Source organism: Misgurnus anguillicaudatus, unplaced genomic scaffold (assembly GCF_027580225.2).
Source record: "Misgurnus anguillicaudatus unplaced genomic scaffold, ASM2758022v2 HiC_scaffold_32, whole genome shotgun sequence".
NCBI lineage: Eukaryota > Metazoa > Chordata > Actinopteri > Cypriniformes > Cobitidae > Misgurnus > Misgurnus anguillicaudatus.
In genome coordinates, this window is record NW_027395282.1 from 3,403,584 (window position 1) to 3,521,211 (window position 117,628).

Genomic DNA, 117,628 nt, shown 5'->3' on the forward strand with positions numbered 1-117,628 from the left:
CACAAATAATGTATTGTAACTGTTGTAATGATTATTTATTAGACAATGCAACATACAGTATAATAATGTTTATTATAAGGGAATATACCTGCAATAATGCATTATAAACACAGACTTCATAGAAAGTGTTACCACATACTGCAGTCAAAACAGAAAACAGAGAAATATATTCAAAAGATAACATTTATCTGACGATTATGAATGTCTTAATACAAATATAATATGTGGAAAAATATCTCAGAAAGGCAGGTACAAAAATGCTTTATTAAAACATTTACAGTAGCAAACCTTCAGAAAGCCAAGCCTTGTTTTAATCAGTATCCTACAGTTTTATGTATTTAAGCAGTTGTTTTGTCCATTGGATCAGAAAAAAAGACACAAACTCAGTTATATTCAGAAAAGGCAGAAGATTCAGAATTTGCCTTTTCTGTGATTCTCAGATTTCAGTCTCACTGCAGCCGTTATCACAGCGCTACTCAACAAATAACCATCATGACAGCTGTGTGCATATTTTCAAAATAACACAAAAGTTCTGAGTGATGCGCTATGACGTTCAGTGCCACTGGCAGCGCTAAACCACTTTCACTTTTGGTTGTGTTAGTACATTTAAAGTACAACTTGCGTTAGAAAATAGTAATTCCACCTCATTTTCTTTTTTAGGGGTTTCTCCAGTAATGATGATACACAAAACAACGCGGCACACCGACACCTGACTTTGAAACCTGCAGAAGCTGCGCCAGTGACTTATTTGACTTATTAGGCAATATTTAACTAAGATTTCTTGTACTTGAACATTTCTGTAATTTTGTAGCATCTCACTTCAATATTAATGATCAGCTATGAGTGCTGCACAGTGAGACTGAAAGTAGCTCAGCGATGATGTCATAGCTGAGAATAAACCAATCAGCATCAAGGACTGAAACTATCTATTTTATCATTTACACTGTAACAAGTGAAAAGTTGGATCAACTTAAAGCTGCAGTCGGCAAGATTTTTTGATCATATTCACTAAAACGGACACTATGCTCCAATAGAACAACATAAATTAGACAGTTTAAGAAAAAAAAACGCTTCTACCTCCACCTAGAGCCTGTTATTTGGTTGGCAAAAATCCACCGCTCTCGGTTCCTCTGGTCCAATCAGCGCAGGGGTGTGTAAAATCTACCTGTCAATCACAGTTCCTGCACACGCCACAGATCCCCCCTCCCCCCTTGCGTGTGTTACATTAGGCTTGTTTGACTTCATGAAGGGCCACAAGAACCGACAGTCAAATGACGCGAAAGTACCGCGAAAACGATGAGAGAAATCATACAAAGTCTAATTTCGTCTCGCTGTACGTCATCTGGCTGTCGGTTCTTGTGGCGCTGCATGAAGTCGAACAAGCCTAATATCACATGCATCAACCTTGGATTGAACGCAGCGTGTGTCAGGATCCCAAATGTTATTAAGTGTATTTAGTCTTGTTTGGTGCCAGGATCCTGACACCCCGTATATGTGTTTGTGTGGAGAGTCACGTGACCTATGTGTTATGTGTGGCACGTGCTCTCCTGTCTTTAGTCTTAACCTTACCCTCCTGTTTCCTAATTATGTATGATTAGTTTCCTCACCTGTTTGTCATTGTCCCCTAATTAGTTTCCCTATTTATATGCCATTGTGTCTCTTGTCTTTGCCGGATCATTGTGTTTGTATGTTGTCAGGAGCAGTGTTGGGAGTAACGCATTACAAAATATAATATATTACAGTAATATATTAGTTTTTGCTGTAACGCAGTAATATAACGCATTACTAATAAAATTTCGGTAATATTTTACTCGTTACAGGCTGAGTAACGAGCGCGTTACAACAATGCATTTCTAAATTAGACTGTGTTATTTTTATTTTTTTATTTTTGACCAATGCGCGCGACCAGCATCCACACATGAAAAAGCTGCGTGTAATGGTTATGGCTGTGTACCAAACCGCATACTTCTATACTATATAGTGGGCGAAAAGCACTACTTCTCGTACTCTTTGCCTACTATATAGTATGGAAGTAGGCGGTTTGGGACGCAGCGTATGTCTGTTTCCACGTGCTGTATGCAACATGTTAATTTTTACTTTAACTTTGGATTTGAAATGCGATTTGGATGCGGTGCGCGTCAAATATAGACATGTGGAAGTCCGGGGCCGTAAGCATTGACTAAAGTGGTCGCAATCAGGTCCGGTAGCGCCGCACACGCATAATAAGAGCACTAAGTAAAGCAACAGAAAGTTTCTATCGGTCTCTTGTGCTGCTTGAACCTCAGAAGTAAAGAGACTTTTACAAATGTTGCCAGTAAAATCCATATCACACCAGCAATGACAAGGTAAGCTTTGCTATGATTACAGTGCTAGGCTATTCCTATGCTATCTACAGTTTTATTACAAACAGCAACCTAAACTACAACATAACATTAGTGAAGACTTAAACATGGTTATCTAAATATAATTTAATATAACATCACTGTTTAAAGTTTTACCAGCCTTTGTATGGGAGCCTATATTCATTGTTTGGCAAAAAGCAGTGTTCCTCTGTTTGTCTGTGTTTTATTAAGCAATTATATGTTAGCCTACATGTTATTGTCACAGGTCGGAGAAGCGGACCGCCCCTGTCGCGGGTCACGCTCCTCCTAGTTCCCACCTCGAGGAGGTTCCCAAGACCACCCCAATGACCCGACAGACCAGTATACTCAAATTTAAAATACAACTTTATTAAATATTTAAAAGCAAAAAAGGGGAAAGGGGAAGGGCAGTTTAAAACACTTCTTTCTCCCTCTGGTTTCAGACGGGGTTCCAAAGAACGTGAGGGGGGGGGGGGGTTCTCCGGACTCTGGACCCTTTGCTCCTCCTCACGGATTCAAGACTGGGCTTTCTGGTTTCTCCACAGGTTCGCTGCCGACAGAGGTAAGTGGTCATTTAATAACACACGTTACTCACAACTTTGGGCTCTGGATCGTTCTGCACAGGATTTCTAGGAGCAGAGGTAAGTTAGCATTCATAGAGGTGCGTGACTCACAGACTGGGCTTTCTGGTTTCTCCACAGGTTCGCTGAGGACAGAGGTAAGTGGTCATTTAATAACACACGTTACTCACAACTTGGGGCTTTGGACCATTCTGCACAGGGTTGCTAAGAGCAGAGGTAAGTTAGCGTTCATAGAAGTGCGTGACTCACAGACTGGGCTTTCTGGTTTCTCCACAGGTTCAAGACTGGGGCTTTCTGGTTCCTCCACAAATCACACTAGTGTTACAGGCAAGTAATTCCTATCCACTGCGCTGGTCAATTCGACACATTGTTATTTTCACACGGAGCCTCTGGGATGAAACGGTCTTAATCTCCAAAAGAAAAGCACAGCACTACACTGCAAGCTTCAGTGAAAACACACAAATTGAAAATCGGGACTCACCCACAGCATCACACGCACACACTCGTTGTGAGGTAAGGACATAGACGGAAAATCTCAGATTCCTCCTGTGGCTCGTCGGCCGAAATTTCCAACACACAGGACAGGTGGAAAGCGATTTCTTCTGGATTTGTTCTTCGTATACACTAGACGTTCATCAGCTCACCCACGCTTATTCCTCCGGTGGGGCCGGAACTATAAATAGACACTCCAAACACGCACAATAATTTCACCTCTGCAACGTATGTACAACATCCCAGCTGTACTCACATGTCAACCCGTCTCATGTTGCTTTCTTCACCCAGTTATCCTCGTATAAATTCCTCCTCACGGTAAACATCCACCTCTTCCTATTTCTTTCTTCCCCAAGGGAATTAGATCGTCGCTCTCTAGCCTATATCACAGCCAACAGTACACCAACACCGGCACCACAGAGAAGCACTCCAGTGCAGTGTTCCTTTAATTCTCACGCTCCGTCCTTTTCGCCTCTCTTGGCTGCCGCACTCTTTCCTTCCGCTATAAGCGCTTTGTGGATCAACGGCGCCCTCCGGCTCCTCCAAGGACGGAGCGTGCGATCGAGTCTGCCCTAGGCAAAAAAGGAACTCGTGCCTGCAACAACCACTCTCATTTGGGCTTCTTTGGGCCTTTTTATGTCTTGTCTCTGTTCCCAGCTAATCTGTCGCACCTGTTGCTCATTTGCCCATCATCTGTGTTGCTAGGGAGATCAGGAAGTAAAATAGTGTTGTTAAAAATAGAGTCCAGGCGGAAACCATCTTCGGGCGGAACCCTTCTCCGCCACTTTTGATTCCGCCCCATCATAGTCACCCTGTGACATTATCCTTATATTGTACTGAAATGAGCTGTATTCCTTGAGGCCTGATTTTCAGTGGCGCCCCCAGGATTGTTTTCATGGGGGGGCACAAAGGGGCCAGTACAAATCTTAGGGTGGCACAATTAAAAAAATTATTATGCCTGAATCTAATGGTCAACAGTTTTCCCATTGCTTTTAATGCTACTTGTATAGTTGTTCTTATTTATTACTAGTATATGATTTACTAGAGAGTAGAGACAAATAAAAATTGCAAATAATTTAAACATCAGATGGTGGAATAGTTTTAATCTATCAAAGATGAGTATAGACCGATCATCGTTTGATTTGTGTATTTAAAATACATTATTTTATTACAATGAGTTATATCCAGTGTTATCCAGTTAACAAACTGTAATTAAACGAGTGACATACTTTAGTCCTTAACACGTTTCTAGTCTTCTATAAAGTTTTCTCGACGTGGGCACCAATCTTACCTCTCTCTCTGTCTCTCTCTCTCTCTCTCTCTCTCTCTCTCACACACACACACACACACACACACACACACACACACACACATACACATACACACAAAGACGCGTTTGAAGGGAAAAGCGCGTGTTTTCGGCAATTGCGCAGCCCAATTCACGTCATTGGCATTTCGCATCGCCCCTTGCGAGGACGCGTCTGTCTGATTGCGTCTTTGCATTGACTTTGTATGTAATCTACTCGCGCAAATCGTTGAACTTGCGTTTGGTGAGTATGCCCCATAATGAATGGAAACACATTATTCCCTTCGCGGCACCGCAGGCAGTGAGTGCACATACATAAGTGCAGCGGGTACACTGGCAAGAGTAGAGCGAGACCTTCAGCCTATGCGCCGGGAACGGGCGTCATGCACCCTTTTTTTAAGGGGGCACAGTGTGTACAGCTCACAGAAATGTGTGCATACACAGACATCAAACGAAATATTATAGATTCTTCAGTCTTTTCTATGGCATTTACATTTGTAACAAGCTGAGCGCCCCAGCCTTCATGCAAAAACCTCCAAAACAAAAGTGTTGACTAACTTTTATATCAAATACTATTCAATCGAATTAATGACATATTGGCATCATATTTACATCTGAAACGGCATGTTTTGTTTATTTACGTTTTGTTTAATGACTTCTAATTGTGTCATTAATGCATTTTGCAAAACAACTGCATTATCCTATGAAATTAATGTAATTTTAAATCCATAAAGTACATAAACAACGAAAATGACATAAGCTATAGCCACGTGATTGATTTTAATGTTCAATAACGATTTGAAACAATATGTTTAGATAAAATTATTAGAGTAACAGACTTTTTTTATTAAATGTTACCTCGTATGTGAGCATGTGTGATTCTGCGCCCCCGTGAACTCTGGCGAACTTTGGCGTTGTGCCAAGAAGATAAATCTAGAAATCTCTACTAATATAAAGTCCAGACGTTCACATTTTAAACTATACATTTTCTACACAGAGGAGATTAACAGCACATTACTGTCCTGGGGTTTGGAAATGTTGTGAGCGTTTCTTTGACGTTTTAATTCCTCAGATAGCCAAATGCAACAGCAAAGCTTGTGAGCGCGCTCCGACGCTGATGACGCCAGAATAAAGAAATTTAACACGATCAAAGCGGCGAAAATGACAAGTGAAAGTGACAATGATGCAGCACAGAATTGATAATATTGCGCATATTAAACAGATTAAAAGACAAGTAACAGATTAATGGATGCTTCTTTGATTTTGAGGTTGCATGCAAAATCCAGTTGGCTCAAAAACCGAGGGTCAGTTTGAATGGGCATGACGTCTCTGGTGCCGGGGTTTAGCCCCGGGTGGCCCCAGCCCAATTTAAACCCTGACAGTGATTATCTAAGTTGAAACAATATGCTTTATATAATCTAGAATTAACTGAGTTTTACTTACTAGTTTGTGAGTTTCTTCTGTAATGCATGCAATGGCTGAACAGGAGCGAACAGGACGTCACGTGTACGTCACATGGATGGTAGTGCGGCTGCGTGTAATCGCGGGTAAAGGAGAGGGGAGGGGTTAAGGTTGTATTCTATTTAACACATTAAACAAATGTATTTTATTTTTTACATAGCTTTTAGTGTACATTTTAATGAATACATTTTACTACTATTATTTAAATCTAAAAATCTCAAAAAAAAAAAAAAAATTTTTTTTAAATCTCATTCTGTTTGGGGGGGCCACTGGGGGGGCCGCGGCCCCCCCTGGCCCCCCCTTGGGGGCGCCACTGCTGATTTTTCAATAGCACTTTTTGATAAGTTGTGTCTGTCAATCCAGTGCATGCCAGGTTTGTGCTGTGAATCTGAATGAAAAGTGATCACTTAAGAATAGAAATGAAAAGAGGTTGCGTGTCTTGCCATGTTATTAGGCTCAGGGCCGTGCACAGACATTTTGAGGGGCAGTGGCCCAAACAAAAAACGGGGCACGGGGGGCACAATTTATATGGTTTTAACAATATGATGTGTTATAGATTAGTATCAAATAATATAAGTGATTATAATGGAAAATAGACTTTATAACAAGATTTAGAGTGTGACAAAACGTCTTAATATTCTATATGATTTACATGCTGAAGCTTTGAATCCATGTTTGCAATTTTGAACAGCTTTTGCAGCCTCCCTTCCAACTCTGTCTTTTTTTTAAAAAAAACATGTTTTTTATTTTTGTCGACAAAGTGTGCCAACAACAGCAAATTTGGTGTTATTTATATTAGATCTCATCGGGTACATTACTCATTAGACAATCACTGTAATTCTAAAAACGTTTGCTAAGTTGTTAGCACTTTAAGAAGACAGAGAGCAAATCATCCACAGAAATACAAAAACATAGGAAAGCCGAGAGAGGTCATCCATATTTTTATTTTTGCTGCTTGTTTTCTCATCATCTCGAGATAACAAAAGTTGTTTTCTCGCTATCCAGACATAATAATCCAAATGCAATAATGTAATTTCCTGTCCATAATATTTCATTTATTTTGAAGTGGACTGCTGATGCATATGGAGTCTTCGCCATTACCACGCGTAGCTAATTGTCGATAGACTTAATAAATAAAGTTTGATGTTCGTGAATTTAGGGACCATCTCTAAAGTGCACTGTACACGTTTCTATCTTCAATAGTATTTAACAGTTTATTTGAATAAATATAAAACATCTAAAAAAGTGTGCATTATAGTTGACAACCACGAACACTTTACAGTTGGTTTTGTGACTGTTTGTTGACTAAAAGTTATTCCATTTTAATGCTGTTTAAAGTAGAAACGTATATGGCGTACTTTAAAGACGGTGCCTAAATTCACCGCGCTATCAAATGGTCAATTATTGGCAGATCTGTTTCATCTTGAGCGAATCCCTGATCTAAGTAAAATCTCATTTGTTCATCCATGCTAATTTGCTAAATATGCTTTTGCTGTCTAAAAATTATGTTTTATTGAGTACACATATGCTTTAATCACATCACAAGAATACAACTTTTGTTATGTCGAGATCACGAGAAAACAAGCTGCTGTTTTCTCGAGATAAGGAGAAAATTAAGTAGTGATCACTAGAACACAAGCAAGCAAAAATAAATATAGAACACGACCTCTCTCGGCTTCAAACTACCAAATTACTAATTGAGCAGCTCAACAACTGAGGTAATGTAATGAATCTACCTGTTAATACAACAAACTGTCGTCTTCGCCCTTCAAAGAGTCGACACAGAATGTGAGAGATACTGCGGAGCGGGCGGGAAATCACGAAGTGGATTACCAGAAACAGAGGATCTTTAGACGAGCGGTAACAGAACACTTTGACTGGGGTTGGCGAAAGGGGCACCTCAGCCGATTAGGGCAGAAGGGCAGTTGCTCTAGCCACCGGGCCACCCCCCTGTGCACGGCCCTGATTAGGCTATAGGTTGCATTATAGTGGGCTCTATTGTGTTTGGTATGTGTACCATAATTTACCAGACTTTTACCAGATCATTTGTCTATGTTTTTGATTCTGACAGTGATTGTTACTGTTTTTTGCCATAAATCTTCACTTTGCCTATTCAAAGCTCGAGGGCCAACACATAACTTCTAGATTTATAAGCAGCAACAAACTACATTTTAACATTTTATAATGCTTAGTCATACTTCTGTTCTTTTGATGACAGTAACTCAAAAGTAATGCAAAAGTAGTGTAACTCATTACAGTTCAGAGACAGTAATATTGTAATATAACTAATTACTTTCAAATGACAGTAATTTGTAATATATAATGTATTACACTTTGGAAGTAACTTGCCCAACACTGGTCAGGAGTTCGTCTAGTTTTGTCATGCCTGTTATTATTTCATTCTTGCCTTGTTTACCCCCTCGAGGGAGTTTCTGTTCATTAATAAAAGTCTTTTGAGTTGAGAGCTGTCTGCACTTGGGTTCATCCCTGACAGCGTGATGGCGGAGAGAACATTCACTAACAAACTTCCGATTCCTTGGCTAACAACCAGAGCTAGCAGAACAACCAATGAAAAGAAAACAACCAAGGAAAAGAAGGAAACGAAGATAGAAAGCGATCGTGTCTGTAATAAAACTAGGATCAATGTCGGACCAGCATTTGAAAGGTGGAGGGATCTATGAGCTTTTAAAGGGTTTTAGCTGGATGCAGAGCTTGACACATTTCTTCTTGACAGGTAATTGTGCTTTATCAACCATTTATTGTATTTCTGAGTGTTATCTTTGTATTTCTGAGTGTTCTCTAAGTAATCTAAGTATGCATAAACACACACTGATGAGGACGAGCTCGACATGAGGTTGCTCGGTGGTAGTGTGGGAGGGGCATAAAAATTGAAAACATTCAAAATCATCTCAATCCTCCAGAGTTGCCGACTGTAGCTTTAAAGAGTTACTTCAGTTGGTAACTAAAACTAGTTTTGTTCAACTTAAAATTTCACTTGAATTTCACAATAAGAAACAACTTAATTTTTTAGGTATTACCAACTGAAGTTATTTTTTACGTTGATCCAACTGTTTACTTTTTACAGTGTAACAGTAAAGTCAGATGTATGATGAGATGTTGTGTTACCTCTTACAGTACAGGAATACTCTTGTAGCTCCTCACTGTTGATTGAGTCCAGGTACAGCTTGTTTAATAATGTCAATCCATCTGTTACCTGTTGTCCATTCTTATACCAGATGTAAGTATGTTTGTTATCCAGAGTGCATCTTGTGGTTAAACAGCTTAATATCACTTTTTCTCCATCTATCACAGGGTCTGGACTGCTTCTCACTTGTGTTTCTGAGATTTCATATAACAGAGTTCACATAAACTAATTTTCCAAGTTGGGCCTCATATTTTTGATTTAGCTCAATTGATAAAGCATTACCTAAACCTCTAATCACAGTCGTGTTGATATCAGACTAGGGATGTTCACATTGACCGTTTAACCATTAACCGAAGGTAAGAAATTATGACCGATTAACATTATCAGTTAAAATAAAAAATATTTGTTAATACATGGTGCGTGTCGTCATGAGCCGACAGACATTTCTCCACTTTTCTATCTTTTAATTTGTGAATGTCCTGTAAATGACACAAATGATTGCTGCCCTGACGGTCTGATAAAGTAATCATTTGTATCAGAAATCTTTTGTATGCGTGTTTGGAAGCTGAACGGAGACGCGCGCGTGTCCGCGCAAGATGACGCGGTCCGTCTTGCGCACATCCGGACAGACGTTCTCTGATGGCCTCTGACCCTAACCATAAACATCTAGCTCTTTTTGGACAAACGGAGAAAGACGACGCAAAACCAAAACTTTCTTAAAAGCGTCCTGCTTTAGAAATGACCACTGTGGTAGATGAAACGGAGACAATCTGCCCTTTGGATATTAATCCTCTGGACCGATCGCGTGCTTTTTAATAAGGTAATGTTGCGTGAATATCTGTTAATGTATGAATCCTGGTTCTGTTGATGATCTGTCGCTGCTGTTTGCACGTTCAAATTAAATGTTTTGTTTTTACTAGTTCACAGACAACCGTCAACTGTATTTTTACTCAATGACAATTTCATATTAAAATCTTATCAGTAAACGGTTAATGTTCGGTTTAGAAGCTACGGTTGTCGGTCGGGAAAATTAACTGATATGAGCATCCCTATATCAAACTCTTACTCGAGCTATAATGCTTCAGTTTAATGAGTGCTGCACTACAGAGAGTTTATTATGAGCAGTTACCTGTAACAGTAAGAAAGACTCCAGAAGAACAAGAAACTTCTTTTGATGTGTTAGTGATGAACCTGAACTGATATCTTCCAGTGTCACTCATGCTGGCATTTTTTATTCTCAGTGTGTTTCCCACAAACTCCACACGACCAGCAAACCAATGATCCTCACGCAGATCTCTGAATGCCCCATAACGACTGTTATCCCAGTATGTTTTCTTTACTGTATCTCCAGTGGGATGTGAGTATGAAGAGTGAATATCTACTGTTGATCCCACTAAAGCACAAACTCTTCTAGAGGTGTAATTCACACCCCAACAGCTACTGTTAGAAAGACCTGAAAGAGTCACAAAATACTGCTGTAACATTCACAATCAATTACAAACACACTCATACTGTATATGAATCAACAAGAAAACTGCTAAATTTGTTCTTCCATTTTAATATAAATATTTTATAAATGTCAGACTCACACACAGATGAAGAGGGCAATGAACCAGACACAGAGCAGTAATAACTGTTAGTGTTTCCACTGGATGACACAAATATGCTTTGGGCGTTTGTTACCGGTAATTGTTGTCCATTCTTGTACCAGCGGTAATAATATTTATATCTCAAAGGGCAGGAGGAAACACAGCTCAGGTTTACTCGCTGTCCTGTAGATTCAGGAGTCATCTTTACCTGTACAACTAAATAATCAAAACCTTACATTAGATGAGAAATGAAAAGAGTTTAACTGGACTGATGAGAATGTAAATGTACCTGTTACTGTTAGATTGACTGTGACTGAGCTGAGATGTTTAACTCCATCCTTCATAATGAACATGAGCTGATATTCTCCACTGTCTCTCTCTCTCGAATCTCTTATTGTGAGATATGAGTTATCTTCAGTGATCTCTTGATTCACTCGTCCTGAGTAATCTGAATCTAAAGTCAAATCTTCAGGTTCATCTTTGTTTCTCCAGTTTGTTCTCTGTTTCTGACTGAACCAGAACCCAGTTGTGATGTTGATGTTTGAGTAAAAGCAGCTCACTGTCATCATTTCTCCCCTCATAGCACAAATATTCTGTGCATCACAGGTTACATTAAAATTATCCAATGTTAGGGACCCTGAAGAAGAAACCGTAACATTAATAATATTTGTAGATTATCTGTATTTAACTTCATTAAAATTACAGAGCGAGATGAGAGATTCAGACAGTCCTATAAGGATATGAACTCAGATTCATCAATTTTGTTCTCAAACACAAATCTCTAAGTTCAGTTTTAAATATAAAAACTCACTTTAAACATTTTAGAGACTGATCCAAATGGAGAATCCAGCCTTTGGAGTACAGCGATGTAAATTAAATGAGACTAAACTAGTTTAAAATCTGACATACTTTTAACAAATATATAATGAATTGAAGTATTTCAGTATAATAACAAAACTGTGTTTCATACCTTGAATGTGTAACAGCAGGATCAGTGATGAGAGTCTGAAGTTCATGATTTCTCTTTGTAGAAACTCACATATACCAGCTACAAAACATTAAACAAGAACTTTTCTTATTGCTGATAAAAACACAATGTTAGTTTGACTGTGACACTAAATTCATTTTTCAGATCTGCCTCTTTACAGTAAAATCAGTAACACGTATTATTAACTAACAATAATTAAAATTTAAATATTTTATTTTCAAGTTGCATATAATAAAACAATAAAAACACGCATACAAACACGTTGTTGTGCAGTTCTCTGTCCATGCATCAGTGGTTTTTAGCTGTATGTTTTAGCTCTTGTTAAATGATCTGCTGATCTCAGTTCCTGTCATTGTGAAGAAAAATCTCAGTTCCTGCTAGCACCCTTCCGAGAATAGTGTGTCTATTTCTTGTTTTTTAGTAAATGTCAGTGAGTTAAACTTTCATGAAATGATAATTGTTGACTTCAGCTTGTGAAACTAGACATTATAAAGCTGTTTAACTTTTAAATTTTACCTGTAAGTTTAAAACACAGACTTACAAACATCAAACTTTTTAGAAAAGCAGAAGATGCAACAACAGATTTTGACTTCATTTACCTTCATGTTTATCTTAGTAGAGGTTATAGCCAGCTTATGAAGTTAGTTCGTTTTGAATTTATGTTTTCTTTAAATTACGGAGAAAATATTATTTATAAATCTCTTACAATAACTTTGTTAAATGCAAGGGAAGTGCGCAGGGTGGGGTGTTTTCGGACTTGAGCCACTGCTCGTCTTCCCTCACAGGCTCCCCTTTAGGGCACAACAAACCTAAATGAAGTCAACTAATCACAGACATGCACACGGTTACTGTGATGTTTCAAGAAAAGTACCTCTCGTGGTAATAAAATGATCAAGTTGTTGTTATTTCTGAAGATTAATTTATGACCAGAGTGCAGAATAAGCAAAAGATTTTCTACTTAGTCCTGAATTAAATCTAAGTACACTGAAGAGTCGACATCTAGAAAAGACAAAATCATAGCAACTATTTGTAAGTTAAAGAAGATGCTGCAGTCTCCTCAAGCTTAATGAAACCAAAAGACTGTATTATAAAATATACAACAATGACAATGAATTATAAAACATAAAGAGCTATGATACACAGTCAGTGTCTAAACTGCAGTGAAAGCAACATGCATGTAAATAATGTCATTATAGTCCAAAACATTTTAAAATAATCTGAACAAATGTTTTCCTAACTACAAGATTAAAGCACAGCCCTGTAATAAAATCCTAACCTAACTAAAACAGCATTGAGTTGAATAACAGCCTGACTTATAGTGAAGATGAAGTAGATCACAGTATCACTATAGCAAAGTTTTTACAGGATTTATGTATTGTGATGTTACAGTTGATCTGACACTGACACAAGACTGTTGAATGATAAACTCAATACTTCAATGAATAATTCATGTATTTGTGTCACACGGTGACAAATGCATGGGGCGGAACCAAAACCCTGAAAGATTGGTTCCACTTGGAGTGGAGTTCCACCCGGCGGCATATGTGGAAACACCGGAACTTCCGGGAAAACGCTGCAGCGAAAATCAAGCGAATGAGACACAGGTGCGAAAAATGAACACAGAGATCAGGGATTGGAGAATGTAAGGAAACGAAGGAGTATAAAGAGGAGGAGAAAACGAAAGGTTAGTGGTGATTTTTGCCCATCGGGTTCGTGGTGTTGACTGGGTTTTTTGTTTACGGTGGTGAAGCAGATGCTGTGTTGTGGTGGCATACAAACGGAGGATTAAAGGAGAAACCGAGTTGGAAACAGAAGAAGAGGAAAATGGTGGCTGAGTATATTGGAAGTTTATTGATGCTGTGAGAAGGTGATATGCATGTTTTCAATATAGTAGTTGGATGAATGCGATTGGAATCCGCACACCAGTAATGAAACTAGCCCGTGTGGATATCACGGAAGCTTGAACGAGGGAGTGACAACGTATCGTGAGTACAAGGAATCCACAGCTGGATGTATTATTTGAAAGTGCATTGTTTCATGTGTGTGTAAGCCCAGGTAAATGAAGGTAGCGGCCCTGTCACGGAGCAGAGTGCTAGGCGAGCCGGCCGTGTCCAGACCTTGGCGTGAGTAGAGATTCGAATGCTGATGTACCTGTAAAAGAAGGCACAGTGTGTATATGGAAATCTAGCGTGTAGTAACTTGTCTGTCACGGAGCCTCTTCAAAGATGCGCCCCTGTCCCGATCTCTGGAGCTACACGTGCGGAGAGGAGAGGGCAGCGTTCGGCTCGGCGGTTACAGTACTCCATCCCCAGGGCTGTGTCGAGGCCTAGGGAGTAAAGAATACAAGTAACCATCTCCTCGCGAAAGGTCTGTGAGTACATCCATTCACTGCACACCTAGTAGGTTATCGAAAAGTCTATGTTAACCTGAATCCAATACCAGAAAACTACCTACCGTATCTGATGCCAGTCCACCTGTAAGAAAGAGAGAAAGCCACAGTGAGTTGTGAAAGTGTTGATTCTGTGTTACAGTCCTGAGCCACTACAGGTGGAGAAACCACGAACCAGCAACCTGAAGTAAAGAGGAAGTGACTGCAGTTAAAGGTGAAGTGTGAAACTGTAAAAAGGCGAAGTGTGAACCTGAGTGAAGGTGAAGTGTGATCCTATGTTACAGTTCTGAGCCCCTGAAGGACAAAATTCGAACCAGTTACCTGCAAAAGTACTCACGAGACCCACTGCTGCCACTACCTGCAAGTAAGAGAAATCTTGGTCATTTCAAAGAATAACTATACTGTGTTGCAGAAGAGGACAGGCCACTGGAGAGTACCAACTACAGCTGCAGTGATCCCCTTCGACAGTCTGCCTCCCGGAAAACAGAGGGCGCCACGGGATCAAGGAGGAGCCCCTAAAGAGCCCCCCCCTTCCCTTGCTGCAACGTCTGTCTAGGCCAGAAGAGGCCCTTATTTTTAAGTCCCCCTCCCCCTTTCCTGATTATTCATTTTAAATAATTTAAATAAAGTTTCATTTTTAATTTACTTGTACCTTGTGTGTCTGATCATTGGGGTGGCTTTGGGAACCTCCTCGAGGTGGTAACTAGAAAGGGGCGTGACCTCATAGTATCTGGGTCCGCCCCGACTTGTGACATTTGAGGATTAGATTATTTACACTGAGCTGTCATTAATATGTCACTGTACACTCTCAGAAATAAAGGTACAAAAGTTGTCACTGGGACAGTACCCTTTCTAAAAGGTACAACTTTGTACCCAAAGAGTGCATATTAGTACTTTGAACTGCCAAAATGTACCTTTTAAAGGTACATATTTGTACCTAAATGGTACATATTAGGACCTTTTTTAAAGGGTACTGCCCCAGTGACAGCTTTGTACCTTTATTTTTGACAGTGTATATGACATCACTGCATCACTGATGTCACTGCTGAGAGACTGTTGCTAGGTGATGATGTAATACAGAGAGTTGTGACATCACTCCAGTAGTACTGATGGACAGACAGCTGATCTACACACAGGTTCATCACAGGTTACAATAAAGTTATCCAATGTTAGAGACCCTGAGGAAGAAACGGTAAAATGATTAATATTTGTAGCTTACTGTAATGTTACTTGATTAAAATGAGAGACAGATGAGATATTCAGACAGTCTTATAAGGATATAGGGCCCCATCATACGCTGGTGCAATGCAGCCCAAAGCATGACACAAGTGTTTTTTGCTAGTTTCAGCCAGGCGCAGTTGTCATTTTCACTTCCAGTGTCACATTGTTTCCCATTTCTGCACCCATGGGCATGCTGGTCTAAAAACATGGTGTGTTCAGACACATTTTTGGCTCGTTCCTATTTTGAGGTAACTAAAATAGAGTACGCCATTGACCAATGCTGCAAATTTGTTTATGTTATTTAAAGATTGTGTCACAAGGTGACGTTTCGTGGGGGCGTAACAGAAAATAGGAGAGATGGGTTCCGCCCGACGACGAGTTCCGCCCGGAAGGAAGCGAAAACACCGGAACTTCCGGGTTTCCCCCGAAGACAAATCAGCCCGTATTAGACACAGGTGGGTAAACGTAATAAACGTAGCGATCGCTGATAGGACATTGAAGAGGAGGAGCTGGATATATAAAGAGCTCTGAAAACACAAACGGGGTGCTTCTCTGTTGTACCCGTGGTGGTGTGTTATTGTGCTGTGTTTGGCTGCGCTATAGGCTGGTGTGCGACGAAACCATTCCCTTGGGGAAAAGAAGTGGAAGACTATAGATCGTTCCAGCTAAGAGGTGACTGGGTGAAAAAGGAGATCGATGGATTACGCGACTAGAGCCCTTTTCACACAGATATTCCATAAGATACACGGCACAGGCATCCTGTAATTTTACGGGACCGCTTGATATTTTATTCGTTCACACTGCCAAGTTAACCCGGCATATGTGATGGTCCCGGAAAGACACGTGACCTGTTGAAAGTCCCGCCCTCTCTTCTACGCAGCATCTGAAGTTTGCATATTACTTATTACGTATCTTACTAGGTCCTCTTTCCGGCAACGATCCCAGAAGATTAACGGAACGAGTTTTTGTTCACACAGACGCTTGTCTGGCAATTTTACGGGTATTTTCTGGGACCAGAGGTCTGTGTGAATGGGGTTTAGGTAAAGGAGGATAACCAGTACGGATTCGCTGATATGCTGACATGTGAGTAACGTTGGAGTATCATATAAACATTGAGAAGGAGGAACTGTTTGGCGTGTGTTGTGAGTGTCATATTATAGCTTCGGCCCCACCGGAGAAAGAAGTGTGGGTGAACTGATGGTCTCATAGTGAAGACGGATAAGGGATCCACCGATAAACATTAACCCCCTTTCTCTTTGTGTTGGAAACCACGCCCGACGAGCCACACGGGAAACCTGGGACCAAGCAGGCCATATCCTTAGTTCACGAAGTGTGTGTGTTTGATGCTGTGGTCTTGACTTTTATTTTATGTATGTACACTGAAGCTTGCAGTGCAGTGCAGTGCTGTGCTTTTTGGAGATAGAGACTGTCTTAGCCCAGAGATCCCGTGTGAGAGCAACAACCCGTCGAGTACAGACCAGTGCAAGCGAGGGGAAACAATTACCAGTAGCTCCAGTGTGACCACTCGAACCATCGCCGATCCTGAGAGAGGGCGGTGGTGAAACGCATTGTGTTTCTGAGTGAGTAACCTACGAGTATTTACTGTTTGGGCCGAAGGCCATTGTTGTGGGCAGCTTTACATATTAACCACCTGTGTGCGGAGCCTCTTCAGAAAGTTTGCCCCTGCTCAGCATCGCTGGGACCAGCAAGGAGAGGGAGAGCTAGGGAAACGTTCGGCCCCGCATGCCCTGTCTACCGGGGCCCTGTAAGTCCACCGCCCCCGGGGGGGAGCGTTGGGTGGGGTATGAGATCAGCATATGTCATATGAAGTATAACTCACCTCTGCTTTCAGCATGCCTGTGAAGAGACACGAAGAGTCCTAGTCTGTGTATCACGTATGCATATGAAGTGTAACTTACCTCTGCTTTCAGCACACCTGTGAAGAGACACGAAAGGTCCTAGTCTGTGTATCACGTATGCATATGAAGTGTAACTTATCTCTGCTTTCAGCACACCTGTGAAGAGACACGAAAAGCCCTAGTCTGTGTATCACGTATGCATATGAAGTGTAACTTACCTCTGCTTTCAGCATGCCTGTAAGAGACACGAAAAGCCCCAGTCTGTGTATCACGTATGCCTATGAAGTATAACTTACCTCTGCTTTCAGCACACCTGTGAAGAGACACGAAAAGCCCCAGTCTGTGTATCACGTATGCCTATGAGGTATAACTTACCTCTGCTTTCAGCACGCCTGTGAAGAGACACGAAAAGCCCCAGTCTGAGTATCACGTATGCCTATGAAGTATAACTTACCTCTGCTTCCAGCACGCTTGTGAAGATACACTGAAAGCCCCAGTCCGAGGGTCACGTATGTCTACGAAGTATAACTTACCTCTGCTTGCAGCATGCCTGTGTAGAGACACGAAAAGCCCCAGTCTGAGTGTCACGTAAGCCTACGAAGTATAACTTACCTCTGCTTTCAGCACGCCTGTGAAGAGACACAGAAAGCCCTAGTCTGTGTGTCCCGTATGCCTTCGAAGTATAACTTACCTTTGTTTGTCAGCATCACAGCACAGAGACAGTGCTCATAAAGATAATAAATGATATTCGCTTAAACTCTGATTCAGGTAAAATATCAGTGCTGGTGCTACTAGATCTTAGTGCTGCCTTTGACACAGTAGATCACACCATACTCTTACATAGACTGGAAAACTGGGTAGGGCTCTCTGGGATGGTCCTCAAATGGTTTAAAACATACCTACAAGGAAGAGGTTACTATGTGAACATAGGTAACCATAAATCTGAGTGGACATCCATGACATGTGGAGTCCCACAGGGTTCAATTCTTGCACCGCTTCTGTTTAATTTGTATATGCTCCCACTTGGTCAAATAATGAAAAAGAACCAAATTGCTTACCACAGCTATGCAGATGACACCCAGATATACTTAGCCCTGTCACCTAATGACTACAGCCCCATTGACTCTCTATGTAAATGCATTGATGAAATTAACTGTTGGATGCGTCAAAACTTCCTCCAGTTAAACAAAGACAAAACTGAAGTCATTGTATTTGGAAATAAAGATGAAACTCTCAAAGTTAACACATACCTTGACTCTAGGGGTCTAAAGACACAAAACAAAGTCAGAAATCTTGGTGTAATTTTAGAGTCTGACCTTAATTTCAGTAGTCATGTGAAAGCAATAAGCAAATCAGCTTACTACCATCTCAGAAATATTGCCAGAATTAGCTGTTTTGTATCAAGACGGGACTTAGAGAAACTTGTTCATGCTTTCATCACCAGCAGGGTGGATTACTGCAATGGACTTCTTACGGGGATCCCCAAAAAGACCATTAGACAGCTGCAGCTCATACAAAACACTGCTGCCAGAATTCTGACCAGAACCAAAAAATCTGAGCACATTACTCCAGTCCTCAGGTCCTTACACTGGCTACCTGTTACATTTAGAATAGATTTTAAAGTATTGTTACTCGTTTATAAATCACTTCATGGCTTAGGACCCAAATACATGACGGATATGCTAACTGAATATAAACCTAAAAGATTACTCAGATCATTAGGATCGGGTCATATAGAAATCCCAAGGGTTCACTCAAAACAAGGTGCGTCAGCATTTAGTTATTATGCCACCTCTAGCTGGAATCAGCTTCCAGAAGAGATCAGATGTGCTTCAACAGTAAACACTTTTAAATCTAGATTAAAAACACATCTGTTTAACTTTGCATTTACTGAATGAGCACTGTGCTGCTTCACACTGACTGCACTTTTAACTCAAGTCACTTACTTCTGTTTTATTCTTTTTAACATTTTAAAGTGTTTTTATTAAAATCACATTTATTTTCTTTAATTGTTATTCTAAATTCTCATGTATCTTTGTTTTTATTGTGATTTTATTGTGTATCTATTATTTTTACATTTTCTTTTTTCTCTTTTATATATTGTTTTCTCATTTCTATGTAAAGCACTTTGAATGACCTCTGTGTATGAAATGTGCTATACAAATAAACTTGCCTTGCCTTGCCTTGCCTTTGTTTCAGCATGCCTGTGGAGAGAAACGAAAACACCCCCATCTGTGTAACACTTATGTCTATAAGCATAACTTACCTCTGCTTTCAGCATACCTGTGAGGAGAAACGGAGAGCTCCAGTCTGTGTACCACGTCGGTTTATGAAGTATAACCCACCTCTGCTTTCAGTACGTCTGTGAGGAGGAGCAAAGAGCCCCAGTGTACGACGAACTTACCCTTGCGGTGCCTACTTACCTCTATCTGCAGTACGACTCCGAAGAAGGACGAGAGATCCCGGAACGCAGTTCCTCGACCCCTGCTCCAACACGACCTGGAAGGGAACCCTAAGGGCGAGAAAGGAAAACACCACCTTAGACACGATCTCCACGAGTTTAGCTGGCAAGTAGCTGAGAAACATTGAACCTAATACTCATTGCATTTCCTTGTTCTGCCTCCAGGAGAAGCGGAGGGCGCCACGGATAGCAGAGAGCCCCTAGACAGGAGTCCCACCCTCTGCGTCCTGCAGAGTTCAGTTCTGGAAGCAAGAAGAAAGAGAGTTGTTTTAATTTGCCTTTTCCCCTTCCCCCTTACTTTTAAATATTTAAATAAAGATTTGTTTTAAACGTAGTATAGTCTGTCTGTCTGGGTTGCTTTGGGAACCTCCTCGAGGTGGAAACTAGGAAGGGGCGTGACCCTTAGCTATCTCGGGTCCGCTCCGACCTGTGTGACAATTGTGTTAGTACTATGCGTATATAAATGGGACAACAAGGTGTGTTCACTTCGCTTAATAAAATGTTGTGTCTCTTGGACATGTAACCTGGTAAGCTGATTTGTTTGCTTTTAAAAAGTGCAAATATTGTATTTATTTTAAAATGCTACCCCACGGACTTATTGTATCACCTCACCATATCTAGAGGTACATAGTAATACTTTTTACAACACTCAGGGTGCTATCCCAGTGCTGAAACAGCTCTCTGCGTATTTATTTTTACTTAAGCTTTTTTACTGTTTTGCATATTTGTAAATTATTTTAATAAAAACCTTTACAGTGATCATGCATCTTATGCAGTCTCACGAAATAAAGTACCTATAGTCACATTTTTTAAAATCTTTTTCATGATACTGTCACAAATTTCTGAATTTTTTTGTAATTGTATCACGCATTTCTGTTTACAGGTTATTGGCACGTATTGGTTACTCAACTGCTTTTTCCTTTTTTCAAACCATTGGCGCTTCGGTTTAGAGTTAGATTTGGTGTTTGCGTAAGGATGTCACTTTAAGTATTGGTTTATACTATTTTTTCGGATTTATTTTTTTATATTTTATGATTTTTTAAACCATTGACGCGCGTCAGGAGGTCCCGCGGCACGGAAGAGGCGTTTCGGCGCAGTGCGGAAGACGCGTTTCTGCCTCATTCGCACGCGCAAGGTGCAAATTGAGCGTTGTGCACGCAAATGGTGCTTTTTGTGCATTTTGCAGTTCACACGAATTTGCGGCTGACGGCCGAGTTGAAAAATTTGAACTTTGGCGGAATTTCGCGCCGCCCTAACCAATCAGGAGCCTGCTTGCTGCTGTGGTGGCAGCCCTGCCCGAAATCACTCATTCAACCAACGCTTGACATTGTCTGTAAGCAGTCACCCAGAGCTAAACGACACAAGTTCTTATTTCTATAGAGACAGGAATAAAAAGGACCTCGCTTAGAAGAGTGTCAGTGAGGACATCGGGCAACCTGGTAAGTTGTAATACACACTTCACTTTTGAGTAACGTGATGTTTATTGACCCGCGCCGTTTATTTTTCCCCTATAGTAAGGTTACCAAATACAAACTGGTAACTCTCTCGATAAATGCACAATCAACATCAGTCATCTTGCAAACAGACAACCGCATAGCACTTGCCCCTCCCACAAGAAGCGGAGTTTGCTTCTGACACGCATCAAATGCTTGCTTTTTCCATGCGTCCACTCCGCTCTACTCGCGCGAATGCATTCAAATTGTTCCAGCGGCAAACCATGCGCGGTAGACGCGATTTTGACGCCTGAAACGCGGTTGGTGTAAACTCAGCATTGGGTTTGATTAAGAATGTAATTTTATGTAAATCTAACAATAAACCAAAGTGACAATGGTAAGAAAATAGGACAAAACAGTTGAGTTAACAATACATGCGCATCAAACGGGCCTTACGGAGCTAATAGCCTCCGACCTCCAGCTGCAAGCCAAATTCAAGACTCGTTTGGACTGTCAGGCCAATAGCACGGCAGCGCTTCAGTAAATTCGACCCTTGATACGCCTTCCTGGATCTAACGTCACACAATCCCGCCCTATTTCGCCTTGAGGAGGAAGTCACTTCAATCTGATAGGAGACAGGAGTTAGATTGCATCATCATACAACAAACATAAATTAAACAACTGATGCATCTTAAATCTGCAGTTTAATCTGCAGACAGATAAGTTGAAGGTGAAATGTGCATCTTGCCAGACTCAGATAAACTCCACCTTTGACTTTTATCACTCATCTAGCCCTCGAGAGGCCTGCTCTGGCCCAAGTTATTGGGCGGGCCAGAAGAGCCTGGTCTTAAGCCCCAACTAAGCCCTGTTGAGGAACGATCAAACCTGGAAGTGACAATGCAAACGCGGCAGGAACTGGCACACCCGCTTGAAGCCCGGTAGTGCAAACAGCACTGTGATAATTAAAAGCTAAAATGTTTTGTCAAGCTGCTTCACTGAAACACAATGTATGGAGAATCAACTTAAACATAATCTTTTCATAACGATAGACAGTCACTGTCACCCTTACGAAAATTAACCATGGTTTTACTACAGTTAAGACCAAAAAACCATGGTTACTGTAGTAAAACCATGGTTACCACAAAATAACCATGTTTTGACAACCATGGTTTTCAAAAACCATAGTTTAACCATGGTTAGTGTAGTAAAACCATGGTTTTGCTCATAGTAATCAATTGACCAAAAAAACATGGTTACTACACTTTTACCACAATAAAACCATGGTTAATTTTCGTAAGGGCAGATCTGGATGTTATTCTCTTATGAATAATAAGTTTCATTATATAACACTGTCTACATAACACATAACTGTGTTTCATACCTTGAATGTGTAACAGCAGGATCAGTGATGAGAGTCTGAAGTTCATGATTTCACTTTGTAGAAACTCACATATACCAGCTACAAAACAAAGAAGAGTTTTATTATTCCTGAAATAAAAACACACGTTTAGTTTTATTGTGAGCCTCAATTCATGAATCTGTTATTATTGTTCAGATCTGCCTCTTTACAGTAAAATCATCATGACAGTAACACACAACTGTTATTACAAATAAAATCATTAAGATTGTAATATTTTGTTTAAGTTGCATATAATTAAAAGATTAAACATGAATACATTACACAGTGCAGTTGTTGTTCAGTTCTCTGTCCATGCAGCAGTGGGTTGTAAGTTTATGTCAGTTTTAACTCTTGATAGGTGATCTCATAATCTCAGTTGCTTCCTTTTCCTAAATGAAGTTGATGTAAGCTCATGCACATATATGACACTTGCAGTGGCGTGTTTACGATTTTGGGGGCCCTAAGCAAAGTCCAAGAACCGGGCCCCCCATGCCCCAGCATTGCCAAAGGTTTTTCATTTGAATTGCACAACAATAATATTCAGTATATAGAATTAAGTGAGATATATATATAAAGCGGATTTATTTTGTTTTACACTGCTTAAAATAACACTAAATTGTTACAGTTTGGTATGACAAAAATTCTTGGTTTAAAAAAATGTTTCACGCCCCTCTCAGATATATTTTTTGCTCGCAAATGTCTTACAGGATGTATTTCAAACAATGTAATTAATACTGCAACTTCAATGTCTGACATCTTACTAAAAAAACTAAATGAGGAAAAAGACGAAGCTTTAGATTATGATTCAGACTGATCTAACAAGCTGAACTAACAAACACCAGCAAACAACATTGTAAGTTGGTTATTGCTTGAATTTATGGATGGGAATCACATAACTCTCATGTTCATATTGTAAAACCAAACTTACTGTAAGATACAACAAGCATATAGACTAGACAAACATTAAAGATGAGATTTGATGACAATAATGAGATACAGAATATGATTGATCTATTTTCGACATGATTAAAACCCCTGCGTGGTGTCTTTATCATGTTTATACCTGTACGAGCGTGGAACAAAAAATGCGTGTCACCAATCACAGGTGTGAAGCCCAAAGTCTTTAAAGTAAACTTGACCATAGAGTGAATGTTGTGCAGTTACGAGAGCAGAGAGAGTCGAGGGAGCGCTCATTCCAGCACTTGTGTGGCTGCATTTGTGAGCGCTGAGCAGAGGTGCGTTTTCCCGTAGAGTTTCGCTCATGAAGTAGCCTATATGTGCCCTCACAAGGATGCGGGCATATATTATTCTGCGTACAGACTCGCACATATCTTGCTCGTGCATGCTTTATCCGTACCTTAGATTTGGGTCTGAATAAACGTAACATACTTTCGCACACCTTGTGGCCAGTAGGGGGCCCCCCAAGCCCATGGGGCCCCATGCAATTGCGTGGTTTGCGTGGTGGGTAAACACGCCACTGGACACTTGCTTGCAGCCTCTTCAGTATAATCTCTTAATATAGAGTCTGAAACTATTTTAAAGAATGAAGTCATTTCTTTTTTAGTAAGCAGTGACTGAAAGGAGGAGCAAAAGATTCAGAAAAAAAACAATTATTCATTTCAGCTTGTCAAACTAAACATTATGGTTTGGTTCCCCAGACAACGATTAGATGAATCCAGGACTAGGGCTCAGATTAATTAGGACATTTAAGTAGTTTTTACAAACTTAACTTACAAATCAACAATATTGGTGTACATCTTGACACAAAACAATGTCACTGATGTAAGTTAAGATGCATCTATGTGTTGTTTTCCTGGATTTAAAGTGTCATAAAACCCCTGTCTTATTTCAGCAGCGCCTTTTCACACCTCCGATATGAAAAACTTTTCTAAAAGGTCCGTTGTTAAGTGGTGGGAGGGAAGAGTGTGAAGAAAAAGTGGAGATTGCATAAAAGGGAAGTTTAAGTCAAACAATATTGCTGATTTGCACACAGACAATGTAAACACACATTTCACCCGTAGAAACATTAATCTATATTGAAAGTGCGTCATATTTGTAGTCGAAATGTAACATACATTTAGAATTTGGTGCCTATTTGACCGAGAAAAGGAGTGTTTGTAGTCTCACCTCCTCAACAAAGATATTGGACTTCCTGCTTTCAATGATGCAATATGATGATTTTTACATTATTGAAAGAAGGAAGTGCAACACTGAAATCTGTATTTCTCCTCTTTCAGGGGAAACTGAGGAAATGATGCATGACCATACAAAAACATGACTGGGGTTCTAACTATACAAAGCTTAATGCAAATGGGTGAAGTGTCACTTTAAATGTGTTTAAACAGCCACAAAAGACTGACTACTCTCTGTTTACGGATGTAATATGATGTACAGAGCACTATGTTTTTACCTCAGACTTGACTTCTTGCAAGTTGCGCTAACTTAATTCATCAATGGCTCTAAATTATCAGAGAAAGCCAATACATATACAAAACAATGTGTAGCATGTTTATGTAACTACACAAGCAGCGGACTGTGACCTAATATTAGTGCACATCATTTCTCCTCTCGTGTATAAAGGAAGGCAGAGGGACTCGCTCATTGACAATCCCCTCAAAGTAATCAGGACAGAAGCGGTCGTAAGTGAAGAAAAGAGATGAATTAAAACATCACGTGAATGCATCTCTCTCGTCCACTTGTGATCCGATCGACTAAAACAAATCTTAATAAACAGCCTTAAAGCAACACTTAACAGGTTTAACAATGGGACAATCTAAACTTTGGGCAGGTCATCTGGGACGACTCAAAATGTGTCACAGAATTAGTAAACATTTTTTCTGGCCAGGTTTGACTAAAGATATAGTTGAGATTACAAGACATTACCAGTACACTGCTCATCGATGCTCTACAAAAGATCCACTAAAGCCTTTGCCAGTATTATGATGATTGGGTATAAATATTGACCCACTATAGAGGAGTAAGGCTGGTAACAAACATATGTTGGAGATTTCTGACACGTTTTCACTTTAAAGAACATTAAAGCCCAATCTGTAGCTTTCTGTTTGTTTCAGTTATTTGTATGTAAAGCATTGTGGATGTTTATGAGAAGACTTATGGTTTATTTCCTGCTTTAGGTCAAGTGACAATTATACAATGCAAATATATAAAATTTAAATACATGACAACGTGTACTTATAATACAAGATAACAATATGGAGTTCGTCATGTGTCATAAATCATCATACTCATAAATGGTACAACCACAAATAATGTATTGTAACTGTTGTAATGATTATTTATTAGAGAATACAACATACAGTATAATAATGTTTATTATAAGGGAATATACCTGCAATAATGCATTATAAACACAGACTTCATAGAAAGTGTTACCACATACTGCAGTCAAAACAGAAAACAGAGAAATATATTCAAAAGATAACATTTATCTGACTATTATGAATGTCTTAATACAAATATAATATGTGGAAAAATATCTCAGAAAGGCAGGTACCAAAAAGCTTTATTAAAACATTTACAGTAGCAAACCTTCAGAAAGCCAAGCCTTGTTTTAATCAGTATCATACAGTTTTATGTATTTAAGCATTTGTTTTGTCCATTGGATCTGAAAAAAAGACACAAACTCAGTTATATTCAGAAAAGGCAGAACATTCAGAATTTGACTTTTTTGTGATTCTCAGATTTCAGTCTCACTGCAGCCGTTATCACAGCGCTACTCAGCAAATAACCATCATGACAGCTGTGTGCATATTTTCAAAATAACACAAAAGTTCTGAGTGATGTGCTATGACGTTCAGTGCCACTGACAGCGCTAAAACACTTTCACTTTTGGTTGTGTTAGTACATTTAAAGTACAACTTGCATTAGAAAATAATAAATCCACCTTGATTGTGTTTCCTCATTTTCTTTTTTAGGGGTTTCCCCAGTAATGATGATACACAAAACAACGCGGCACACCGACACCTGACTTTGAACCTGCAGAAGCTGTAATTTTGTAGCATCTCACTTCAATATTAATGATCAGCTATGAGTGCTGCACAGTGAGACTGAAAGTAGCTCAGTGATGATGTCATAGCTGAGAATAAACCAATCAGCATCAAGGACTGAAACTATCTATTTTATCATTTACACTGTAACAAGTGAAACGTTAGATCAACTTAAAGCTGCAGTCGGCAAGATTTTTTGATCGTATTTACTGAAACCGACACTATGCTCCAATAGAACAACATAAATTAGACAGTTTCAGAAAAAAATGAAAATGATTAGAGAAATCATACAAAGTCTAATTTCGTCTTACTCTCGTGGTACTTTGACGTCATCCGGCCGTCGGTTCTAGTGGCGCTGCATGAAGTCGAACAAGCCTAATATCACATGAATCTGCCTGAAGTTCACATGTGTGTTGGATTAAACGCAGCTTGATGGCGGAGAGAACATTCACTAACAAACTTTCAATTCCTTGGCTAACAACCAGAGCTAGGAGAACAACCAATGAAAAGAAAACAACCAAGGAAAAGAAGGAAACGAAGATAGAAAGCGACCTGTAATGAAATTAGGATCAATATCGGACCAGCATTTGAAAGGTGGAGGGATCTATGAGCTTTAAAAGGGTTTTAGCTGGATGCAGAGCTTACCACATTTCTTCTTGACAGGTAATTGTGCTTTATCAACCATTTATTGTATTTCTGAGTGTTATGTAAGTAATCTAAGTATGCTTGAACACGCACTGCTGAGGACGAGCTCGATATGAGGTTGCTCGGTGGTAGTGTGGGAGGGGCATAAAAACTGAAAACATTCGAAATAATCTCAATCCTCCAGAGTTGCCGACTGTAGCTTTAAAGAGTTACTTCAGTTGGTAACTAAAACTAGTTTTGTTCAACTTAAAATTTCACTTGAATTTCACAATAAGAAACAACTTAATTTTTTAAGTTGATCCAACTGTTTACTTTTTATAGTGTAACAGTAAAGTCAGATGTATGATGAGATGTTGTGTTACCTCTTACAGTACAGGAATACTCTTGTAGCTCCTCACTGTTGATTGAGTCCAGGTACAGCTTGTTTAATAATGTCAATCCATCTGTTACCTGTTGTCCATTCTTATACTGTCACAGTTCTCTAAACTAAAAGATGACAAAGGCAGGGATTACAGAAACTTACAGGACTTTAATCACGATAGACAGCAAAACACGATGACAAGGGTACAATCAGACGAGATCAGACAAAGAACAGGAACATGAGGGCAAACTATAAAGGGTAAGTGATAATGACAAACAGCTGTAACTAATGATGATAATTAACAAACACAGGTGAGACTAATTAAAGGTAACAAACACAAGAAGCAATGATGAACATGAATTGAAACAAACTAAACAGAACTAAAACCCTGACAGTACGCCCCCTCCCGGTAGGCGCGACCTCGCGCCGTAGATGAAACAACAATAAAGGCGAATGGGAGGGAGCAACAAACAAAAATGAAAGTGTCCAAAAAACTGTGATGAAAAGGTGAGGGAAGGTCTAGAGCAGGACCCAAAGACCAGACGAGACGAAGCCCCAGGGTGGAGACGCTGGCGGAGGGCGCCAGGGTGATGGAAGTCTTTTAGTCCCACCCTGGGGACAGACGACGGCGTAGACACTGGAGGGAGGATCCAGGGCGGGGCCACGCGAGCGGAGAACCCGGGGGAAGCCGAGGATCCGGAGGGACGGGGCGGAGCTGGTGGGTCTCCCGACTGAGACGCAGGAGGATTCCGGAGCCACGAGGCGGAGCCAGAGCTAGGGAGTCCCGTGGTGACGTCTTCGGGAAGGAGGAGCCCAGCGAGCCGGAAGGGTGGAGTGAGGGATAGACAGGGGAACGAGGAAAACCCGGAGGTGAGGGCAGGACGACGACTGACCAGGGGCGGAACCAGAGGGGTGACCGAAGCCTGGTGACGTCGTAGTGGGGACGGGAGCTGACGGAGAGGAGGGAGGAGAGACCCGAAGCGAGGCCGCTGGTCCGACGAGCCGAGGCGACCTCTAGGTCTCAGGGAGCGAGGGAGGAGAACTGGAGAAACCCCCGAGACAGTGGGCAGAGAGGCACACCTCGGCTCCGACGAACCAGCACCGATGACGCGCTGAGGATGAGCTGAGGTGTGACGCTGTGTCCACTGACGTAGCTTCGGATTGGCTGGTGTGGGAAATCCAAAAGGGAAACCGGACGGGACCGGCAGCGCTGACCAACAGCGACTTACGAGGGGCGGGCTGGACGGAACCAGTGGTGACGATGAGGGGTGGGAAATGTCCAAAGCACAATCCGAGCAGATGTTAGAAACCCCAGGGACCGTTATTGGCTCACCCTCAGCGCCGGGGAGATGGACGTCTTCCCTGACGTCATTTGCAGCTCCCGCGGCGGCACCCCGGAAACTCTGGTCACGCAACCTGGTCAGGGGGAACATCCGGGGTTTCGGCGACGCTGGGCTCCGAGGGTAGCTCTGGCTCGCAGGTCGCACTGCCGGGTTCTCCACCTGCGGTGGGCAGGAGTTCCGGGTAGGATGATGTCCGTCTGGTCTCTGGGGGTGGCGATGATCCGTTGGACCGTCCGAAGCGCTCGGACGGTCTCCCTGCTCCAAACCGAGTGATGTGTTCAACGAAAAATCCATAAATAAACTAAAAACGAAACTGATTATTCGGAAAACAAAAAACTCTAGCTTGAAACACGGAGGGGAACACTAACACGCCACAAACGTTTGGTCTGATCTTCTGTCACAGTTCTCTAAACTAAAAGATGACAAAGGCAGGGATTACAGAAACTTACAGGACTTTAATCACGATAGACAGCAAAACACGATGACAAGGGTACAAGCAGACGAGATCAGACAAAGAACAGGAACATGAGGGCAAACTATAAAGGGTAAGTGATAATGACAAACAGCTGTAACTAATGATGATAATTAACAAACACAGGTGAGACTAATTAAAGGTAACAAACACAAGAAGCAATGATGAACATGAATTGAAACAAACTAAACAGAACTAAAACCCTGACATATACCAGATGTAAGTATGTTTACTATCCAATGAGCAATAAGTTGAACAGCGTAATATCACTTTTTCTCCATCTATCACAGGGTCTGGGCTGCTTCTCACCCATGTAGCTGAAATTTCACATAAAATTACTTTTCAAAGTTGGGCCTCATATTTTTGATTTAGCTCAATTGATAAAGCATTACCTAAACCTCTAATCACAGTCATGCTGATATCAGACTCCTACTCGAGCTATAATGCTTCAGTATAATGAGTGCTGCACTACAGAGAGTTTATTATGAGCAGTTACCTGTAACAGTAAGATAGACTCCAGGAGAACTAGAAACTTGATCTGATGTGTTAGTGATGATCCTGAAGTGATATTGTCCAATGTCACTCATGCTGGCATTTTTTATTCTCAGTGTGTTTCCCAGATACTCCACACGACCAGAAAACCGAGGATCCTCACGTAGATCCCTGAATTCCCCACGATAACCGTAATACCAGGATTTTTTCTCTACTGTATATCCAGTGGGATGTGAGTATGAAGAGTGAATATTTACTGTTGATCCCACTAAAGCACAAACACTCATAGAGGTGTAATTCACACCCCAACATCCACTGTTAGAAAGACCTGAAAGAGTCACAAAATACTGCTGTAACATTCACAATCAATTACAAACACACTCATACTGTATATGAATCAACAAGAAAACTGCAAAGTTTGTTCTTCCATTTTAATATAAATATTTTATAAATGTCAGACTCACACACAGGCAAAGAGAAATCTGAAAAAGGCTCAGAGCAGGAATAACTGTTAGTGTTTCGTCTGGATGACACAAATATGCTTTGACTATTTTTTAAAGGTTGTCCATTCTTGGACCAGCGGTAAATATTTTCAGATGTTAAAGGGCAGGAGGAATCACAGCTCAGTTTTACTCGCTGTCCTCTAGGTCCAGGATTCATCTTCACCTGTAAAACTAAATAATGAAAACCTTACATTAGATGAGAAATGAAAAGAGTTTAACTGGACTGATGAGAATGTAAATGTACCTGTGACTGTTAGATTGACTGTGACTGAGCTGAGATGTTTAACTCCATCCTTCGTAATGAACATGAGCTGATATTCTCCACTGTCTCTCTCTCTCGGATCATGTATTATGAGCTTTGAGTTATCTTTAGTGATCCTCTGATGCACTCGTCCTGAGTAATCTGAATCTAAAGTCAAATCTTCAGGTTCATCTTTGTTTCTCCAGTTTGTTCTCTGTTTCTGACTGAACCAGAACACAGTTGTGATGTTGATGTTTGAGTAATCGCACCTCACTGACACCACTCCTCCCTTCACAGCACAAATATTCTGTTTATTACAGGTTACATTAAAGTTATCCAATGTTAGGAACCCTGAAGAAGAAACGGCAACATTATTAATATTTGTAGTTTACTGCAGTGGCGGTCCTGGCTAGATTTACGCCCTGGGCGAACCATCCCTTGGCCGCCCCCAGAAAAAAAAAGAATTACCCCCAAACCCCGCCACCAACATGTATTATTTTGTTATATATAATCTTAAATACAAAAAGGTAGCAAGAACAGAGAAAAACATGTAATACAGTATAAACACCCACTCATGCACACACACACACACACACACACACACACACACACACACACAGTTGCTGCTGTGGAAGTATCTGACTCCTCATTTTGGCCAGTGGGTGCTCTAGCTCTAAAATATTTCAGAAGTGCCCCTGAATTAACAATTAAGATACAATTATGTAAGTTACTTATTTCACACATGCATCAGTTACTCAATTAAAATGACCTTAACACACATTTTATTAGTATTTGTTAACATCCTATAAACTAAGCATACACTGCAAATTATTTAAAAAGCTATATCACTGTAGCTTACAAAATGCCATGTCAATGTATATTAGAAGTTATTTAAGTTGACACATATAGCGTAAAGCAATAAAAAATTACACAGTCAGGAGGTCTGTGTGAATTTGCACTTTTTTGTGTTGCACACACAAACTAGACTGTGTTGCCTATAGAGTGAATTTAGTTGCATGGCATGATGCCTCAATTCTAATTGTTGCTAGTTTAGCAAAACTAAAACCAAATACAATCGTATTCTGTGGCTAATAGCAACATATTAGCAAGAGTGCGAGACTAATATAAATAGCCTATTTCCTACTGTCACGTCACACGTTGTCATAGAAATCGGCATACCTTTATCTTTTGCCCGTTTCTCCTCATCTTCTTTTCCTGAACCGGGCAACTGAGATGGCTAGTTTGGTCTTTTAATTTGATCCATGATGATGAAGATGAAGACTCGACATCATTAACTTTGCATTACATTTTGCCAACAACAACGTCCGTTTTACCCGTCAATCAACCGGAGTCACGTGACGTGAGTCACGTAAGTTAGATGACTCTACAGAATTTTTTTCACATAACCCAATTAATTACATGTTCGTAGGTATATGTCTATGTTAATTTTAGGAATGAAAAATACAATTTATTTGGAAGCAGACGCAGCAGTTTGTGTTGTGTGGCCTCTGGCCTGGGATCAGTCAATCCCTCACTCGCCCCCCTTAAGGCGAGCGAGGGACTTGCAGTCGCAAGTTGATTCCCCGCCCCCCTCACCCGTGCCTTTTCTGAGACGCACACAACTGTGTTTCTCATGGTACGAGCACTAACTTGACATAGAAATGAGCGGTTTTGATATTTTTTTTTTGGGCGCTCGTGCGCCCTCACATAGATTGCGCCCTGGGCGTTCGCCCACATTGCCCATAGCAAAAACCGGCCCTGGTTTACTGTATGTAACTTCATTAAAATTACAGAGCGAGATGAGAGAATCAGACAGTCCTATAAGGATATGAACTCAGATTCATCAATTTTGTTCTCAAATACAAATCTCTCAGTTCAGTTTTAAATACACAAACTCACTTTAAACATTTTAGAGACTGATCCAAACAGTATCCAGTCTTTGGAGTACAGCAATGTAAATAAAATCAGACTAAACTAGTTTAAAATCTACGGAAGCCGAGAGAGGCCATGCACTATTATTATTTTTGCTTGCTTGTTTTCTCGTGATCATGACTTAATTTCTCGTTAACCTATAGTCGGATTGCGATTTTGGAACTTTCGTGTTCTTGTGAATAGTATGCCATACAAACCCGTTTGCCACTGAACCTGCATTAACGACGACAGTGGGGCCTCCAGCCTTAGTCAAACGGGTTGGCACGTATGGTTGGGTTGTGATTTTGGCGCTTTCTTTGTATTGCAAATAGTATGCCATACAGACCCGTTTGCCACTGAACCTGCATTAACGACGACAGTGGGGCTTTTGGCCTTAGTCAAACGGGTTGGCACGTATGGTTGGGTTGTGATTTTGGCGCTTTCTTTCTATTGCGAATAGTATGCCATACAGACCCGTTTGCCACTGAACCTGCATTAACGACGACAGTGGGGCCTCCAGCCTTAGTCAAACGGGTTGACACGTATGGTCAGGTTGCGATGTTGGCGTTTTTCGTGATCTTGTAAATAGTATGCAATATAGACCCGTTTGCCACTGAACCTGCATTAACGACGACAGTGGGGTTACAGGCCTTAGTCAAACGGGTCGACAGGTTTCATTTTCTCTTAAAAATCGGAAGGTGACCCTTAGTTACCATATATACCGTCGCAGTGGGCCCCCAATTTGCAAAATCCTCAACTGTGGATAATATAATTATGCTGCAATAGTTAGTCTGTCTGAAACTAAGCTGATTCAACCACATCACTGTGTGACACTTGCATTACATGTGAACGGCCCCTACGCTAATATGATTTTGTTTTTCTCTCCCTGTCTCGTCCCTGGGTCCCATTGACCCTGAGGACAATGGGACAAACAGACCCAGTTCCGGTAGATGTGAAAGTCGGCACACCTCTGATCTACTGGTCGTCCTTCAATGTGATGCCCAGCTGATGCCTGACCAACGACCACCGGCAGGACCCGCTTAATATCCGTTTAATATCCGCTTAATCTCTGCTTAATCTCTGCTTAAGCTCCTTATCCGTTAATATGTGTGTATATACATGTATATCTCCCAAGGGTTTTTCCCTCCTAGGACTTTTATTTTTATTTCCTCGGCTAAACAACCCGGGGTTTTTGTTTTTTTCTCCTAGGGGGTTTTTTACCCCGGGGAGGTAGCCTGCTTGGGCTTAACTTAGCTTCTTCTTCTCGACGTAACATTAGTAATATGCTCGCTCATAATGTCGCGTCATAGCCGCAGCAAATTTGACTGCTTATGCTATTGTGTATTATGTTATGCTATCTGTCGTTTTTCTGTGCTTTTACTGCTTTTATTAATGTAAAGCTGCTTTGAAACAATTGAGTATTGTGAAAAGCGCTATATAAATAAAATTGAATTGAATTGAATTGAATAACAAAAGTTGTTTTCTCGTGATCTTGACATAACAAAAGTTGTATTTTTGTGATGGGATTAAAGCTTACGTGTACTCGATGTTTTGTTTGTAAACAGCAAAAGCATATTCTGCTAAATTAGCATTGATGAACAAACGAGATTTGACTTGGATCAGAGATTCGCTCAAGCGGAAATAGATGTCAATATTTACAATTTTACAGTGGTGAATTTAGGGACCGTCTTTAAGTTACTCAATACACGTTTCTACTTTTAACAGCATTTAAATGAAATGACTGAAAGTCAACAAACAGTCACAAAACCAACGTGTTTGTGTGGTTGTCAGCTATAATGCACACTTTTTAGATTGTTGATATTTATTTAAATAAACTGTTAAATACTATTGAAGATAGAAACGTGTACAGTTCTACTTTAGAGATGGTCCCTAAATTCACGAACATGAACCGTCCAACTTTATTTATTTATTAAGTCTACACATTAGCTACACGTGTGGTTACTCATATACATTAGCAGTCCACTTCAAAATACACTCAATATTATATTGACAGGAAATTACATTATGACATTTGGATTATCATGTCAGGATAACGAGAAAACAACTTTTGTTTTCTCGAGATAACGAGAAATTAAGTCGTGATCACGAGAAAACAACTTTTGTTATCTCGAGATCACGAGAAATTAAGTCGTGATCACGAGAAAACAAGCAAGCAAAAATAATAATAGTGCATGTCCTCTCTCGGCTTCCGTAAAAATCTGACATACTTTTAACAAATATATAATGAATTGAAGTATTTCAGTACAACAACAAAACTGTGTTTCATACCTTGAATGTGTAACAGCAGGATCAGTGATGAGAGTCTGAAGTTCATGATTTCTCTTTGTAGAAACTCACATATACCAGCTACAAAACATTAAACAAGAACTTTTCTTATTGCTGATAAAAAACACAATGTTAGTTTGACTGTGACTTTCTCAATCGGATGCAAAAATACGTCGTGCACATGCGCAAAACATTTGCGCTCCAAGTTCACATATTATATTTATGAATCTCGTCACAGAAACACGCAACAACAACAGCATTAATGGAGTCACGCGCTGTACTAAATTCTGCAGCCTTTGTGTTTACTTTTAAAACATTAGGCTGCTTAAAGCAATAAAATAGTGTTGTGACTTTTGAAAAGTGTGTTTTCATTACCTATATCGGAAAACTTCTTAAGAACAACTCCAACTCAGTTTTGACTTGTATACAGAGTAAAGCGTGAACTCCAACGAGAGATGCTGTCGCGAGCGTAGTGTTGCCAAGTCCTTTGCTTTTTTCGAGTTTAGATTTGGGATACTGTTTAAACTGTTTCCACTAGTTGTTTTTTTCTGCGGGTAGAAGATTAAATGATTTCGTTGATAAGTTGGTATTTGGTCTGTGAATAGTCATTGTGATGCTTTTGGGCTAGTTTTGAACGTCCAGTCGGATGGTTTTGAAACGTGAGTCTGGCAACCCTGGCTTTGCTTGCGCAGACTTTCGGTTCGTATTCTATATAATGTACATGTAAACAGTATTTAAATCAGATTGCAATGTTTTGGGTGCATGCAAACTGTATCGTCGTGAGTGAGTGATCTTTATTGACATAATATATATTGTACAAAGAATGAATAAATAAATAAATACATAAAATGACTTTGTACAATTATCAGTCGAAAGGATAGACACAATAAAGCCATTAGGCTTATTTCCATTGTGGTCCTCCAAAATGTGTGCCCTACAAGATGCGTGTAAATGTTAAAAAATGTAGGGATATGGGTTAAGCATATCCTAAGTTAAATATTATTATATATTTTGAATATGCGGATGATTAAAACAAAAAATAAAACCATAAAACGTGGACAAAACATCCCCAGAAACGTACCACATAAAACAAAAAATGGAAAATACAGTACATACAATAACACGACTACTGTCTACTACTCAGCCAGTGCTTTAGGGTTGACTTAAAATGATTAGTATTGTCTGTTAACTTTAAGGCTGCTGGTAACGCATTCCATATGACTGCTGCTGAATACATAAAAGATCCCTTGCCCTTACAACTTTTAAATCTGCATAAAAGAAAATCAGTGGTACTACCCCTTGTTGAATAGCTGTGTACAGCATTAACCTTAGAAAAATAGTTACAAAGATATGTAGGTATTTGATTTTTAACTATTCTATGTACCATACACATTTTTATATATGTTACTCTTTCTTCTAGTTTAAGCCACTTAAGGCTACTAAAATGAGCTGGGTTGAGGTGTGTGTGCGGGTGTAGTTTTAAAATAAGCCTCACTTATTTGTTTTGTGATGTCTGCAACTTCTGTTTGAAAATTTTAGGAATGGTTGTATACCATGAAGTGCAGGCATAATCAAAACACACATTTATAACGATTTCCATCATATTAAATTTAGTCGGATTGACAAATTTTGTGCATGTAAACATAGCCATTGTGAAAAAAAATATCTAGAACTAGCTTGCAACCTCCCCAGAAAAGTGTATATATATCTAGTTATCAGTAAATGGTCAGTGAGATAAACTTTTAGGAAAATTTTAATTGTAAACTTCAGCTTAATTGTCAAACTAAACATTATAAAAGCTGTTTTAATTTTACCTTAGTAACTCTTTACAAAAGTCTAGATGGTGGATGATCACGAGATGGTGCCTGCAGGGTCAGGGGAAAATCTGCCCCGACAAAACGTTGCACAACGTTTATTTAACAGAAACAGTGATGTGTTGAACGCCCTGTTGTGATGACGCAAGAGCAACTACGGTAGCTGAGAGGCCATTATTTCTGTTCTTTTTAAAATGTTTCTGAAGCCTGATGAAATCATTATAAATGTGTGTTTAATACTGTAAAATACCCTCGATGTTACAGTCACTGACCTTACCGTCCAGAATGAAAGACAACATTCCAACTTGAACCCATTGAGCGAGCTGTCTCTTTACTACCGCGTGGTTTTATACATCTTGCCGCTGATTGGGCCGACATTTCTGACACACACCAAACAAGAGAAAATGCATCTAAAACCTGTTGCACACCGTTTCCAGGAAACATGTCGTTCAACCCGGAAAACGTAGCAAAACGTTGCGCACCTGTGTGAGCTTGAACGTGCCCCTGGGTATCTTCCGTCCATTCCATATCCGTTTTAAAGTCAAAAACGGAAAACGATCAACCAGTTGTATTTTCATTTATCGTTTCGATTTATGAAATGAAAAAAGAAAACTAGGAATTGATAGGCTACATTTTTCTATTTAGTTTCTCAGTTCTTACTGGGAAAAGTCTTTAGGCACGTTCACATTATAACTATATAGGCTACATTTACTATAACTTTATGCTAATTCTCTCATGCAATCACTTACTTCAATGCCATATTACATATTTCCTGTAATAAAAACTTTTGCAATAGTTTAAATGTCATTGAATGTGTAAATATGCTGTTCTTGTTGCATTTACACAGCGGGTAACAGCAGATGTCCTAAATGCTACACTTTGCGTAACTCTAAACAGTGAATCTAATTTGTGTATCTAATATCTTATCTTTTGGCGTAGTCAATGTAATAGAATAAAATAGTAAATTTCACAGCAACTGCATCATCACTGTGTACCTGGTAATTTTATGTAATGGAACTCAGCTTCTCCATACGTGTCATCTGTCATTCAAATGCTCATGCACTTGAAGTAATAGATTTGATTTGCGAGTACCAGGAAGAAAAACTAAATGATTTAACTTTCTAACTTTAACTTTAAAGATCTGAAAGTCCCAGAGCTAGAGATCATTTTTGACTGAGTAAGACTAGGTTTCACACACAGGTCTACATAACTCATGAGAACTACAAGCTGCATATAAATATTTCATCTACTTTACCAACATAATTACACAGGAGAAAAATGCAAAGGAAAATAAAAAGTATACAACTTTATAGATTTGTTTTGGAAGAGTTTTGTTTTGACACAGAAGAGGTAACAGTAGATGGTGGATGCTGAGAGTTTTTAGCAGCTATAGTGTCATAGAAAGAAGAGCTGGAAGGCAGGTGAAGTTCTGCACACCCTTCAAACAGAAGGGGATAGAGTGACCTCTGCTGGTTGAGCTTCCACATAGCAAGAAGGGCTATAAATATGTTACAAAACTAAAATGAGAATTAAATAATAGAAACTTATAAATAAATAGGATACCTGCTATCCTAAGCTACATTTAAAATGAGTTCACTTGTCTAAATCTAAAGTTAACGGTCACCAATTCTCCCTAACAGCCAGAGTTGTTATTTTATTAGTTTTAATTTTTATTTCAGTTAACTTAAATGTTTTTTCACACCCAGTGCTACTTTAGTTGTACTAAAAAAAAAACGTTATATTAGTTCAGTTTTAGTCTACAATCACCTCGCGAACTATAGTGACTTTTATTTTGAAAGTGTAACTGGTTTTACTTTCGCTTCCAAAAAAAGGAATAGACCACGTGACTTCTGTTTTTGGTTTATAAACGAAAAACGAATTGACTGAAGTTCAAAGACTCTTCATTCTTTGTTTAAAAAGGAATAACGATAAAATGATCGTTACGTGCTTTTTCTAATTGGTTTTTCGTTTTTTTAATCTGACACAAAAAGCGGTTATTTGCTTTCTACAGAAAAACGGTATTTTCGTTTTATAATTAAATGAATTACGGATTATCCCCTGACCGAAAATGAAAATGAAAACCAATAAAAGAGAACATAAAATTAAAACTGAACTTTACATTTTAATTTTGTCCCTATAATAGCTTGGGCATGAATAAAAATCCTTATAAGAAATGTATTTACAGATTCCTTTTCAAGCTTGCCTTTTTATTTTAATATTGTCAGTCTTGCCTCAAGATTATATAGAAAATTAAATCTCATGAAATTTCAATTTGGCCGATGCTTTATCACGTTAAAAATGAAAATGAAGTAATTTAATATAATATTTAAGTCCAAAAATACCTTCCATACAATATGAATAGGCATTTGATAAAAAAAAATCTGCTAAATCTGATATTTATAAGAAAGAACCGGATGTTTGTATATAGCAACCAAAGCACATAAGCGCTTAAGCGCCCTCAAGCGGCCATTTTAAGAACAACGCCTGGCGCGTGCAGCCTTCAGTGGAGTTAATTTTACCTCAAGAGATTTAATAAATTAATGATTTAATATACTGATCACTGCATATCTATTTCGTTTTTACTTGTGTTATATCACTCTGATATTATCTGTTGGGCTGAAAAAAAGGCTTGGGGCAAACAAATCTCACCTAATTTATGCATTTATAGCATTTTCCAATAGCATCTTTAATGTGAAGCAAGTAGATTAAAGGAAGAACTCTGTTAGCATGAATTATCCACAATGTGAGACAGTAATTGATTCTTTACAAAAGCTGCCTGATTTTACAGACATTACTCAACACTGAGAGTCATATGAACTAAACTATTTGACCTAAAAACAGCACATGGACACAACTCAACTCCAGTCCTTCACGAACCGATTTAAAAGTATTTCCCTGATCATGATGCAAAGATGACAGAATAAAGAGCACTTATTGTTCTGTTATACACATAACTAATGGTTTAGTGATTTGAAAGAGTTTGCAGTCATAAAACAATAAATGTGAAAACAGAAACATTAGTGTTCATTTATCTTCTCCCACATGAGTTTAAATCAATGATATAAATCAGTCATTTGTTCCTTATTTCTATCATATCTATACAGTATATAAAGCATAGCATTGATCATTTTTTCATTATGGTTAACATACAGAATGTGACTTACAGTCATGTGAAACAGAAAGTACATCATGGTTTTATATATCAGGACATTAAAGTCATCTGGTTCTTGCAGCTCTTAAAAATAAACTATAAAAATATTTTTTCTCGTTTCATAAATATAATCTGATTATGATGTTAGACTACATAGAAAGGAAGAAAAGAGATGTTCAAGCATTATTGGCAATGCCAAGACATTTTGTGTTTGTTTGCTCACAGAGGAAAAAACTCCTCACTATAAATGATGATGTTTTTCATTGTTTTTGTTCTTTATTAGTACATTAAGGACTTTTATAACCAACCATTGTGAGACGTTATGGGTCAATGTCAATGTCCAAATTTCAGTCAAAACCTTTCTATTTCATCATAAACAATCTGAAAACAAAGCTTTAAGTGTAAAATACCGAACTTTTCCTTTAAATATATAAACATACAATATATTAAATGAAAGAACAGACCCTCTGCTTTAAAAAAAAAAAAGTTTAATCCTACATTCTTTTATCACCTCTCAAATATGGGTAGGTTTCTTCAAAAACACAAAAATTTGAGCAAAAAGCTGACATAATTACATTTTTTAAAGGACTTTTAATAGAGATCAGATGCAGGGCAATCCTCGAAACTTAGATGGACATACAGCTGTTTTCCCTAGGGCGATACTTTCAGGTTTTATAAGTAGCGGTATTGCAGATTGACGAGATAAGTTGTCAATGGCAAGGAAAGAGTTAAAAAGGTAGCTAGAAAAATGGAGCCAAATTGGAGAAGCACAAAGTTAGAGGTATGGAAAGAGAACATTTAACACTTCAGACAGGCTATAAAAAACACCAGATCTGCCTATCTCAGCAAGCTTATTGAAGAAAATCATAATATCGTTTCCTCTTTAGCACAGTTTGCGAAATTGACTAGAAACAAAGAACAAACAGAAACCGATATTAAACTCCAACATAATAGTCACAAATTCATTAACTTCTTCAATAACAAATTATGGTTATTAGGGAAAACATCAAAGCTTTGCAAGCAGCCACCATTTTACCCAATAGTACATTGAACACTAGATTACCACATGAACATCTTGAATCATTTAAAACTTCTACAATAGAAGAGCTGTCAAAATTAATAAAATCATCCAAATCATCATTGTGTATATTAGAACTTGTTCCCAGAAAATTAATAAAATAGTATTCCCTGTAGTGTCAGACCCAGTACTAAATATTTTTAACTCATCGCTAGAACTAGGATACGTTCCAACAGCTTTCAAACTGGCAGTTATTAGACCGCTAATTAAAAAAATGCACCTCGACCAGGGAGATGTTAATAATTTTAGACCAATCTCAAATCTCCCTTTTCTTTCGAAATGTTAAAAAAAGTAGTGGCAAGCCAGTTATGCGTATTCTTAGTGAATAATAAGAATACGCATGAGAATACGTGAATAATAGTACGCATTAAAAATTCAGGATTCAGGCCCCACTATAGCATAGAGACAGCACTGCTTAGTTACAAATTACCTCATATTAACATCCCATCGTGGTGAAATCTCAATTCTTATATTACTAGACCTTAGTGCAGCCTTTGACAATCTTACTCAATAGACTATAAAACTATGTTGGCATCAGTGGTCAGGCGTTAGCATGGTTTAGATCGTATCTAACTAACTGCTATAAGTTATAACTTTGTTTATGTAAATGAGGAAGAGTCATATCATGCCCCGGTTAAATACGGCATCCTGCATGGATCAGTTCTAGGTCCTATCCTGTTCTCGTTATTTATGTTACCTCTAGGAGACATCATCAGGAATCCAATACTGTCAATCTATCAGACAGATCACATGAACACAGACACATATATGAGAGGCGTCACTGTTAATAGAGTCACAGCTGAAGAGTGCTGTTGATGATGATGTTGGGCTGCAACCTGTGACTATATTCAGATATAATAATAATATGGCACAATGTCAAATGTTTTTATTTATAAAACAGTTACTGACCAATCAGAATCAAGGATTTTTATATCTATTTTATTTAATCTGTATTTAACCAAGAATGCCCATAATGCTCGGGAAACACTTGCATGATCAGTCGTCATGATCAAATTACATTCATAATCTGTATGAAAAATCATTAGGTGTGTCCCCGACCTGTGAGAGACCAAGCAGCGAAGCCATACCTTTCATAAAGACAAAATTAAAAGTACAATAAAAAAAACAGTGAACAAAATTTAGATGCACTAATATACCTGTAAAGGACTCGTAAATACTAAAATGTCATGTAAATGTATTTACCCCAATTCAAGCCTATAGCAATAACATTCTTATAACAGAAACTTCTTTATAAGCTTCAAACTTTTAATAAGCGCTTTAAACTTTCCCATGTTAATAAAATGATCTAGCTGTTGTTATATTCTGAAGATTAATTCATGACAAGAATGCAGAATAAGCAAAATATTTTCTACTGAGTCCTGAATAAAACCAAAATACACTGAAGAGTCGACATCTAGAAGAGACAAAATCATAGCAACTATTTGTTAGTAAAAGAAGATGCTGCAGTCTCCTCAAGCTTAATGAAATCAAAAGACTGTATTATAAAATATATGTAACCAGGTCAAAAAGAGAACATGTAAATCATAAAATGAACATGTGTTTTATCTTATTTAAGCCCTGTGTTATGTGTCCTGTGCATAAAATGTGTATAAATGCCTTTTTTTAATGTGTTGCTTAAATGTTACGCTGGCCCTTTAAGAAACGGGACTGTAATGCTGCGGGAAGTTTTTTGTTTACTTCCTGTGTACAGCGTGGTTCACAACGCAGTTTAGAGAGTGCACGTGCAGTGGGGAATATAGCATCCAACACAAAGAAACACAAAATAAGAAACTATAGTGAGATATAGTGAAGCTAAAAGCTTTTGAGTGTTTTATTTTATTTGGATGGCTGTGTATTTTGCTGATTGACAGAGATTTCTGTTGAGATACTCGTGTGGTGTGTAAATAGCACGAAATTGATTCTCAAAGAAGCGTAAGTGTTTACATATAATCAGTATACGAAGAGTTCTGAGTATATGATTATTGAGTTTTGTGTGTAATTTTATGTGGACCAGTGATATTGAAACATAGTTATTCTGTTTAATTAAGAGGGGAGAAAGTGCTTCGTAAGCCTTCTGTGTGTTTCCTGGGGAGTGTGAAGCATCAGAGTAAGTGTTGTCTATCTTTAAATAATTTCACAAAAGGGGTTCATGTGTCATGTACATGCATGTTTTATTGAAAACAATTATAGTGCAATTATAGTGTTGCTTTCATGTCATGTGTTCCAAATGTAAAAGGAAAGTTCTGTATTCTGTTTCTTTTATATATGCAGAGAAAGAACGAGTCTGTCATATGCTGTGATAGTGTGTGCATGTGTCAGAGGGGTGATAAAAAGTAAGTTTGAGACATTGTATTTTAATTAATTTTCTCTATTAGCTTATTTTGAAGTTATTTACTGTGATGTAACACTGATGTTTAAGTGTAAGAGAAAGTGTTATGTGGTGTAATGATACTTTTAATGTGTAAGCTGTATTAATCACACAAAAAGATGTAACATGTTATGAATGACTGTGTTTTCATGTATTCTCATGTTACTCAAGCAGCCTTATTTAGTCTTCTTTGCATTCAGGTGTTATATTCATGTGTCTGTTTGTTTTCTAAAAAAGGGCTGCTACCGTTGTCTATGCTAGCTAGTTAAACAAAGAGAATTCTGTCTTTTACTAAAAAGAAGGACATACACATTGTGATAAGAGAAGCAAACTTTATTGTTTATTTTATTTCCACAAACTTTATTTACAAGCTTTACCTTTCCATCTCTGCAACTCCAAAGTTTGCAAAATTAACGCTGCACTGCCTAACGTGCAGTCTGAAATAAAAGATCCCCGTTTAAATTTTATATCCTGTGTCCGGTGTTATCACTAATCCATTTCCCGGGCTACATATACAACAATGACAATTGTCCCCAAAGTTTATATAATAATAACCTGACAGTGAAGATGAAAGTAGATCACAGTATCATCTACATAAAGATGCACTATAGCAAAGTTTTTACAGGATTTATGTATTGTGATGTTACAGTTGATCTGACACTGACACAAGACTGTTGAATGATAAACTCAATACTTCAATGAATAATTCATCTATTTGAATATTAGATTATTTACACTAAACAGTCGGCTTCTTCATTGTTTCTGTCAGTTGTTTTAGTGGTTTTGTCCATTGAATCTGAAGAAAGACAAACACCAGAAAATTCAAAACATAACTTTACTCTTTATCTTAATTACAAAGACTCATGATGTTAAAATCAATACATTAAATCTATCAGCTATCAACTTATAGAATAAATCTCTTATATAATGTCATCAGATGTATGATGAGATGTTGTGTTACCTCTTACAGTACAGGAATACTCTTGTAGCTCCTCACTGTTGATTGAGTCCAGGTACAGCTTGTTTAATAATGTCAATCCATCTGTTACCTGTTGTCCATTCTTATACCAGATGTAAGTATGTTTGTTATCCAGAGGGCATCCGGTTGAACAGCTTAATATCACTTTTTCTCCATCTATCACAGGGTCTGGACTGCTTATCACTCGTGTATCTGAGATTTCATATAACAGAACGTTTGATTCAGCTCAATTCAGTGTGGTGAGCAATGGTAAAGTCATACAGTCATACAGATCATACCTGTCAACATTTGGATTCCAAAATCCATGAAACCTCTGAATGGGGGGAGGGGGGTCTGGGGGTTTAGCAAAGAGTGATAGTCTGCATTTGTTTTTATAGCGCTGAAATTATAACATGCAAAACCCTTCTCTACTTTCAGCAACCTCCCAATATGTTTCACTTTAGTAAACTATTGTAAGACGGACAATTTAATATAGCTTAACTTGTATCAACATTCGTAGCTAAAAGCGATATCTCTACCTATTAATATTGTGCCTCGACTCTATCAAAATAATGTTATAAGGATTGTGATCTAATGATCTAACACAACCAGAAACAACTGTTCAGTCTTACTTGTGAAAGATAATTCCCCGAGACTCGTTTTGAGTTGTGTGGGCTGTTTGTACACCTCCAAATTGCACACAACGAATGCATTTTACCTCCAGTTGCTATGAGATTAATGGAGAAGTTGCCACCACTATATGGCGGCACTGTTGACCCACAATCCAGCAGCCAACGCGTGGTCTAGTTATTTCTTTAATGTCTATGCTCTTTGCCTCCACAGTGCAATTGTCTCGTTGTGATTTATTATGCTCCGTTAAATCGTTTTTCCCACCGTGTCCGATACAAAAATCAACCGATGTTGATTCGCACCAAGTAATATATTATTCTCTTCTGTCCAGCTGTTATTAAATTTGCAGCACTATATATTTTTTTTAAACTTTGATGCTAAAAGTGATGCTTGATTCAACTTGCTCCTGTTTACCTGTGCAGAAATCAACAACGCAAACGAATTGTAGGTTGCCAGGTTAAGATCAAAAATAGGTTCAAATTTGTATGGTGTCTATTGTGTGAGTAGGATGCGTTTCATACAAGATCTGACAACTGGACAACCTTATCTATTTGATTATTCATATAAAGATTTAGGGCTGTTTAATTTACGGGAGTTTTCTGGGAGAAATAACAAAACGGGAGGGGTGCGGGAGATGTGTAAAATACGGGAGACTCCCGGGAAAAACCGGAGGGTTGACAGGTATGATACAAATAAAATATATAATGTGAACGCAGCCTAAATTGCTTTAAATAAAAACATCTGTCAAATGCACGATTGCAACATAAATATTTATCTCAATTCTGAAGTCCTCTGTGATGAGTGTCCTCAACATCAACATAAAGTCTTGAGTGATTTTGCAAGTTTGCCACAAACTACCCACTTAAACAGGACGAGACTGTGTGACAACTCATGAAACCAGTTTATACCAGCTTCAGGTTTATTAAAGGATTAGACTGCTAAGTGCTGGTTTGCTGCTTGACCAACATTTTCACACTCACCAGCTAAATTTGGTCAACCATGCTTGCAAGCTGGTAAACTGCATAGTTCAACTGGTAATGAAGCCATTAAGATACAGCAGCATCATATATGCAGTAACCAAAACACATTATATTATTTTATCATCACATCATTATCTACAAGATGAAATTTAGATGTATATCTTAAATGATTGACAGTATTGAATATTTTAATATTTGAAACATAATCTACTCGTTGTTTCATAAAACATAAATGAAACAAAAATACAGACTCTAAAACAGTAGCATAAATATATTCATCAAATCTGATCAGTGAAAGCAGCTTTACAAAGAGTTTATTATGAGCAGTTACCTGTTACAGTAAGATCGACTCCATGTGAACCAAAAACTTTATCTGATGTGTTAGTGATGATGCTGAATCGATATATTCCAGTGTCATTTGTGTTGACGTCTTTGATTCTCAGTGTGTTTCCTACAAACTCCACACGACCAGAAAACTGATGATCCTCACGCAGATCACTGAGTTCCCCGTGATGATAGTAATGCCAGGATGTTTTATTTACTGTATGTCCAGTGGGATGTGAGTATGAAGAGTGAATATCTACTGTTGATCCCACTAAAGCACAAACTCTTCTAGAGGTGTAAGTCACACCCCAACAGCTACTGTTAGAAAAACCTGAAAGAGTCACAAAATACTGCTGTAACATTCACAATCAATTACAAACACACTCATACTGTATATGAATCAACAAGAAAACTGCAAAGTTTGTTTTTCCATTTTAATTAAAATATTGTGTAAATGTCAAACTCACAAATAGATGAAGAGGGATCTGAATCAGACTCAGAGCAGTAATAACTGTCAGTGTTTTCACTGGATGACACAAATATGCTTTGGCCAATTGTTAAATATCGTCCATTCTTGAACCAGAAGTAATAAGATGTTAAATTGCAGGAGGAATCACAGCTCAGTTTTATTCGCTGTCCTGTAGATTCAGGATTCATCTTCACCTGTAAAACTAAATAATGAAAATCTTACATTAGATGAGAAATGAAAAGAGTTTAACTGGACTGATGAGAATGTAAATGTACCTGAAACTGTTAGATTGACTGTGACTGAGCTGAGATGTTTAACTCCATCCTTCATAATGATCATGAGCTGATATTCTCCACTGTCTCTCTCTATCAGATCATATAGTGAGAGTCGTAAGTAATCTTTAGTGATCTCTTGATTCACTCGTCCTGAATAATCTGAATCTAAAGTCAAATCTTCAGGTTCATCTTTGTTTCTCCAGTTTGTTCTCTGTTTCTGACTGAACCAGAACCCAGTTTTGATGTTGATGTTTGAGTAAAAGCACCTCACTGCCACCCGTGACCCCCTCACAGCACAAATATTCTGTTTATTACAGGTTACATTAAAGTTATCCAATGTTAGGAACCCTGAAGAAGAAACAGTAACATTAATATGTAGTTTACTGTATGTAACTTCATTAAAATTACAGAGCGAGATGAGAGATTCAGACAGTCCTGTAAGGATATTAACTCAGATTCATCAATTTTGTTCTCAAATACAAATCTCTCAGTTCAGTTTTAAATACACAAACTCACTTTAAACATTTTAGAGACTGATCCAAATAGAGAATTCAGCCTTTGGAGTACAGCGATGTAAATTAAATGAGATTAAACTAGTTTAAAATCTGACATACTTTTAACAAATATATAATGAATTGAAGTATTTCAGTATAATAACAAAACTGTGTTTCATACCTTGAATGTGTAACAGCAGGATCAGTGATGAGAGTCTGAAGTTCATAATTTCTCTTTGTAGAAACTCACATATACCAGCTACAAAACATTAAACAAGAACTTTTCTTATTGCTGATAAAAACACAATTTTAGTTTGACTGTGACACTAAATTCATTTTTCAGATCTGTCTCTTTACAGTAAAATCAGTAACACATACAACTGTTTTTAACTAACAATAATTAAAATTAAAATATTTTATTTTCAAGTTGCATATAATAAAACAATAAAAACATGCATACAAACACGTTGTTGAGCAGTTCTCTGTCCATGCATATGTGGTTTTTAGCTGTATGTTTTCGCACTTGTTAAATGATCTGCTGATCTCAGTTCCTGTCATTGTGAAGAAAAATCTCAGTTCCTGCCAGCACCCTTCCGAGAATAGTGTGTCTATTTCTTGTTTTTTAGTCAATGTCAGTGAGTTAAACTTTCAGGAAATGATAATTGTTGACTTCAGCCTGTCAAACGAAACATTATAATGCTGTTTAACAACAGATTTTGACTTCATTTACCTTCATGTTTATCTTAGTCGAGGTTATAGCCAGCTTATGAAGTTAGTTATTTTTGAATTTATGTTTTCTTTAAATTACAGAGAAAATATTATTTATGAATCTCTTACAATAACTTTGTTAAATGCAAGGGACGTGCATTTGGGGTGTTTTCGGGTCTTGAGCTAGAGGCCTGCACTCCCGCGGGAGTCCCGCGGGACCCGCGGGTCCCGATGCAAAACAGTGCGGCGCGGGACAAATTTTGAATGGTCATTGCGGGAGCGGGCGGGACGATAGAGATGCACTTGCGGGTGCGGGCGGGAGGGATGATACGCTGCACTTCCGCAAATTAAATATATTACAAAACTTTAGATTTATTTATGTTAAAAGATGGGTAAATGTTTTCTGTCTATTAGTTTTTGTTAAACGTTCTGTTTAATAAGCGAGTCATTTTACTAATTTTGTTCTGTTTTAACACAAAAAATTAAATAAAAAAAATATTAAGCATTCGTAGTAATGGAAAATTATGTCTTTCATTTATTCGTTATAAGGCAGATAGCATCCATCGAATTCGTTTTATTAATAAAACAAACTGTTTAATATAAGTGAGTTTGTCATTGTAAGCCTACTATTTTATTGGTGTTGATTTTGAGGCTGCAAGGGTCGTTCTGATAATAGTTATACATTGCGAGTTATATCCACCCCGTCTGGCGGCTTGAGGTGAATATAATTCATATTATAAACGAGAGTATTCAACTGCAATATGGCAATATATATCCTCACAACATTATTATTTCTCAAAACTTTGACAAAAATTATTTTTAAGGATTAACTGTATTCTTACAGTTATTCAAAGATGCACACATTATTCCGCATATGATTTGAATATTAGTCGAGAGTATATAACGGCAATTAACGTCTTATATGACTTGAGCCACTGCTCATCATCTCTCACGGGCTCCCCTTTAGGGCACAAAAAACTCAGCATGTATGAGTGGATTTGATTCCCAATTCACTGAAATCATTCTGTTATCAATCCACTAGATATCCAATTCGGGTTTAAATTTCCTGCTCACTCTTCACACTCTCTCAGTTATTATTTGTGTATCATTGTATCATTGTACCCATTGTGTATCACCTTGACAACACAAATATAATGTGTAATGGGTAAATATTGGCCAGTATTGTAGAGGGTCATTGGTTGAGCTAGCAGTGCTTGTGTTGCTGGTGATGGTGTTTCTGTTATTGATGGAGACTCAGAACTGTGTCTCAACAGCTTCATTACCTTTAGATGGGCTGAAGAAACCTAACATTTTAAACACGATGAGATGGCAAAGTTAGGATACTCATCAGTTGTAAAGTTTTCTTGCCTTTGGTTAGCAAGTCTAGGAGTTTGGTTTATCGCCTTTAAAACCAGCAAGTACATGTGCTGGAGTGTTTTACATTAAAGGGGCGGTGAATATGTCGATTTTATTGTTTTATACTGTTGTCTACTTATAATGTTCGCATGTTTTACATTCAAAAACATCAAAAGCAATAAGTAATAGGCTATTTTGTAACATGGATTAGTGGCTCTCTGGAGAAAAGCTTCGTTTGAAGGGGCGGGCCGCATTGAAGACCTGGACGTAAACACCCACTGCTACGATTGGACAGCTTCATTCCCCGTCATTACATGTGGGGAAAGTTTTAAAAACATTAATGTGTAAAAATAGCAGCCGAACACAAATATGTTTGAGCCACAAAAGATTCCAGGTGCTAAATATGATACACATAAATGACAATACGTATAGTAAAGTAGAAACAAAACTTTAAACTCGACGTGACTAAATTACCTTAAACAACACAGTAAGCGCGCATCAGAATCTAAACTGCGGCTGATAAATCCTTATCAATAACTTTGTATATTTATATTGTGCTTGTGAGGTTGCTCTTAGATACACGTAACAATACATACCACAGTTATATGATAAAAAAAGCTTTGTTGACTGTTGGACCTTTCAAACGCAACTTGCCTAAAATTACCGTATACAACACAGTAAGCGGGCATCAGAATCTAAATTCTCCTCCTTCCTCATCACTAACTTTGTATATTTCTATCGTTATATTACAGTCGTATTGTTAAGTGTTGTACCTTTATTAATCGTTTAATGTTTTTAGTAAATTAAAACAGTCAAACATGTGTTTAGACACGGATGTTACAACAGGACATATCAAGCGATCTCTTCTAACAAAGCAATAGTGAAACACAGTAACTTAAATAAAGTAAAATATTTTACTCACTGTGTATACTGCTGTGTCATTTTTGTTAGATCCAATATTAGTGATGCTTTTAATCACAGTCTCTCTGAAAATCCAGCATCGACTTGCTTCTTTAAAAATGAATCCGCAGTACACAAAGTAATCAAACTCTCCCCACGCGAGCTGGAACTTCTTCAAAAACAACCTTTATCCACGCATTCCTAATGTTATGTTCTGAGCCTCCGTTATCCAGCGTCTGTGTTGTTCCCACGCAGTTCTTCCACAACCCAAGACTCCGTTTCCATGGTTACTCTATCATAACAGATCACCGCGTCAAAATAAAAGTCTCTCAGAAAAAATGTATTTAAAAGTCAGTTTGGTTACATTTGGCAATCTTTAAAGACATGTTTACTGATTGTTGAGAAACACGTGTGTAACACGAGCTGTGGGCGGGGCTACAAAAGTGGTCATTTTAATTGGATTTGGGGAGGTGCTTCAATTCTACTTTGATGTCATATTTCTCCGAATTCCACACTCTGCTGTAATACTGACTTAGTGCAAACGGTTATATTTTAGTAGCATGGACGTTTTCAGTTCTGAAACTTACAGGATGTTCATTTAAAGCAACACTATGTAGTTTTCATGTAAAAATGACTTACAGCTCCCGCATGTGGTTGAAAAGCGCAACAGTGCCTGGTATCAGACACTCTTCTGCAGGCAGGGGGAGGGGCGGAGCTGTGTTTCCTACCCTCCACAGCCACTTTCAGAATGTGCTTGTAGCAGCTAGGAGGCTGCTCAGGTTGCAGCAACAGTACAGTTTGTCCAGTTAAAAGTTGTTCTATCACTGAAATAATTTTAGAGACATTATTTAAAGGTAAAAAAACTACATAGTGTTGCTTTAACTATGATGACCTCTTTTATAACAAATTATCAAGTTAAAATTGAGTATTTGATTCACCGCTCCTTTAAACTATTGCAGTGTTTGTACAGACTTGCTGAGAATAATATGTCTGTGTTCACCTGTGATTTATTTATATGTTTCCTTTAGTGGTTAACGTTGTGGCTGTGAGATTGTTTGACATAAATAAATACACAATGTGCTTAGAATGACTATTTGAGAAGCTGTATCTAGTGAAACTGCTGCAGTAGTAGCAGCAGCAGCATGTAGGCTGTCAATCACAGAAGTGGGCGGGACACAGAGGCAGACTGACTGCTCTTAAAGGGGAAACACACAAATTTTGTACATGGCATTATAGCTTCTTAACAGTTGTTACCTTGCAAATTATTATATGGTACATTTATTTTGCTACTTAATTTAAAAACATCCCCACTAGAAAAGTGAAGGATTTCATACGCACTTTAAAAAAAGAGTGAGGATGTGTAACATCGTTTTTTGACATTTTATTAATAGATGTGAAGCGATTTGAGAAATCACACACAGAAGTTTGCTTTTAATCACTTTCGTACTTTGACATCACCAAGCGGTCTGTGTAGAGCCAAATGAACCTGCAAACAAACATTGATGTTTATCATCCTGCACTTGTCTAAATGTAATCTCATTATCCTGCAGATCTATCATGATATGATTGTTATAGCTGGCTTGGCTTTCATTTAAATTTCTGTATATGATGTTTAATGTCAGAAAATTCCCATAATGCAATGTGAATTACAGGTATTATTACAGTTATTTACTGTATAAATAGTTTGCAGTATTATACTAAGTGATATACAGTAAATAGCTGTAAAATTTACAGAAATGTCTAACAGTGCACTTTAGTGAATTAATATGGACATAACTTACAATAAAATTTCAAGTTAGTTTACTTCTTTCACAATTTCTGTCAATCTAAACTCTAAGAGTCTCTCTCTGTTTCTGAGGACTCATTGTTTGTGTATGTTGTAGTACATTAGACTCTGTTGTGTGTCGCCCTCTCCTGGAATAAACTTGAAGTCTTTATGTGGTAGATTTACAGCAGTGCATCACAGGGACGGATTATGGTGATGATGTGCCCTGGGCACGGATGTCCCAAAGGCCCCCTTTACCAATTTTTTGGGCAACAGTGTTGCACCTGTATGCACAGGGCTCAAGTGTTGGTTCGCCTCTGCCTGTATGCCCCATCTTACAGGATTAACAATGACACTAATACGCTTGGAGAGAATGCACATAATATTATAAACTTTCACACCACAAATTGGTTTATATCTCACCAATATCTGTCAACATACAACATACTGGACAACATACTCAATCAAAAAGATTCTGACCTCTCCAAATCATATCACAGGAGAAAATTGCATAAATATTTTACATTTCTACATTTAACAGACATTTCATTACATTTCATGTGTAACTGTCATTCACCACAGACATTTAGGGGCTGGACACACCAAAACTTTAAAACGCAGCTGAAAACGCCTTGAGGACGCCGAATGCCAGCTGTTTTTCAGCCGAGCGCTTTGGTAGCTGTGATACTTTAGCTGTGAGCCGATTGGTTGCTGTTGTAATGTCCCGCCCCTCCTCCACTGTAATTGGATGGCCGTGTGAGAACTGACATTGACGAGCTGAGCTTTTCACTCAAAGTTGAATATTTTTTAACTCTTGGCGCTGAGCGCGAATAAAACCCAGAGCGCCGTTTTTTAGCACGGAAAAAAACGCTAGCTGCTAGCTAAATTTAAAAACGCGAGTTTAAAGTTGGTTTAAATTTATCTTAGCTAAGGGTTATCTTTCTCGATTTCCTCAGAGAAAACGCTTCCACAACATCATCAAAATCCAGTTCCCTCACAAGATCGCATTTAATGGCCATTAAAGACAGTGAATTTAGACGTCCTTGACACATTTTGCTTATTGGTTCGTTTTTTACTCTTGCCATTAGAGAAAATGAACGTTCTCCTTCACAGTTGATGACTGGCAGGTTGAGGAAAAGCTGTCCTTTTTGTGCTTTCTTATCATTGATCTACTTGGTTGTGGTTTTAAACTCATATTTGTTTTGGTTTTTGAGTTACCGGCTTCTACGCGTGACTTTTATATTACGCTTTTCACTCGCCTCTAGATATCCCTCCCAAAAGCGCAGCAATACATTAAAATTATTTATTTGATTTATTTACTAGTTAATACTAGAAAAAAAATTAAAATTAGAATATTTATTTGAAAATAAAAGACACAGTAAATTTGACAGGGCCCCCTGCTGGTCCAGTGCCCTGGGCAAGTGCCCAGTAGGCCCGTGCGTTAATCCATGCCTGGTGCATCATGTCTTCATGTTTCCCAGTAATAATATAATCCATACACTGTCAGAAACAAATGTTATAAATGATCTCTAGATGTCACTGGGGCGGTACCCTTTTAAAAAGTACACCTGTGCACATAAAGAGTTCATATTAATACCTCGAGGTTCATACTGACACCACATATCTGTACCTAAATGGGGTCTTTACAAAGAGTACTGGCCCAGTGACAGTTTTGGGAACATTATTTTAATAAACTGTGAAAGTTCAACAATGTAGACAGAATTTTTAAGTTGATGTGACCCCTTTAAATTAAACATGACTTTGTTTTGTGTTATTTAGTGAATTCACTTTGGAAATCATTTTGATCTGTACACCACAGAGAGACTCTTGTATATTTGGTGCAGTGTTGTTTTTGTCCACTAGAGGCAGTTGACTCGGCTGTATTGGGTGAACTGATTACATCTAACCTAAATGATGAAGTCAACTAAACACAGACATGTACACGGTTACTGTGATGTTTCAAGAAAATTACTGCATCTTAATATTTTCTTTATTGTAATGTGTGAATCCTCTGCGCATTGATGTTGATTTTACCTGAAATAGGTGAGCAAATTAACCTAAGAAATTAGGTTAGTCATCTTTATTTAACTAAGTCTCCCAACTCTTTTTGAGTGAGACCTTGCAGAGAAGACACATTATTACACAAAGATGAAATTAAAAACAATACAAATAGAGAATTCACTATTTTAGACTTTTAATACTATGTAAATACTGAAATGTTATGCAAATGTATTTATACAAAATCCAGCCCAAAAATTGCAATAACACACTCTTATAACAGATAAAATTCTTTATAAACTTTTTATATTTTATATATATATATATATTAAACTTTTAATATGTGCTTTAAACTTTCCAATGGTAATAAAATTATCAAGCTGTTGTTATATTCTGAGGATTAATTCATGACCAGAATGCAGAATAAGCAAAATATTTTCTACTTAGTTTTGAATGAAACCTAAATACACTGAAGAGTCTGTTTATAAGTGAAAGAAGACAAAAAAGTAAATACATGAATATGGCTTAAAGAAATAAATCAATGCTGCAGTCTGCTCAAGCTTAATGAAACCAAGAGACTGTATTATAAAATATACAACAATGACAATGAATTATAAAATATAAAAAGCTATGATACACAGTCAGTGTCTAAACTGTGAAATGAAGTGAAAGCAACAAGCATGTAAATAATGTCCCCATAGTCCAAAACATTTTAAAATAAACTGAACAAATTCTTTCCTAACTGCAAGATTAAAGCACAGCCCTGTAATAAAATCTTAACCTAACTAAAAACAGCATTGAGTTGAATAACAGCCTGACTTATAGTGAAGATGAAAGTAGATCACAGTATCATCTACATAAAGATGCACTATAGCAAAGTTTTTACAGGATTTATGTATTGTGATGTTACAGTTGATCTGACACTGACACAAGACTGTTGAATGATAAACTCAATACTTCAATGAATAATTCATCTATTTGAACATTAGATTATTTACACTGAGCTGTCATTAATATGTCACTGTATATGACATCACTGCATCACTGATGTCACTGCTGAGAGACTGTTAAGGTGATGATGTCATAAAGAGAGTTGTGACATCACTCCAGTAGTTCTGATGGACAGACAGCTGATCTACTCACAGACCTGCAACATCTAACAATGACAAACACACAGAAAGAGATAATGTTATAAAATCTGACCATTAGTTTATTAAACATTCAGATATACAGATTTTCTCACCTCTATTTGTTTGTCATCAGTTTTGTTTTTAGATGGTTTCAATTTATTCATTCTGATGAAAAACCTGTAGGGTCAAAATTCACACTCTTACAATCTGAATTCATATCAGAATATTCACTGTATGTTATGCAGTTTTGAGTTTTACTTGATATTTTTACTTACCAGATCCATACAGCTCCTATAATGAGAAACTGAGGCAGAAACACCAACAGAGAGAGAAACACTGAACTGTCCATTTCTTCATTGTTTCTGTCAGTTGTTTTATTGGTTTTGTTCATTGATTCTGAAGAAAGACACCCCCCAAAAAAAGAAAAACCCCCAAAAAATCAGAAAATAACTTTTTACTCTTTATCTTAAATGACAAAGACTCATGATGTTAAAATCAATACAGTAAATCTATCAAATAGATCACCTGAATGCAGTTATGAGAGGCTGTGCTACATTATGAATATCATCACAACTGAAGAGCAATGACCTTTAACCCGTGACTTACAGACTGACACAGAGACAAATGTATGAAATCTTTTAATAAAACAAATTGCTATAAAATAAAAATAATAATGACACAAATGTTTATTTCATTATGAGATATACTGAAGTGTTTGACATATAAACTATAACTGACACAATATTTATGATCAGCTATGAGTGCTGCACAATGAAAGTAGCTCAGTGATGATGTCATAGCTGTGAATAAACCAATCAGCATGAAGGACAGAAACTATCTCTTATATAACAGATGTATGATGTGATGTTGTGTTACCTCTTACAGTACAGGAATACTCTTGTAGCTCCTCACTGTTGATTGAGTCCAGGTACAACTTGTTTAATAATGTCAATCCATCTGTTACCTGTTGTCCATTCTTATACCAGATGTAAGTATGTTTGTTATCCAGAGTGCATTCAGTTGAACAGCTTAATATCACTTTTTCTCCATCTATCACAGGGTCTGGGCTGCTTCTCACTTGTGTATCTGAAATTTCATATAACAGAGTTCACATCAACTACTTTACAAAGTTAGGTCTGAAATGTTTGATTCCACTCAATTCAGTATGATGTGAATAATGGCAAAGTTATGCAGTCAAACACACACATACAAATAAAATATATAATGTGAAAGCAGTTCAAAATGCTTTGAATAAAAGCATCTGTCAAACACACGAGTTCAACATAAATATACAGTCAACATTTGAAGTGATTAAAAACAGTTTTATCTAAGAGCATATTTTATTAACTTTTTTGATCAATGTCAAATGTTGATTAGTTTATTTGTTTTAAATTTGAAGACTTCTGTGATGAGTGTCCTCAATATCAACATAAATTCTTGATCAACTTTGCAAGTTTGTCACAAATCGCACACTTAGACAGAATGTGTAACAACTCATAAAACCAGTTTATACCAGCTTCAGTTTTAATACTGGATTAGACTGATAAGTGCTGGTTTGCTGCTGGTCTGACTGCTTGACCAACATATTCACACTATTTAACAGCATCCGATCAACCATGCTTGCAAGCTGGTAAACTGGATAGTCCAACTAATGAAGCCATTCAGATACAGCAGCATCATATATGCAGTACAAAACACATCATATTATTTTCACAATGGACAACTTTAATGTAACATGTAACATTCACAACATAAACATCATACAGCGTTCAGACGAGATGAAATTTTAGATGAATAACTCAAATGATTGATAGCATTGATATTTTAATATTTAAAATGTAATCTACTCATCGTTTAACAAAAGATTACAAAAATTGTAAGGACCCTAAATCTGTATCATAAATATATTCATTAAATCTGATCAGTGAAAGCAGCTTTACAGAGAGTTTATTATAAGCAGTTACCTGTAACAATAAGATGGACTCCAAGAGAACCAGAAACTACATCTGATGTGTTAGTGATGAACCTGAACTGATAATCTCCAGTGTCACTCATGTTGACGTCTTTGATTCTCAGTGTGTTTCCCACAAACTCCACACGACCAGAAAACTGAACATCACGCAGATCTCTGGATTCACTACGATAAAAGTAATACCAGTATGTTTTATTTACTGTATATCCAGTGGGATGTGAGTATGAAGAGTGAATATCTACTGTGGATCCCACTAAAGCACAAACACTTCTAGAGGTGTAAGTCACACCCCAACAGCTACTGTTAGAAAGACCTGAAAGAGTCACAAAATACTGCTGTAACATTCACAATCAATTACAAACACACTCATACTGTATATGAATCAACAAGAAAACTGCAAAGTTTGTTCTTCCATTTTAATATAAATGTTTTATAAATGTCAGACTCACACACAGATGAAGAGAAATCTGAAAAAGACTCAGAGCAGTAATAACTGTCAGTGTTTTCACTGGATGACACAAATATGCTTTGACTATTTTTAAAAGGTTGTCCATTCTTGTACCAGAAGTAATTATATTTATATTTATATGTTAAAGAGCAGGAGGAATCACAGCTCAGTTTTACTCGCTGTCCTGTAGATTCAGGATTCATCTTCACCTGTAAACCTAAATAATCAAAACCTTACATTAGATGAGAAATGAAAAGAGTTTAACTGGACTGATGAGAATGTAAATGTACCTGAAACTGTTAGATTGACTGTGACTGAGCTGAGATGTTTAACTCCATCCTTCATAATGAACATGAGCTGATATTCTCCACTGTCTCTCTCTCTCGGATCTCTTATTGTAAGCTCTGAGTAATCTTTAGTGATCTCTTGATCCACTCGTCGTGAGTAATCTGAATCTAAAGTCAAATCTTCAGGTTCATCTTTGTTTCTCCAGTTTGTTCTCTGTTTCTGACTGAACCAGAACCCAGTTGTGATGTTGATGTTTGAGTAATCGCAGTACACACTCATCAGTGTCCCCCTAACAGCACAAATATTCAGTTCATTACAGGTTACATTAAAGTTATCCAATGTTAGGGACACTGAAAATCTCTGTGGCCCGGGAAATGGATTAGTGATAACACCGGACACAGGATATAAAATTTAAACGGGGATCTTTTATTTCAGACTGCACGTTAGGCAGTGCAGCATTAATTTTGCAAACTTTGGAGTTGTAGAGATGGAAAGGTAAAGCTTGTAAATAAAGTTTGTGGAAATAAAATAAAACAATAAAGTTTGCTTCTCTTATCACAATGTGTATGTCCTTCTTTTTAGTAAAAGACAGAATTCTCTTTGTTTAACTAGCTAACATAGACAACGGTAGCAGCCCTTTTTTAGAAAACAAACAGACACATGAATATAACACCTGAATGCAAAGAAGACTAAATAAGGCTGCTTGAGTAACATGAGAATACATGAAAACACAGTCATTCATAACATGTTACGTCTTTTTGTGTGATTAATACAGCTTACACATTAAAAGTATCATTACACCACATAACACTTTCTCTTACACTTAAACATCAGTGTTACATCACAGTAAATAACTTCAAAATAAGCTAATAGAGAAAATGAAATAAAATACAATGTCTCAAACTTACTTTTTATCACCCCTCTGACACATGCACACACTATCACAGCATATGACAGACTCGTTCTTTCTCTGCATATATAAAACAAACAGAATACAGAACTTTCCTTTTACATTTGGAACACATGACATGAAAGCAACACTATAATTGCACTCATTTCAATAAAACATGCATGTACATGACACATGAACCCCTTTTGTGAAATTATTTAAAGATAGACAACACTTACTCTGATGCTTCACACTCCCCAGGAAACACACAGAAGGCTTACGAAGCACTTTCTCCCCTCTTAATTAAACAGAATAACCATGTTTCAATATCACTGGTCCACATAACATTATACACAAAATTGTCTCAAAACTCTTTGTATACAGATTATAGGTTAACACTTACGCTTCTTTGAGAATCAATTTCGTGCTATTTACACACCACACGAGTTGTATCTCAACAGAAATCGCCGTCAATCAGCAAAATACACAGCCATCCAAATAAAATAAAACACTCAAAAGCTTTTAGCTTCACTATATCTCACTATAGTATTCTTATTTTGTGTTTTTTTGTGTTGGATGCTATAATCCCCACTGCACGTGCACTCTCTAAACTGCGTTGTGAATCACGCTGTACACAGGAAGTAAACAAAAAACTTCCCGCAGCATTACAGTCCCGTTTCTTAAAGGGCCAGCGTAACATTTCAGCAACACATTAAAAAAGGCATTTATACACATTTTATGCACAGGACACTTAACACAGGGCTTAAATAAGATAAATCACATATTCTTTTATGATTTACATGTTCTCTTTTTGACCTGGTTACACTCTCCCCTGCTGTTAGTCAACGTCCTCGGTGACTACAGACACTAATCATTTAGCCCACCTTGCAACTTTCCTGATGTATAAAGAACCATGCCAGCTAACACTTGGGACAGCACATCAGGACTAAAGGTAACTGCATTGCAAGCTGATCTAGGTAATCTGTTTGGGTTACTGTGTTGCCCTGCTGTTTCTCTTTGTGTTTTTCTAGGTGCAGGACAAGGCACTTCTAACTCATCACCTTTCTCCCTTTTCTTTCTAGGAGTTGGCACAGGACTCGCCACCGGACTTTCAACAGGTAAGTAATCACTTTCAGTCTCCGGCTCGAGTGATACTGGACTGGCCGTCAAGGAATCATCAGGTACCTCACAACCTTCTGAAAAGACATTATTTTCTTCAGGACTCTCATTACTGAAACAGGCTTCAGGCTCAGGAACTGGCAGTTCTGGACCTTCAGATACTTGAGTCACTGTCTGTACTTCCCTGGGACCATGGATTTCCTCCACCAAGACACATTCTGCCTCTAATGATGGCACTTCGGACTCAGAGACTGAAGCAGATACCTCTCTTGTAGGGGGTTTCCGACTCCTGGGCATGGGCACTGGGACTGGACTTTCACAAGGTCTGAGATTACATCGGTGCATTCTTTTAACTGGGCCCCCTCCAACAGGCTCTACTGTGTACGTGGTTCCCTGAATCTCTACCACTGTGTACACGGTGGATGACCATGCATCCTGAATCTTATTTCTGCCAGGTGGTCGATGTCGCAAATACACACACTGTCCAATCTCTACAACAGGGCAGTATACTTTCTCATCTTGGTGCATTGCTCTCTCCACAGCCTTTCTCTCTGCATATTCCTTAGCTCGAGTATGTGCTTCTCTGAGACGCTCCTGGTGCACTACTAACCAATCTGGTCCATTGTTTGTTTCAGGTTCTTGACCCAGAAGAGCATCAATCGGCAGATGAGGATGGATCCCGAACAGCAGATAGTACGGTGAGTAGCCTGTAGATGAGTGTGGGGTCACATTATATGCATATACAAGCTCAGATAAATGTTCAGGCCATCTGCGCTTCTTTTCGGGTGGCAGAGACTTTAGGAGGTCATGAATGGTCCGATTAAACCTCTCACATTGAGGGTTTCCTTGGGGGTGGTGCGGTGTCGTGCGAGTCTTTTTAACTCCATACAGCCTGCAGAGCTCAGAAATCACAGCGCTTTCAAAGTTTCTGCCTTGATCAGAGTGCAGCCGTTGTGGGACTCCATATTTCAAGAACCACTCTCGTAAAAGGATCTTGGCAGTGGTCTCTGCCTTCTGGTCACGAGTGGGAAAGGCTTGACTGAACTTAGTGAACACATCAGTTACTACAAGGACATTTTCTCGCCCATCCGTGGCTGGTTCAAGTGTTGTGAAGTCTACCGCTACAACTTCCAGCGGTCGAGAGGCCACAAACGGTGTCCAGGGTGCTCTGATTTTGGGCTGCGGCATCTTTGACAGTACACATCGCTGACATTTCTTCACCCACCGCTCTACATCTTCATACATACCTCCCCAGAAACATCTCTGCCTCAACAGCCCTAGGGTCCTCTCAATACCCTGATGTCCCATCTGATTGTGAACATTATTTAGAACTTGATCAGTTAAACAGGTAGGTAGCAACAACTGGTGACATTCTCCCACATGCACATCATCAATTACACGGTACCAAAGGCCATCTTTCTCGCTGATCTTTTGCCACTGTTTAAGCAGGGAACGCACGCTTTTGGACAACCCTAGTCTCTCTTGGCGGGTAGGCTTCTTTTTCCGATTCCAGAACTTTTTAAATTCACTGAGTGTAGGATCAGATTCCTGAAATTGTTGTAGTTCGGCTTTTGAATATCCTGGTAAGGTGGGGGTATTTTCACACCCGACATCCTCATCGTCCATGGCCAAGGAAGCCTGTTGTTGTCTGACTGCACCTCGCTCTACTCCTGCTGCCAGCAAGTCTAGTCCCAGGGCTGTTCCTTTCTTAAGCGAGTTACAGATTGCCACACAACCATCATACTCCGCATCCTCACTTTCAGGTTCTAGTCCATCCACTCCTGGCCTCCTTGATAGGGCATCAGCTGCAGTATTGCACCGTCCTGGGCGGTACTTGACATTGAAGTCGAAAACTGCCAGTTGAGCCGCCCATCTTTGTTCAACAGCACCTAATTTGGCAGTAGTGAGGTGACAAAGGGGATTATTGTCTGTTATGATAGTGAACTTGGACCCAAGTAGGTAGCTTCGAAACTTTTCAGTAACTGCCCACTTAAGTGCTAACAACTCCAACTTCATACTGCTGTAGTTTTGATCATTTTTCTCAGCCCCTCTCAACCTCCTACTGGCATAAGCTATAACGGTTTGTTTACCATTTTGGTTCTGGTGCAAAACTGCCCCCAACCCAAGGTTGCTGGCATCTGTTTCTACAACAAAAGGGAGCGTAAAGTCAGCATACCCAAGGGTTGGTGCACTGGTAAGCTTGTCTTTGAGCTGTTTAAAAGCATTTTGACACTGGGAGGTCCATGAGCTTTTATAAACCTGAGCTACCTTGACTGAGCTTTTCTCTTTAAGGCACACATTTACTACGTCGTGCAATGGGCCGGCTACCTGAGAGAACCCCTTAATGAATCTCCTATAATAGCTACAAAAACCCAAAAACGATCGGAGCTCCTTAAGAGTACTGGGAACTGGCCACTCACGAACTGCACTTATTTTGTCAGGATCAGTACTCACGCCTTGTGCTGAGACTTGATGACCCAGGAACCTGACTTCCGACTGCAGGAAATGACACTTCTCCACCTTTATTTTCAGCCCTGTCTCTTTCAGCCTCTTAAACACTGTTTCCAATCTTACTAGATGATCATGAAAGGTGGACGAATACACCAACAAGTCATCCAAGTATATAAGTACAATCTGGAAAACTAAGTCACTCATGATGGCCTGCATGAGGCGCTGAAATGTGGCGGGCGCATTGCAAAGCCCGAAGGGCATCCGGCGGTATTGATACAGGCCAAACGGGGTGATGAATGCCGTCTTGTGACGGTCCTTCTCATGGACTGCAACTTGATGGTATCCGCTTGCAAGGTCTATTGTTGAAAAAATCTGCGCCCCGCTTAACGCATCCAGGCTCTCATCAATGCGAGGCAATGGGAAGGCATCGCGTTTGGTCTTAGCATTTAGTCTCCTATAATCCACGCACAGCCTCAGACTTCCATCGGCCTTGCGCACCAACACCACCGGTGAAGCATAGGGACTGGAACTTTCTTGTATGACACCCTTTTTAAGTAACCCAGAGATGTGCTCTCTGACCTCTTCAAACTGAGTAGGTGGTATGCGGCGGTATGGCTGAGAGATAGGAGTATCATCTGTCAATGGGATCTCATGTTTCACTCGATCTGAGTATCCTAGGTCTTCATCACAGGCTGCAAACACATCGGCATATTTCATGAGTAATGCACCTAGCTTTTCCTGCTGTTCTGGAGTGCCTCCTACATGAAGCCTATGTAGCAGATCTTTTAGGTCAGTCTCAGACTCTGGCTTAGGTTCCTGCTCCATTGTCACCTCTTCCTGGTCAACAGTGATGCGGTGAAACCTCACCTCACACGGGTTACTCTCAACACACTGACAGGAGTGAAGCATTCCAAGATGAGCTTTTGAGGGCAGCCAAACATCCTTCACAGAAAAGTTTACCACTTGAACTGGAAACACCCGATCACCTGATGACACTAACGTAGGTAAGGGAATCAATCCACCAGGTAGTGGCATGTTCCCTGGTTCCAGCAGCAGCCAGGATTCTGGACCATTAATTCTCTTATTTACTCTGGCATAGATTGTGGCTACAGAAGATGCGGGCACATATGTCTTGTTCGGGCCACTTACTCTTGCTGTTGACAGTGGTTTGACTACTTCAACTTCCTGTACACGATGAAAGGCTTCTCGCCACACAGAGTCAAGCTTTCCTCCCAGGGTGGTGTCGAACTCTGTAAGTACAAGCTGTCTGCACCTCTGAGCGATATTCATGCCTATGATGCCCAAGGGAGAGGAGTCTGGATCTGCAGCATCCCCGTCGCGAATAATCAGGAACCCACACTCAGGTACAGTTAAACCCATCACTTCAATGTCTAATTCAACATATCCCAAATATGGCAAGGGTAGCTTATTGGCTGCAGTTATCTTTAGCCACTTAGCAGTGCAGTGAAGGTCTTTGTCTTCCCCATGTAGGTGTTCTCGGAAGAAGCTTTCCGTCAAGGTACTCACATTACTTCCTGTGTCTAGCAGGCATTTAACTGGAACACCACCAATGTGGATGTTAACTTCAGGGCACCTCCCAACTGCACGCTCCAAGAAACGTTCTTTAGTTAACGGGCTGCCTATTGAGCCTTCAGGCTTTCCTCGCATTGCTCGGCTCACCGCAATGGAGGGACCCCGTTTCCCTGCACTGTAGAACCTGTGGTGGCGGTGTGGTCTTTGGAATTACGTGGTAGGGTACACTGTCTAGCTATGTGACCTACCCCATCACATCTCAGGCAGATTGGGTGGCCGTCCTCTGTGTACTTGGGCTTAAATTTTGGCTTCCCACTTTGGCTGCTATATGAACTGCCTTTTTGCATGGTAAGTTCACGTACTGCATTAGTGAGTTCACCAATAGCTTTACCCTGCTGACTGATTATTTTTACTACCTCTTGTAAGGCTACTGCCATGTCACTTTGTGTAGTGCTGACTGGGTTTGACTGTTCTGGCATTTCCCTAGAACCTGTATTGGCCATGCTTCGAGCCCTTGCAACATTGGGACCACGGGGTCGGTCTTCCACAACCCACATCATAGCCTCTTCACGAACATCGAACAGAGAGGACTGAGGCTTATCTCTAACAAGCTTACGCAGCTCTCTACGCAGGGTTGCATCTCTTACCCCCTCTATGAACTGGTCTCTTAAAGTGAGCTGTGGGTCAGAAACAACGTTTGTCGACTGCTGAAGAGCAGAATTGAGAAGCTGGGACAGAGCATGAGAGTAGTCACGGAAATCTTCTCCCTCTAATTGTCTGCGTGCATAAAAAGCATGCAATAACTGTGGTGTGGTACGTTTCTCTCTAAAGGCACCCCTCAAATATGAAAAAAGGTCTTGAGGTTGTTTTGCTTCCCCCCCCATACACAGCTTAACTTCATCTAAGGCAGAGCCCCTTAAATGAGAAAGGATAAAGTCTACTTGATCATCAGTGTTTAAACCCCTCACTCTGATTACACGTTCAACCTCATCAATAAACTCATCTACAGTCTGACCATCTTTAGAAAGATCACCACTAAATGGTACAATTTGACGTTCTCTTGGAATGTACACATAGGATCTGGTTGACACATTACTCATATTAGCAAGGGTAGACATTACTTGGTCGTGTCTTCGACCTAGTTCCAAAATTTGTGACTGCAGTTGTGTCACTGGATTACCTTCATCACCATGGCCTACAGCCGCAACATTGTCCTTATCATGGCTGGCTCCAGCCTGAGCAGCCAACACATCGTCGTCCTGATCCATGTTCTTATGATGCTTTTACCTTAGTTAGTCAGTAGCAGAACAGTCACAGTCAATGCAGTCCAGCCTGAACAGGAAATCCCTTGTTGTCTCCTTTGCTGATGATGTCAGCGCTGAAGTAAACGCCCTCCTGCGTCGCCAGAAGACAGACCTCTACTTTACCACAGGCTCTCCAGGCGCATCACACTTCACATCATCAGCATCCGCGGCACTGGTTCTCGACCTGCCTCCACCACTACCGTTGTCTATGTTGCTCCCTCTCCTATCTGACTGTCACCCCAAAATAAGCTATGAAACCCCACTCCTGGTACCAAAATCTCTGTGGCCCGGGAAATGGATTAGTGATAACACCGGACACAGGATATAAAATTTAAACGGGGATCTTTTATTTCAGACTGCACGTTAGGCAGTGCAGCATTAATTTTGCAAACTTTGGAGTTGTAGAGATGGAAAGGTAAAGCTTGTAAATAAAGTTTGTGGAAATAAAATAAAACAATAAAGTTTGCTTCTCTTATCACAATGTGTATGTCCTTCTTTTTAGTAAAAGACAGAATTCTCTTTGTTTAACTAGCTAACATAGACAACGGTAGCAGCCCTTTTTTAGAAAACAAACAGACACATGAATATAACACCTGAATGCACAGAAGACTAAATAAGGCTGCTTGAGTAACATGAGAATACATGAAAACACAGTCATTCATAACATGTTACGTCTTTTTGTGTGATTAATACAGCTTACACATTAAAAGTATCATTACACCACATAACACTTTCTCTTACACTTAAACATCAGTGTTACATCACAGTAAATAACTTCAAAATAAGCTAATAGAGAAAATGAAATAAAATACAATGTCTCAAACTTACTTTTTATCACCCCTCTGACACATGCACACACTATCACAGCATATGACAGACTCGTTCTTTCTCTGCATATATAAAACAAACAGAATACAGAACTTTCCTTTTACATTTGGAACACATGACATGAAAGCAACACTATAATTGCACTCATTTCAATAAAACATGCATGTACATGACACATGAACCCCTTTTGTGAAATTATTTAAAGATAGACAACACTTACTCTGATGCTTCACACTCCCCAGGAAACACACAGAAGGCTTACGAAGCACTTTCTCCCCTCTTAATTAAACAGAATAACCATGTTTCAATATCACTGGTCCACATAACATTATACACAAAATTGTCTCAAAACTCTTTGTATACAGATTATAGGTTAACACTTACGCTTCTTTGAGAATCAATTTCGTGCTATTTACACACCACACGAGTTGTATCTCAACAGAAATCGCCGTCAATCAGCAAAATACACAGCCATCCAAATAAAATAAAACACTCAAAAGCTTTTAGCTTCACTATATCTCACTATAGTATTCTTATTTTGTGTTTTTTTGTGTTGGATGCTATAATCCCCACTGCACGTGCACTCTCTAAACTGCGTTGTGAATCACGCTGTACACAGGAAGTAAACAAAAAACTTCCCGCAGCATTACAGTCCCGTTTCTTAAAGGGCCAGCGTAACATTTCAGCAACACATTAAAAAAGGCATTTATACACATTTTATGCACAGGACACTTAACACAGGGCTTAAATAAGATAAATCACATATTCTTTTATGATTTACATGTTCTCTTTTTGACCTGGTTACATAAATATAAAATATTATTGACATTCGTAACCCAGTATAATGTAAATGTAATGTAAAATTCTGGACTAGAGAACAATGATGTAAATTAATCTGAAATAACCTGAGTTTATTTATACATTTTTCTTTTTAATCTGACCTACTGAAGTTAGCTGATGTATATATAATATTAACAAAGTAAACTTTATTGTAAAATGTTACTAACTATCTATCAACTTATCAGTGCCAATGTTTTATTTCAAGATGCACACCAGTATTTTTTTTGTGTAAGGTATGTTTGTAAAAGTTACTTAAATGTCTTAATATAACTAAAGCCTAGTCCTGAATTAATCTAAATCCTGTCTGGGAAACTGACCCAACAGCATTAACTAAGTCATTACATTACTCTCCAAATGAGTTGCTGATATAAATCACAACCAGGAATCCCTGATAGAAGAGAAAATATAGGAATGTATTACTCTGAGAGAGAGAGAGACAGAGAGAGAGAGAGAGAGAGAAAGAGAGAGAGAGAGAGAGAGAGAGAAGAGAGAGAGAGAGAGAGAGAGAGAGAGAGAGAGAGAGAGAGAGAGAGAGAGAGAGAGAGAGACCCAGAAGGCAGGCTTTGGATGTACAGATACAATACAAGGTTTATTGGGTACAAAAGAAAACCCAATTTGTGCCTAAAACACCTAAAGGCACCAACAAAGACAGATGATAAACAGAATAAGACTACATAAAACTATGACAGGAACTACTTGAATGCTTAACAGTAAACTTGACCATAACTTACTAGACTAGCAGAGTACACGTGTAAGAACATCAACCCCTTCAATACAATACAAATTTGCATCCGATCAACCTCAATCGTATTTATTAAGGTGTTTACATGAAGGCTTTTTTGTTATATTTTTTGGCCAGTTTTTGTCTTTATTCAATAGTGAGGTTAGGGGAGGACAGGAAAGTACAGGCAGGAGAGAAGGGTATGAGATCGGCAAATGACCACGAGCCGGGAATCGAACTCGGGTCACCAAAAGTGCAAAAGCACCACATGTTTACACCATCAGCTCCGACTACATGAAGGCTTTTCAATACGATTACAAACAGACGTATCTAGTGGTGTCTCTCTTTCTTACTCTGTTCTCTATACTATCAGGTAATATCTCATACACGTTTGAAACAGTTAATTGTATTATTTACCATTTCATCCATTTATAGTTTAAACAATTCAAGTTTTATTTCAGTGTTGTTATCTCTACTTACACTGTCAGAAATATTATGTCCTAATAAGTATTTACATGCCTCAGATGTATTAATATGGACCTTTGAGATACTTATATGCACTGTTTAGGTAAAAATAAAGTTTACTTTTGAAAGGGCACTGCCCCGGTGACAGCTGTACCTTTTCTTGTTTGAATAATTAAAGTTTGTACTGACTCTTGTCTTATATCACTGTCTTAATGCAGTAAACAACACTGATGCTTTTCCCAAATGTCCAACAACCACAAAACTGTCATCTACTCAAAAGTGTTCATACCTTGAATGTGTAACAGCAGGATCAATGATGAGAGTCTGAAGTTCATGATGTAGTTTTGTAGAAAGTCACATAAGACCCAAAACTCTTTTCTTATTCCTGACAAAAAACAAAACATCATTGTGATGCTCAATTCATCAGACAGTTATTACAGTAAAATAAAACTAACATGCTTGTTTTTTGTAACATTTCAAAGATTCAATACATATACATGTGTATACATACGTGCTCGTGGAGATCTCTGACTTTAACCGGTTTGTAAAGTTGTGTCAATATCTGAAGTTGTGGTAGATCATTTAATGATCTGATTATCGTACTCAAGCGGATGTTAAAGAAAGACTCTCCTTCACTTTTAAACACTTTTCATAGCATAAGAAGAAGGAAAGCATTTCATAACATGATTGAATTTTACTTAATCTGACAACTTTTGTTATCTTTATGTGTAGCTGTTATTTGTTAGAGAGTCCTGTAAACAGTGACGTGTTCACCATTTTGGGGCCCTAAAGAAAGTCCAAGAAACTGGAGCCCCAGATGCCCCAACATTGCCTGAAGGGTTTCATTTGAATTGCACGACAGTAATATTAAGTATATAGAATTAAGTTAGACATATAAAAACAGATTTATTTTATTTTGAACTGCTTAACATAACATGGTATAAGACAAAAAAATCTTGTTTTAAAAAATAGAAATAGTGCCCATTGTCCTTTTCAACATGATACAGAATTATTCTCTTTAAAAAATAAATGTCTTGGTTTAACCTTAAGCTAGTAGTTCCCAAACTTTTTCCACCGGCCTCCTTTTGTACAGAAAAATATTTTCAAGTCCCTCTCAGATCTATCCTTTGCTTGCAAATTCCTTATAGGATGTATTTAAAACAATGTAATTTATACACTACTGCAACTTCAGTCTGTGATCTTACTAAAAAAACTAAATAAGAAAAAAGGTGAAGCATTAGATTAAGATTCAAACTGATCTAACAAACTGAACTAACAAACACCAGCAATAGACGTTGTAAGTTGGTTATTGTCTGGATTTGTAATGGGAATCACATAGCTCTCATTTTCATATTGCAGAAACAAACTTACTGTGAGATACAACAAGCATATAGACGCCACTGCCTGTAAAAGATGTCTCTTATCTTTACTTCATCTTTTATGTCTCCAGCAGAAAAAAATCTAATCATTAATCTTCATCTTTTTACTGCTAGTGCTCTTATTCTTGAGCAACAGTCTCAACTCCATTCCCAGGACAGATTATGTTTTATATTTTTATAAACTTGTTCCTTTCATTACTAATAAACTGAGACAGAAATAATCTGCACATTTTTTATATTTACATTGAACTTTTAGGGAAACTGAATGTAATTGTTTCTCTGAAATTGTAAAACTTGTTAACAAAAATGTTAAATGGAGCTGATAGTAACATATTTAGCAAATTGTGTGCGCTCACTTAGTCTACTACGAGTTCTTAGGGTTTCACATCTGTAATTTTTAGACTTCGAAGTGTGCTCATCAGCGCCCCCTTTGCCCCCTTGATGCTGTCTGCAGCAGGCTTTGCGCACTTTACCAACCCAGAAGCCCTTGCGAAAGAGCAGTCAGACCAATCAGACGACAGATACATGCTTACACAAATATATATTTTTTTAATTCTAAAGACAGATTAAAAATGAGTGTCGTGTTCTTGAATCAGCATAAAAACTTGATCGGCTTTGCCACAAACCACCTACTTAAACAGGATGAGACTGTGTGATAGACATCTCTGCCCAGAAAACCAGTTTATACCAGCTTCAGTTTAATACTAGATTAGACTGGTAAGCAAAACACATCATATCAGAGACAACCTCAAAAACAAGTGTAAAATTCACAACATAAACATCACTTCATGACACGGCTTTTTAATTTCCTTTTTAATTTTTTTTTAAATGTTATTTAATTGTTGTTTAACAAAAGATAAATAAAACACAAATGGTAAAAGCTCTTATGATCAATAGCATCACTTTAGTCCTTATAAATGTGTAAATACAGCATTATTATGAGCAGTTGAAGTTGTAGTAGATCATTTAATGATATTATCTCATTTTCTCGTACTCAAGCGGATGTTAAAGAAACTCTTTTTGACACTTTTTATAGCATAAGAAGAAGGAAAGCATTTCATAACATGCTTGGACTTTACATATTTTGACAACTATTACATACTATTATATTAAAAGTTAATTTATAGCTGTTAATTATTGCTGAGTCCTGTAAAAGATGTCTCTTATCTTTACTTCATCTTTTATGTCTCCAGCAGAAAAAAATCTAATCATTAATCTTCATCTTTTTACTGCTAGTGCTCTTATTCTTGAGAAACAGTCTCAACTCGATTCACAGGACAGATTATGTTTTATATTTTTATAAACCTGTTCCTTTCATTACTAATAAACTGAGCTAATAATCTGCATATGTTTTATATTTTCTAAATTGGTATTTGGAGAAACTATTAAGAAATTAATGTAATTAATTTAAAACCTATAAAAAGTATTAAATTGAGCTGATACAAACTTCCTTTCAGACTTTCCAATGCAACTCATGTGGGTCTAAAAATAAGCAGCGTGTAAATGAGCTTAAAGGCTGGCAGACAATCTGGGACTGTGACAGATTAATAAAAAAGCTCATTTAGATCAGACACACTGATGGGCAACTTCTCTTCTTATTTTCGGCCTGATGCTCGATTCTGTTCCAAAATACGGCTCTGGTGTGCCCTTGTGTGTTAGGGTCCCTAAAGTCTGCACTAAATAATGTCATCAACGTGTCGACTCTGAGGAAGTCCACAAGTTCAGGGTGTGTCATATCTCTGAAAGGCAGGTACAAAAAAGCTTTATTAAAACATTATAGTAGCAAACCTTCAGAAAGCCAAGCCTTGTTTTAATCAGTATCCTACAGTTTTATGTATTTAAGTATTTGTTTTGTCCATCGTATCTGAAAAAAAGACACAAACTCAGTTATTTTCAGAAAAGGCAGAACATTCAGAATTTGACTTTTCTGTGATTCTCAGATTTCAGTCTCACTGCAGCCGTTATCACAGCGCTACTCAACAAATAACCATCATGACAGCTGTGTACATATTTTCAAATAACACAAAAGTTCTGAGTGATGCGCTATGACGTTCAGTGCCACTGGCAGCGCTAAAACACTTTCACTTTTGTTTGTGTTAGTACATTTAAAGTACAACTTGCGTTAGAAAATAGTAATTCCACCTTGATTGTGTTTCCTCATCTTCTTTTTTAGGGGTTTCTCCAGTAATGATGATACACAAAACAACACGGCACACCGACACCTGACTTTGAAACCTGCAGAAGCTGTAAATTTGTATCATCTCACTTCAATATTAATGATCAGCTATGAGTGCTGCACAGTGAGACTGAAAGTAGCTCAGCGATGATGTAATAGCTGACAATAAACCAATCAGCATCAAGGACTGAAACTATCTATTTGATAATTTACACTGTAACAAGTAAAAAGTTGGATTTACTTAAAGTTGCAGTCGGCACGATCGGTTCTTGTGGCGCTGCTTGAAATTGAACAAGCCTAATATCACATGAATCCACCTTATATTGAACGCAGCGTGATGGTGGAGAGAACATTCACTAACAAACTTCAGATTTCTTGGCTAACAACCAGAGCTAGCAGAACAACCAATGAAAAGAAAACAACCAAGGAAATGAAGAAAGAAAGCGATCATGCCTTTAATAAAACTAGGATCAATATCGGACCAGCATTTGAAAGGTGGAGGGATCTATGAGCTTTTAAAGGGTTCAAGCTGGATGCAGAGCTTGACACATTTCTTCTTGACAGGTAATTGTGCTTTATCAACCATTTATTGTATTTCTGAGTGTTATGTAAGTAATCTAAGTATGCTTAAACACACACTGCTGAGGACGAGCTCGATATGAGGTTGCTAGGTGGTAGTGTGGGAGGGGCATAAAAATTGAAAACATTTGAAATCATCTCAATCCTCCAGAATTGCCGACTGTAGCTTTAAATAGTTACTTCAGTTGGTAACTAAAACAAGTTTATTAAAAGTTATTTTTTTAAGTTGATCCAAATGTTTATTTTTTTCAGTGTAACAGTAAAGTCAGATGTATGAAGAGATGTTGTGTTACCTCTTACAGTACATGAATACTCTTGTAGCTCCTCACTGTTGATTGAGTCCAGGTACAGCTTGTTTAGTAATCTCAATCCATCTGTTACCTGTTGTCCATTCTTATACCAGATGTAAGTATGTTTGTTATCCAGAGTGCATTCAGTTGAACAGCTTAATATCACTTTTTCTTATAGCTGTCTGTATTGATTGCATTGATGTTTATAGTCCTTGTATTTGTGTAGTTTATGAGTGTGTTTTATATGGTATGTGTTTTATTGTTTTATGTTCTGCAGAACAGGAACCTGCTGGAAACCAGTTTTTAAACTGAGTCAGGCCCGTTTTAAATTGTACCTTGGTGTTACTTTTTATTCTTTCCTGTATAATAAATGAAATGAAAGTCAAATCTTCAGGTTCATCTTTGTTTCTCCAGTTTGTTCTCTGTTTATGACTGAACCAGAACACAGTTTTGATGTTGATGTTTGAGTAAAAACACTTTACTGTCACACGTGTCCCCATCACAGCACAAATATTCAGTTTATTACAGGTTACATTAAAATTATCCAATGTTAGGGACCCTGAAGAAAAAATAGAAACAATAATAATATTTCTAGCTTATTTGTATTTAACTTCATTAAAATGACAGAGTGAGATGAGAGATTCAGACTGTCCTGTAAGGATATGAACCCTCATTCATCAATTTTGTTCTCAAACACAAATCTCTAAGTTCAGTTTTAAATATACAAACTCACTTTAAACATTTTAGAGACTGATCCAAATGGAGAATCCAGCCTTTGGAGTACAGCGATGTAAATTAAATTAGACTAAACTAGTTTAAAATCTGACATACTTTTAACAAATATATAATAAATTGAAGCATTTCAGCATAACATAAAACTGTGTTTCATACCTTGAATGTGTAGCAGCAGGATTAGTGATGAGAGTCTGAAGTTCATGATTTCTTTCTGTAGAAACCCACATACCAGCTACAAAACATTAAACAAGAACTTTTCTTATTGCTGATAAAAAACAAAATGTTATAGTTTGATTGGATGCAAAAATACGTTGTGCACATGCGCAGAACATTTGCGCACCAAGTTCACGTATAATATTTATGAATCTCATCACAGAAACACGCAACAACAACAGCGTTAATGGGGTCACGCGCTGTACTAAATTCTGCAGCGTTTGTTTATAATTTTAAAACATTAGACTACTTAAAGCAATAAAATAGCGTTGTGACTTTTAAAAAGTGTGTTTTCATTACCTATATCGGAAAACTTCTTAAGAACAATTCCAACTCAGTTTATACTTTTATACAGAATAAAGCGTGAACTCCAACGAGAGATGCTGTCGCAAGCGTAGCGTTGCCAAGTCCTCTACTTTTTTTCGAGTTTAGATTTGGGATACTGTTTAAACAATTTTCACCAGTTGTTTTTTTCTGCTGGTTAAAGATTAAATAATTCCGTTGATAAGTTATTGGTACTTGGACTATGAATAGTCATTGTGATGCTTTTGGGCTAGTTTTGAAACGTGAGTCTGGCAACCCTGGCTGTGCTTGGGCAGACTTTCTAAATAACGTACATGTAAATGAACATTTAAATCAGATTGCAATGTTTAAGCTGCATGTAAACTGTATCGTCGTAACCTTCAATCGTATTAAATTTAGTCGGATTGACAAATTTTTGTGCATGTAAACAGCCATTGTGAAAAAATATCTAGCACTACCCTTACGAAAGGAAAATATATTTACCAATATATTACTTCAAATATATGGTAATATATTGGAATATATTATTTTACTTTCAATTTTCCAACATATTATATATTGGCAATACATGGAATAATATATTGATGGTACATATATTCTATATATGTGTAATATACTGCAGTATATTGCAAAATATACAAATTATTGCCGCTTTCAATATATTGTACATAAATATAATATATGTGTTTATATATTTAAAAATATATTCAATATTATATATATATAAATATCCGCAATATTGTATTTCGATTTATATGTGAAAATGTATTAACACTAAATGTATAGATATAGTGTCACGTGTATGTTTACTATATGGTAGAATATATTTTAAATATATGTAAAATTATACGTAAATATACATGAACAGGGTATATGCAGGAATCCTGAAGTTAATTTCAATACCTTTTTAAGACTTTTTGAAGACCTTCTCAAAATATTTTAAAGGGGACATTCCATGAAAATCAGACTTTTTCCGTGTTTAAGTGCTATAATCAGGTCCCCAGTGCTTCTACCAACCCAGAAAACATGAAAAATAGCAACCCTGTAACTTTGTTTTGGTAAGGCTCTCTCTGAAAGCATGTGAATAAATAGGTCGTGCGGATTTCGCTCCCCGCATGACGTAGCTAAGGGATCTCATTATAATGATACCGCCCCTTCAACTGCGCTATCCAACCATGATGCTACCTCGAGTGAGAGTGACCGAGAGAAAGTATGACTGACAGCACGACGCGTTTGTATTCCATCAAACACAAACAGTATCCTACAATCTTAAAACTTGTAGTTTTAATAATCTTTCTAAAGATTGAATTAACGTTCTAAAGGATTAACGTTACCTTAGTGCAAGAGAGAGAGAGCGAGTGAGCGAACTAACGAGAGAGAGAGAGAGCAACGCGACGGTTCGCTTTCAAGTAAGTTATGTTGTTTAATATGTTTCTCTGAAGTTTATATGAATGAACACGAGGATTAATGCACTGCACGAGACAGAGTGAGTGAACAACGCGTATTCACTATCATACACAATAAGTAAATATGTTGTTTAATGTTTCTCTGAAGTTTCAAATGAATGAGGAGTTACAAAATAGACGAGAGACTGACAGAAACGCGAATGTGTTCAATATGTGTTCACAATAAACTTAAACATGTCATTTGATCTGTTTCTCTAAAGTTTAAGCATTAAACGTGTTGTTTTATTACAGATCATTTAAATGTGCTCGTGTGGTTTGGTCAAAAAGTAAACTTCTGAGTGTTTGTGGAAGTGTAATTTATTGTAACATGTTGAAAATCATTGTGCCTGTTTAAAAGCAGCATGAAACCTAAAAGTCTTTATTTTTATTCTACAATGTTTCCCATCTGCTGATAAACATGTATTTAGTATGCATAAAACAGATAATTGACTTTTTAAACATGTTCAAATATATAATGCTTAACATCGCTCACTAACTTCTTTCGTGAGAGAATCTCCCTCGATGCTATGTCTACAGCGCCAGCGCTTGAGACTCCGCCCACCTGAGCAGCTCGTTTGGATTTAAAGGGATACACACAAAAACGGTGCATTTTTGCTCAGACCCATAAAGTGCCTTTTTTAACATGCCACAATAAATTACCTATATGGTATTTTGAGCTAAAACTTCACATATGTACTCAAGGGACATCAAAGATTTATTTAATATCTTAAAAACGTCTTCTGGAATGTCCCCTTTAAGACCTCATCGCACTTCAAGTTCTAATTAGCAACAAACCTTTAACTTAATAAACAGTTGTAGTTTGCAAATAAATCTATAGAGCACAACCATACAACAGAACTCCGAAAGGCTCGGAAAAAACAAAGCGCAAAAGAATAAATTAAAACAAAGGCAATGTTTATTAAAATATACATTAACAAAGACCAACAGTTTTTTGTCATTTAACTTTTTTTATTTATTTTAAGTTTTCCCCCACAAACATTAAATACACAGACATTACCAATACTGAACAACAAAGACCAACAGTGAATTGATATACTGATATAACTCCAACATATACTAATTCAAACTCCTGACATGTGCCTCAATTCATCTGACTTGCTTTCAATAAACTTTTGAGTTTGCTCCAGATCAATGAGTTTTTCTTTGTGTCTTCTCCTCAAAGTGTTGGATTTGGTGATCAGTTGGGCCATTAATGACCCAGATTTACCCTCTGCCTGCTCTGCTAGCTGATCTGCATCTTTTTGCAGTGTGTCGCACACCTCTCTTAAGACTTTTCTCTTCTTTTTCAGAACTTCTAACTCGTCTTCAGCTTCTTTCCTCTTGAGGCTCTGTCTCGTTGTCTCTTTCTTCTTCCTTTCTTGTTCCAAGTGAATCCTGTACTTTGACCTCGCAGAGGCTACAGAAGCCAGGAGCTCTTTGGTCAGAGGTACCTTTAGAGCACCCCCACAGGCACTGATCTTGTCGCAAATCAACCTCAGAGCCTCCATCGACTCTTCAAGGATGTTGCAGGTTTCGACCTGCTTGTTGACTGAGAATCCTCTCTCTACTGTGGCTTGTCCATGGGAGAGAATTAGAAGACTCTGACAGAACTTTGACAACTCAGGGTAAGACTTGCTGAGTGCTGAGTGCAAGAACACGTCAGTCCGCTGCCGTCCATACTGATGGAGATAAGCTGCATCATATTCAGTTTTGCAACACACTCCTGTGAATGACAGTATGCCTTAAATGTTTATTCTTGAAATACACAGGCAATCAAATCAAAACATATGGAAATCTTGTACTTTTCATCCATAATGCAGCACAAAGCGCTTTACATTATTAAACACTGTATTATGTTATGTAAATAATTATTAGAAGTTAAACTATTAACTCATTCGCCACCAGGCTTTTTTAGAAAAGTTGATTGTGATTTTCACAAAATTCCTTGCAGGAAAAAATATCTTCTATAAATATATCAACATACAAATATATCAAATGAAAGAACAGACCATCTGCTTTAAAACAAATAATAAACAAACAAACAAACAAACAAACAAAATGGGGAAAAAAACTTTCATTCTATATTTACTTTTCCACTTAATTTAACCACTGAAATATGGATATTTCTCTTCAAAAATAAAACATTTTGAGCAAATGAAATAATGAAATAATAGTAGACTACACTTACTTTAATGTGATGCAACAGGTCCTGAGCTGTTCCGTGCCCCAGGAATTGAGAGCCCAGATACCTCGATTGGACACAGTCATCATCCCAAAAACGAACATGTACGTCAAGTTGCTTTTTCTTTGTTGACTGATTGAGAGACTCGTCAAACATGAACACAAACGAGCCCGCTTTGTTGATGGTGTCAACGAGCTGCTGCTTAAAGAAGGGTGCAAGCCCGAATCTCATGATGTAACCAGTTTTGTCCTTGCCACAGGTGAATGTCTTGGCTATGTCTGAATCCGGAAACATTGACTTGAATATATCAGAAATACCTTCGTTTGAGTTCAGTGAGTGGTGATTCGCAGCAGTATTGAGACACCAGATAACCTCCGCGCGCATCGTTGATGTGCTGCCCATAGCCACCCTGATGTCCGCCGATGATGGGGGCGAGGTCGCTGTCGTAGCTGTTTTGACAAGTTCAGCTGTCGTGTTAGGTAGTGGTGTCGCTGTTGGAGCACAAAAACTGGCGATAGACAGTTGCGACTGCTCTCTGTGGCCAAAGGCGGCCTTGTGGCTAGCACCATGCATGTGGGACTTGATAGCGTTGATGCCCATCGAGGCTACGCTAATCTTCTTTTTACAATAAGTACAGTAAGCCTCGCGGTTGTTTTCAGCGACAGGCTTCAGCCATGGTTTAAACTCATCGTTCTCCAACCAGGAGTCCGCAAATTTACATTTCCCCATTTCGGAGTCTGTTTCGCGGCGTGTGGAGATCTACACATCACCTAACCGCGCATGTCGCAAAATACGTGACGTCACCCGTAGACGGCGCGCGCCACCGATCTTCTGACCAAGCACGCCGTTGTTTTTTAACAATTATGGGGAGGAAAATAAATATATTCATGCATACTTTTGGAGTCAAACTCTTTTGACAAAGCTTGAAAAAAAATTAATACCTAATAAAATTGGGATTAAGACTTTTTAATACCTTTTAAGGGCCTTAATTTTCCCAAAATGGATTTATCAACTTTTAATACTTTTTAAGACCCCGCGGACACCCTGATGAAATATATGTGGATATGTGTTCGATATATTGTGGAATACATTTTAAATATATGTAAAATTAGATGTGAAACATGTGAAATATATGTGAACATGTATTAACAATATATGTACAGATATAGTGTCACATATATGTTTACTATATGGTAGAATATATTTCAAATATATGTAAAATTAGATGGAAATATACATGGAATATATGTAGATATGTGTTCGATATAGTGTGGAATATATTTTAAATATATGTAAAATTAGATGGGGAAATATGTGTAATATATGTGCATATATGGGAACATGTATTAACAATATATGTACAGATATAGTGTCACATGTATGCTTACTATATGGTAGAATATATTTCAAATATATGTACAATTATATGGAAATATATACATGAAATATATGTAGGTATGTGTTTGATATGTTGTGGAATACATTTTACATATATGTAAAATTAGATGGAAATATATGTACATATATATTGTAAATGTATGCACAATATGTGTACACATATGAGAACATGCACATACAATGTATGAACATATATGGGGATACAGTATATGTACATGAAACATCTAAAATATATAAATACTTAAATATGCAACCTGCAATATACAAACATTTACACCACATATTAACACAGACTGATGGGTAATCTATCAAAAGCCACCTTTATTTTCTTTTAATCAGGCACAGATACTAAACCCAATTTGAGGTACAGAGTTATATAGGCCTATTAAAACCACAAGAGGTTTTGCATATGGTCAGTCAAAGGAAATGTGATTGGCTTTACATTACATTACATAAATGTGTTGCATTGCATTTACATAAACTACATTTTAAAAGAGTGCCATTAAACAAAAAAATATACAAAATATAAATGAACGCAACTTAAATTACCAATGTCCATTTCAAACTTTCAGCAGTGCCTGTATACAATATAAAGACAATATCTATAAACAAAATGCACAGACAATAATGAACAAATAAATAATAAACAAACTTTCAAGAAACTTTGGGAACCGTGGAAAAGCGAATAAATAAATTGCCAAAAGAACAGTCTGTTATCCTGGTTAGGACTCCATCTTGGTTCTTCACTGACTTAAACAACTTATATAACCATGCTTTTGCTCTTCACCTGGTGTCTTAGCTCGCAGATTCTACTGTTTATGGGTTTTCTGACATCAGCTTCCTTGGCCGTTTTAAAACGGCATCTGTGGAGCAGAACAACAAGGATTACTCTCTCCCTCCTCCTGCTGCCCCTCTTGTTCACAAAAATCTCTCAGAGATGCAATAAAAACTGGAAAGCACCAGCTCTGAAAACTATGTACCTTTTAAAACTAGAAGTTTCCTTGAAGCCTGCTGACATCAGCCTTCTTCTTCTTCAGTTTTACTGGCAGTTGGCAAACAACTTTTAGGGGCATTACCGCCACCTACTGATTAGGAGTGTGGGTCAGGATCATAGGTCAGGAACTATCTATCAGCCTCCTTGTTGCTGGTGTCTGTTACGCATCCCGTCCTCTCTTTGCGCTTGAATCTCAGTTTCCTACTCCAGCATTGCGAGCTACATGCTCTGACGCCTATATATATATATATATATATATATGGTCTATGCATATTGCAATATATTTAAGCATATAAGGACAAACTATTACATGTAAAAAAGAGTGCCCTTTTTGTTCTTGATTGCAATATATTATGTCTCATATATACATGTATGGTCTTGGCATATATTGCAATATGTCAAAGCATATAAAGACAAACTATTACATGTAAAAAATATAGTGCCCTTTTTGTTCTTGATTGCAATATACTTAGTATCATATATACATGTATGCTTTATGCATATATTTCAATATATTGGAAAGTATAAATATTAAATCCCATATATCGGAATATGTTGCCTAATATATTACATGATATTTTCCAATATACTGCAATATATTTTTGTTTCGTAAGGGATAGCAACCTCCCCAGAATAGTGTATCTATATCTAGTTCTTTATCAGTAAATGGTCAGTGAGCTAAACCTTTAGGAAAATGTTAATTGTCAACTTCAGTTTAATTGTCAAACTAAACATTAATAAAAGCTGTTTTAATTTTTACCTTAGTAACTGTTTACTTGTAGATGGTGCCTGCAGGGTCAGGGATAAATCTTCTTCTTTGGTAGTTTTTACTGGCAGTTTGCAAACAGTGTGCATTTTCGCCATCTTCTGGACTGAGGTGTGAACTCCTTGTGATATCAATTATATTACTCTACTACGGAGGTGAGATTAAAGAGATTAAAGATTAATTAATTAATACAACTAAAGTTAACTAAATGGGGGACTGATGTTTCTTAATATTCTATATCCTATTTGCGAGTTGAGTTTATGATATAAAACCATTCTTTAAATGCACAAACCTTTTGTACGACATGAAGTAAACACAAAAAATCTAGTTAAAGGTCAAAGGCAGTGATTCAGTGTTAAGATTCTATAGAAAATATATGTGATTTAAGTTATGACACTTAACTTTAACATCAGTTAAAACGATAAAAACAAATAACAGACTTCAGGTGAATAATAAAGAGAAATAAATTGATGAGACCAAATGCCAGTTAGATGCACTATATTCACAAATGTTTTGGGACACCTGCCTTTATATTCTTAATCCATATGGTTTAATATGGAGTTTTGTCCACCCTTTAACAGCTATAAAAGCTTCAACTCTTCTTGGAAGACTTTCTACAAGGTTTAAGAGTGCATTTATGGGAATTTTTGACTATTCTTCTAAAAGCACATTTGTAAGACACTGATGTCTGACGAGAAGGCCTCGCTCGTAGTCTCCGCTCTAATTCATCCAAAAGATGTTTGATTGAGTTGAGGTCAGGACTCTGTGTAGGACAGTCAAGTTTCTGCACACTCTTTGCTTTGTGCAGAGTCATGTTGGAACAGGAAGGAGCCATCCCTAAACTGTTCCCACAAAGTTGGAGCATGAAAATGTCCAAAATGTCTTGGTATGATGAAGCATTAAGAGTTCCTTTCACTTGATGTGACTGGAACACCTGAATTCAATGATTTGGAGGGGTGTCCCAAAACTTTGGACAATATAGTGTATATCCAAAGGGAATATTTCATGTTTAACGATCAGACATTGAAGGGCAGAGCAGCTACACTGAGCCAACGGCAAATTTCAGAAGGACTTGCCGAGAGGATACTGCCCTCAGTGGTGTGTACACAGTGCTGACGGCCTGCTGATCACCTTGAACTCACATATCCAAATCATCAGAGAAAATTATAATATATGCGCTATCTTTACTAACTAACCACAGAATTAAAGTTTATTCTAGTGTTGTAGTTCTCGGTCTTGGTCTCGTCTTGGAATCGACCTCATTTTTACTCGGTCTCGTCTCGGTCTCAGACAAAGAGGACTCTGAATTTTATTTCAAGACCACACAACTGATGGCACATCACAAATTTATTTTTTACCATTAATTTTATGCAGTTTATTCAGCTTTGGCATATGATGTTGCCATTGTTTAAGCATTGTTTAAGTTTCTCCCAATGACAAATTTTATTACTAAAAACACTTGCATTGTGTTAAGTGGATGGCAAGCCATGGAAAGACAGTTCAGATTAAATGGTTAAGTTGATTTCAGCTCTTTAGTGTTTGTTCACTTTTAGTTGCTTATAGACAAAGATAAATTCCCACATATCTGCAATGCCTTTGATTATTTTCTCAACTTCTCTGATGGCACGCACACGCACAAGAAGTGCCTAATCATATGCATATTCCACATTTTATCATAAGTGTTTTAATGCAGTGACTTGCACTGGGGTCTTGGTCTTGACTTGGTCTCGGCCTGTCTGGGTTTCGGTTTAGGTGGTCTTGACTACAACACTAGTTTATTCATCAATATTTTCAACTAAAAAGCTACATTTTATGACACAAAAGAGTAATATTTCAAATATTGTGCAGGTTTTAAGCTCCATTGCCGTTGACGTGAAATGCATTCTAACTTGTCTTTCATAAGTCCAGAAAAGTCACCTTCTGATGCATCCTCGATACAATAAGCGGATCAAGAACACATCCTGAGATGTTATGTGAACTTGACTTGATGTGAACTTGGAATTGGAACAGTACTTGGGCCACGACTGATGATCTTGGGCTTTTGGGCGCATGTCGACTTTTAGTAAAGATCCTCCAGACAGTTTTATTAACAAGATCTTTATAAACTCTGTTGCCATATCCACACTGTTGAGACATGAATGGTTTCTATCGAGTGTGGATTCTCATGTGTTTGTTAAGTGTAGCTTTTGTTTTGTAACTCTTTTTACACTCATGGCATGTGAAGGGTTTCTCTTCAGTGTGAGTTCTCAAATGTACATTAAGGTTTGATTTTGTCCTGAAACTCTTTCCACAGGGTTGACACACGTATGGTTTCTCTCCGGTGTGAATTCTCACATGTCTATTAAGGTCATATTTCATTGTAAAACTCTTTCCACACAAATGACATGTGAACGGTTTTTCTCCAGTGTGAAGTGTCATGTGTGTCTTAAGATTACCTTTAGTTGTAAAACTCTTTTCACAGTGATGGCACACGTGTGGTTTCTGTCCGGTGTGAATCCTCATGTGTAGGTTAAGGTTAGGTTTTGTCCTGAAACTCTTTCCACAGTGTTGACACAAGTATGGTTTCTCTCCAGTGTGAATTATCACGTGTCTATTAAGGTCACATTTCATCGTAAAACCCTTTCCACAGTGATGACAAGTGAATGGGTTCTCTCCAGTGTGAATTCTCAAATGTCTATTAAGGTCACGTTTCGTTCTAAAACTCTTTCCACACAGATGACATGTGAACAGTTTTTCTCCAGTGTGAAGTGTCATGTGTGTCTTAAGATTACCTTTAGTTGTAAAACTCTTTTCACAGTGATGGCACATGTGCGGTTTCTCTCCGGTGTGAACTCTTGAATGTTTCTTAAGTTCACTTGCAGTTGTAAAACTCTTTCCACAGTGATGACACAGATGTGGTTTCTCTCCAGTGTGAATTCTCACATGTTCTTTAAGCTGCCATTTTGTTCTGAAACTCTTTCCACACTGTTGACATACATAAGGTTTCTCTCCAGTGTGAGACCTCATGTGTATCTTAAGGTAAGTTGCAGATATAAAACTCCTTTCACACTCATGGCACGCGTGTGGTTTTTCTTTAATGTGACTTCTCACATGAGTCTCAAGTTTTCTTTTATCTCTGAAACTCTTTCCACACTGTTGACATGTTAAAGGTTTCTCCTCACTGTGAGTCCTCTTGTGATCTTCAGGTCGTTCATCTTCACTGGAACTATTTTCACACTTTATGTCTTCTGTCTTCAGAGTTTCTTTCTGTGAAACATTATGGTTTATTTTTACAATCTGATGTTTCTCATCCACTTCAGCTTGACTCTCCTCTTTCACTTCCATCATATCTAAAATAAAGACAGTAAAGAGTTCATATTGATAAACCAGAATGACAAAACACATTTGAGATTGTCATGCATTCATGTTATTTTTAATGTAAAGTACATTATGTCATTTCTATTGTGAATTTAAAAATGGGATCGTCGATGTCACAAAACTCTCAGAGGTGCCTTTAACTCTTTCCCCGCTATTGACGAGATAACTCTTCAATTAAGAGAAACCGCTTCCCTGCCAATGACGACAATTTCCGTCTTTCCGCAATACCGATATTATCCACCAGGTGGCGCACACCCACAACTTATTTTTGAAGAAATCTGTTTTTGAACAAACCTTTGAAGAAACCGCTGGCGGGGAAAGAGTTAAAAACTCCGGTCCAGTGGAACGCGATTTATATTTTAAACACGAGGGATGTATTGCTACAGCTCCTTGAAATTCATTTCATAAACAGGATTACTATCTGACAAGTGCGCGAGAGAGCCGCCAAGATGCAGTGGGTTATATTTTAAACAAAAGGGATAGTTTGCCTCAGCTCGCATGAAACGCATAAAACTGAACAAATACGTAAGGATTACTACTTTAGTTTATGTTTAGACTTCAGACAGATGTGAGAGCATGTGCACGTGAGACAGAGAGAAGCGCAGCTGTTTATGACGTTCCAGAAACATCACTAAAGAAGTGTCCAGTAGCATCAGAAGTTGTATTCGCACAGTAAAACTTCCTTGTGCTGTGTGTAAGCTAGTGTGCTACAACATTATACCATTATAAAGACAAATACACTGACTGAGAAAACATTTGGGCAGGGCCGGCAATTTCTTATAGGCGGACTAGGCGGCTGCCTAAGGCTACAAATTTGTTGGGGACGCGGGCGTGCTATGGTGTCACAAGGGGGAGCGGAGTTCCGTTAAATTAGACAAGTGCTCAGCTGTAGGTGCGTTGATCTAAAATATATATAATATAATAATGCAATGCATGCTGTGCTGTGTGTACCAAAACTAAACTGAAATCTCAGTGTACAGAAATTTAAGCTCCAACCTGAAACAACATGTAGCGGTAAGTTATGTAAGGGATAATCCACGGCTAGCCATGCATTAAAGGATTTTATTGACGTAGAGGCAAAGCGGAGGGTCGTTGCCTCTACGTCGTGCATTAAAATCCTTTAATCCATGGCTAGCCATGGCGCGAGTTACCTGTGTGCGTCTCTTCTTTAAAGAGTATGACAAAGATAAAGTAAATGGGAAAAAGACCACTTAATGGGCAGTTAAGACTAGGGATGCACCGATAGGATTTTTTTGGGCCGATACCGATACCGATTTAAGCAGACAACTTCTGGCCGATACCGATGCCGATACCGATATTAAACACTATACAACACTATACAGTTGGTCTATTAGCTAGTTTATTTCTGCATCAAATTATTTTTACTGAACATGGATTGTATCTAATTAACATTCAACTGACCAACATAATAAGAGGCACAAATTAAGCTAAAACAAATATAATAAGACAACATGACAACCTTCAAAGGTGGTTTTTGCTATTCAGCATTTCTTTTATTAACAACATTAACTAATTTTTTTTACATATAATGGATTTCTTTAATAAACATAAATAATGCCAGTGCTATTGCTTTAAACAGAGTATAAATATTGCTACTTCAAAAAAGTTGGACTTCTTGCCCCACTAAAGTGCAGTCTGTTTCTTTTATTGTCCAAGACATTTGAGCCAGCTCAACAAAGGTTTTCTGTCGGTGCTTAAGTATAGTGCACACTAGGGCTGGACCAGAATGTTCGAATATTCGTTCCGTTGGTTGACATTCGATTTTCAGTTTTGAGATTCGAATATATATTTTACAGCGTTAATGCAGAGCTTTTGCCAAGCAGGAAGTGCGCTTCACGCTCCAGCTCTATAGGTGGCGCAGAGAGACCAACATCCATAGCCAACAGCACCAAACGCCACCAGTAGAAGAGATCAGAAAGAGATCGCCTCAAAGCGCGCTTCCTGCTTTGGCATTCACACTAATAGTGTTGTAAATAACGTTCAATTTTTTGCAAAAACTGATTGATTTGCTTCACAAGACATCAATATGTCACACGGAGTTATGGGGGATTACTTTTGTATTAGATATACATGTTTAAAGTGGCGGATCGGTTGACTTGCATGACGGAGCACTGGGGTTTCTGCAAAATATCTTCTTTATTGTTCTACTGATGAAAAACATATTGGATGGTGTAAGTGTTAGTAAATAAACTTGATTTCAAAAGTATGCTACCGTTTTATTACAGTTTGTTGAACTTCATTCATTCGTTCATTTATTTACGTTGTTTTATTTAAATGGGCTAAGTTACCCTTTACGTTATCAGTAATTACTGTGCTTCTAATTTCTTATACGGGAGTGTTTGTTTGTTAGAAAAATGTTAGGCTAACGTTACCTTATTAAAAGTATTGCTCGTGTTTTGTTTCACTAATGCTGTTCTCGCAGCACGCGTGACAGGCACGCCGCTACATACGCACACAAATTCCTGCCTTTATTAAAGAGAAAAATATGTTCAGCCCCTCCTTCCGAAGCTTTGAATATTTGATTTGATTTCTACTAGAGCTTTGAAGCTCAAAAAATGGTATTCGGAACAGCCCTAGTGCACACCCAAACATTAAATCATTTTAATTGAACATGCAATTCATTGACTTTATGCGGTTAATTAATAAACAATCGGTATCGGCCTTTCTCGTGCTATTGCCGATATGCCGATGGTTTCAAATTCATCAAAAATCGGCCGATAAATATCGGCGGCCGATGCATCGGTGCATCACTAGTTAAGACTTTCAGTGACTTTTTGCACCAAAGACATAACATTTGTGATTTCGAGATCTACTCTGCTTCTCTTCTAAATGAGACATTGTGGGAATTTTATGCCTTTGTTCAGTCTACCGCTGGACGTGAATACAGTGTTGCAAGTTTGATGTGTCTCAGAGAAAATAAAAGAATAAAGTATGTTTTTAACAACTTATCCTCCATCCCACACAACGTTTTTGGTCGTTTGTCCATTCCCTCAATTACGCCCAACAGAGCTGTTTACTAAATTAGCGCCTCTACTGGCCAGAGGTGAAACTTTATATATTAGGGTATGAAATTATAGTTTGGGGTATCATTTTGATGTAATAACATGCATTTGGGTATGATTATTAGTTTAAAATGCCAGGATTCATTGTATTTTACTACACATTACACTATTCAGGAATTTGGAGCAAATAACGTACCCATTTATTTATTATTTGATATAATACACAGCATACAAAACAATCACAACTTTTTTCAAAAATTACTTATTTCAAGTGTACCGAGGCCAAACAATCAATTTATATGAAGAAAAGATGCAAAACTAATCACAATCCACCATAAATATCATATCCTGTGTATACTGATTCAAAAACTGCCGCCAGAAGCAGCGATTATACATCATCTTTGATTGTGAAACAGCGTTGGCTCTCATGTGTCTTGTGACCGATTGCATCATTAGGTTAGCTATAAAACTGAAGCGCTATTGGCTGATGTTAGCTACTGCATCATGATCTATGTTCCGGTTTATATTTGAATGAGATCGGACTGTTTGCGTTGCATTCCTGGATTTCTTCATATAAAGTGATCGTATGGCTTCAGTTCACAAGGTTTGCAACGCGAATTGTTTGTAATACTTTTATACTGCTGTTTTTTTGGTCAATTTATGCAATAAACACCTGTGACTGTATTTTTGCTTACGTGTTGTGTTTTATATGGTTAGGAACTGGTTGGTTTAGATGCTCCAAAATATCTTTAAACCATAAATGTTTATGAAACAAAATAAAATGCATATAATCTGACGTATAAGGCATACATTTATACCTACAATAAGTTACAGCCAACCAGCTGCAAGTAACAGTGTAATTTCTACTGTTTTTTTACATTGTACAAAATGACACAGAGTCACCCTTGTTATGGTGATCCCAGTCAAAAATGATCGTCCATTTAAAGTGAAGGTGGAAGATCACAAAACACAATCAGAAAATTATTTTACAATTGTGCCGTTCCCTATCAAATCCAAGTCATTAAATTTACCTATTTAAGAACAAACCAAAATGAAAAACGCTGTGACAAAATGACATCAACTTTGTGTGAGCTCATGTAAATGAAGCATGCATCTAATGCATTTACTGAACGTATGCACATGAATGACAATACTGTAGCCTATTTCATGTGCCTTGTTAATGGGTGCTTTGCATTTAAAACAGACAGTGCTTGTTTGGACATCTTTTGGGGCACACAATGTGCATCTCTTCCTTTTCTCTTTTCTGTTTGAGACATTTGAAGCCCCTGGTTATAAACTATTTTCTGTAGGCCGGTCATTTATGACCAGAAACACCACAAGTTTATCAAGGTGGGGGGGGTCCCAAAAGCGACAAAAACACTTTTTTGAGATAGAGACTGATAGTCTTCGTAGTTAACTGTAGTAGAGCATTACATGGAGATCACAGTCATTCAATCCACTGAAGGTTGCTTTGGATAAAACTCTTTACCTGATGTTTCAATCTAATTCTACTGAATCTATTATAGATGCATGAATTTAAGTTTATTTTCCCCTCATGTTTCTCAATGTTTAATGATTATTCCTCAACCATCAATAATAAAGATTGAAAAATAGACACAAACCTATTTGTTCCTCAGTATCTTCATCCTTTATTCTGCATGGTTGTGGATCTGTCATCTTCTCAAGCTCCTCTTTCACCAGCATCAACATTATGTCATGAAGATTTCAGTTGTCACACATGGAGTGATTTCTCTGTGTGTTTGACTCCAGCATTTATTGGTGGATTGTCGTAGGAAGAGCTTCACTGAAGGTCTCAATCACTTTCACTCTATGGGTGTAAAAAAAGAGACAAAAAGAGGCATTAAAGTCGCCATAAACTGAAATATTGATTGTCTTATTTACCACCCAGATTACAAAAACACATTTTTGTTATGTTATGTTATTGAATATTTGGGAAAATGTATATAAACTGTATCATATACAAACATAAATAAACACATTGTTTGGTTATAAGCAGACATGCATGCAAGTTATACAAATGCTAAAAATTACATCTTGACTGATTTAATTGCAAGTAGAACTTTAAGTCTTTTACTAAAAAAAAACTTTCATTAAAAGCATAATAAACATTATTATAGTTATTATAATAGTGCTCGCTTACATTTAGGTAACTGATTTACTGGCTAACTAGCTACTGTATAAACATATTTTGGTATTTTCTAGTTAAACTATAATACCATAGATCAAATATATTTATCCAAGTTTATCATCAAAACTTACTTCAAATGCAAGTGTGGCTTCTGTGGTCAAGGCTTGGGAAATGGAGGGGAATCACCCAGAGCCTTAATTTGTACCCCTGCTCTCCTCTAACGTTAGTAGATAAATGTAAGAACTAAAATAAAAAGTGGTAAATACAGATGCAGTTTTCGGTTAATTTTAAAGTTGTCTGAATAGCGCACAACTTTCGTTTTAAGTCCTCGATCTCCACAGTACACTGGTTCATAATACATGAGTAAAAACACTTAATAATATTGGTATTAAACGTGCTGGACATTACCTCAAAGTACACAACTGTATGAGTCAGGACATGTTTATGACGCTGTACGGACAATGAATCCCTGCTCCAGAGACAACAGTGAGTCCGGGTCAGATTTTTAACTTCATCTCACTGCTAACGGTTAGCGTATTAAGAAATCCTGTCTCTTGTTGACAAACCAATAAAATAATCGAAGAAGGATTAATTATTTCAGTGCACACCGAAGCATTTACACGTAGCTGAAGACATCAGACTCGAAACACACTGGCTGCGTCCGAAAGCTCCAAATTGCCGCCTTATGAGGCAGCATTCCAAGACCAGAATGCTCGAGATGGAGAGCTCGCTCGCTGCAGTGCTGCACAGCCAAATGGGAGGAGCTCCGCTTCGCTGGATCTAGTGGGCGGGGCTTGAAGCGCGAGTTCATCCGTATGAATGAAAATGTCCTCAACTTATGTCCTGTTTTTCTCTTATCTCATCATGACTATGATTGATTATTTTCAACATGTTCAGTACGGTTCTACCGAAGCGTATTGCATTCACTTGAGGAAAAAAATCTACTCTGTTTTTCTGAATTGTTGAGTTAATTATCTCAGAATTACGAGATACATTTTCATGAATAAAAAGTTTTTTGCTCTGTTTTTCTGAATTGTTCAGTTAATTATCTCAAAATTATGAGATACATTTTTCTTGAAATAAAATGTATTTGCTCTGTTTTTCTAAATTGTTGAGTTAATTTTCTCAGAATTATGAGATAATTTTTCATTAAAAAAATTAATTAGTCGTCCATATGATCATATCTCATGTCTAAAGCGTAGCCTACTGGTGAATGCAGGAACTGCAGTGCAGTTATCAAAACTCAGTAATTCTATTGTGTGAGACTAAATTTGTGTGTGTTATCTGCAGTAAAGACCCGATTTGTTTGAAAACATCTGTACAAAACAAGAGAGAAACCTGTGCTTTTTATTTGTAAAAAGCAGAACACCTTCTAATGTACAGTGCTGTATGTTAAAACAGATTTCCAAACACTGGCAAAATTTTGATTTAACATGAGCTGACATTACCTCAGGGTCCAAGTAAATTATAATTTTTCAAGGAAAATGTAACTTTACAAGAACATTTCTTTTAATTTTCCCAAAAAGTATGCTCCTAAACTGCTAACAGAAATGAAATCTTACATAAAAGTACATTTAAAATATTGGTACATGTATCTAAATCACTTAAAAATGAAAATGTATCCACATGCATTTATAACATACATTGTGTGAAAGGCTTATAATTGATTTTTGGTTAAATGGACCTTAAAGTATACTAACAAAATGTTAAGCCACTTAATATGTTTCTACAGACAGTTTAGGTCTGGTAATAACAGCAACTGCATATGAAACGTTGCAAAAACATGTTGCTATTGTCGAAACAAAAAAATTGTCATCATGGTGAAACTATTCAGCATGTGATTTGACACACTTTGGGCCCACTGCAAACAGGGCAACCTAAATGGCATTTGAATGGTCCTGTACACTCTAAAAAAAATCTTTTTTTAACCCAGGGCTTGGTAACTATATGACAGAACACATTTCTGGGATAAAATGACCCAAATAATGGGTTGTTTTAAGATGGTTGATTAACAATAAACCAGCAGTTGGGTTAAAACAACATCCGTTTTGTACAGATGTTTTCAAACAAATCGGGTCTTTACTGCAGATAACACAGACAAATTTAGTCTCACACAATAGAATTACTGAGTTTTGACAACTGTACTGCAGTTCCTGCATTCACCAGTAGGCTACTCTTTAGACATGAGATATGATCATACGGACGACTAATTAATTTTTTAATGAAAAATTATCTCATAATTCTGAGATAATAAACTCAACAATTCAGAAAAACAGAGCAAATAAATTTTATTTCAAGAAAAATGTATCTCATAATTTTGAGATAATTAACTGAACAATTCAGAAAAACAGAGCAAAAAACTTTTTATTCATGAAAATTGCTCTCGTAATTCTAAGATAAATAACTTGTTAATTCAGAAAAACAGAGCAAAAACTTTTTTCCATGAAAAATTCTCTCGTAATTCTGATATAATTAACTCGTTAATTCAGAAAAACAGAGTAGATTTTTTTCCTCAAGTGAATGCAATACGCTTCCGTAGGGTTCTGACAAACGGCATTAATTAAAAAACATAATAACAACGTATGTGTTTCTAAAAACTTTTATAAATGTGTGTTTAATACTGTAAAATACCCTCGATGTTACAGTCACTGACTTTGCCGTCCAGAATGAAAGAAAACATTCCAACTTTAACCCATTGAGCGAGCTGTCTCTTTTAGGGATGCACCGAATCCAGGGGCACGTTCAATCTCACACCGGTGCACAACGTTTTGCTACGGTTTCCGGGTTGAACGACATGTTTCCTGGAAACGGTGTGCAACGGAATGCAACAGGTTTTAGAAGCGTTTTCTCTTGTTTGGTGGGTGTGTCAGAAATGTCGGCCCAATCAGCGGCAAGATGTAAAAAACCACGCGGTAGTAAAGAGACAGCTCGCTCAATGGGTTCAAGTTGGAATGTTGTCTTTCATTTTGGACGGCAAGGTCAGTGACTGTAACATCGAGGGTATTTTACAGTATTAAACACACATTTATAATGATTTCATCAGGCTTTAGAAACATTTAAAAAAGAACACAAAGAATGGCCTCTCAGCTACCGTAGTTGCAACTCTTGCGTCATCACAACAGGGCGTTCAACACATCGCCGTTTCTGTTTAATAAACATTGTGCAACGTTTAGTCGGGGCTGAACGCAGCCCAGGATTCGGTTTCGGATTCGGCCGAATACTGGGCTTTTTGGTGGGGTTCGGGTTCGGCCGAATCCTAGATTTTTTTTCCACCGAACCGAACCCTAGGCTTGCGCTACGCTGGTCGACGTCACGCAGCCGTTGATTACACACATCGGGTGCTGACGTGGAGATGAGCTTTTTTCTTTCGGTCAGCTGGACACACCAAAACTTTTAAACACCGCTGAAAACGCCTTGAGGACCCCAAATGCCAGCTGTTTTTCAGCCGAGCGCTTGGTAGCTGTGATGCTTCAGCTGTGAGCCGGTTGGTTGCTGTGGTAATGTCCCGCCCCTCCTCCACTGTAATTGGACGGCCGTGTGAAGACTGACATTGACGAGCGGAGCTTCTCACTCAAAGTTAAATATAGTTTTCAGCGCGGAGCTGCTTGCTTATTGGAAAAACAAGCGTGTCGCAACGCATCGCTTTCATTATGCATAGGCTTATGGTAATTGTCAAAATAGTTTTTCCAACTTGTCATCCTGGCATAATGTACAGTTAAAATTAAATAAAATGAAAAATACACTGCTGTGGACGTTTTTTACTTCATTAATGTGTTTTACTGTGTTGGAATAAGGATGCGAGTAGGATTCGGTATTCGGTTTCGGCCGAATCTTAAACGGTGGATTCGGGATTCGGCCGAACCTAAAAAATCTGGATTCGGTGCATCCCTAGTCTCTTTACTACCGCATGGTTTTATACATCTTGCCGCTGATTGGGCCGACATTTCTGACACACCCACTAAACAAGAGAAAACGCTTCAAAAACCTGGGGCACGTTCAATCTCACACCGGTGCACAACGTTTTGCTACGGTTTCCGGGTTGAAGGACATGTTTCCTGGAAACGGTGTGCAACGGAATGCAACAGGTTTTAGATGCGTTTTCTCTTGTTTGGTGGGTGTGTCAGAAATGTCGGCCCAATCAGCGGCAAGATGTATAAAACCACGCGGTAGTAAAGAGACAGCTCGCTCAATGGGTTCAAGTTGGAATGTTGTCTTTCATTCTGGACGGTAAGGTCAGTGACTGTAACATCGAGGGTATTTTACAGTATTAAACACACATTTATAACGATTTCATCAGGCTTCAGAAACATTTAAAAAAGAACACAAAGAATGGCCTCTCAGCTACCGTAGTTGCAACTCTTGCGTCATCACAACAGGGTGTTCAACACATCGTCGTTTCTGTTTAATAAACATTGTGCAACGTTGTGCAACGTTTTGTCGGGGCTGAACGCAGCCCTGTTGCACGCCATTGCACACCATTTCCAGGAAACATGTCCTTCAACCCGGAAACCGTAGCAAAACGTTGCGCACCGCTGTGAGATTGAACACAGTACAGGATAAATTAAAGGCATTCGCTTCAACTTTTTGGAGAAGATAATGTCATATACTCTACAGCCACATACTCTACTGTCCCACAAGTGAATTTATTGGTTTATATTAACCCAAATTTGCCAAAATGTGTATCTAACATAAATTAAATCTTAAGTCTAGATCTGGAATGTATTGAAGACTAATATGACGGTAGAAATGGGAGAATTTTAGAGTTTGATTTAAGTTTTGTTTGCTTCCTTAAAACGAATTTCGTTTAATATATTTTTATTTTCTTAAATTTAATTTATGTTTTGTTGATAGGTTTTGTGAATTTAATGTCAAAGAACATTAAAGAGAACACCGTGCATCTCAGGGATGCATAATAAATACAAACTACTGCAATATGTTACCGAATGCCAAAACATGTTGTATTATAGTTTGCAATAATATAGTTGTTGTTGGATGTGCAAAATCATATTACGGAGTATATCACTTGCCTTCAGTTCACAGAAATTAAATTTGCATGCGCAATCAGAGCTTGATGAAGAGGCACATATGTTTGCTGCATGCTTCTGACTTTTAAAAAATCAAAGTCATATTTTTTTTAAAACCTTAGCCGATTGTGCTTTTTGAAGTTTCTGTCTCGCCAGCGAAGGACGTGCGCGGTCAGGGCAACACTTTTAAAAATAAACGTCATATTAACTTAAATACTTTGCTGGCCACGCTTTTTGTCATGAGCATTAAAAGGGTGTGGGGCAACAGGAGCTGGTCATATAATTAGAATATCATCAAAAAGTTTATTTATTTTACTAATTCCATTCAAAAAGTAAAACTTGTATATTATATTAATTCATTACACAAAGACTAATATATTTTTAAATGTTTATTTCTTTCATTTTGATGATTATAACTGACAACTAAGAAAAATCCCAAATTCAGTATCTCAGAAAAATAGAATACTACTTAAGACCAAAAGAAAGAAAGGATTTTTAGAAATCTTGGCCAACTGAAAAGTATGAACATGAAAAGTATGAGCAGGTACTGGTAGCTTTGGCACTGTGTGCAGGTCCTGTTGGAAAATGAAATCTGCATCTCCACATAGGCTGACTAGCTTCAAAAATATGATATAAAACAACCATTCATTTGAAAAGAACCAAACTTTTCTACAACATTTACAAAGTAAACACAAGAAAAAAAGATTATATAGAAAATAAATGTGATTCAAGTTATGAAACATTTAAAATAACAAATAACAGACTTCAAATGAATAATAAAGAAAACTAAATTGATGAGACCAAAAAAATGCCATTTAGATATATCCAAAGGGAATATTTCATGAAGGACTTGCCAAAATAAGGCTGCCCTCTGCGGTGTACACGACGCTGATCACCCGCTGATCAACTTTTACTCACATATCCAAAATTTATTCATCTATATTCTCAACTAAACAGCTACATTTTATAACACAGAAAGAGCTATATTTAGAATATTAAAAGACAAGTTCTGTATTTTACACTCAAAGCCCTGTTTTCAGATTGTTTATGATGAAATAGAACGGTTTTGACTGAAATTTTGACATATGATGCTGGCCCGAGAATTTCTGTGGTATCACCCCCCCCCCACACACACCTCTACAATGGCTGCATAGGTGCACTGGAACAATCCTTCCAAAAATGCATTAAACTTTCGTTTACAAAGACGTGAAACTCAGCGAGTGGTCAGGGGTGTTCACTGATATGCTCACTCAAAAATTGCTGCAAAAGATGCTTTCCAACAGCTGTTTTAGCATTCGTTGTAAACTTGTGGACTTATTTTTCCAAACGCCTCACACCCGTATATTCTTCCGTTGAGAGATTGAATAATAGACACTCCAGCCCAGTTGGTGGCGATAATCCGCCTTTGCCAATTGCAAAAATACCAACAACTCCATTTCCATTTCTGGCGGCGAAGTAATCCTCACAGCACAACTAATACAAGTCAATGGAGTTGGACAAAAACTACGATAAAACAGCTGTTGGAAAGCATCTTTTCCAGCGATTTTTGTGTGAGCATATCAGTGAACACCCCTGACCACTCGTGAGTTTCAGGTCTTTGTAAACGAAAGTTTAATGCATTTTAGGAAGGATTGTTCCTGTGCACCTATACAGCCATTGTATGTGTGTGGTGGGGGGTGATACCACAGAAGACGAAAATTCTCGGGGCAGCAGCATATGTCCAATTTTCAGTCAAACCCGTTCTATTTCATCATAAACTATCTGAAAACAGGGCATCAAGTGTAAAATACCGAACTTGTCCTGTAAGCTTCATTGCCATTGACGCAAAATGCATTCTGGGAAACTTGACTGTCACAAGTCACCTCCTTATGCATCCTTGATAAAATGAGCGGATCAAGTACATGTGAACTTGGCTTGATGTGAACTTGGAATTGGAACAGTACTTGAGCCGTGACTGATGACGTTTCACAAGAACACAAGTACAGACAGGAACGCATATTGAAGAACGGCCCGAATCTTTTTTGCTGTACGCCATTTTTGGCTTTTGTGCGAATTTAGATTTTTAGTAAGAATCGTACGCAAATTGTTAATTTTCATTAATAAGACCCAAGCGGATTTCTAAACGTTGTTGCCATATCCACACTGTTGACACATGAATGGTTTCTATCGAGTGTGAATCTTCACATGTGTCTTAAGATTACCTTCACTTGTAAAACTCTTTTCACACTGAAGACATATGTAAGGTTTCTCTCCAGTGTGACTTCTCATGTGAGCCTCAAGTCCACGTTTTTGTATGAAACTCTTTTCACACTGAGGACATGCGTGAGGTTTCTTTTCGCTGTGAATCATCATGTGTCTCTTAAGTTGACACTCCATACTGAAACACCATTCACACTGAAAACACGCATATGGTTTCTCTCCTTTGTGAATTGTCATGTGTGCTGTAAGGATACTCTTTCTTCTGAAACATTTTTCACACTCATGGCATGTGAACGGTTTCTCTCCAGTGTGAATTCTTGTGTGTATCTTAAGGTCTCTTTCAATAGAGAAACTCTTTCCACACTGTTGACAAGTGTAAGGTTTCTCTCCAGTGTGAGTCATCATGTGTGTCTTAAGTTTACTTGCTGTTCTAAAACTCTTTTCACAGTGATGGCACAGATGTGGTTTCTCTCCGGTGTGAATCCTCATGTGTACTTTAAGGCTTGTTTGAAAGGTGAAACTCTTTCCACACTCTTGACAAGTGTAAGGTTTCTCTCCAGTGTGAATTCTCAAATGTTTCTTAAGGTTAGATGCAGTTGTAAAACTCTTTTTACAGTGATGGCATGTGAATGGTTTCTCTCCAGTGTGAATCATCATGTGTGCGTTAAGGTCAGCTTTTCTTCTGAAACTCTTGCCACACTGTTGACATGTGAAAGGTTTCTCCTCACTGTGAGTCCTCTTGTGATCTGCAGGTCGTTCATCTTCACTGAAACTATTTTCAGACTTTATGTCTTCTGTCTTCAGAGTTTCTTTCTGTGAAACATTATGGTTTATTTTTACAATCTGATGTTTCTCATCCACTTCAGTTTGACTCTCCTCTTTCACTTCCATCATTTCTAAAATAAAGACAGTAAATAGTTCATATTGATAAACCAGAATGACAAAACACATTTGAGATGTCATGTATCCATGTTATTTTTAATGTGAAGTACATTATGTCATTTCTATTGTCAATTTCTGCTCTTGTAGTTTAAAGGCGGAGTCCACGATGTTTGAAAAACGCTTTGGAAAAGGAGACGGGCCGACTACCAAAACACACTTATAGCCAATCAAATCAAATCAAATGCCGGGTTGTGTGTGTGAGGCGGGTCTATCAACAGAAGGTCCAGATTCTATTGGGGTAGGGGCGTGTTTGTTTAGGTGATTTCAAATATCAACATTGGCTTTCAAACATCATGGACTCCGCCTTTAACTCTTGTGCTGTGTTCAAAACTCTTTAACACTTGTGGTTTTTTAAATATCACCAAACATTGGATTCTATCTTTTTGTCAACTTGTTTTCTTTCAGTTAGGACTGGTTTTGTTTTGTTTATCTTTTTTGAAGTAATTAATCATAGGCCTAATTAATCTGAGCTTATGCACCTCAATATTTTAGAGAAAATAGCATTATATGTGAATAGTGTTGCAAAATCCCAGGAACTTTCCAAGCTAGAATCTTTCCATGGGAATTAACAGGAATAAAGGTGCTGGTCATATAATTAGAATTCATCAAAAAGTGACTGGTATATTTCAAATGTTTATTTCTTTAAATTTTGATGATTATATCTGACAACTAAGAATATTGTACATTTTGAAGACACCTTTTGCCACAATCCAATAAGATAATTAAGTCAAAATACCTGCAAATGCTTTTAAATGTTGACTTGACAGTTGTCCAAAAGACGACCATTGACACCTTGCACAAGAAGGGCAAGAGACAAATGGTCATTGCAAAAGAGGCTGGCTGTTCACAGAGCTCTGTGTCCAAGCAAGTTAATAGACACAGGCGAAGGGAAGGAAAAGATGTGGTAGAAAAAAAGTGTACAAGCAAAGGGATAACCACACCCTGGAGAGGATTGTGAAACAAAACCCATTCAAAAATGTGGGGGAGATTCAGAAATAGTGGACAGCAGCTGCAGTCATTGCTTCAAGAACCACTACGCACAGACGTATGCAAGACATGGGTTTCAGCTGTCGCATTCCTTATGTCAAGCCACTCTTGAACAACAGACAGCATCAGAACCGTCTCGCCTGGGCTAAAAACATAAATGCTGCTGAGTGGTCCAAAGTTATGTTCTCTGATGAAAGTAAATTTTGCATTTCCTTTGGAAATCAGGGTCCCAGAGTCTGGAGAAAGAGAGGCACACAATCCACGCTGCTTGAGTACCAGTGTAAAGTTTCCACAGTCAGTGATAGTTTGGGATGCCATGCCATCTGCTGGTGTTGGTCCACTGTGTTTTTACTGTGTATACCAGGAAGTTTTGCACTTCCCAAAGTGGCGGGCTGAGACTGTGATGTAGACGCTAAGCGCTGAATGTACGGTTGTAGTTTGTAGTGGACATGGAGGCACAGAAAGCTATTCGCTCTGTTGTGGAGAACCGGCACTTGCCAACTTAAGCCCGAACAAGAAGGGTGTTTGTTAAACATTTTGAATGGAGATTATGTTGTTGCCCTACTCCCGACAGGTTTTGGGAAAATTATTACCGATCGTCAGCGAGAAACTGTGTGCAGCACTGCTTGACGTGCACAACGATCGAGAAATCATGGAAGGGAATTTCATTGTTCACAGTTAATGGTGGAGGACGCGTGGGCAAACATTCCTTGGTGACATTCCTGATTAACCAGAAAATAAGGTAGGAAGATAGACGTGAGTGGAAAGACACCGTAAAAGGATAGTGTTCAACTAGCTCTGGCTGATTTACTTTACATAATCTGCAAAAGTCGTTCATAGCCATGTTAACTTCGGTATTTCGCTCGATGGGTTTGTTTTCACATCATACGTGTGTTTTACAGCAGATTTTCGATGCGGCTGAGCCGGCGCATAACGCACATCATATCCAAACGTTATGTGATTGGCTTACGTTTAGACCAATGATTTTAAACTTCAGACAAGTTCCTCCCACGAGAAGGAAAACGATTGTCAATTATGCCCAGCCAGACTCTGTCTACAAAGAGAAGCAAAATAGCAGAGGATGGTATTACCAGGCTACTAGTCTAATCCCTGTCCGGGAAACCACCCCTATATGTGTTTGTATATAATGTAGTTTATATAAATATCCCTAAATGTCCAAAAAATTCCCATTAAATTTCCAGTTTGATATATTTCCAAAATTTCCCAGATTAGATTCCAATAAAAAGTTTCTGAACAGTTTTTGGAAACTTTCCACCCAATAATTTTGGCAATATTTAAATCTGACAAAAATTTGCAGTGTTTATCACACTAGTCTACTTTAATGTTGAATTGGGAAACACAGAAAATTATCTTGAAATTATTTTTTTTCTAAAACAGAGAGCAAAGTAAGACTTTTTACCGTTCCCGGTAAAATATAAGTCATTTAATTTACCCATTTAAGAACAAACCAAAATAAAAAACTTTGTGTGAGCTCATGTAAATGATGTATGCATCTAATGCATTTACTGAATGTATGCACATTGCATGGAGATCACAGTCATTCAATCCACTGAAGGTTGCTTTGGATAAAACTCTTTACCTGATGTTTCAATCTAATTCTACTTAATCTATTTTATAGATGCAGTAAGTTATCACCTCATGAATTTAAGTTTATTTTCCCCTCATGTTTCTCAGTGTTTTTATGAATATTCCTCAACCATCAATAATAAAGATTGAAAAACAGACACCAACCTATTTGTTCCTCAGTATCTTCATCCTTTATTCTGCATGGTTGTGGATCTTTCATCTTCTCAAGCTCCTCTTTCACCAGCATCAACATTATGTCATGAAGATTTCAGTTGTCACACATGGAGTGATTTCTCTGTGTGTTTGACTCCAGCATTTATTGGTGGATTGTTGTAGGAGGAGCTTCACTAGAGATGAAAGAAGAGGCATTAAAACATTTAATGTCAGTAAAACATTCACCATCTGTTTCAGTTGTTTTAATGTTTTACTTGCACTGAAAAAAAATGACTTTCCTCCTTAGTGTTTTTGTCTTGTTTTCAGTTAAAATATCTAAAAAATCTTAAATTAAGATGTTTTATCTTGATGAGCAAAATTACCTTAGAAAATAAGTCTAGTTTTTAGACAAAAAATATAAACTAAGTAAATGTGTGCTTAAAACAATTAAGCTAAAAAAATCTGCCCATGGACTAAGAAAAATTTTATTGAAATAAGTTTACATTTTTCATAAACACTTAATTCAAGAAAAATGTTCTTATACAATTGGCAATGATATACAAACGTAATGCTGATGTTTTTTTTTTTTTTATAAAAACAAGCTCCAGTTCATGTTCTCTGAATAATAAACACTTTTTAACACATGATATGCCTGAATACAAATAATTTAAATAAATATCACAATAAAAAGGTTAGGGGAACAATATCAGAATGTTATGAGAACGTTTAGGTAACGTTAGCGTAATGTTTGTAGACCGCATTAACACCTTGTGTGTGCATTATTTTTGACAAATTCAATAGCCTGTAGTTAGGGATGCATATCAATTAATCGCGATTAATCTATAGCAGAATAAAAGTTTTAGTTTACATCATATATGTGTGTGTGTACTGTGTATAATAACTTTGTATAGTTAAATGCACACACATGCATGTATACATTTAAGCAATGTTTACATATGTATATACATTTGTATATTTATGTATAATTTATATTATATATAAATATAAATACTTAGTATATAAATATATTTTTTTCTTAAAATTATACATGCATGTGTGCATATTTATATATACATAATTATTATACACAGTTCACACACATATATGATATAAACAAAAACCTTTATTCTGCTATAGATTAATCGCGATTAATTGATATGCATCCCTACCTGTAGTCAATAATTCATTACTGAAAATTCAATGTTATCTAAACAAAAAGTAATGCTAATACTCAATTTCACGATTTCATACGGTAGATCCACATTATTATCAAGATTATATTTAGCATTGTTATTTGTGCTTGTACTGAGATAAATTTATTTCATATACATCTTGTAAAATTCAATCTTAAATCAATATTTAAATACAAATATGTGGTTCATGCAACACGCACGCTGATTAATGCATTTATTACAAAATGAAATATATGATGTAAAACACAACCATTTATTAAAAAAGTACAAAAGTTTTGTACAACCTGAAGTAAACACATGAAATAATCTAGTTAACGCACAAAGGCAGTGATTCAGTGTTAAGATTCTAGTTTAAAGGGACACAAGGCAGCATATTTATGTAAATAAATAATCTTCGTAAGTCGGTAACAGTGGTGTCAAAAGTTACTCAAGTAGAAGTATAGATACTAGGGTTTAAAAAGACTTTTGTAGAAGTTGAATTATCAACTCAAGCTTTTTACTCAAGTAAAAGTGAAAAAGTACTGGTTTCAAAACTACTTAAAGTATAAAAGTAAAAGTAATGTAAGGAAAAAAATGTCATTGTGGAAAAAAGCTTAGACCGCGCCACAGGGGCCTATTGTGCACTACCCTATCTCCTCTAAGAAACGTTTCTAAAGGCCATAATAACTATAGTGTTATATTAAAAATGTTAATGTAAAAAAATTTGGGATGCACTAGGGCCAGGGGTAGGCAACGTCAGTCCTGGAGTGCCGATGTCCTGCAGATTAGCTCCAACCCTTATAAAACCTTGGCTACCTGTAGTTTCAGGTGACTTTATAGACCTTTATTAGTTTGTTTAGTTCTGCTTGATTAAACCTGGAGCTAAACACTGCAGGACATCGGCACTCCATGTTGCCTACCCCTGCACTAGGCTATCTGTTTCAACCACATACGGTATATGCCCAATAAAAATGAACGCATTTCAATACAATGCAAAAAAATACATTAAAGCAGTGGTTCTCAAACTGGGGGTCGTGAGATGGTGCCAGGGGCCCCAGTTTTATAATATTTTATGAAATACATTACTTTATTATAAATTCTGTGTAACTGAACCTTAGAAAAAATAAGGCTACTAAACAAAAGCAATACATTGTATAATTTAATATGTTTTGTTTAATTCAAATTTTAAGTTTTAGAATGTTTATGTCATACTTTTTCTTTGGGGGTCGCAAAGGAATCCACTGTACACAAGGGAGGCTGCATAAAAAAGGTTTGATAACCACTGCATTAAAGAACCATATATGTGTACTGCTGAGCATTAACATGTGTTCCATAGAGAGGAAGATATGATGACTAGATGCCTATAAATATTGTAATGGTGCAAAAAGTCAAACTTCAGAGCAGTGCCGCTGGTGGCCAAACTTTTATAGTGGTGCCCTCTTTAGTTAAAAAACAACAAAATCACACACAACTATAGTATGGGTGAGAATAGAAATATGCTATTGTTATCATTTATAATTGTATTTTGACAGCAACACAAACTACAATTATACAAATATGCAATTATATATTATATTTCTGCATCTGTACTTGTGTAGCTAATGGACTTCAGTACACTTTACTTTAGTCAGTATAAATCCCAGCAATTTTGGAGAATTACTCAATGTCTTTCTTGTAGAAACAGGCTTAAGGAAACAGCTGATGTCTATTAACAAAAGCAAAAGTTGGTATGTATGGTTATGTGTTTGATTGATTATTTTTTAGCATATATACAAAACAACAGATGTCTTTAGCATAGATATCTTTGCCATGCTTCAAAACGCAACGCAGCACAATGTCATTTAAGTTGAACAACTGAAGTTACATGATATAAATTGGTATTGTTACACTATTTAAATCACACAGATGAGTTGGTGTCAGCAGTCAGCTACACATTTACACTAAGGTGACCAGACGTCCCCGTTTTCCGGGGACAGTCCCGTTTTTTGGTGTTCTGTCCCCGACTGAAGCTGTCCCCGGAAATGTCCCCGTTTTACAGCCTTTCCAAAACAACCAGCAAATACACTGAAAAACCCGATTAACATAGCGTTCCCTTTCAGTCGGTCACTACGACGTCACGTCGTGACCGACGAATTGGGAACCGCTTCGCGGGTGACCTATCTGCTTCGAGAAACCTTTAAAACGCCAATGAACTTGGCATGCAGATAATTGCATCTGCCGGCGCCGCCCCGCCGCACAGCTATTTAATGAGCGGCAGGTGCAGTTATCAAATCAGCTATTTTTTGCTGAGAAAGCTGGCAGACAAACACTGCTCACGAGAAGCTGCTCTGATCCTGTGAAATAGATCTCTGCGTGTCAGTTGGTTGGGCGAAGGCACCACAGCGAGGCTCGCGAGTGTTTTCCACCTCTTTCTTTTCACTCTCTTTATTTGAGTGTGTGCGTTCTCCTCCCTGTGTGCTTCATCAACTACACAGCTAAAAGAGTGATTTCCCCTAAAAGAGCTGCAGCTGAACTTGCGTCTTTTTAAAGACAGCCGTTCACTGCTCACGGGCGTTAAAGCGTCTTTTTAAAGATGTCTTTTCGTCCGTGTTCGACTTCTGGATGCGGCAAATACATGGGTCCTCGCGATGGACATGATCGCTGTCTCTCATGTCTGGGTCTCCAGCATGCTGAAGCGGCTTTCATGGGAGGGACATGCTCCGCTTGCGAGAGCCTGACTCTTGCGGATCTGCGGGGTCGTGTGGCGTTTCTCCGGGAACGCCGCCCTCCGTTGCTGATCACCGCTAAGAAGGCGGCTGTGAAGCTACGGAGAGACGACCTCCGCCTCACGGTGCTGAATCGGCAAGCTGGTTCGTCCAGCGGCCCTCAGCCACCGGATCCGCAACCATCTGAGGTTCCGATGGAGACGGAGAGCGCGCGTTCTGCGTCGCTTTCTACCTCTGTCGGACCTCCCGAGGATTCGGTGTCTGTCGTAACATCGGAGGGGGGGCCGTCACTTTCGGACGTGGATCCCGAGCCTCTCCCTCCTTCGGGAAGGGTTGCGGTTCCCGATCTCGACCCGGAGATGACGGCCATGCTCGCTCGGGCTGCGGAGACGGTCGGGTTGGAGTGGAGAGCTCCTCCCCCTCCCGTACCGTCCCGCCTAGACGATTGGTACTTTGGGGCTGCACGGGCTTCACAGTCTTCCCCGCCGGTACCTTTCTTTCCCGAGGTGCATGATGAGCTGACTCGGACGTGGAAAACCCCGTTTTCCTCCCGGAACCGTCCATATCAGCCATCACCCCTCACCTCCCTCGATGGGGGGGCCGCTAAAGGGTATGCCGGTATCCCGACAGTGGAGCGTTCGGTAGCGATGCAGTTGTGTCCTGCCGGCGTCTCCTACTGGAAGGACCGTCCTGCCCTTCCCTCACGGGCCTGCAGGCATTCGTCAGCTCTGACGGAGTCTGCATACCAGGCCTGTGGGGAGGCGGCCTCAGCCATACATGCCATGGCTTTGTTGCAGGTCCATCAGGCTAAGGCTCTGAAGGATCTGCACGAGGGAGGTCACGATTCGGCGGTCTTTAAAGACCTGCGTGCGGCTACGGATCTGGCGCTACGTGCGACCAAGACCACCGCACAAGCCGTCGGTCGTGCTATGTCCACCCTGGTGGTCCAGGAGCGCCACCTCTGGCTGTGCCTTGCGGACATGCGGGATGCCGACAAAACCCGGCTTCTAAACGCCCCGGTGTCCCAGGCCGGCCTGTTCGGCGAGGCGGTGGAAGATTTCGCACAACAGGTCTCCGCCACCCAGAAGCAGACTGAGGCTCTGGCTAACATCATGCCGCGTCGAAAGAGACCAGCACCTGCCCCGTCGACGTCGGCACCTCAGTCTGCCCCTCGCCGAGGGCGTCCTGCAGCGGCGGCCGCCTCCGTTCCTCATCGGGGCCGTCCAAGGAAACGAGGAACCGGCCGTCAGCAGCCCGCCCCGCCCGCTCAGCCCGCTAAGCCTGGTGGAAAGAGAAAATCTAAGCGGCCCTGAGATGGGCGACCTGGAGGTGGAGGGGATCGCTCTTCGGGAGATGGTGAACGCACCACTCCCCCCCCCGGAGGAGGACCGGGTGGGGAATCTTTGGTTTTCTTTAATTTCCGTTCCGCCGGCTTTTCAGCCGGCACCCACAAAACCACAAAAAGAGCGAATTCCTCTTCCTCCTCCAGGTCATCAGAGGCAGTCGGGTGTGACGGATGGGCTCATAACCCTACGTTCTCCCCCTCCTCTCTCGCCAACGGATGTCTTAAGCGCACCGGGATATCTTCATCAGAGTCTTCCCCGCGCAGCCATCCATCAGCGGAGTCAGGTGAGTGCTCATTCTCACAATACACATGTCAACGCAGCCCAAGAGAGCGCGTCATCGAGCACCGCCGTTCCGCTCGCCGCGGGTACTACGATTGTGCCGTTAATTCCCCTCGCCCGGTATCTGGAAGCTTGGCAGCAACTTCCCAGTCCGTCGCGCTGGCTTTTACGCACGATCCGTCTTGGCTATGCGATACAATTCGCCCGGCGACCTCCCAAATTTACAGGCATCCGTTTCACTACAGTGAAACCCGCCGATGCGCACGTACTACGTGCAGAGATTGCTGTCTTATTGGCGAAAGACGCGATTCAGCCGGTTCCTCCAGCCGAGATGAGGTCAGGGTTTTACAGCCCTTACTTTATTGTACCCAAGAAAAGCGGCGGGTTGCGACCGATCCTGGATCTGCGCGTTCTGAATCGAGCACTTCACAAGATGCCGTTCAAAATGCTTACGCAGAAAACCATATTTCAATGCATTCGCCCACAGGATTGGTTTGCAGCCATCGACCTGAAGGACGCGTACTTTCATGTCTCAATCCTTCCCCGACACAGGCCGTTTCTCCGCTTTGCGTTCGAGGGAAAAGCATATCAGTACAAAGTCTTACCGTTCGGGCTCTCTCTCTCTCCCCGCGTCTTCACAAAAGTGGCAGAGGGCGCTTTAAAACCTCTCAGAGAGAGCGGTGTTCGCATCTTGGCATATCTCGACGATTGGCTCATTATAGCACAGTCGCGTCAAATGCTTTGCAATCATTTAGATCGGGTGCTCAAACACCTCGCCCGTCTCGGTCTTCAGGTCAACCGAGAGAAGAGCAAACTGTGCCCGACACAGAAGATCTCTTTTTTCGGCATGGAATTGGATTCGGTCAATCTTACAGCACGCCTCACGGAGGCGCGCGTTCAGTCGATTCTGGCTTGCTTGAATACGTTTTCGGGCAAGACTGCGGTCCCTCTGAAACAATTTCAGAAATTACTGGGGCATATGGCTGCAGCCGCGGCTGTAACACCGCTCGGTTTGCTGCATATGAGACCGCTTCAGCATTGGCTTCACGACCGAGTCCCGAGGAGAGCGTGGCTAACCGGCTTTCACCGTGTCACGATCACACCGAAATGCCGTCTCACTTTCACCCCGTGGTCAGACCCAGCGTTTCTCAGGGCGGGGGTGCCACTGAGACAGGTCTCCAGACATGCAATAGTATGCACAGATGCCTCCAACACGGGGTGGGGAGCCACGTATGGCGAGCTTGCAGCTTCAGGAGTATGGACATCACCCCAGCTGCATTGGCACATAAATTGCCGAGAACTGTGGGCTGTATATCTTGCGCTCGTCCGCTTCAGCAGCGAGTTGAGAGGCAAAGATGTATTAGTTCGCACAGACAACATTGCGACTGTTGCGTATATCAATCGCCAAGGCGGAGTGCGCTCTCGTCACATGTCGCATCTCGCCCGCCATCTCCTCTTTTGGAGTCAGAAGAATCTGAGGTCTCTTCGTGCCATTCACATCCCGGGGTCGCTCAACGTAGCGGCAGACGCGCTTTCCCGAGCAGCGCGCCCCGGCGAATGGCGACTCCACCCTCAATCGGTCCAGCTGATTTGGAGACGTTTCGGCAGAGCGCAGATAGATCTGTTTGCATCTCCAGAAACAACCCACTGTCACCTATTTTATTCACTGAACGAGGGATCACTCGGCGTGGATGCATTGGCGCACAGCTGGCCGAGAGGTCTTCGCAAATACGCATTTCCCCCAGTGCGCCTCATTGCACAGACATTGTGCAAAGTCAGGGAGGACGAGGAGAAAATTCTTTTAGTTGCTCCATATTGGGCCACCAGGAGTTGGTTTCCAGAGCTCACTCTCCTCGCGACAGCCCCTCCCTGGAGGATTCCCCTGAGGAGGGACCTTCTGTCTCAAGAAGGGGGCACATTATGGCACCCCCGTCCCGATCTGTGGAACCTCCATGTGTGGTCTCTGGACGGGGCGCGGAGGTTGTAGGTGATTTACCCCAGGCGGTATCTAACACCATCGCTGCAGCGCGAGCGCCGTCTACGAGACAGGCATATACGCTGAAATGGAACCTGTTTGTTGTTTGGTGTACTTCTCAACGAGAGGACCCCCGAGAATGCCCGATCAGTATTGTGCTTTCATATCTCCAGCACCGCTTGGAGAAGAGGCTGTCACCATCTACTATTAAAGTAGATATCGCGGCAATATCCGCGCATCACGCACCCATAGACGGTAGATCTGTGGGTCAGCACGATCTGGTCATTAGGTTTTTAAGAGGTGCACGGAGGCTCAATCCTTCGCGTCCTCCCTCTATTCCTCCTTGGGACCTGTCCATGGTGCTGAACGCTCTCAGGGACTGCCCGTTCGAGCCTCTGCAGACGGTGAGTGTCAAGTTTCTCACTATGAAAACTTTGATGCTCCTCGCACTGGCTTCTATTAAGAGGATAGGGGATCTTCATGCATTTTCGGTCAACGATTCGTGCCTTCAGTTCGGGCCGGCTGAATCCAGCGTTACACTGAGACCCCGGCCGGGCTACGTGCCTAAAGTTCCCACCACTCCCTTTAGGGATCAAGTGGTGAACTTACAAGCTCTGCCTTTGGAAGAGGCAGACCCAGCTATGGCTTTGTTATGTCCTGTACGTGCACTACGTGTGTATGTGGATCGCACTCAAAGCTTTCGGACCTCAGAGCAGCTCTTTGTCTGTTACGGTGGCCAGCAGAAAGGGAGAGCTGTCACTAAACAGAGGATGTCTCACTGGATTGTAGACACAATCGCCCTGGCTTATGAGAAACAGGGCATTCCTTGCCCTTTTGGTTTGAGAGCCCATTCAACCAGAAGCGTGGCTTCATCTTGGGCTTTGGCTCGTGGTTCCTCGCTTTCAGATATTTGTAGAGCTGCTGGCTGGGCGACACCTAATACGTTCACTAGATTCTACAGTGTTCGTGTTGAGCCGGTATCCTCTCGAGTTCTCTCGTCAGATCAGTGAGAACATCGAGGAACGGCTCCTGTGTCGGCTTGGAGCCTTTCTTTTTGGCTGCGCAGAAACCGCACCATTATGGAAGGCCATTAAGGCAAAAACGTTACGAAAAATGTTTTTTGTCTTTTTCCACCGCTTGGTGACCGATGTTGCGGAGCATCGGCTGCCAGCCTCTCACTAGATGTATTCTTGACTATCTGGGTGAGGCTAGCGCCCACATTGCGCCCCCTAGTGGTTTCTTTGTGAGTATTTCCGTGGAAAGTTTATGATTTACCACGTTTCCCTTAGCGGAGTTCCTCTAGTGTTGCTAAGAGAGTGTATTTTTTAGAGACTTCGTGTCTTTTTCCCTATCACCTTAGTGGTAGACCCCTAGAGGGTTTTTTCTTCCGCAGCGATCTTAGTCCCGCCTGACGAGTTCGCTTCCCAGTTCGCCTAGTCACTATCGTGGGTTAAGGAACAAGTAGTGACCGGCCTCTGCTTCAACCCCATTTCCGTTCCCTTAAAGGGGAGAGTCGGAGGGTTTACGCAGGCACTGGAAGGGTCAGCTTCAGTGGCGCTTTGGTAGGGATTCCCAATTCGTCGGTCACGACGTGACGTCGTAGTGACCGACTGAAAGGGAACGTCTCGGTTACATATGTAACCCTCGTTCCCTGAAGGAAGGGAACGGAGACGTCACGTCCCGTCGCCACAGTTTGCTGTTCCACTGCTGATATCGGCCGGACAATTTTTTCTTTCTGGCCAGCTTTCTCAGCAAAAAATAGCTGATTTGATAACTGCACCTGCCGCTCATTAAATAGCTGTGCGGCGGGGCGGCGCCGGCAGATGCAATTATCTGCATGCCAAGTTCATTGGCGTTTTAAAGGTTTCTCGAAGCAGATAGGTCACCCGCGAAGCGGTTCCCAATTCGTCGGTCACGACGTGACGTCTCCGTTCCCTTCCTTCAGGGAACGAGGGTTACATATGTAACCGAGACGTTTGTAGTACCAGACCGGAGCAATCAATCATGTAATGATTATTTTTACCAGCAGAGGGGGCCGCGAGCTACTTATTACTTGCGCACGCCATTGATTTAGCGATGAAGAATTTACAACGAGACACATGAGAAAGCATCATTATCATCAATCAAGTTGTCATAAGATATGAAAACAGTTAAAGTTATGGGGGCTTAAGGTACTAACTACTCATGTTAAATTAAAATAATAAACCAACGAAGTGAACTGATCACAGTATGCTACGGAGCATTTGTTTTGTGTAGGCTAAATATGTTTACATTTTGCATGATTCCTTCTGTTCTTCACGTTTACAATGTTATGAAATCAGCTAAAGTAGTACCTTAGAAGTCATTTTTGATGAGGTATGTCTCTTGTGTAAAAAACGGGAGAAAATTGATTTTTAGGCTACAGAAATTGTCCAATTAATTGAATTAGAAACACTGCAAAAAATGACTTTCTTAGTATTTTTCTCTTGTTTTCAGTACAAATACAAAAAAAATTCTTAGGTCAAGATGCATTTTCTTGATGGGCAAAAAGACCTAACAATATAAGTCTAATTTTCAGACCAAAATATCAAATTTGTGCTTAAAACAAGCAAAAAAAATCTAACACTACTGAATTCAAGAAAAATATTTTTTGGATGTTTTAAGCACAAGTTCACTTAAATTTATTTTTTTGTCTCAAAGCTAGATTTTTCTCAAAGCTAGAAAATGCATCTTGTTTTAAGATTTTTTAGATATTTGTACTGAAAATAAGACAAAAATACTATTAAGTAAGAAGAAAGTCATTTTTTGCAGTGAACCCACAACAATAAAAAAAGAAAACTTTTTGTCCCCATTTTTTAATTCATAGATAACAACAAATGAGATTTTAATGATATTTTCACCATTTAACTAGGAAATGTCCCCGGTTTTCATTTAAAAAATCTGGTCACCCTCATTTACACAGGCTTGTGAATGTGAACTGACCTGAAAGTGATGCGCGAGTTTTATTTCGTACTTTTCCATTTGAAGGGTCCGTGTACGTTTTGATAGTTTGTTTTTTCGTTTAAACCAAAAAAACGAGAAACCACACGTTTTTCGTTTGTCGTTTAAAAAAAACGCTAAAAAAAGAGCCGTTCTTCCGTTTTTGGTTTCTGAATCTAAAAACGAAAAACGACTAAACCAAATTCAAATAACGGTTCGATTTTGGTTTTTGAAACCCTTTTTTCATTTCTCCGTTTGAAGATCTACATTAAAATAAAGACAGATTGGCCACGTGACGCGGAAGTTATAGTAAATAGAGCCTATCAAAATAAAAGCCGGTCATAATAAAGCACTGACGTAACACCAGAGTAACGTTATAGAAAAAAATCTATAAATAAATAGGCTTTGTTGTTACTGTTAGCGATATTTGATAAAATACCATGTTATCTAAATACAATGTGTGATGTGTTGAGGTATTTTTTATAAAAAATAATGTGTTACATTCATATAATATTTCAGTAAGATAACAATTAAATTATTCTAACGTTAGGGGAACGTTAAAATAACCTAAAAATAACATTAGGGGAATGTTTATTTTCTTAAAGAAAACATTCCTGGCTAACCCAAAACCTTGGAAAATAGGGGAACGTTTTGGGAACCAAATTGTTAGCTGGGATGGGCAGGAATATTTGGCTTACATGAAAATCCAGGATTTATCAATATTCTACATTAAACAGTGTATTTTTTTATTCGGGCTACTTATATTAATTTCAGGCTACCAAAAATTAAAGAGTGTCTGCCCAAAGGGCTACCAGGGATTTTAAAATTTTGCGAGCCCTGGTCAGGTATATAATTGTCATTGTCTTAAAGCTGCTCAGCTTTCGTTTTTGTTGAGAATAGTTGTCACAAGGTGACGATCTTTTTTTTCTTTGGGGCGGAACCAAAATTATGGAAGTTTGGTTACGCCCGGAAGCGTTTTCGCCCGGACCGGAAAAGACGAACACCGGACTTCCGGTAAGCGCCGCGGGCGGGAAAATCGCCGAATTGGATGCACCTGTGCCTAGTTATGAAGAGCGGTTGGTGATTGGAGGACACGCTAAACAGGGCAGTACTTAAGACCAAGTTTAATCACAGTTTGGGAGGCTTTTTGGTGTGTGTTGAAGCGCTGTGTTGGGCTCGTTTGGCGTGTTGCTGGTGGTTGTCTGAACTCTCTCTCTCACAGGCTGGAGTCGTATGGTGGCGAAGATTTTCGTGGACCTAAAAGGGAAACGGGAAAGGAGTATATTGTAAATGGAGACAAAGCGAAACGGAACTGAGACGGGCCTTGATGTGAGAACTCAGATTACATTGGAAACGCATTGCTATTTATCTGCCTTTGTGATAGATACCTCCAGGAGAAGGAGGGCGGCCCTACCCCTAAAATAGCGCGGTGGGTGAGCCGAAGGAATCCATACTGAAGCAGTCACAACGACGATACTACCAGCTAGGCCGTATATTTCATCGCCAGATCCAACCTAAGCGAAGTGGAGGAAGACGGGTGTCCTTTGTGTTCACTAGAGCATGGGTCTTCAACCGGGGGTCCGCGGCCCACAGGGGGTCCGCGACGGAACTGCAGGGGGTCCGTCAAATGATGTTTGACCACAAGCTATTTTTTGCTAAAAACGTAAAATATATGTACAAAAAAACGTTACATGTCCCCTTTAAGTTGTGCACGTGCGTGGCCGCGAAGGCGCGCGTTCAGTTTAACAAGCGGACCAAAATAAAATATCTGAAGATTATAAATGTACACTCAGGAAGCAGCAGTAGCGACAGAAAAGGCATCATAAAACAGGTAAATCTTATAGGCATGTGTGTCTTTCTTTCAGAAAGTTATTTTAGGATCAGTGCGACATTGTCTCATCTAAGTTATATTTCTGAACTTGGACGGCTGTTTCACGCGGTTCAGATTTAAAGCGCTAACTCAACAGGCAAATGACGCCAGACCGCATCTGCATTATAAACTTTGTCAAAACTATCGCTCGCATTTAAAAATGTATGAAACGCGCACAGTGATGGTGCTTTGTGCAAGATTCATAGTCAGGTTGAAATCCGCCTCTTAAAAAGTTGCCCCAAAGAGATGCGCGCGGACTCAATGCATGTTTTCTCCTGATTCTGATATGAAGCTCTGCAGAAAATAAACCTGCGTTACTCAAACTCGTGACAATAACGATACACGAGAAAGGCAACAAACCTCTGAATTATAAAGTAGCACAACCTCTATCCCCACCAGAATAGAGAGTCTTTGTGCCATTCACCATGATCAGTCATCTTTATAAACTGAAAGCCCAGGTTCAGGTAAATTCACAGTAATGAAAATCTATTATACTGCAAATACCTTAAAATAATGTTATATTATTTTTATTATATTCACATTCATATTATTATTATTATTATTATTATTATTATATTCATATAAAAACTAAATCTACTTTAACAAAAAATTATGCATGTACAACAACAGCATAATAGTGCCAAAGTACTGTCTTAATATAGTATGGCTGTGTGACAATATGGTTTGTTTTTTTATAAAACAGTTCCAGTCCTTGATTCTGATTGGTCAATAGTTGTACTTTACTACACGTTGTGCCTAATACGAAAAGGCAGCCTCTCGTACCTTACTGATTACTTAAATATATCAGTTTTACACATTTAGTATCAGGGGGTCCCTGCTCCATGCCTCTCTCATCTAAGGGGTCCCCGACCCAAAAAACGTTGAAGACCCCTGCACTAGAGTGTGGTGGGTGAGTCCTTGTGCTGTGGAAACCTTTATTTTGACGTGGTGCTGTATATTGCTGTGGATTGCTGTGCATTATTGTGTGTCTTGTCAGATAAACCCCCGCCTTCATACACGTCGTCGAGGGAGGACGAAGAGGCTATCGGCCCTTATATACTTCAGTACAGCATATGTTGTGAGTGTGCTCCAGGCCTAAGGTAACAGTAAGGTGCCTCGGAACGATCTTTCCCCGTCTAGACATTGGGTGAAATTGGAGAGAGTGGCGGTGGAGAACAGAAGGACTAGCAGACGTGTGAGTACGATCAGGGGCTGTCATTTTGGATGTGTTCAGCTGTATAGGAATTGCTGTTGCAGAGTGAGAGGTGTAGGAACTTTACCGTCCCGAGGCCTCTACAAAGGGGCGCCCCTGTCCAGTGTTCGATCGCCTAACGGTAGCGAGGAGAGGGCAGCGCTCGGCCCGGTGAGACGGTGTGACGTACACGCCTCTGTAACCATCGAGCCAGTCGAGAGGGCTCGCCCCCGACGCCACGTAGGAACTGCTTGTCCCATCAGACACATCGCAAACATTTGACGTAAGCCTGCCACATTTGCTAGAAGTCATATATACTAACCTCTTTGAGCCCGTTCATCGACCGATACGGAGAACACACTGTCTCCGATCGGCACGGAGTGAGCGCCACGAGAAAGAAACTTGTACCTACGGTACGTTGTGCCCAGCAGAGAGGTGAGAGCCATACGAATCGAATTTACTGCACCTTTGTGTCCTAGTCATCCCCTGTGGAGAAGGAAAGAGAGAGAGTGAACAACACGAGAAGGAAACGAGTGAAACTTGTACTTACGGTACGCTGTGTCCAGCAGAGAGGTGAGAGCCATACGAATCGAATTAACTGCACCTTTGTGTCCTAGTCATCACCTGTGGAGAAGGAAAGAGAGAGAGTGAACAACACAAGGAGACGAGTGAAACCTGTACTTACGGTACGCTGTGTCCAGCAGAGAGGTGAGAGTCATACGAAGTGGATTAGTTGCACCTTTGTGTCCCAGTCGCCCCTGTGGAGAAATGGAAAGGAAAAGTGAGCGGCACGTCCAGAACTGTGCGAACAAGGGAGAAGGCTCCACGAATTAAGCTAGGTGCTCAAACAGGACGTTACTTCTAACACTCACACTGCTTTGATTTCTGCCTCCAGGAAGAAGGAGGGCACCACGGATAGTAGAGACCAGGCAGGAGCCTGAGTCTCCTACCCCAGTCCACCGGGCCTTGGACCCCCCCGTTGTCCCCTTCCTCCCTGTCACCCTCTTGGCCGTGGCCTACCTGGAGGACAGAGCCAGATACTAGTTTTAATTTCCCTTCCCCATTTCCCCATTACATTTTAAATATTTAAGCCAATAAATAAAGTGTTTTTATACTTACCTGTCCTCGTTGTTGTCTGGTCATTGGGTTGGTTTTGGGGACCTCCTCGAGGTGGAAGTTGAGAAGGGGCGTGGCTCTAGCCATAAAGCATAGCCAGCCCCTGGGTGTGACATAGTTGCACTTGAGTTTACTACTTGACTTATTAAAAATTTGCCTTGTTGTGTACAGTAGAATTCTGATGCATCGCAATGCATCGTAGAATCGAATTGAATCGTTACCTGGTGAATCGTAATTGAATTGAATTGTGAGGGCAGTGCCAATGCACACCCCTAGTTGATGTGACCCCTTTAAATTAAACATGACTTTTTTTTGTGTTATTTAGTGAATTCACTTTGAAAATCCTTTTTATCTGTCCACCACAGAGAGACTCTTGTATATTTGGTGCAGTGTTGTTTTTGTCCACTAGAGGCAGTTGACTTGGCTGTGTTGGGTGAACTGATTACATCTAACCTAAATGAAGAAGTTAACTAAACACAGGCATGCACATGGTTAGCGTGATGTTTCAAGAAAATTACTTCATCTTAATATTTTCTTTATTGTTATGTGTGAATCCTCTGCTTATTGATGTTGATTTTGCCTGAAATAGGTGAGCAAATACATACAAAAATCATACTTCGTACTCTTTAAGTACGGTCATGGATGCGCCCACTGCACTCAGGATCTGCCTTCATCAATTTTGTTGTGAATGATGCCAGTTGGTTAAAAAAATCACTGAACTTCATGACACATGACCCTACAAGAGTGATTACTGATAGACTGTTTGTCTCCTAAAAAAAACAATCACCTAACATAACTACTTTTTACTCAGTGACTTTTTATTTTTTACTCTGAAAAATTTACTTTCACCCCTGCTCTCCCCTACTTGGGTACAGACTCAAGTAAATTTTTGAAGTTATAGTCCACCTCTGCTGTCAACTGTGTGGTTACATCATTAAAAAGCCTCATGTGTTCAACAGAATAAAGAAACTCATACAGGTTTAGATCAACATGAGGGTGAGGAAATGATGACAGACACTTTTATGATTAAATAAACTCTCCTGTTAAAACAGTAAATGACCAATCAAAATCAACTTTTATATGTACTTTTATTTCATCTTTATTTTACTAAGTCTCCCAACTCTTTTTGAGTGAAACCTTGCACAGAAGACACATTATTACACAAAGATTAAATTAAAAACAATAGAGATCAAAGTTAAAATTCACTAATATAAAGGACTTTTAATGCTATTTGTAAATACTGAAATGTATTTATACAAAATCCAGCCTGAGAATAGCAATAACACACTCTTATAACAGATAAACTTTATAAGCTTCAAACTTTTAATAAGCAACATGCATGTAAATAATGTCCTCATAGTCCAAAACATTTTAAAATAAACTGAACAAATGCTTTCCTAACCGCAAGATTAAAGCACAGCCCTGTAATAAAATCCTAACCTAACTAAAGCAGCATTGAGTTGAATAACAGCCTGATTTATAGTGAAGATGAAAGTAGATCACAGTATCATCTACATAAAGATGCACTATAGCAAAGTTTTTACAGGATTTATTCATTGTGATGTTACAGTTGATCTGACACTGACACAAGACTGATGAATGATAAACTCAATACTTCAATGAATAATTCATCTATTTCAGCATTAGATTATTTACACTGAACTGTCATTAATATGTCACTGTATATGACATCACTGCATCACTGATGTCACTGCTGAGAGACTGTTGCTAGGTGATGATGTCATAAAGAGAGTTGTGACATCACTCCAGTAGTTCTGATGGACAGACAGCTGATCTACTCACAGACCTTCAACATCTAACAATGACAAACACACAGAAAGAGATAATGTTATAAAATCTGACCATTAGTTTATTTAACATACAGATATACAGATTTTCTCACCTCTATTTGTTTGTCATCAGTTTTGTTTTTAGATGAGCTCAATTTATTCATGCTGATGAAAAACCTGTAGGGTCAAAATTCACACTCTTACAATCTGAATTCATATCAGAATATTCACTGTATGTTATGCAGTTTTGAGTTTTACTTGATATTTTTACTTACCAGATAAATACAGCTCCTATAATGAGAAACTGAGGCAGAAACACCAACAGAGGAACAAACACTGAACTGTACATTTCTTCATTGTTTCTGTCAGTTGTTTTATTGGTTTTGTCCATTGAATCTGAAGAAAGACAAACACCAGAAAATTCAGAACATAACTTTACTCTTTATCTTCATTACAAATAGTCAATACAGTAAATCTATCAGATAGATCACCTGAATGCAGGTATGAGAGGCTTTGCTACATTATAAATATCATTACAACTGAAGAGCAATGAACTTTAACCCGTGACTTACAGACTGACACAGAGACAAATGAGTAAAATATTTTAATAAATCAGTTTCTATAAAATGAAAATAATAATAATGACACAAATGTTTCTTTCATTATGAGATATACTGAAGTGTTTGACATATAAACTGTAACTGACACAATATTTATGATCAGCTATGAGTGCTGCACAGGGAAAGTAGCTCAGTGATGATGTCATAGCTGTGAATAAACCAATCAGCATCAAGGACAGAAAGTCTCTCTTATATAATTTCATCAGATGTATGATGAGATGTTGTGTTACCTCTTACAGTACAGGAATACTCTTGTAGCTCCTCTCTGTTGATTGAGTCCAGGTACAGCTTGTTTAATAATCTCAATCCATCTGTTACCTGTTGTCCATTCTTATACCAGATGTAAGTATGTTTGTTATCCAGAGGGCATTCAGTTGAACAGCTTAATATCACTTTTTCTCCATCTATCACAGGGTCTGGACTGCTTCTCACTCGTGTATCTGAAATTTCATATAAAAGAGTTCATGTCAACTACTTTTCAAAGTTAGGCCTCGTATTTTGATTTAGCTCAATTGGTAAAGCA

At 38.8% G+C, this 117,628-nt stretch overlaps 7 protein-coding genes and 1 long non-coding RNA gene across 11 annotated transcripts in view; 1 reads left to right on the forward strand and 7 right to left on the reverse strand.

Moving 5' to 3' along the window:
* Nucleotides 1–6,654: 6,654 nt before the first annotated feature.
* Nucleotides 6,655–58,353, reverse strand: LOC129454164 (uncharacterized). 2 transcript variants are annotated; one of them, XM_055218672.2, is made up of 6 exons: nucleotides 12,178–12,732; nucleotides 11,905–11,982; nucleotides 11,224–11,571; nucleotides 10,935–11,150; nucleotides 10,475–10,798; nucleotides 6,655–9,539 (listed from the first exon to the last, which is right to left on the reverse strand). In XM_055218672.2, exons 1-6 carry the CDS (start codon nucleotides 12,209–12,211, stop codon nucleotides 9,280–9,282), a joined length of 1,260 nt encoding a protein of 419 aa, XP_055074647.2. In that variant the 5' UTR covers nucleotides 12,212–12,732; the 3' UTR covers nucleotides 6,655–9,279. The 2 variants fall into 2 exon arrangements, with proteins under 2 accessions (XP_055074647.2, XP_073721699.1); XM_073865598.1 differs by lacking the exons at nucleotides 11,224–11,571; nucleotides 11,905–11,982; nucleotides 12,178–12,732 and adding an exon at nucleotides 58,054–58,353.
* Nucleotides 25,957–48,043, reverse strand: LOC129454168 (uncharacterized). Of its 3 annotated transcripts, XR_012368574.1 has the most exons (8): nucleotides 47,947–48,043; nucleotides 47,668–47,745; nucleotides 46,993–47,340; nucleotides 46,716–46,919; nucleotides 46,256–46,579; nucleotides 44,614–44,668; nucleotides 44,318–44,527; nucleotides 44,077–44,152 (listed from the first exon to the last, which is right to left on the reverse strand). XR_012368574.1 is itself a non-coding variant. In XM_073865597.1 (7 exons), exons 1-7 carry the CDS (start codon nucleotides 47,978–47,980, stop codon nucleotides 26,284–26,286), a joined length of 1,224 nt encoding a protein of 407 aa, XP_073721698.1. In that variant the 5' UTR covers nucleotides 47,981–48,033; the 3' UTR covers nucleotides 25,957–26,283. The 3 variants fall into 3 exon arrangements, 2 of the variants coding, with proteins under 2 accessions (XP_073721698.1, XP_073721697.1); XM_073865597.1 differs by lacking the exons at nucleotides 44,077–44,152; nucleotides 44,614–44,668 and adding an exon at nucleotides 25,957–26,309 and having other exon boundaries at nucleotides 47,947–48,033; XM_073865596.1 differs by lacking the exon at nucleotides 44,614–44,668 and having other exon boundaries at nucleotides 43,889–44,152; nucleotides 47,947–48,042.
* On the reverse strand, nucleotides 29,708–36,868 carry LOC141363066 (uncharacterized). The gene is made up of 6 exons (XM_073865548.1): nucleotides 36,760–36,868; nucleotides 34,949–35,026; nucleotides 30,752–31,099; nucleotides 30,469–30,678; nucleotides 30,009–30,332; nucleotides 29,708–29,829 (listed from the first exon to the last, which is right to left on the reverse strand). Exons 2-6 carry the CDS (start codon nucleotides 34,992–34,994, stop codon nucleotides 29,708–29,710), a joined length of 1,050 nt encoding a protein of 349 aa, XP_073721649.1. The 5' UTR covers nucleotides 34,995–35,026; nucleotides 36,760–36,868.
* On the forward strand, nucleotides 42,499–43,572 carry LOC141363094 (uncharacterized). Its single transcript, XR_012368593.1, has 3 exons — nucleotides 42,499–42,920; nucleotides 43,037–43,095; nucleotides 43,260–43,572. It is a non-coding gene; the product is annotated as an uncharacterized lncRNA (long non-coding RNA).
* Nucleotides 58,354–76,403: 18,050 nt separating the features above from the next.
* On the reverse strand, nucleotides 76,404–78,544 carry LOC129435213 (uncharacterized). Its single transcript, XM_073865549.1, has 3 exons — nucleotides 77,510–78,544; nucleotides 76,954–77,044; nucleotides 76,404–76,894 (listed from the first exon to the last, which is right to left on the reverse strand). Exons 1-3 carry the CDS (start codon nucleotides 78,230–78,232, stop codon nucleotides 76,404–76,406), a joined length of 1,305 nt encoding a protein of 434 aa, XP_073721650.1. The 5' UTR covers nucleotides 78,233–78,544.
* Nucleotides 78,545–78,950: 406 nt separating this feature from the next.
* LOC141363090 (uncharacterized) lies at nucleotides 78,951–89,931 on the reverse strand. The gene is made up of 5 exons (XM_073865628.1): nucleotides 89,599–89,931; nucleotides 89,322–89,433; nucleotides 88,664–88,869; nucleotides 83,433–83,990; nucleotides 78,951–79,764 (listed from the first exon to the last, which is right to left on the reverse strand). Exons 3-5 carry the CDS (start codon nucleotides 88,749–88,751, stop codon nucleotides 79,718–79,720), a joined length of 693 nt encoding a protein of 230 aa, XP_073721729.1. The 5' UTR covers nucleotides 88,752–88,869; nucleotides 89,322–89,433; nucleotides 89,599–89,931; the 3' UTR covers nucleotides 78,951–79,717.
* A 6,058-nt stretch (nucleotides 89,932–95,989) lies between these two features.
* Nucleotides 95,990–100,270, reverse strand: LOC129454163 (uncharacterized). The gene is made up of 2 exons (XM_073865621.1): nucleotides 100,095–100,270; nucleotides 95,990–97,309 (listed from the first exon to the last, which is right to left on the reverse strand). Exons 1-2 carry the CDS (start codon nucleotides 100,180–100,182, stop codon nucleotides 96,378–96,380), a joined length of 1,020 nt encoding a protein of 339 aa, XP_073721722.1. The 5' UTR covers nucleotides 100,183–100,270; the 3' UTR covers nucleotides 95,990–96,377.
* Nucleotides 100,271–116,756: 16,486 nt separating this feature from the next.
* The window catches only part of LOC141363067 (uncharacterized), a 2,486-nt gene continuing 1,614 nt past the window's right edge, over nucleotides 116,757–117,628 (reverse strand). Inside the window, exons 5-6 of the mRNA XM_073865550.1 lie at nucleotides 117,336–117,545; nucleotides 116,757–116,881 (exon numbers count right to left, since the gene is read on the reverse strand). Coding sequence (XP_073721651.1) covers nucleotides 116,757–116,881; nucleotides 117,336–117,545 — 335 coding nt within the window. The remainder of the gene's footprint in view (nucleotides 116,882–117,335; nucleotides 117,546–117,628) is intronic.

Bases quoted from the DNA above. Each gene is read 5' to 3' on its own strand.
- LOC129454164 (XM_055218672.2), bottom strand. From the start codon at position 12,211: ATGCATGGACAGAGAACTGCACAACAACGTGTTT. The intron at 11,983-12,177 runs GTATGCGTGTTT...AATGTTTTGTAG, and splicing joins AACTGCACAACAACGTGTTT to CTGGTATATGTGAGTTTCTA. The intron at 11,572-11,904 runs GTATGAAACACA...TTTCTTCTTCAG, and splicing joins CCTGCTGTTACACATTCAAG to GGTCCCTAACATTGGATAAT.
- LOC141363066 (XM_073865548.1), bottom strand. From the start codon at position 34,994: ATGAACTTCAGACTCTCATCACTGATCCTGCTGTTACACATTCAAG. The intron at 30,679-30,751 runs GTACATTTACAT...TTCATTATTTAG, and splicing joins AGTCAATCTAACAGTCACAG to TTTTACAGGTGAAGATGAAT. The intron at 30,333-30,468 runs GTGAGTCTGACA...TGACTCTTTCAG, and splicing joins AGATTTCTCTTTGCCTGTGT to GTCTTTCTAACAGTGGATGT.
- LOC129454168 (XM_073865596.1), bottom strand. From the start codon at position 47,980: ATGCATGGACAGAGAACTGCTCAACAACGTGTTT. The intron at 47,341-47,667 runs GTATGAAACACA...TTTCTTCTTCAG, and splicing joins CCTGCTGTTACACATTCAAG to GGTTCCTAACATTGGATAAC. The intron at 44,528-46,255 runs GTAACTGCTCAT...ATGAAATCTCAG, and splicing joins AGTCGATCTTACTGTAACAG to ATACACGAGTGATAAGCAGT.
- LOC129435213 (XM_073865549.1), bottom strand. From the start codon at position 78,232: ATGGGGAAATGTAAATTTGCGGACTCCTGGTTGGAGAACGATGAGTTT. The intron at 77,045-77,509 runs GTAAGTGTAGTC...TGTCATTCACAG, and splicing joins ACCTGTTGCATCACATTAAA to GAGTGTGTTGCAAAACTGAA. The intron at 76,895-76,953 runs GTCTTACCCTGA...CCCATGGACAAG, and splicing joins TTGCACTCAGCACTCAGCAA to CCACAGTAGAGAGAGGATTC.
- LOC141363090 (XM_073865628.1), bottom strand. From the start codon at position 88,751: ATGTTGATGCTGGTGAAAGAGGAGCTTGAGAAGATGACAGATCCACAA. The intron at 83,991-88,663 runs GTTTGTGTCTAT...TCTTTATTTTAG, and splicing joins AGATACTGAGGAACAAATAG to ATATGATGGAAGTGAAAGAG. The intron at 79,765-83,432 runs GTAATCTTAAGA...TCTGCTCCACAG, and splicing joins AAAGAGTTTTACAACTAAAG to ATGCCGTTTTAAAACGGCCA.
- LOC129454163 (XM_073865621.1), bottom strand. From the start codon at position 100,182: ATGTTGATGCTGGTGAAAGAGGAGCTTGAGAAGATGAAAGATCCACAA. The intron at 97,310-100,094 runs GTTGGTGTCTGT...TCTTTATTTTAG, and splicing joins AGATACTGAGGAACAAATAG to AAATGATGGAAGTGAAAGAG.